The sequence below is a fragment of the Hyperoodon ampullatus genome, assembly GCF_949752795.1.
Source record: "Hyperoodon ampullatus genome assembly, chromosome: 19".
In the NCBI taxonomy this organism is placed as follows: domain Eukaryota; kingdom Metazoa; phylum Chordata; class Mammalia; order Artiodactyla; family Ziphiidae; genus Hyperoodon; species Hyperoodon ampullatus.
This window is the reverse complement of record NC_136932.1, coordinates 17,458,266-17,598,457: the sequence shown is the minus strand read 5'-3', so window position 1 is coordinate 17,598,457 and position 140,192 is coordinate 17,458,266. Positions and strand designations below refer to the sequence as shown.

The window sequence follows — 140,192 nt, the reverse complement described above, 5'->3', positions numbered from 1 at the left end:
TTAATTTTAATTTTGACTAAGTTTAATTTAACAAAGTTCTTTCTTTGTGGTTACCACTTTTTGTGTTCTTTGTAAGAAAGCTTTGCTTACGCCCAAGTGGCGAAGGTATTTTCAATGATTTCTTCTAGAAGTTTTACAGTTAGAGCTTTTATGTTGGGTTTAGAAACCACCTTGAATTAATTTTTCTGTATGGTATGATGTAGGGAGTTAAGGTCCATTTTGTTGTTGTTTTATCTGTATGGACATCCAGTTGTTCTAGAACCATTTATTGAAAAGACATTCTTACCCCATTAAATTGCCTTGGCACCGTTGTTGAAAATCAATTAATTTTGTATATGTGGTTCTATTTCAGGACTCTTGTGTTTTATTAGTATTTTGTCTATTCTTTTGCCAGTACCACACTAACTTGATTAATGTGGCTTTATAATAAGCTTTGAAATAAGATCTCCTAATATATCCAAAACATTGCTTTGGCTTTTCTTGGTCCTTTGAATTTCCTTATAAATTTTAGAAGTAGAGTATCAACTTCTACAAAAATGCTATGTGAACTTTGATTGAGATTGCATTGAATCTATAGGTCAATTTAGGGATAATTGGCATTTTAATAACATTGAGTCTTCTAGTCTTATAAACATGGTATGTCTCCATTTTTTAAGCTTTTTTTTTTGTATTTCTCTAATCTCTACAGAATTATGTTGTTCTGTAGTTTTCAATGAAAAGATCTTCATGTCAATAGTTAAATTTATTTCTAACTGTTTTTGGTGCTATTGTAAATTGAATATATATTTTAAATTTCATTTTCAATTGTTTGCTGCTAGTATATAAAACTTATGTAAAAATACAGTGGATTTTTGTGTATAAATCTTATATCCCGTGACCTTGTCAAATTCATTTATTAGTCTAGCACTTGTTTTGTAGATGTTTTATGATTTACTAAGTAAACAACCATGTTGTCTGAAAATAGGCAGCTTTACTTCTTTCTTTCTGATCTTGATGCCTTTATTTTTCATGCCTTATTTCACAAACTAGAACTGCCAGTACAGTGTTGAATAGAAGTGGTACATGGACATCCTTGCCTTGTGCAAGAAAGAAAGTATCATGTTAAATATAGGTTTTCCATATATGCCTTTTGTCAGACTGAGGAGATTCCCTTCTATCCCTAATTTTCCAGAGTTTTTAATACGAATGGTGTTGACTTTTGTAAATACTTTTTCTGTATCTATTGAAACGGTCACTTTTCTTCTTTATTCTATTAATAAGGTGAATTACAATGATTGACTTTTTTTTTTTTTTGGCCGTGCCGCACAGCTTGAGGGATCCTAGTTCCCCAACCAGTGATCGAACCCGTGCCCCCTGCAGTGGAAGCACAGGGTCTTAACCCCTGGACCGCCAGGGAAGTCCCACAATGATTGACTTTTGAATATTACACCAGGAAATAAGTCCAGGAAACTCAATTTATGTATTGAGCTTCCTTTTTATATATTGCTGGATTTGATTTGCCTAGTTTTTTGTTAAGGATTTGTTTTGTGTGTGTGTAGATTCATGAGGGATATTGGTGTGGTATTTTCTGTTAGTTTTTTTTTTTTTTTTTTTTTTTTTTTTGCGGTACGCGGGCCTCTCACTGTTGTGGCCTCTCCCATTGCGGAGCACAGGCTCCAGACGTGCAGTCTCAGCAGCCATGGCTCACGGGCCCAGCCGCTCCGCGGCATGTGGGATCCTCCCGGACCGGGGCACGAACCCGTGTCCCCTGCATCGGCAGGCGGACTCTCAACCACTGCGCCACCAGGGAAGCCCTGTTAGTTTGTTTTGATATTGTCTTGGTCAGGGTTATTTTGGCCTCAAGGTGATCAAAGTGTTCCTTCCTATCTGTTTTCTGTAAAAGTTTGCATAAGATTGGTGTTATTTCCTTCCTTAAATGTTTGATAGAAGTCACCAAGGAAGCCATCTTTCCCTAGAGTTTTCTTCTTGGAAAGTTTTTTTTTTTTAAGTTACAAAATTAATTTAAAAATGTGTATTAGGGAATTCCCTGGCAGTCCAGAGTTTAGGACTCAGTGTTTTCACTGCCGAGGGCCCAGGTTCAATCCCTGGTAGGTGAGCTAAGATCCCGCAAGCTGCACAGCACAGCCAAAAAAAAAATGTATTAAATGTATTAAATAAATATTTAATTAAATATATTAAATATAACTTAAATATACATTTATTTAATATATAGAGAGAGCCATTCAGGTTTTTTACTTCCTCTTGTATCAATTTTGGTAAGTTGTATTTTGAAGGAATTTGTCTGTTTCATGTAAGTTGTTGAATTTATTCATATAAAGTTGTTCATAATATTTATTATCATTTTAATATCTATAGGATCTTAGGGATAACCCTTCATTCCTAATATTGGTAATTTATATTCTTCATTTCTTTTCCTCTCTCTCTTATCAGTCATGCTATGAGTTTGTTGATCTGTAGATCTTTTAAAAGAAGCAACTTTTGGCTTTATTTTGCTTCTATTTTCCATTTCCTTGATTTCTGCTCTTATCTTCATTACTTCCTTCCTTCTGCTTACTTGGTGTATCAGTCGGGGCCCAGGCAGGAAACAGAAACCACACCAGTAATTTGAACAGCAAAGTGAAGTATAACGAATTATTAACTGGTAAAAGGTGTTTACTGCAAGGGTGAAAGAGGACTCTGAGGAACATGGAAAGAGCAAAGACGAGAAATTACTTTAGAAGAAATCGTAGGGGAAAGCTTTGGCAGTGACTTCTTTTTTCTTTTTCTTTCTTTCTTTCTTTCTTTCTTATTTATTTTTGGCTGCGTTGGGTCTTCGTTGCTGCACATGGGCTTTCTCTAGTTGCAGCGAGCAGGGGCTACTCTTCGTTGCAGTGAGCGGGCTTCTCATTGCGGTGGCTTCTCTTGTTGCGGAGCACGGGCTGTAGGCGCGTGGGCTTCAGTAGTTGTGGCACGTGGGCTCAGTAGTTGTGGTGCATGGGCTTAGCTGCTCTGCGGCATGTGGGATCTTCCCGGATCAGGGCTCGAACCCGTGTCCCATTCATTGGCAGGTGGATTCTTAACCACTGCGCCATGAGGGAAGTCCCTGGCAGTGATTTCTCGTATAAGTCACTGAAAAGCACAGGTAACAAAATAAAAAATAAGTAAATTGAGCTTCATCAAAATTAAAAACTAATGTGACTCAAAGATGGCTATCAACAGAATGCAAAGCCAACCCACAGAATGGGAGAAAATATTTGCAAATCATATATCTGATAAGGAATTCATATCCAGAATATATTAAAAACTTCTACAACTCAATTACAAAAAACCAAACAACCCAATTAAAAAAGTGGCAAAGAGCCTCAACAGGCATTTCTCCAAAGAAGACATACAGATGCAACAGGCACATGGGAAGATGCTCAACATCACTAATCATCAGGGAAACGCAAATCAAAACTGCAATGAGATACCACCTCACACTCATTAGAATGGCTGTTATATAAAAACAAAAGAAAAACAAAAAAAAACCCAGAAAGTAACATGTGTCGGGGAGAATGTGGCGAAATCGGAAACCTTGGGCACTGCTGGTGGGAATGTCGAATGGTGCAGCCTCTATGGAAGAGAGTTTGGTGGTTCCTCAGAAAATTAAACGTAGAATTACCACATGATCCAGAGATTCCCCTTCTAGTTATATACCCAAAAGAACGGAGAGCAGGATCCGGAGCAGATGCATGTGACAGTGGTCGCCAGGGGCTGGGGGTACGGGAGGGGGGGCGGTTAGTGTTTAATAGGGACAGAGCTTCAGTTGGTAAGATGACAGAGTTCTGGAGATGATGGTGGTGATGGTTGCACAACAATGTTGAATGTATTAATGCCACTGGAATGTACACCTGAAACTTGTTAAAATGGTACCTTTTATGTTATGGATATTTTACTGCACACACAAAAGAAGCAGCTACTCCCTCCGGGGCTGAGGGAAGATACATGAGAAGAAATGAGGAACTCGGGGCGTCATCCCTGCCTTGCTTCACCTTGGGCTCAGGCCTTGTTGGAGAGTCTGTGCTGCCACAGACACCTGCGGCCTGCTGGTGGCAAAAAAGTTCTTGCCGGAGGGTGTGGATGGAGTTGGTCTCTAGCAACAGCTTACTGGGTGGCTGAGAAACTTCTGGAGGGGATGCGCAGGTTGGAGCTGGCGCACAGGAAGTGCGCTGGGACCAGGTGTCCCAGTGTTGGCCAGGTGCGGGGGCACTGGGGGGGATAGACCTGGTCCACGGGAAGGGGCCTGCTGGCTGCTAACTCCGTGGCAGTTGTGCCAGAGGCCGAACAAAGCCCGGGACCAGGAAGAGAAGCCCCTTCAGCTCCGCTCGGCAGAGAAAGCCTCCCTCTCTGCTCCCCCCAGCGCTGTGCGCATGGGCATGGTGCAGAGGAAATGGTTCACAGCCAAGTGCAAGGATGGCGGTCAGAGCAGGCGGCCCAGGGATGGGAGGAGCCCAGAGGAGGAAACAGGGTGGGGTGGGAACAGGAGACGCAGCAGAAACTGGAGAAACGCCTTCCACACCTAGAAGGACCGGGGGAGGTTGCTGGGATGCTCAAGACAGATCTTCAAATTCCTGACATCCGGTCTTGTTTCCCAAGCCCAGAGATCCTTCGAGGCAAAAGGAAAGGAAGGCCTTCCCTGTGTGTGTGTGTGTGTGTGTGTGTGTGCGTGTGCACACGTGTATGTGCCCATTTTCCGTTTTTCCATCTTCCTGACACCAGAAAGAATTTCCGTGAGCTTCTCCACCCTTCCCCAGGCTGCATGTGGAGGGGGACACACACATACACGCACACACGCGCGCGCGCGTGCATGCACACACATGCACTCACACACACACACACATATAGGGAGCGCTCCTGCGGGTTGTACCTAGGCCTGACAGGAAACTGGACTCTGGGAAGTTTCAGCCCCACCTTTGGCACAAAATCATGTTTTTTGTTGCTGTTCATTCAAAGGAACAGAAAGTGGGGTGGGTGGGGACAGTTTATGTTCAGAAGAAGAGATTTTGCCAGAAGTGTCCGGTGCAGTTGAGGGCTTGTCCTGGCGTTGCGTGCCCCAGCTCTGGGGGACTCAGGAGACCCACCTGTGCCCCAGGGAGTCTCTCAAGTTCGGGAGGGTCCACACTCCAGGTCGGCCCTTGTCCTGGGGTCCTGGGCCAAGATCACCTGGCCCAGAGCCCCCCAAGCTGGCTGATGAAGTCACCCGGAAAACCTGCTAAAATGCAGGTTCTGGGCCTGCCCCGGGGCCCCAGGATGAGATGGGGTGTGGGAAGGGTACTGGGCTGCCCAGAGTGAGCTGGATGAGGGGCACCAGGATGGCAGGAGACCCCTGACAGCAGATGCTCAGTGAGCGGCTGGGCTGCCTTTACTGGGGGTGTGGGAAAATCCACGGATACTTGCTGACCGGAACTTGGGGTGAATGGCTGCTTGATCTTGCCAGTGAGACAAGATGACGGATGAAGACTTTGGCTGCAGGGGTTGAGGGGCGCGGGACACGGTTCCAACTGGGCCACCCTTGCTCAGGCCCTGGATCGGTACTGTGGCTGCCATAACAAATGACCACAATCCAGGGACTCGAAAAACCGAAATCAGGGCTTCCCTGGTGGCGCAGTGGTTGAGAGTCCGCCTGCCGATGCAGGGGACACGGGTTTGTGCCCCGGTCCGGGAGGATCCCACATGCTGCGGAGTGGCTGGGCCCGCGAGCCATGGCCGCTGAGCCTGCGCGTCCGGAGCCTGTGCTCCGCAATGGGAGAGGCCGCAACAGTGAGAGGCCCGCGTACAGAAGAAAAAAAAAAAAAAAAAAACGAAATCAGGGTTGATTCCTTCTGGAGGCTGAGAGGGAGGATCCTTTCCATGCCTCTTCCTAGTTCCTGGTGGCTGCTGGTCCTCCGTGACCTGGGGCCACATCACTATAGTCTCTGCCTCTGTCACCACGTGGCCTTCTCCCCTGTGTGTCTCTGGGTCCAAATCACCTGCTCCTTTCTCTTAGAAAGAGACCAGGTACTGGATTTAGGGCCCCACCCTAACTCGGGGTGCCCTTATCTTTTTTTTTTTTTTTTTTTTTTTTTTTTGTGGTACGCGGGCCTCTCACTGTTGTGGCCTCTCCCGTTGCGGAGCACAGGCTCCGGATGCACAGGCTCAGCAGCCATGGCTCACGGGCCCAGCCGCTCCGCGGTATATGGGATCCTCCCAGACCGGGGCACGAACCCGTATCCCCTGCATCGGCAGGCGGACTCTCAACCACTGCGCCACCAGGGAGGCCCTCTTTTTTTTTTTTTAATTTTTTTTTTTTTATTAGTTTCTGCTTTATAACAAAGTGAATCAGTCATACATATACATCTGTTCCCATATCCCTTCCCTCATGCATCTCCCTCCCTCCCACCCTCCCCATCCCACCCCTCCAGGCAGTCACAAAGCACCCAGCTGATCTCCCTGTGCTCTGCGGCTGCTTCCCACTATCTATCTACCTTACGTTAGGTAGTGTATATATGTCCATGCCTCTCTTTCGCTTTGTCACAGCTTACCCTTCCCCCTCCCCATATCCTCAAGTCCGTTCTCAAGTAGGTCTGTGTCTTTATTTCTGTCTTACCCCTATGTTCTTCATGACATTTTTTTTTCTTAAATTCCATATATATGTGTCAGCATACAGTATTTGTCTTTCTCTTTCTGACTTACTTCACTCTGTATGACAGACTCTAGGTCCATCCACCTCATTACAAATAGCTCAATTTCATTTCTTTTTATGGCTGAGTAATATTCCATTGTATATATGTGCCACATCTTCTTTACCCATTCATCCGATGATGGACACTTAGGTTGTTTCCATCTCCGGGCTATTGTAAATAGGGCTGCTATGAACATTTTGGTACATGTCTCTTTTTGAATTATGGTTTTCTCAGGGTATATGCCCAGTAGTGGGATTGCTGGGTCATATGGTAGTTCTATTTGTAGTTTTTTAAGGAACCTCCATACCGTTCTCCATAGTGGCTGTACCAATTCACATTCCCACCAGCAGTGCAAGAGGGTTCCCTTTTTTCCACACCCTCTCCAGCATTTATTGTTTCTAGATTTTTTGATGATGGCCATTCTGACTGGTGTGAGATGATATCTCATTGTAGTTTTGATTTGCATTTCTCTAATGAGTAAAGATGTTGAGCATCCTTTCATGTGTTTGTTGGCAGTCTGTATATCTTCTGTGGAGAAATGTCTATTTAGGTCCTCTGCCCATTTTTGGATTGGGTTGTTTGTTTTTTTGTTATTGAGCTGCATGAGCTGCTTATAAATTTTGGAGATTAATCCTTTGTCAGTTGCTTCATTTGCAAATATTTTCTCCCATTCTGAGGGTTGTCTTTTGGTCTTGTTTATGGTTTCCTTTGCTGTGCAAAAGCTTTTAAGTTTCATTAGGTCCCATGTGTTTATTTTTGTCTTTATTTCCATTTCTCTAGGAGGTGGGTCAAAAAGGATCTTGCTGTGATTTATGTCATAGAGTGTTCTGCCTATGTTTTCCTCTAAGAGTTTGATAGTGTCTGGCCTTACATTTAGGTCTTTTATCCATTTTGAGCTTATTTTTGTGTATGGTGTTAGGGAGTGATCTAATCTCATACTTTTACATGTCCCTGTCCAGTTTTCCCAGCACCACTTATTGAAGAGACTGTCCTTTCTCCACTGTACATTCCTGCCTCCTTTATCAAAGATAAGGTGACCATATGTCCGTGGGTTTATCTCTGGGCTTTCTATCCTGTTCCATTGATCTATCTTTCTGTTTTTGTGCCAGTACCATACTGTCTTGATTACTGTAGCTTTGTAGTATAGTCTGAAGTCAGGGAGCCTGATTCCTCCAGCTCCATTTTTCGTTCTCAAGATTGCTTTGGCTATTCGGGGTCTTTTGTGTTTCCATACAAATTGTGAAATTTTTTGTTCTAGTTCTGTGAAAAATGCCAGTGGTAGTTTGATAGGGACTGCATTGAATCTGTAGATTGCTTTGGGTAGTAGAGTCATTTTCACAATGTTGATTCTTCCAATCCAAGAACATGGTACATCTCTCCATCTATTTGTATCATCTTTAATTTCTTTCATCAGTGTCTTATAATTTTCTGCATACAGGTCTTTTGTCTCCTTAGGTAGGTTTATTCCTAGATATTTTATTCTTTTTGTTGCAATGGTAAATGGGAGTGTTTCCTTGATTTCACTTTCAGATTTTTCATCATTAGTATATAGGAATGCCACAGATTTCTGTGCATTAATTTTGTATCCTGCAACTTTACCAAATTCATTGATTAGCTCTAGTAGTTGTCTGGTAGCATCTTTAGGATTCTCTATGTATAGTATCATGTCATCTGCAAACAGTGACAGCTTTACTTCTTCTTTTCCAATTTGGATTCCTTTTATTTCCTTTTCTTCTCTGATTGCTGTGGCTAAAACTTCCAAAACTATGTTGAATAAGAGTGGTGAGAGTGGGTCGGGGTGCCCTTATCTTGATCACACCTGCAAAGACCTGATTTCCAAATAAGGTCATGTTCGCAGGTTCCAGGCAGTAGGGTGCCAACATATCTTTTGGGGAGCACAGTTCAACCTACAGCAGGGCCTGCCTACAGAGGGGCCCCTCCAGGGCTCAGTCCTGAAGGAGGATGTGGATGGACAAGTGAGGGCCCCAGAAGAGGGGCCTGCACGGCGAGGGGGCTTGAGACGGTTCAGAGAAGGGGACTGGAAGGGGGCTGGTGGTTGCCTGCATAGGAGACGCAGAAAAGAGGAGAGCTACAGTCACTGTCTCCAAATAGTTGGAGAGTTGTCACGTAGAAGAAAGAGAGGGCTTGTTTTGAGTTCCTCCAAAATACAAAACCATAACCAGATACTTGGAAGGTAACAGAAAGTGGAGTTTGACTCATTACCTAAAGAGGAGTTTTTCTTGCAAGTTTCACTTTCTGACAGACGAGCGAGCTCTTCTGCAAAGTAGTGAGTTCCCCATGCCTAGAAGTATTCAAACAGGGACTATATGGAGATTGTTCAGAATTGCAGTAGAAGGGACCTCAGGTTCTGGCCAATGCCAGGCGTCTGTTATTTTATGAGAACTTGAGTTTCAAAGTGTAATATTACTGAGACTATGTCTGTGACAAGGGCCCTCCACCATCAGGCTCCATGCACTCTGCTTTGTCTTTAGGGCAGGGGACCAGGCTGCGCTTGAGCCTACCACCCTTTCTCCCCTGCTCTTTCTCTTTGGCTTCCTGTGCCAACCAAAAGCTCGCTTCACCTGGTTCCAATGGAAATGGAGCCTCAGCCCTGTGGCCCACTCGCCTGGCCCCGACATCATAATTCAGAGCTATGTCAGATGGGTTCTGGGTAAGCACGTGAAGAGAGTCACGCGTATGTATGAACACACACGCACCCATGCACTTGGAGGCTTGAGGCAACTCTAACCATCGAGGCAAATCCCTCTAGGTAGAGACCCTTCTGTTCAAGGGTCCCTAGAACAGGGCTCAGCATCCACGGCTTCTCCTCGTTCAAATGAGAGAATTCAAGAACACCAGCTATCCATGTTTACGATATGCCAAGCTCTGTTCTAAGCACATAATAATAACGTGTCTTTTGTTATTTTCTTTTGGCTGCTCCTCGCAGCATGCGGGATCTTAGTTCCCCGACCAGGGATCGAACCCGCGGCCCCTACGGTGGAAGTGCGAGTCCTAACCACTGGACCCCTGCAGTGGAAGCGCAAGTCCTAACCACTGGACTGCCAGGGAAATCTCACACGTGTCTTATTTTTACTTATTCAGCAAACCTAGAGCAGTGGTTTTGTGCCAGGCCCTGTTCTAAGCATATTATAAATATTAATACGTTTTCATTTCATGACAACTCTTGGAAGTAGGTAGTGTTAGCCCCATCTTATAGATGAGGAAACAGAGGCATAGAGGGGTACAGGGCCTTACCCAGGTTCTGTAGCTCCCTTACCCACACCCATCCCCCACTCATACACACTCACACACTCACTCAGTGGTTGCTGTTTCTCCTCTGATGTGAAGCAGGTCTCCTGCCAGCCAGGGCCCTGGTCAGTGTGTGGGTCTCCCTTTGGCCCTGTCCTGCTTTGGGCACTGAGGGATATTCTGGCAGCCTGGTCCCTCTGGCCTGGCCCAGCTCCCAGGAACTGGATTTCTCCAAATGCCCCTGCGCAGCCCGGAGCCTCCCTTCCAGCTGGAGGAAGGGCTGAACGACCCCCTCCTCCCTGGAGGTCACTGGTCAGGTTCAAACCCACTCCCGCAAGCCCCTCCTGCACCATGGAGCTGGCTGCCTGGCCAGTGGCCTTGCTTATGGATCCAGGCAGCTGTCAGGGAAGGAAATGGCGCTTGAGGCGATAATTTCTCCTCTGGGGGAAGCTTTGGGAGAAGCAGCTGAGGGGCCTGGCCTGCCTCCTGCTGCGATTTCCCTGTGCCTTAGGATGGCCATGGGTAGATCACCCCTGTAGTATCTCCCACAGGAAGCAGAGCACGGCACAAGGCCTGGTGCCTGCTTGTCACACTCTTGTCCACAAGGAATGGATCTAGTCCTGTGACCCAGGCAAGTGCTGGGTGTCTGCAGACATCACATGTCTGACACCAGCTGCGGCAGGCACGGGGAAACAGAGGCTCAGAGACGTTGAGTAACTTGCCCGGACTCCACCAGCTAATAGTTTAGCCGATCCAGGAGTCCTCTTTAGGTCTGTGTGACACCAAAAGCTAAGTTCTTCCTGTTACAATTAGGCCCGGAAAGAGTCGAGATGTTTCTCTTGAGCTGGGTTCCCCGGATGCTCTGGGCTGCTGGGCGCTTCGTAGTTGCTCAATAAAAGTGCTAAATGAATGGGTTTGTGCTCCCCCGTCGACCTGCGTGACGGACAGCTGATGGCTTTGGCCCAAATGCCTGTCTCCATCCTCTGGTTCGGCATCTCCCTTTGGGGGGTGTGACCTTGAAAACAGTGACCCTCTCCTTTCCACCTTGGACAGCGTCTCCGAGTGGCGTCAGGAGAGCAGCTGGGGATTACTAGCGCCCTGATGCCGGCAGGCTCTGGGCCAGATTCCCCGGCACGGACGTGGGGGTGATCATCAGCCGCATGTGTACGAAGAGCTTGTGCAAACGCTCCCCATCCCCCGACCTCCCCCAGCCCCGTGGCGGGGGGGTGGGGTGGCTGCCAGGATTCTGTTCTGGAACACTAGCCAATGGGGGGTCTTGCCTTGTGTCCTGGCTGCTGTGCCTGTTCATTTGTGTCACACAGCTGTGTGCAGAGATCCTGAAGGTGGCTCGTGGGTCACGTGCCCACCCCATGTTCCTTCTACCTGGTAGGTGGAGACCCGCGTCCCACACACAATGGCTGCCGCGTCTGAAAGGCCTTCACAATGAGGGATGTGATGGGATCCATGCAAAATCCCTGGAGCCTTTAGAAGCACTCCAGGCTGCTTCCTCCCATGTCGAGGTTCTGAGTTTTCATCCTCAGAAGAAAACCAGCATCTGAATCTTCCAACGATGCAGGGTGGGGTCCTCGCTGCAGGGTGGAGGTCGTTCCCAGACCTAGAGGTACTGCCATGAACAAGGACCCCCATCCTGGGGGACTGGAGTGCCAGCTGCCCACCGTGGATTGTTTGGGGGAAGCCATGCAGCCTCTCGGCCCAGTTATCCCTGTGCTGCACAGACACTGTGAGCACCCACCACACCCCCTCACCGCCCCCCCCCCCAGCTTCTCCCGAGCATTACGGGGGCCGTGCACCTGGCCTGGCCTCTAGTCCGCTCTCCCTGGCCTTTAGGACCTCCTGCAGGGGCTCAAAGCCATGGCCCCTGCTGCCCTGGAGCCTTTTTAGGTCCACACGGATGGATGTGGGAGTCGGACAGGTGGAGCCCATGTCCCAGAGGCTCTACTGGTACCTGGCAGCCTCAGCAGGCCCCCATCCTCCCCACACCTCTGCTCCTGTGCAGAAACGGGGTACTGGGGAGCCTACCTCCTGGGGGTTCGTGAGGATTAAAGGAGTTAATAACGTAATTAACGGAGATGATGAATGTAGGAGAGGCCCGGCTTTCAGAAAAGGTCCTCCTGTTTTTCCTCTTGTTCTTATTCCCCCTCCATCTTTTTCTCCCCCTCCAGTCTCACTTTCAAAATTTCTCACCGATTACCTAGTCCTTATACTCATCCAGGACAACTTCTTACACAGCAAGGGCACTGCAGGAGGAGTAGGGACCCTGGGTTCTAATCCTGCCTCTGTCAGTAACAGCTACGCAACCCTTAGCAAACCATTCTGCCTCTCTAGGTCCAGTTTTCACACCCATAAAAAACAAAGGGGGGGGCGTCCCTGGTGGCTCAGTGGTCGAGGGTCCGCCTGCCAATGCAGGGGACACGGGTTCGTGCCCCGGTCCGGGAGGATCCCACGTGCCGCGGAGCGGCTGGGCCCGTGAGCCATGGCCGCTGAGCCTGCGCGTCCGGAGCCTGTGCTCCGCAACGGGAGAGGCCACAACAGTGAGAGGCCCGCGTACCCGCAAAAACAAAACAAAACAAAACAAAACAAAAAACAAAGGGGGTTAAACTGTATGTTATAGATAATAAGAGCTACACTTACCAAGCTCTTGTTTTATGTCAGACACTTTCCACTTATGATCACTAATCCTTTCAGTCTAGGTATTGTTGTTCTTAACACAGTCACTGGGAGCTCAGAGAGGTGAAGTAACTTGCCCTCTATCTCATGGCCTGGGGAATGGCCGCTCTGAGTCTGCACCCACCGTCTGGCCGGAGCCCAGGCTCAGCACCTCCTGATGTTCTGGGCACGTGCTTTGTTCCTGATGTGGCTGGTTCCTTGATTCCTTTGCTGCTCTGTTCTGTCCAGCACGCATCTGACTGTGTAGGTGACTTTTAAGGTCTATCCCAACATCTAACTCCCTGGAGCAGTCCCAGCCTACTCTGGGCACGTATTTATTGGGTGTGCTCTCTGCTTTATGTTAGTTAGTGTATGTCCTCAGATCTTTATGTTCCAGTTTCAAGTACCAAAACAAGCAAACAAAACAAACCTTGGGTGAACTAGACTGTTTTTTTTTTTGTTGTTGTTGTTGTTTTTTTGCGGTATGCGGGCCTGTCACTGCTGTGGCCTCTCCCGTTGCGGAGCACAGGCTCTGGATGCGCAGGCTCAGCGGCCATGGCTCACGGGCCCAGCCGCTCCGTGGCACGTGGAATCTTCCTGGACTGGGGCACGAACCCGCGTCCCCTGCATCGGCAGGCGGACCGTCAACCACTGCGCCACCAGGGAAGCCCGAGACTGTTCATTTTGCTTTAACTACACTTACCGTATCAGACTCTGCTAGGGGCTCAGTGCATAATGCTAAGAGCCTTGCCCTGCCCTCTCCTGCCCAGATTGTTGGGATGATGGGCACATACCTTTTCAGTCAGGATGCCGTCTGGCTGCATAACAAAGACTAACAACAACAGAGGCTTAAGCAGGAGAGAAGTTCATTTCTCTTCCACTTCCTAATCCAAGTGTAAGCAGTCATGGTGGCCCAGAGCAGCAGGGACACAGTTTGTTCCTCCTTTGCTGCTCTGCCATCCTTAACATGCAGCCTCCACCTCATGAAATAAGATGGTTGCTTCAGCTCCTGCAATCACATCTGCACTCTAGCCAGGGGGAGAGGAAGGGGCAGGAGTACCTTAAAAGCTAAACCTTTCAGCTCCCCTCCCAATGGCCAGAACCTCGTTACATGACCACTCCTAGCAGCAGGGGTGGCTGGGAAGTGTATTCTTTAGCTGGGCAGCCATGTGCCAACTGAAACTTTTGTTACCGTAGAAGAAAGGGAGTCAGATACTGGGGGAGCAATTAGGGTCTGTGCCACACACACCAATAACTCCCTTTGTATGTACAGAGTGGTAGTAAATTCTGCGGTAGGGATTACTCAGGAGAAAGGTGAGACTGGGAAAGAGTTCGCCAAGGAGGTGACCTTTGCACTGAACTTTAGAGGCAAGAGAAATGTCTTAGGTCAGGAATGGCAAATGGCAAATACGTGCACCAATCTCCCATCCTGAGGCTGGGGCAGGCATCATCAATCAATTATCATCGAAACCTCCCTCACATCATGATGGTGGGCCATTGATTGGGTTGGCCTGCTGGTTGAATCCTATTTGCTGTTGCTGTTCTGCCTAGCGAAGGGCTTCCTAGATTTCTCACCCTCCCAAGAAGAAAGACTAAGCTGTAGTGATCTGAGGGTTTCAGCTAGTGGTGTGCACATCTCTTACCAACTCTGTGTTCAGGGAGGTCATGTTGGTAGCCTGAACTCAGCCATGGTGGGAGTATTGACATCACGGCAATTGGCAAACGTTATAAATCACTCTTTCCCTCGTCCACCAGAGCAGGTTGTTAGACATTTATGAGCACGCCACTGTTTCAGCCTGGTCTTTCAACCTTTCTTAAAAATCTTGCTGAAAGTTGAGTACTGATTTCTGTTTTTATGAGGGTTCCTACTGAACCCTCCTTGGAAGATCTTGCTTTGTCTTGGGGTCACCATTCTGAACATCAGTTCCTGCTGAGGACTAAAGGTGTAGTGACAAATGGGGGAGATTTGGAAGACCTGTAGGATCAACAGTGGTTGTTGCTGTGTTGTGTTCTGGACGACTGATGCTTTGGTGGCAGATGGGATGAGGGGGCGGCGCTTGGAAAGTGACATGTTTCTGCAGAAAGGGGACATATGTTCTGAGATTTTAGGTCACCAATTGGACAATGCTGGACTTTTTACTGGATAAGTGTTCTAGATTATTCATAATCAAGTGGTCAAACCTCTCAGCTGCTGGGTTGCACACCCTGCTGGCCCAGAAGACCACATGCACCATATGTAAGCTGTGTCAGTTTCCTTTTCTCCAGTGGTAGGGGGATGGGCCCATGGCCTGTCCAGATGTGCAGACATTTGGTGATTCACTGGCCTAGAATGTCCTCGTTCACCTCCTTGGAAGTGATGCCACGGGTACCAAAGTCTCCACTTGAATCTGTGAGCAGGTCTGTTCTCCATTTGTGTGGCGGCTTCAGCTAACCAGGCAGATTCCCTGCCCTGCCCTGCCCTTTGGGCCATGCAGCTCCTGATGTGTGCTCACTTGGGCAGAGCCAGGTCTGTGGCCACGTAGATGGAAGGAGCCACGGAGACCCAGACTCCATGGCCCCTGTGACCAGATGAGGCCCCATCTGGAATGTCCCCACCTTGTTCCCAAAGGTGAGAAGTTTCTCTCTTTTGAAGAACAGCTGTGCTGAGAAGGTGGCCCATCTGGCTGGCAGGACCACTGGGGCGTGGGAGGGGCGATGCTCGTGGCTTCCTTCCTCCTTGGGCTGGGGGCTCCCCGTCTCGCTTCCTGCCCTGCAGTGTCACTCCCTGGTGCTGATTCTCTGCTCCGGGAAGCCCATCTCCTGATCCCTGCTGCCTGGCTTCCCCCTCCAGCGAATGGTCTGGGTTAGAGGCTGACGCGGCCACTGGGAAAACCCATGGTAGGGCCCAGGAGGGAGTCCCCCCCACCCAGGGTTTCCAGGGAAGCTCCCTAGAAGTGCCAGGGAGGCACCTGCAAAAGGATTGAGAATGAGTCAGGTCAAGGAGGGCGGGAAGGGCCTGCCAGGCAGAGGGAACGGAGTAGGACAGTCGCAGAGCTATGACGCCTGGCTTGTCCAGGAACCGGGAGCAACTGGGCATGAACAGAGGGCAGGGGTGGCCGGCAGGAGGTGAAGGCCTGGTTGTCAGCCCTGCTGGGCTCCCACTGTATCTGGAGGGTCGCCGGTCACATTTGCATTTTAGAAAGGCTTCAGCTTGGGGGGAACCAAGACCCCGGGCAGGGAGGCCAGCTTGGAGGCTCCCTTCCCAGAGCCTAGGGCTGAGTGGGTGAGAGAACCTGCGTATTTAGATTTTAAAAAGCCAGCAAACAAACCCCCAGACCTGCTTCTCAGAGGTGGGAAGGGTGGTAACTGGCCCTCAGCAGCCTCGGCACTCTTGTTCCTGATGTCTGTGGCCAGTTTCCACGTGAGTTAACCTCTCAGCTCCCTGCCTGCAGGAGTCTGCCGGAAGATGGTCTGTCCGCAGATGGGCAGGGGCATGGCTGCCAGGGTCCCCAGGCACCAGGGAGGCACAGAGGGACGTACCTCTAGCTTCGGGGGCCCGGGGTATAGACAGTCCCCGGGAAGCTGTGTGAACCCCGGGCCACTGGCCTCCGGCTGGACAGCCTTTGTCCTGTGTGTCTCCCCTCACACGGCCCGGCCAGAACTGGCAAACCCCTGGCAAGGGCCCTGCCGGGCCGAGTCATCTAGGCGAGTGACTCATGCTGGGGGGGGGGGGGGCGGAGAGGGGAAGAGCGGAGGCGGGTGAGTTAATAGCAAACCCATTACGTCCCTGAGGTCACTTCACATGAGGGACAAACGGTCCATTGAGGTTGGTTTGGCTGCTGGCTGGCTCTAGCAGCACTTGGGGTAGGAGAGTTCATTATCCAGGAAAGCAATACCAGATTGTCGGGAGGGGGCCCCCGCCAGCACGCCCCGCTCTTCCTCCCTCCCTCCCACGCGGAGCTGTCTGTTCTCAAGGCTGCCGGCCAGGACCTGGAGCCTGCATCTCAGGTACCCTCTCCCGTGGGGGTCACGGCGGGCCAACGGGCACGTCCAGGGGCACAAAACATCCTCTCGAATTCGCGGTGGACTGGGAACGGGGTGGAAAAAAATCCAGCCCCCAGGGAACCCGCACACACATTTTGGCTATCAAGAGGGCGGACACCCCTAATTCCAGGCCCCCAGAAAGATCTCGCAGTAAAACTATAGTCCATGCCCCTACATCTTCTTTTCACTTTTGTATTTTGGAAGAAAGTAAAGTGGATATCTCTACCATGGGCAAAAGCTGTGGTCAGGCAGACTTTAATTCATTCCTTCCCTCCCCCCACCCCATCTCTCTTTTTTTTTTTTTTTTTTTTTTTTTTTTGCGGTACGCGGGCCTCTCACTGCTGTGGCCCCTCCCGCTGCGGAGCACAGGCTCCGGACGCACAGGCCCAGCGGCCACGGCTCACGGGCCCAGCCGCTCCGCGGCATGTGGGATCCTCCCGGACCGGGGCACGAACCTGTGTCCCCTGCATCGGCAGGCGGACTCTCAACCACTGCGCCACCAGGGAAGCCCCCCATCTCTTTTAAATAGCCCAAACTGGCCAAAGATAGAGTGAGCAGCATTGATAGGTACTGAGCTCCCCATCACTGGAGGTTTGCAAGGGTAGATGGATGAGCATTTAGGGGGCAGGCATTGAAGGAGATTCCAGCAGGGTTTGTGGTTGCAAGGTAAGCCTGGAAGACACTTCTGAGAGTGTGCAGAAGAGGCGGGGAGGGAGCCTGCTTCCCTGCCCTTTCCATGCTGATGGGCCACCGCTTCTGGCAATGGGCTGGAGCATTGTCAGAGCATGTGGCCGCAGTCCAAGGGGCCAGGCTGGCTGGCAGCTCCCTGGGGACAACATCGCCTTGGTCACTGCGGTGCTTTAAGCGTGGCCACAGAGGCCCTGTTGTCCCCTCTTCTCTGCTTAGATGCCGCTCAGATCCCGTTGTTCCCGCTGACGTGGAAGTAGGGCAGGCTGGTGACTCAGCCTCATCCCCACACTGCAGCAGCGGCAAGCCGCCTTCAGCTTTCGAGCCCTCGGAGCAGGGTGCCTGCTTGAGAAAAGTGGCGAGGAGACCAGGAGAGTGATGGCCTCTGGGGACCTGGGAATGTCCTGTCCCCCCGGGAAGGTGGCCAGGCCAAGTCTCCTGGCAGCCTTGGGGGTGACGAGTCCACAGGCTGGCACAGTCACTCGCTGCTTTGAGGCTGGGTGGGTACCAGGCCGGCCACTCCCCTGAGGCCCCTTGTGTGACTTTGCAGAGCCATCGGAAGGGCCCGAGGGAATTTCCCATCAGCTGGGGGGTGTGGGAGGCTGAGCATCCCCCACCCCATCTCTGTACCTCCAGCCTCTACTGGTTGCTAGGAAGTTGGGGACTTTAATCCATTCCAAAGCCCTGTCTAGGGGGCTTGGAGTGGGAAGGGAGGGTTGTGGGACTGTGTAAAGAGGGAATAATCAGGAATAAAACATGAGTCGTCAAAAGAAGAGACTTCCTCCTCCCCCATTGTATCTGGGTGATAACTCACCAAGCCAGAGTCTCAGACAGCCGAATTTGCCAATCAAAAGCCCATTGGCCCCATGAATAAACAATTGAGTCTCCAAAGCCACAGCCAGAGTTCAGCTGGTGAGTGGTCATCTTGCAGGGTAATTTCCGCCCTGTCCTTCTGCCTTCTGTGTTAGGAGCCGCTTCCTCCTGCCCTGGCTCCCAGGGTCCCGTAGGGTTTAATATCATGGCAGTAAAATTTGCAGCGAATCTGAAAGATGGGAGGGGTGGGCAGTGCTGCCCTCCTAGTCATGCTGTCATAGTCAGGATGCAGGGGAACTGCAGCTGATTCAGGCCTGAGCGTCTGTCAACTGGAGTCGAGGGCTCCGGCTCACTGGGGGTGGGGAAGCCTGTTTGCTTGGGGCCCGAAGGCCAGGAGCTTCCTTTGGTGGCTCGAAAGCATGATTTAGAAGAGAAAGATTTTGTTTAAAAAGTCCCCTGCCTCCGAGATAAGGGCCAGGCCGCTGTGGTCAGAGTTTGCTGTAAATGTTCCGAGCAAAGCAGGCTGGAGTGAGAACTGGGAAGTTTGGGGAACAGATTGATCACGTGCTAAGAGAACGGCATTCCCCTTTGAAGTGAAACCTTCTGGTTGCATTTAAGCAGCCAGGCAGATGGTGTAAGGGTGTTTTGTAGCCTACGCACCGGTTAAATGTCAGCTGTACCCACAGACGGGCTTCAAGGGAAGATTCAAAATCAGGCTGTCTGAGAGACTCAGTGGTCTGAAGCATGGTTGCTGCTGATTTCACAGGGTGATAAAGGGACACGGGTCTTGGAGGCCTGGTCCAGTGCAGGCGACGCCCTGCCTGTCACCCTGAATGCTGGGGCTGGGGCTGGTCTGTGTGAGGCTGGCAGGAGTGCAGGGAGTCCAGGGGAGTCCCAAAGGGCCCTCTGCCCCTTTGGGCTGGTTCCCTGTCAGGAGTCCCCGTGACCCTGCCATCCCGCAAAGGGAACCGAATGAACTCTTATTCCACAGGATCTAACAGGGTCTCAGGGGAGTCTCGGGGAGTCTCCATTGCAGGCCTGGAGGCAAGGAAGCAACTGGCTCAAGGGGTCTCCTGGGGGGCCCTGGGGTGGTCGCTTTGCTATTTAAACGGAAATGACAGGCAGGGAGCCATCAGGGGCAAGACCTGGGGGAGGCCATCCAGGAAGAGAGGACAGCTATGCAGGAGGCAGACCGGAGGAGAGGGAGGAGGCCGGGGACGTCGAGTGAATAGGTGAGGCTGCAGCGGTGGGTAGAGGCCAGGCACCTGGGACCTCGGCGACCTCGGTAAGGAGTCTGCACTCGACTCTTAAGCTGTGGGAGGTGACGTAGTCTGATCTCACTTTTAAAGCCTCGCCGTGAGTTCTAGGGCGAAGGGAGGTGAGAGCAGAACAGCAGGTCAGTTGGGAGGTTCTGCAGAAATGCAGGGGAGAGGGGACCACGGCAGGGCAAGAGCCAGTTGTTGAATTTTGAGGCATTTTGTGAGCCAGTGGTTAAGCGCAGTCATTATTAAAATTTTAATTATATATTAAGTGTATATAATATAAAATATGTGATTTCCATTTCATACAATGTATGTTTTATGAAAAATATATGATCAAAAATAAATTATATATAAATTATTATTTAAAATTAAATTCTATGGAATTATCATACAATCCAGCAATTCCACCTCTGAGCATACCCCCAAAAGAATTAAGTGCAGAGACTCAAAGACATGTTTGTACGCCCGTGTTCGTAGCAGCATTATTCACAATAGCCAAAAGGTGGAAGCATCCCAAGTGTCCATCGATGGATGAATGGATAAACAAAATATGGTATATACGTACAGGGGAATATTATTCAGCTTATAAAAAGAAGGAATTTATGACACACGCCAAAACATGTGTACCTGGAATAACAAACCTTGAAGACATTATACTAAATGAAATACGCCAGACGCAAGGACAAATATTACGATTCCTCCTTACATGAGGTACCTTGTGTAGTCAAATTTGTAGAGACAGCAAGTAGCATGGTGGTTGCCAGGGCCTGGGGTGAGGAGGAGGGGGAAATGGGGAATTACTGTTTAATGAGAGAAGAGTTTCCGTTTGGGCTAATGAAGACAGTTTTGGAAACGGATGGGGGTGATGGTCGCACAACAGCGTGAATGCACTTAGTGCCACTGAGCTGTACACTTAAAGGTGTTTGAAATGGTAGATTTTATATTATATATATTTTACCACAATAAAAATGCATCGCTCTGTTAGAAAAAATTATAAAATTAAATCGTAGTTGTATATGGTATGAGTTAAATTACTTACAAGTAATTGTATTAAGAACAAAGATAATAAATACACAAAGCTCACCCCTTCCGAAGTATCTTACTACATTTAACCATCATCTTTGTTCTTTTTTTCTTTTTGAGTTAATTTATTTATTTATTGGAGTAAAATTGCTTTACAATGTTCTGTTAGGTTCTGCTGTACAATGAAGTGAATCAACTATATGTACACCTATATCGCTTCCCTCTTGGACCTCCTTTGTCCCCCCCACATATCCCACCCATCTAGGTTGTCACAGAGCACCGAGCTGAGCTCCCTGTGCTATACAGCAGGTTCCCACTAGCTATCTGTTTTATACATGGTCGTGTATTTATGTCAAACCTAATCTCCCAATTCGTCCCACCCTCCCCTTCCCCCTCTGTGTCCACATGTCTGTTCTCCACATCTGTGTCTCTATTCCTGCCCTACAAATAGGTTCATCTGTACCATTTTTCTAGATTCCACATATATGCGTTAATATATGATATTTATTTTTCTCTTGCTGGCTTACTTCACTCTGTATGACAGACTCTAGGTCCATCCACATCTCTAAAAATGACCCAATTTTGTTCATTTTTTATGGCTGAGTAATATTCCATTGTATATACGTATCACACCTTAACTCCAGATGGATTAAAGACCTAAATGTAAGACCGGACACTATAAAACCCTTAGAGGAAAACATAGGAAAAACACTCTTTGACATAAACCACAGCAAGATCTTTTTTCACCCACCTCCTAGAGTAATGAAAATAAAAACAAAAATAAACAAATGGGACCTAATTAAACTTAAAAGCTTTTGCACAGCAAAGGAAACCATAAACAAGACGAAAAGACAACCCTCATAATGGGAGAAAATATTTGCAAATGAAGCAACGGACAAAGGATTAATCTCCAAAACATACAAACAGCTCATGGAGCTCAATATCAAAAAAACAAACAACCCAATTAAAAAATGGGCAGAAGACCTAAATAGACATTTCACCAAAGAAGACATACAGAGGGCCAAGAGGCACTTGAAAAGAGGTTCAACGTCACTAATTATTAGAGAAATGCAAATCAAAACTACAATGACGTATCGCCTCACACTGGTCAAAATGGCAATCATCAAAAAATCTACAAACAATAAATGCTGGAGAGGCTGTGGAGGCAAGGGAACCCTTTTGCACCATTGGTGGGAATGCTGATACAGCCACCATGGAGAACAGTATGGAGGTTTCTTAAAAAACTAAAAATAGAACTACCATATAACCCAGCAATCCCACCACTGGGCATATACCCTGAGAAAAATGTAATTCAAAAGGACACATGTACCCCAATGTTCATTGCAGCACTATTTACAATAGCCAGGAGATGGAAACAACCTAAATGTCCAACGATAGATGAATGGATCATCTTTGCTCTTGAGTTCTTCACCTCTGCTGTATCTCTATGGTAGAAACACTGTATAACGGCAGCTACTGCAATCTCTTCCCAGCCTCAGTTTCTTTTTTTTCTTTTTCACTAATTTTTATTGGAGTATAGTTGATTTACATTGTGTTAGTCTCAGGTGTACAGCAAAGTGATTTGGTTATACATATACATATATCCACTCTTTTTTAGATTCTTTTCCCATACAGGTCATTACAGAGTATTGATTAGAGTTCCCTGTGCTCTACAGTAGGTCCTTAATAGTTATCTATTTTATGTATAGTAGTGTGTATATGTCAATCCCAATCTCCCAATTTATCCCTCCCCACCCTTTCCCCCCAGTAACCATAAGTTTGTTTTCTACATCTGTAATTCTATTTGTTTTGTAAATAAGTTCATTTGTACCATTTTTTAGATTCCACATATAAACGATATCCGGCCCCAGTTTCAATGGTGTCTCATTGGTAGCCCCAAATTGGCCAAGATGGGAATACTTACACCACAGAAATAGGCAAATGCTACATATCAGGTAGAGTTGTTTTTGCTGGTTGTTAAACTTTAGGCAGTGTACCTCTGGCAGAGGGGGTGGGCTGGAGAGGGGGAACTTGAGGAGGGCAGAAGTAGACTGATCCACGGATATTTTTGAGGCAGACACTTCCTGATGGCTTGGATGTGGTGGGGAGGGAAAGGGAGAACTCGAGGGTGACGCCTTGATATTTGGCTTGAGTGGCTAGGTAGATGGTGGTGCCATTTACCAAGATGGTGGGCTGAAGAGGCTTGGGGGCTGTGGAAGGCTCAGCAGCAGATGGACCCGAGGCTCTGGGGCTCAGGGAGGCCCTGCTGGGCGCCAGGTGCACGTAGAGCTGAGACCGTATGGCCCCTGCCCCAGAGGAGCCAGATGGTCCACTGCATGGGGTGTCCGGTCCAAAGGCCCGGTTTTGCTGGGCAAAGAGCCACCATCCTCCCTCTGCTCCCCATGCCACCCCCCTGGAGCGTGGGGTCAGGGATACTGACGGGTGAGCCAAATGGCCCATCTATTTCCTCCTCCCGTTCTTCCCATGCTTTGCAAGGGTCACTCCACCTGGGCTGGACCTGTGGGGTTTCCCTTCAGGCTTGCTCCTTCCATCTCCAGAAAGGCTTCATATTTATACCTTTCTCACCCAGCCCTGGCCTCCAGCTTTTCTTAAGAAAACTTGCTGTCTGAGTGCCCCCGAGCCCCCTCAGGACTGCCACCTGCTGGCCAGCATTCACTGCTGACTGCAGGTTTTGTGGCTTATGAGACATCTTTGGGAGAGGCAGCTTTGGCCTAAAGGGATGATTCAGATGGGAATTTATGGTCTGTAGGAGTGTCCTGGGGCTGCTGTAACAAAGAACCACAAACTGGGAGGGGCTTAACATGACAAAAAATTATTCTGTCACAATTGGAGACCAGAAGCCTGAAATCAAGGTGTCAGCAGGGCAAGCTGTCTTCGAAGGCTCTGGGGAAGAGTCTTTCCCTGCTGCTTCCAGCTTCTGGGGTCCCAAGTGTTACCTGATTTGTGGCTGCATCACTCCCTTCCCTGCCTCTGACTTCACGAGGCCCTTTTCTCTGCGCCTCTGTGTCTTCTCCTTTTTGGTCTCTATAAGGACACTGGTCATTGGATTCAGGGCTCACTCTAATCCAGGGTGATCTTGTCTCAAGGTCCTTAGCTCATTCTTCTGCAAAGATCCTTATACCAAGTCAGGTCTCATTCTGAGGTTCGGAATGGACATCTCTTTTGGGGGGCCCACTATTCACCCCACTACATGTCTCATGGTGGACCTGTGAGGTAGGTGGGCCCTCTGATGTCCCCCTGATCACACCTTCCCCTTGGGCCAGGCCTACAAACGGTCTTGCCTTCCCCCATGGCCTTGGGAGAGCGCACCATCACCGAATTTGGACGCATTGCAGGGCTTTTTCTCTCGCCAAATTTAAGCTCATTTTCTTCCCTCTGCTGCTGCTGCTGATGATTTTATCTGCCCAGCGCCCCTACCAGGATTGTCTGTCCAGACCCCTGGTTGTTAAACATGAGCCCTGACTGCTCATGCCCTGGGACGGGGGGTCAGGGCACCCTCCCCATCCTACAGGGATCAGGCCTTATTAAAGTCCTGGAGCCCCAATTTGGACACAGTCATCAGAAGTGATCAAAGGATGGGGGATGATTAAAGGGCGGGGGACAGATGATTTAAGTTGAGAAAGAGAAGGCCAAGGAGCAACTGGATTGTCTTCGAGTTTGGAGGAGGTAATTATTACTTGAAGGGTGGTGCCCAGCTGTTTCCCATCTCCTCTGAGGACAGAAAAAAAGAGGAAATAAATGATGTACAATTAGAGTGGTTGGTTAGATACAAGGGTGAACTTCCTGGCTGGGAGTGTGGCCAAGTGCCGGGGTCGGTTTCCTGAGGGAACATGGGGGAATCTCCTTACCTGGAGGTGTCTAGGCCTGGCAACGGCAGCCTCAGTGGTTAAGTGAAGGGGGGCCAGAGGCAGGCAGGGGGATGGACTGGATGGGGTCTGGAGCACAGTCGTGCCAACATTCTGGCCTCGGAGGTCCGCTCCCTCCTGCCATTGTCCTCTGGGTTCCCATAGGGGAGATTTTGGTGAGGCATGCACCCTGGCTGGGCTCCCTAAGGAGATAAGCTGAAGTATGTTTAGCTCCACTGTGAATAGAAGTGAATAATGCACAATAAGCTGAACCTATTCGAATCTGGTAGAACTCCAAGCCAGCTCCCTGGGAGAACAATCCCATGGGTGTGTCTACACTCACCAGGTGCTTTTTATAAAAACACTGGAGAATAATGCTGTGGCCCAGGCTGGATGCTGCCCTGTCTCTGAGACCCAGCATCTTCCCAGGGGGTTATGGCATTAGGCTGTTTCTTAGAGGCAGTGGACCACCAAACCCCCAAATACTGGGTGGGCAGGTGGCCAGAAGATTAGACTATCGGGTGGGCCCAGGTGCTGGTTTTCAGACAAGAAATGCCCCGGGCTGGTGTGGAAGCCACCAGGGGTGCTATTAATGACAGTGGTGACTCCATTTCTGAAACCCCAGCTCCAAGGCAGAGGGTGTGTGCACATCTGAAATGTCTGTGGTTTTGCAGTTCCTTGTCCACAAACTCACTTGGTTGAAAATAGTTCAAAATATCCAAAGCATGGGGGAGGGAGAGACTGCTTTTCTTAAAAAGGAAGGACTCGATTTCATCAACTTAAAAAATCTCCTCGTGCCCAGCGCATTGCACTCTCCGCAAGAGGCCCTGAATAACCGGGATGGCGGTCAGGGCATCCCCCTGCGCATTTGGGATCTTTCAGAACTGGCGGCGTGGGGGCTGGGAGGGGAGTGGCACTGACCAGTCTGAGACCCAGGACGAGCTCTCGGGCACTCGCATGCCACCCGGAGGGCACCGTATTGCCGAATTGCCCACCAGCTCAGAGAGAGTCTTTCCCTGCTGTTCTCACACAGGCCCCCCGACTTGGGGCAGAGGCCCTGGGTCTAAGGAAATGGGAGGATAGGCAGGAGTGCCTAACTGGCTGGGGGGATTGGAAGAGACACCCCACTCCCATTTTTGGTGCCAGATCTGGAGGGCCCTTCCTGGCTGCTCTTCAAGTTCCAGCCCATCCTTTTGTCCCCAGCCCTTGGGACCTGCCTGCCTTGTAGGTAATAGGGCTTAATCAACGTTTGTCGAATGTACAGAGAAGGGTAGAAATTAACTGCCCAGGAGGGCAAGGCCAGGCCTGGGGTGTGGGCCAGATGGGGCCGAGCCTCACCGGCAGGCCCCTTGCTCCCCGTCCCCTCCCCCAACTCCTCCCTTCAGATACTTTGAAATATCTGCGCCTTACCAGGGAGAACACGGGGTCTACGCTCTGCCTTCAGGAAGCCCCTTGTTGTGCAGCGTTGGAGTGGCACGTGTCCCTGGCCGTTCTGACAAGGGTGTTCCGTCCCTGCCCCGCGTCCCCGGTGGGCCAGCGCCTTTTCTGACACCACCCCCGAGGGTGCAGCAGCGACCTCGGGGGCGGTGGGCTGGGGGTAGGGAGCAGCTGGAGAGGTGCCCCGAGAGGGTGGGATTTGGCGCCCCCCTCCCCGCCCCGGGTCACGTGACTGGCGCTCGCCCCTCGGCTCTTGGCCAACAGGCTGGGCTCCTGTCGGCCGCCAGTCCGAGCGCTTAACCCTTGGAGGCGCTGTGCGCGGGAAGGCGGCGGCGAACTTTGTTTGGCTGCGTAAATAAAACCTCCCGCAGAAGGAACCCTGCGCCCCAGGGAAGGGGAGGAATCTCTTCCCCACCTCGGCGCCGCCCCCGCGCCGCCGCCCGACCTCCACATCCGCCCACATCTGGCCGCAGCGGGGCGTCGGGGGGGGAGGGCGCCGGGGCCGCGTCCGTCGCCGTCCCCTGGGCGCGGGCCAGGCGGGGAGAAGGGGGGCTCTCGGGTCGGGCGCCCGGGACTCGGCCTGTCCCCGCGGCGGCCGCTCGGGTCCCAGCCCCCCAGGCCCAACCTTGACAGGCGGGCGGAGCAGCCAGTGCGAGAAGTGGAGGCCGGGCCGCGGGTGCGGGAACCTGATCCGCCCGGGAGGCGGGGGCGGGGCGGGGCGGCGGCGCGGGGAGCAGGGAGCGCCGGCGCCCGCCCGCCTCCCCCATTCATTCAGCCGAGCCCGGGGGCCGAGGGGCTCCGGCGGCCAGCTCTGCACGGCGGGAGCGCGGGCGCGGCCCCCCAGCCAGCGCGCAGGGCCCGTGCCGGCCAGGGCGCTTCCTCGCCGCCGCCCTCCGCGCGTCGCGCCGCCCGCGAGCCACCATGTCCGACCCCGCGGTCAACGCGCAGCTGGACGGGATCATTTCGGACTTCGAAGGTGGGTGCCGGCTGGCCACCGCGCCGCGGGCGTGCTCGGGGGCCCCTCGGGGCGGACCTCAGGCGAGACGGGGGCGCGGACGGGGAGGGAGGACCCCGATGGGGCGCCCTCCCGCCGCGCCCCCCGCCCCGCGCCCGCGTCGCCTCCGTGGAGCACCCCGTTAGGGGGACGCGGGGACCGCGCGCCCTCGCTGGCCCCTGCGCTCGCCCTGCGCGCTGCCGCCGGGTTTCCTTCCTTTTATTGTTGTTTGTGTTTGCCGAGCGACGACAGTCTCCTCGAGGGCTCGCGGGGCTTCCTCAAAAGGCCCTGGCGCGCAGTTTCCCTCTCAGCTGTCGCTCAGTCCGCTCCCTCCCGCGCTCCCCGTCGGCCTCGCGGCCCTGGCCCTGTGGCGGGTTGGGGGAGTTCGCTACCCGCCCCCGCGTCCCGCCCGCAGGACAGCCCCCTCCCCCACACCAGTTTCGGAGCCGGGGCTGAGCCGAATCCGGGCTGGGCAGGGACCCCAGTGGACACGGCCCAGGCCGCGGCGAGTGTAGGGGGGGCGTCCCATCGGCCCCCATCCGGGCCTGGGGACATCCTCCTCGTCCTCCCGGAGTCCGGCTGTGGGGGGAGGAGGGGCCTGCTTGCCGGTTGGGAGCGCGTTTTGGTCCCCTCCCCCCTCCGGGGTTTACAAAGTGTTGAGAGACTTGGGGGGCTTCTCCCGCCGGATGCGGTAGGGCATCCCGGTCCTGGGCTCGTGTGTGTGGCTTTCGTGCGTCCTCGTGACTGCCTGTGGCTCTGCGTCCTGCGTCTTGGGGAGTAAATAAAGCGGTCGGAAGGGAAGCTCACACAATAGTCTCCAGCACTTAGGGGCCGGATTTCTGAGGGGCGGGTCTGCCTCTGCTGGGATCTGGAGCCCCCGCCCCTCGGAGGGGCTCCCAGGCAGCCTTGGGCAGAGCCCTCTGGTGGACCTGGCCTTGGGAAGGCTGGGTTGAAAGGAGTTAACAGACGTCCAGGTGCCAGGCCTTGCGGGGAGGTCCCCCTCCCCCAAGGGCAGAATCAGGACTGGGATCTGGGGGTCCAGAGCCCAGCCGTGCACGTGGCCCACCGGAGGTCAGCCCCATCTGCGGGGGGCACTTCTCCGGGACCAGAGCCTTGCTGGGCCCCAAGCAGAGCCCCAGAGGCGGTGATTCTGGGCTGGGCCTGGACTGGCTTAGCAGGGGGTGGAGAGACAGGAGGGGGTGGGGTCCAGTGGCCGGCTTGCCCTGTGCGAGGGATGGGTCTGCTGGGGGCTGGCTCTGTGGTTGGAGCACTTTTCCGACTCTGACACTGAGCACTGAACAAGGGGAGTGTGGGTCTGCAGAGCTGTGGTGGCTTGTACCCCAACATCGGGACCTCTTGGGGCGCATGCTCATACCCAGCATGCTCCCCGAGTCTCCTTCCTTCTGTTTCGCCTTCTGCTTGCCCCCAGCAGCCCTCCCGCAGCTCCTCAGGGGCCTTTCATCTCCTGAGTGTCCGAGCGGGAGAACTGGCCCATCTGGAGACTGCTGCCGCCTTCAGGTTCCGCGCTGTGTGTACTTTTCTCCTGTGGCCTGTGGGAGTTAGCTTGGCTTGCAGTCCTTGACCTGGAAGCAGAGCTTTCTGGGGTTTCTGGGGATGCGATGGGAGCCCTGAGGCAGGATGGGGAGGAGGAGGTTTGGGGGTTGTGTGGTCTGTCACAGTTCGTGCCACGTAGGTAGTTAGTGCCCCTCCCTCCCGGCCCTGCGTGTGACTCCATCCTCACCCCGAAGTGCCCCATCTGGAGACGTTGGTGGCCTCTGAGGCTGCTTCCCAGGCGGCTTCTCGAGGCTGTCATTTAGTTGGAGACAATGGCCTCATTGAGACTGTCCTGATGCAGCAGTTGGCAACCCTGTGCCTTCAGGGGGAGATTTCTCACTCTTGGGGAGCACGGCCTCGGACCCCCCCGTTCCCTGTGTGTCAGCCTCTCCATTGTGTGCCCTGGAGAGCCGTTGTGCTCTGAAGACAGGAGAGTTAGAGCCCCCCAGTGCACCTGGGGGTGTGTGTGTGGGGGGGGGGGGCTCCACACGGCCAGCTTGGGGACCAGAAAGGCGGCCTCCCTAAGAGCCCCAGAAACTTGGAGTGGAGTTGGGTTTTGGGGCTGATAGCCTCGAACAGAGAGACGTGGGAAGGAGCGATCAGGGAAGGAGGAGAGTGTCTGACCCAGAACAGCAGTGGGTGATACAGGCTGGCAGAGCCAGGGCAGAGGAAGGTCGTGTGGAGGAGACACAGTCTGACTGCAGTGGCAGGAGGAGCGCGTTCAGGCAGCGACAGAAGCGGGGGAGGCCGGAATGAGCCGGTCTGTTAGGACTGGGGCATAGAGAGGGGCCAGCCTGCCACGGTCGGACAGCAAGGCCACGGAGGCCCAGGTGTGCCCACCCACCGGGAGCCCGGGCCATCCTGGGGAGGCAGCCTCAGTGGCCGAGCTCGGAGCCGGAGAAGTGCTGGTCTGTTTCTGTGGGGCCAGTGGGGGGCCTCGGCCCGGGCTGCCCACTCAGCGTCTCAGTTTCCGCAAGGTAGGGTCAAAGTCCCGGTAGTTCCTGAGGCTGGCGGACCTGGCCCCATCTCGAAGCACGTGTCGATGGCCGAAGGATGGAGGCCCCAGGGGCCACCATCAAAGCCGGGCGAGTTCTGAGCCATGGCGTTGCTGGGGGTGACAGTAAGTCTGAGCAGACTGGAGTCCTGCAGCGGGGGTCGACGGGCCCTGATGGGGTGTTTCCTGGAGGTTTGGGGCGATGGCAGTGTCCAGGCCAGAGCAGCATGCCCTGCGGGGCAGACAGATAGCTGCCCCAGGTGGATATGCGTGTGGGGGGGTATGGAGCGGGCACCCACAGTTAAATTCTGCTGATGCCCCGCATCCCGGGCACATCCGCGCCTTTCCCTGAGGAACACTCTTCTCTTTTCATCCTGTTATTCCTGCCCGTCCCGTTCCCCACCCTGGAGAATTGAGGGCGAGATCCTTAAGCTTCATCACATCACCGAGGTGGCATGGGGATTCAGCCTGTCTTCTGTTTTGGACACGTCTGTGGATTCAGGTCTCCCGGGGGACTGAGAGGGTGGCAGTGTCCTCCATGGATGCAAACCTCCCACACTGGTCTTTGCTCTCCCTCTAAGGAGGATCTCAGGGCTCCGTGGAGACCCTCATGTAGGGACAAGAAAAGTATTTTGTGTTTTGCTGATGCGATTTTTTTTCAGAGAGTCCCATTTTCCACTTTCCCCTGTTTGAAGATGGGCCTCAGGTGGCTTCCGCGCCCGTCACTCCCTGGGTGATGGGGTGGCCCGAGCGGTGACGTAGTCCCCTATCTGGCTGCCAGGCACAGAGCAGTCGAACGGCGTGTTCTCTAGTGAACGCAGGCCAAATCTGCTATCGCAAACGCTATTACAACTCTGGTCTTTGTGTAACAAAAGCCCTTCCAAGTGCCAGCTGTTGGCCTACTTTCCCTAGCAGTGTTTGCTGTAACCAGATTTGCACACGGAGAAAGAATCCTAAAAGTCCTTGATGTTGGTTGAAACACAGTCTGGCCCAGGACCCAGGAGCTCCAGACCCAGAGCCTTGTTCTCCCGCCTAGAGGACACGTCCGCCCTTCTGAACCCTCTGCCATCCCCTCGAGGACCCTGCCAGCCAGGTCCTGGAGCCCAAGCAGGCCCTAGGCCCCAGATCATGAGAACGGGCAGAGGGCAGGGAGAGGGTCTCCTGGGGAGACGAGACCATGCAGATGCACCTGCTTGTTTGGGAGTCCAGACACCTCCTGGACAAGGGCTCCCTCGATGGCTGGATTCAGGTGCCCGTTTCCTCCCAGGAGGACAAGGCCTAGCTTTGTGACAGGTGCAGATCTGCCCCTAATTAATGCCAGTTGGCCTCTTGAGGGATGAGTCCTGCTTTTCAGCAAGACTCAAGGCCTCTTGTGAATTCAGCCTCCCGCAGTTCTCATCTGGTGGCAGGAGACGGGAACTATGGTGGCGTGAGTTTACTTGGTGGACCAGAGAAGCCGGCCTTGCCGGCATTCTGCTGGACTCTTGAGGGATGAGTCCTGCTTTTCAGCTACAAGGGGACGGCTCTCTGACGGGTCTGACCACCACCGACTTCGTTGGCCTGCTGCTCTTGTGTCCCGGGCCCGGGACCTGGCTCACCCACCGTCCTGATTGTGAGGCAGAGGGCAGACAACACACGTGCCAGGTGGCAGAAGCGTCCCCGTCATCGGCTGGGCTGAGGGTCAGACGTGGGCCAGGGAGGTGGGTTGAGCAGGGAGGGACACCCTGTGCTGTGGGGCGTCGGTCTGGAAAGGCTTTCTGGAGGACATGGATATCTAGGAAGGTTTTTTTTTTGTCTGTTTGTTTGTTTTTGGTTGTGCTGCATGGCTTGTGGAATCTTAGTTCCCGACCAGGGTTCGAACCTGGGCCCTCGGCAGTGGAAGCGTGGAGTCTCAACTGCTGGACCGCCAGGGAAGTCCATGTAGGAAGGTTTGAAAGAGACAAGTGGGCAGAGTTTGCATCCAAAGGGAGAGGGCCTTTGGGGAAAGTGATGGGTAGGGCAGCTGGGAGCCCCGCGCGGTGTAATGCTTAGGAGGGCAGGCTCACTCTGCCATTGGACAGCTGGGTGGTGGAGGTTGTCTTGGCCCCTGAGCCTCAGTTTCCCCTTCCGTTGAATGGGGTCATAAATACCGCTGTCCGGGGGTCGTCTTGGGGAGATAGCCGGCAGCCTGAGCCTGGTGCCTGCTCCAGGAGCAGAGCTTGAGGTGGGGGGTCAGGTATTTGCAAGAAATGGGTGGGCGTGGATGCCTAAATGCAGGAATCTGGGTGACCAAAGGGAGGGGTTCAGAGGCTACCAGCAAGGGTCTCCCTGAGTGGTGACGGGGCGGTGAGTGAGACTGTGTAGCATGGTCAGCACAGCAGATTCGGAGCCTGCCTAGGGGTCCCCCTGAGTCCAGCAAATACTTGGGCTGCCGGCCAGCGTGGGAGCCCTGGCCCCGGCCCGGTGGACATCCCATCACGCTCTTTCACTGTCAGAGCTCGGAGGCTTGGGTCAGGTGGGCTGCAGGGTTCCTTCACCGGGGAGGTCATTCCAGTCTCCTCTGCATCCCCCCATCCCAGAGCGCCCCAGGTGGGTGGACCAAGGGCCCGTCCTACAGACAGCGACACAAGCGTACGCTGGACGACCTGACTTTGAAGACAGCGGGGTCTGGCTGCCTGCCCGTGGCTCTGCTGGCTGCCAGCCTTCCTGAAAGGGAGTCGTAACTGGGAGCTGGTTGTGTTGCAGACCAGGAGCTAGGAGGATGATCCCATGTGGGGCCAGTGGGGAGAGCCAGCGCTCAGAGGCCAGAGCTTTGTGCCTCGAGCTCGCCCCCGGGGGCTGGTTAGGTCTGCACCCCTGCGCCCGCTGAGGCTGAGGGCTGGGGGGAGGGTGCCTGGGCACGGGCTGGGGCCTCTGTGCCTGGAGGAATGAGCCCACCAGGGTGTGAGCCCCCAGGCTCAGTGGCAGCCACGGCCAGCACCGTGCCCAGCATGTGGTGGATACTTGCTCAGGCCACGTTTCTGGGCGAGGCTGTCCTGCTGGTGGAAGCAGTGGCCTGGCAGCCCGTTCGTGATGGGACGTTGCCAAGGAAGTACTAACGTGCAGGTGGCATGCTTGCCCTGCAGGGGCCGGGGACTTCGCAGCTTGGTGGCTGTGGCCTTGGCATGCCCCTCAGGGGTGCTGCGGCCCTCATCCTGGCGCTGCTGAGCAGAACGGGGCCTCCCCTTCTCTTTTTCCTTGAATGTTCAGAGTTCGGGGGTGTTGTCGCATTCCGAGATCAAGCCCCCTACCACGGTTCAGCTCAGCCATCACTATTATTGCACACCCCCTGCCGCCCATTTCCCAGCTGAATGCCCCTCACTCGTTGTGCTGGGGGTGGGCTGGCTGCTATCGGAAGAGTCTCCTTGGGGTACAGACAGGACCACGGGGCCAGCAGCAAGGATCTGGGGGCCAGGCTCAAGGGATCCAAGGTGGCCCCCAAACCCAGGAGGTCCACCTTCCTGCCAGGCCAGGCCAGGCGCTCCCGAAGGGCAGGAACAGTGGGTGCATGCTGTAGACCCTCAAAGACCTGGTGGTGTGTGTAGAAGGGTGGGCTGGGGTAGGGGATAAGGGGTGCCAGGCTACCAGATTTATCAGAGATGAAGGCCTCAGGGGGTGTCAGTTTTTTGGCTCATCCCAGAAACCCAGCCAGGAAACCAGTTCCTTTGCTTTTTCTTGACAAAGCCACTGAGGAAAAATGGTCCAACAGTGGCTATCTTTCCAAAGTTCTCTCGGTTTTTCCCAAATTTGGAGGCTGAGTTGTTATGAGACCAAACAGGCTGGAACTCCCTGGCACATGGTCCCAGAAGGCTGAGGATTTGTCATCTCTCTGGCCAAACAGACCCAGCGCTTGGCCCCTAGACACCCCCGGCGCCTGGGGCATTTCTGGGCTCCGGCTGTTTAATTTGGTCTGGACAGAGCCCGGAGGCTCCGTTCAGCCTGGACCAGGAGATGGTCTAGAAACTTCAAGTTTGTTGTCATTTTTTAAAGTGCTGCCAATGCCCAGAAATTTAGGCGAAGGGACAAGAGGATGGTGGCCTTAGAATATACCCAGCGAGCCCCCCGCCCCATAGGACAGAGCAGGGGCTGCAGGGGGGGCGGGGGAGCCCCTGGGAATAAGGCTCCAACCTGCCCCTGTCGTTTTTGTGTTTGGTGTTCTTCTCTGTTGACGCTCTGTCTCATATTCCTGAGTCTCTGACAGCCCCTCCCGGGATGCTGAGCCCCCGTAGTCTCCAGCCTTCTCTGCCCGCCAGGGTCTCTGGGCCAGCTGGGGAAGCCCACGTCTGCCCCAAGTTGCACAATCCAGAGAATCAAGGGACCTGACCTTGAACACGTTAGTGTGTCCTCCCCACACACAGCTTAGAGCTTCCTGTGTCCCTGTCCCCAAGGGCGGGAGCCTCTGCCTTCAAACACTGGGAGGGCCGGGTGGCATGGTGGGGGGGGCAGGAGAGGTGACTCCCCCCCACCTCCTGTCCATTCCACTTGTCCTCTGGCTACAGCCTCCAAGGGACCACCTGGTTGGGGGTTCGATGGGTGTTCCCTGGGTACAGATGGGGGGCAAGTGTACCTCCAGGGCCTCAGGAGGGTCTTGCGGGGGATGGGCCGGGGTAAGGAGTCGGGTTTGCCTTGTCTCCTGGGCCTTTATAAGACTGAGTTGGGAGTTCCTGGGTCTGGTTTTTCCCTCTCTCAAAAAAGGAGAGATTGGAACTCTGAGCTTTTTGCAGCCAGTGACCAGTCTTTTTTTTTTTTTTTTTTTTTTGCTGTACGCAGGCCTCTCACTGTTGTGGCCTCTCCCATTGCGGAGCACAGGCTCCGGACGCACAGGCTCAGCGGCCATGGCTCACGGGCCCAGCCGCTCTGCGGCATGTGGGTTCTTCCCGGACCGGGGCACGAACCCGTGTCCCCCCAGCATCGGCAGGCGGACTCTCAACCACTGCGCCACCAGGGAAGCCCGTGACCAGTCTTTTTTGATAGTTCTGTCTGGCTTTCTACCCCTCAAACCCACAGCCTTCCCCTGCCTTTCGAGGAGTGCTGGCTTATGGCTCTTCTGGCTGCTGGGTTTTTGACTGTCCCCGGGGCAAGGCCTGGGGGTCCCGGGCACCTCCTTGTGGGAGGTGCTGTGGCTGAGGGTCCCCCTGGGAATGGGGAAGGAAGCCCCAGGAACACAGACGGCCCCTCTCTGCAGGAGGTCAACTGATGGAACTTTGGGGCAGGAAGGGGGCGTGGTGTCCTAGGCAGAGCCGGGCAGAGCGGGCCTCGGTTCGGGCTGCCTCGCCGTGCCTCGCCGTGCCCCCTCCCCCGTCTGCTGCGAGATGGAGATGTTTCTGGTTCTGCCCATCAGTGGCCAGCCGTCTCTGACTCTGCAGACTCTCCTAGGCAGAGCCTCAGCCTGGACCCTGCTGGCCCCTCCCTGGGTGCAGAAAGCCGACCCTGGGCAGGGCTATCTCTCTGGCCCTCCTTTCCACGTGGGTGGGCAGTTTCCCTGTGAGGGGTAGGCCAGGCCTCTGCCCTGAGCCCCTGGAGACTGATATTATCTACAGTAAAAGCATACCAGTTTTCCTGGCTCCATCCCAGGCCCGGAGGGGTGGCCTTCTCCGCTGTCCCCTGCCTCCTGTCCCCCATCACGAGTCAGGGGAGGAGTGCTCTGTGGAGTAGCTGGGTTTGGGTTTTTTCTTTCAGTTCAAAATGAAGTAAGTGCTGGAATCCCTCTGTCTCTGGTGGGCCAGGAGGAGGATGGCCAGGGTGGGAGAGACAGTCAGCTCATTCGTTTGTTTATTCAACAGCTATTTGTGGGCGCCAGCTAAGTGGTAGCTCTATTCTACGTTCTGGGGGTCCAGGCATGAGCCCAGGAGAGGGGTAGGTTCAGGAAGACTTCCTGGAGGAAGGGACACCCCAGCAGAGTCCTGGGTAGGAGTTTACTAGGTAGGGTCTCCAGGCAGATGGTGCTGGCTGGCTCCCGTTGCAATTTCTGTCAACTTGTAGTTTGTTTGGAAGACACTGCTACGCCCACACCTGGCACAGGTGCCCTTGGCACGGAGGTGGAAGGTGGTGGGAGGGGCCTGTGCTTTCAAGCATAGGTCGGGGCATGAAGAGGCTCCAGCCTCCATCTTTCTTCCTGGTCAGAGAGCTGGGGGGGACTTGGGTGGTGCATAATCCAGGTGGGAGAGGGACACGTGATGTATTCCTGTAGCGACGGTGGAGTGGGTCTGGAGGGGCGAACTTGACTCCCCAGGCCTCCATCAGAAGGCCTGAGAAAGGGCTGCTGTGCTTTTCTGCTAAACTACAAAAGAAACCCTGGGGCCCCTTGGGGGTGAGAATGGGAAGGCCCCATTCATACCTTTGCAGGTGCAGTGCAGAGGAGAGGGGAGAGGTGGGGTTGTGTCCCCTCCCTCCCTGGTTGCTGTCCCCACCCCCGCTCCTGGCCCTGGAGGAGGAGTTTGAGGGCAGCTGGGGGAGGGGTGGGGACACTGGTGAGTGCAGAAATCTTGCCCCTGCCCTGGCTGCAGCTCCAGTGAGGTGGGCTTGGGGGGAATGGCACGGAGAGTGGCACTCAAATATTTACATCTCTCCTAATATTTACAAGATGGAGCCAGGCTCCTGCGAACAGCTGCCCTGGAGCCAGCTGGTGGGCTCCGGCCTCCCTCCTGAATTTTTTTATCTCTGACCCAAGTCCCAGCCCTTCCAGCTGTTCCCCCTTCTCTGACAGGTACTTCCTTTGACTGTGCTGGTTCTTGCTCTTTGTAACCGTCTCCTTATTGAGCACCTACTACATGCCAGGTCCTGGGCTGGGCACTTTGTATCAAGGACTCTTGGTCCTCCTGGAGCTCAGCAAGGTGGACAGGTCATGCAGGTCATGGCTGGCCCGAGGCCACGCTGGAAGGCAGACCCCAGTGCACCTGCCCCTCGGCCCTTGCCTGTGCCACCTCACAGGGCTGACCCTGCCTGGCTGGGATGGAAATCTCAGTCTGCCTGGCAGTGGTGGGTGGCGACAGCTGTTTGTCCAGAGCCTGGGGTCTGGCAGCGGTTCCCTCTGCTCCCATCCCTGCCTCGTTGCTTTCCAGCTCCATGACCATGTTTGTGACATGGGAATCACCGGGCCCATCTTGCAGGTGTGTGTCTGGGGCTCAGCACAGTACAGGTGCAGTGCTGGTGTGTAGCAGGCGCTATGCGATTGTAGAGTCTGGCTTTTAGGGGGCGGGGTGGGGTTTGGAGGCAGTGCGGTGTGATGGTTCAGCATGCTGGCTCAGTTCGGCTTCACCCTTGCCCACGCTGTGATGTTGGGCTGGTCATTAGGCTCTCTGTGCCTCGGTTTCCCATCTATAAAATGGGGATGAGAGTGAAATCTCTCCATCTCCTGGAGATCATGGGAAGTGAATGAGCTAATGTAACAAAAGCCCTTAGGGTGGTGTCCAGTATGTGGTGAGCACTCAGTAAACATTGACTGTTAAAGATTCAAGGCCGGCTTCCCTGGTGGCGCAGTGGTTGAGAGTACGCCTGCCGATGCAGGGGACGTGGGTTCGTGCCCCGGTCCGGGAAGATCCCACATGCCGCGGAGCAGCTGGGCCCGTGAGCCATGGCCGGATCCTGTGCTCCGCAACGGGAGAGGCCACAAAAAAAAAAAAAGAAGATTCAAGGCAACAAACACTTTTTAGAGACTCATAGGACATTCCAGGCAGGGCCCAAGGCCTTAGTGGAAAGTGGAACTGTCTTCGTCTGTAACAAAAAGACCACAGACTGGGGGGCTGACACAGCACACGTTTACTTCTCTCAGTTCTGGAGGCTGGACATCCGAGATCAAGACTCTGGCAGATTCATTTCATAGATGGCATCTTCTCACCGTGTCTGCACAGGTTGGAAGGGGAGGGAGAACTCTCAGGGGTCTCTTTTATAAGAGCGCTAATCCCATGACGAGGGCTCCACCCTCATGACCTAGTCACCCCAAAGGCCCCCACCTCCTAATTTCATCACCTTGAGGGGTAGCATTCAACTTGTGAATTTGCGGGGAGCACATTCAGCGTGTAGCAGGGGCCAACATGGACGAGCTTGGCTCCTGCCCTCAGGAGGGTGACAGCCTATTGGGAGGAATGTGATGGCCATTCTAGGGAGGAGGGGGAAGCTGGCTGGAGTCTGGCTGGGGCACTGGACGCTAGCGCTGGGCCTCTCTCCTGCCTGTTTCCTGGAGCAGGTGAGTTAGTGTGGAGGCCCTGGGTGGCTTTGACCTTCTCTAAGGTGCACACACCGCGGGCCTTGGGCAGATCTGGGGGCCTTGTGACTGACATGCCCCCTCGTCACATGGGCCTTTGCCCCAGCAGAGCCCAGTATACATCCTTTGGTTTGTGACCGACCCAGGGGCTGAATGGTGGCAGCTGAGGCTGGACAAAGACCTTGGGTGCCTTAGGGGAAGGTGGGGCGGGCAGAGCTGCTGGCCAGGGATGCTTAGGGTTTCCTTCTTGTAGGATTCTCAGGAGGGGGATGGAGAGAAGGCTTGTGAGCCCACAGGAGGGCAGAGGTCCTGACCCGCCTGCCCCCCAGACATACCCTGGGGTGCCAGGCCCACCCATCCTCCCTGACAGAACCTCCAGGAGGCGGGGACAGTCTATTTTTTATTTTTATTTATTTATTTTTTTTGCGGTACGTGGGCCTCTCACTGTTGTGGCCTCTCCCGTTGCGGAGCACAGGCTCAGCGGCCATGGCTCACGGGCGCAGCCGCTCCGCGGCATGTGGGATCTTCCCAGACCGGGGCACGAACCCATGTCCCCTGCATCGGCAGGCAGACTCCCAACCACTGCGCTACCAGGGAAGCCCCAAGTCTATTTTTTAACAAGCTCCACAAATGATTCTGATCATCAGTTGCAGCTGAGAATGATCTGGAACCAGAACTTTAGAACCACAAAGGAATTTGGGTAACGAGTGCAAGAATATATAGAGATGTGGGCTGCGGGATGCTGCAGGAGAAAAGCCTGGAGCCGTGTCTCCATGAGCCTGCTTTAAAAATATTCATATATACACTCAGTGAAAAGATTGGAAGGACGTTTGCCAAACTATTGATAGTGGTTATCTGGGTCATGGGTTTATATACGTTTTTCCCTTCATTTCTCCGTGTTTTGCAGATTTCCTGCATTGCACATACATTTTCTGTATTGCTTTTAGAGTCAGGATAAGAGCAATAGATATCAGTATTTAAAGTTCATTGTCAAAAAGAAAAACAACTTACCCAGCCCGATCTCCCACCCCAGTTTGAGAGACTCAAAGTGACTAGTCCCCTGGCTGATGGTGGCCGAGCCAGGACCCCTGGGTCCCGCTGGCTCTTCCCAGCTCTGGGTTGGGGTGCTGGGTGGAGTGAAGCTTTTGCCCAAGCGCGCAGGCTGTGGGACCACCTCTGCAGGCACCGCCGGCAGCTGCATGTTCAGCTGCAGAGGAATGTGGCCAGAGCCTTGGTCCTCGACCCCGGCCCCGATGGGAGGTGGGCTGGCCGGGCCCCTCCAGCTCTGCTGAGTGTTTGGAATTGCTGGGCCTGTGTCGCAGGAGCGATGAGAGAAACTTGGAGCCGGTGGCAGACCCCAAAATGGCCCTCATGGGGTCATTCGGTGTCCCAGCTGGAAGAGACCAGGATGCTGAGGCCAGAGGGGTCAGCTGCCTGGCTCGGGTGGGGCGTAGATGGTACTCGTGACAACTCTGTGCATCGTCCGGCAGCCCCCAGCTCTGGGCTGTCTGCAGAGCCCCCCGTGCACTGCCCCCCCAGACCCTCCTACACCTAGCAGTTCTGCTGAGGACAACTTGGCTGAAATTCTCCATTTTTAGTTAAGAAAAGAATTACTCCCACCTGCAACCCTGTTTCCTGCAGGCGCTTTCTCTCTGCTGCTCCGGACCTCCCCAACCCAGGAGCTTTCAGGCTGGGGGGTTGGTTGTGTCCCTGGTGATGTAGGGGACCCGGACAGTTTCCTGGTGTGTGTATGAGGGGGGGCTTGGCCCTTTCTGCCCCATGGCCCCTGCAGCTGGTGGCTGGAAGGGCCTGGCTGTCCGGGGGCTTTGCAGGGTGGGAATCGGGGAGGTGGTGATTGGCAGCTTGGGCCCCGCGTGGCTGGCAGCCAGGTCAGAGGTTATGGGGCTGAGTTGGTGGTGCTGGGTGGTAGGGGCGGGGGTGGGTCTCTCGGAGCACTCTCTGGCACAGCGGGTTTGGAGTTTACTGTATACAGCGCTCATCTTTTCCCTCTCCCTCAGGCCAGAAGCAGAACTGAGAGGTTGTCAGTTTTGGGGCTGTGTTTCTGTGGGGGGTGGGTAGTTTACCTGTCCACCTGCAGCTGTGCAGGCCGGTGGCGGAAGGCTCCCACACTGCCTGCCCCAGAGGCCCTTCCTCTCTTGGGAAGAAAGTGTGGGGGGACCGGAGGCCGCCTTACAGGGTCATATTTAAGGCTGGTCACCCTCCGAGAATGCTCGGGGCACAGTGCCCGCCCTGCCCAGAAGACAGGTCTGTTCTGTCCTTCGGGAGGTTTTTGCCTAAACCTGTGGGGGGCAGGTGAACACTCAGAGGCTCAAAGAACAAACGTAAAGAGAAAAGAATAAGTGGGTCGCTGCCTGGAAGCCGCGGCTGGGTGGCCCCTGGAAGGTGCAACAGAAGAACAGAACAGCTGCGTGGCCAGTTCAGGGAGGCAGGGGGCAGAGATGGTGAGGGGCTGGGAGTCTGAAGGAGCATGTGAGTGTCCTGTGGCCTCAGCAAAGACCACAGGCTGGGGGCTTAAAGCACAGTTCTGAGTCCAGAAAGTCCAAATTCAAGGTATGAGTGGCGCTGGTTCCTCCTGCCCAGCCTCTCCCCCCAGCTCCTTGGGGGGCTGGCCAACCGTGGTGCCCTTGACTGGTAGACACACACCCCCAGTCTCTGCTCCCTGTGCCTCCGTGTCTCTCTCTCTGCCCTTTTTAAAAAAAATAAATTTATTTATTTTTGGCTGCGTTGGGTTTTCGTTGCTGCGCGTGGGCTTTCTTTAGTTGCGGCAAGCGCGGGCTACTCTTGTGTGCGGGCTGCCCATTGCGGTGGCTTCTCTTGTCGTGGAGCACGGGCTCTAGGCACGCAGGCTTCAGTAGTTGTGGTGTGTGGGCTCAGTAGTTGTGGTGCACGGGCTTAGTTGCTCCACATCATGTGGGATCTTCCCGGACCAGGGCTCGAACCCGTGTCCCCTGCATTGGCAGGCGAATTCTTAACCACTGCACCACCAGGGAAGCCCTGTCTCTGCTCTTATGAGGACATTCACTCTCAGATTTTGGATCCATCCTAAATCCAGGGTAATCTAATCTCAAGGCTGTTAATTACATCTTTAAAGACCCTTTTTCCAAATAAGGTCACATGCACAGCTTCTGGGGGTTAGGACACGGAACAGTCTTTGGGGGGGCCCCATTTGCCCTCTGCATCAGCCCTCCTTGGGGGCAGCAGAGTGTCTGGGTGTGGGTCGGGAGACCAGGCTTGGACGGGCAAAATGGCGTGACTTTGACCGGTGGTCTCCGCGGGCCTCAGCCTCCCCGTCTGTATCCCCAGAGCGTGAGGGTACCCCATCTCCGATCCTCTGCCTGGTGGTGCAGCCGGGCCTAGAGGCCTTGCCCGGCTTGCTTTAGGTTTCCAGGGTTCTCCCCAAGTTCCAGGTGGCTGTGTTGAGTTGGCCAGGATCTGGCTGTTCCTGGTGAGAGCCTGGTAAGGCCTCGAGAGGAGCCCTGGAGGTGGCCTCAGTCAGGCCCCACCAGGGCTCTTTGGAACAGCTGGGCAGCCCCAGGGAGCCCCTTCCAGAATCTCCTCAAGGTCCAGCTGTGGCCCATCTCACACAATAAACCCACTTCCTGCTGTCAGTTTTCTGGACTCTTCCTTCTCTGCCAGCCCCCTCTACCCCTGTGTCCTTGAGGGTGGAGACCAAGTCCTCCTGAGCCCTTGAGTCAGCCTTGGTGCCTGCAGGGCTTTGTGGTCACGGAGACTCCGTCCTCTCACCCAGCGGAGCTTGGCTAGTTTGGGGTCATGCGCTGTGACCCACTCCATTCCTCGGGAGGCCTGGGGAGCAGCTGGACTCCTGGCTGCTGCTCTGACCGGGGCCTGAATTCTGCTCTCTAGGGTCACCGTCCCCAGTAATTAGGCCAGAGCTCATATGGGCCTGGGCAGCACCCCCTGCGCCCGCCCTCAGGCCACAGCACAGAGAGCTGCAACTGCCCCTCTGGCGTGATTAATGGAGGGCCCCAGCTGGGCCCAGCAGTCCTTGGTATTAGGGTTTTGTTTTGGGGTGGTTTTTTTTGCATTTTTAAGCATTTCTACCATTTCCTGCAGTAGTCAGCAGGATGGTTCCTCTTCCTGGTGGATAGGGAACAGCCACCGCCCTCTACGCTGAGGACAGAGAAGGGAACAGCAGCTCCACCAGGGTGGGCTGTCACGCTGACCAGCAGCCTGGCAGCCAAGCCCGGTGCCGTGGAGCTGAGACCGCCCGGTGCACCTGGTGGCTCTGGGGTCCTGCTCTGCGCCCAGCCCAGTCGTGTGGGAAAGAGCCAGCAGGGGTGCGGACGGCTGTGAGCAGGCCGGCCTGTTCACAGAGTCTTTTCCTGGATGGGATGATCCTTGCTCTGTGGTCGGGGGTGGGGTGGGGCTGGGAGAGCATCCAAGGAACAGCCCTCAGCGGAACCCTCTTGTTGGGGGAGGGGCTGTGCTCCAACCTGGAGCCAGGGCGTCGGGGCAGCCCGAGAGGGGCGTTGTCGATTCAAGGGCCCTGTAACCTTTGAGCCCTCGGAGCTGCAGCCTGTGGCTTTGGTTTCGAAGTCAGTCCCCTCCCAGGGGCTCCCTCCTGCCTTCCTTGGCTGCCATTTATCAGGGGACCTTTGACCCTGGGAGGCCAGAAAGGTCCTCTGTCCCCTCCTCTCCCCCGAGGCTGGGCCGCACCTAGGCCCTCCTCCTCGGCCTTTCAGGAAGCCTGGTCACCACCACCCCCAGCGTCCCCACCCTGGGTCAGGAAATTCTTCCCCTATCTGGCCCGCATCTCCTCACACGCGGCTTCAGCCCCGGTCTGTCTGTCCTTTTAGCGGAGAGAGCCCACAGCTGGCCTAAGAGGGGGAGGACAGATGGGTCTAAATGTGCTCATGTTCCGATAACTTTAATTTCATCAAGGAAAGAAGGAAGTCCAGTGTCTTAGGGTGACTGTTAAAGTTTGCCCGGAATGAGCCCGGTGTCGCCAGAACCAGGGGGACCGGGAGATGGCCGGAGCGAGAAGAGGCCCCAGGTTGAGCAGTGGCTTCCTCGGAGCGTTTGCTGTGGTTTTTCTCTGTGTTGAGAGATTTCTTGAAGTAGAAGTTGCTATGTGGCTGTCCCATGATGCCTGCCAGGGTCTCCACTGTCAGGTTGCTCCCCAACCCTGAGAGCCATCACCCCAAGACCCTTCTCTGACGGCGGGGAGGGGAACACCGGTAATGAACCCGCCTTAGGTAGGCCGACCAGATAATTCATTGCCCTGATGGGGACCCTGTTGGGAATGAACAGGGTGCCCTGATGGATGACAGTGGAACAACGGGTGTGAGCTGGGACGTCCCAGGTGGGCTGGACACAAGGGCCCTGCCCCAGGAAGATGGGGGGCGAGGCTCGGAGGCCAGGGGGCAGCCAGCGGCAGGAAGGGGCTGCTGGCCCAGGCGCTGGCAGCTGTGAAGGTCTGGGGTGACCTGATGGCTGACGCAGGCTGAGAGGAGAGAGGTCCTTCCTGCCAGCCAGCCCGATTCCAGGGCACCCATGTGCCCCTCCCCAAGCTGGTGAGTCACTGCGGAAAGTGGCTTCGGCATCAACAGAGGCTGAGGAGGCTGAACAGAAAGGCCACGGCAGCCAAAAAATCTGTTCTCTTGATGCGTGAATTTCCGGCAGCTGCAAAGTGCCACAGGCTGGGGAGCTTCAAACACAGCAGTGTGGCTGGTCTCTCCCAGGTCTAGAGGCCAGAAGTCGGATGTCAGGTGTGGGCAGCGTTGGTTCCTTCTGGAGACTCCGAGTGAGAGCCTCTTCCAGGCCCCTCTCCCAGTCTCCAGTGATGGCCGAGAATCCTCGGCGTCCCTTGGCTTGTGTATGCGTCCCTGCATCTTCAAACGGCCTTCTCCTCTGTGTGTCTTCCTTTCTGTCTCTTACGAGGACACCTGGCATGGAGTTAGGGCCCACTCTAATCGAGGATGATCTCACTTCGAGATCCTTGCCTTAATTACATCTGCAAAGGCCACATCACTTTCACAGGTGCCGGGAGTTAGGACTCAGACCATTTTGGGGGCCACTGTTGGACCGGTGTCCTCTGCAGACGGCATGAGATTTGGAAGCCCTGTGAAGGAATGGGACAGGACCCATTCTGGGTGGAATACACTATGTAGCTGGGCTGGGGAGGGCTGGTTCCTGCCTGTGTCCTTGCTAGCCAGGGCGCTAGGGAGCTTTTTCCCGGGAGAAAGTAACGTAATGAGTTTGGAGATTAAGAGAAGGTCTGGAATCCGAGGGCTGGCTGTTGACCACAGCTGCCACTGGGCTCCCTGACCGTTGTGAGGGGTCTTGTTCGTGTCCCGAGTTGAGGGGGCCAGGGATCACCTTTGCGCTCTTTTTGTGCCTGGAAATGTCATGGGCAGGAAGGTCTGCGTGGAGGGTCCCCCTGCGGTGAGTGGCAGCCTGGGAAGGGAGGAGGGGGCCTGTTGCTTTCTCTTGGCCCAACTTGGGAACCCAACTGGCAGGCACAGCAGACCTCCTTCCCACATCACTGTTCCAGGGTGGGCCGTGGGCCAGGCCTCCTGGGGGGAGGCTGTGAGAAGCAGGAAGGCCCCCTGGGGTGCCCGTGTCCTAACAGCCAAAGTAAAAGGCAATCCTCAAAATAAACTGCGGGGTGGAGGGGTTGACCTCACATCTTTCACCTGGGCGTTAAGACTCCCTGGGGAACCTCCAGTTCTCAGGGACACTGGGCTCGCCCCGCATGGCCCCTCAGGGCTGAGTGAAAGTGGCTCAGCTTGGTGCTGTTATCCAGAGCGCACAGGCCATCCCTGTGGGACTGTGCAGGGTGCTGAGATGCAGGCCTGCATCTGGTCAGGGCCCGGAGCAGGGGCTATGTGCCGCCTTCAGCCACGTGTGCAGCTAAGCCCAGGGCGGCCAGTGCCCTCGGCCAGCACGCTGGGACCCGGAGCCGGAGCAGGAAGCAGGACGGGGCTGGCACTGGACAGGGTTCTTAGGCTGCCGCTGGCCCTGCAGCCCAGCCAGGCCTGTCCAGGGAGGGCAGGGGAGAGGCCCGAGGGGAGGATTTTGAGCCGTGAGTGCCAGTGCTGGGCCTTGTCTCTTCCTTTGTTTGGACTTTGGCTGGTTTCTTGTGTTTCTCGGTGGGAAACCCAGGGCCACCCGCTGACAGTGCTGTTTACTGATGTCCCTGTCCAGGCTCTGCTCAGCCACTGTGTCTATTTTGAGCCCTTCCTTTTGGACTATTTCACTTCCTGAGGACACCCCCCCACACTTTCCCCATCTGCATCCTCTTCGCTGCCCTGAGTCTGCCGCCCCCCACCTGCCCTCACCTGCCCTCTTAGCCCTGCCCCCCCCCTCCACTGCCCCCCCACCAGGCAGTTCCTGAGACAAGGATTCAGGTGGGAGGTGATCCCAGGTGGTCCCCAGGCATGGGAGTGAGACACCACTGGGGGTGCCGGGGGACCCTGCATCAAGCCCCCCAGGGTGTTTACCCTCCAGTTACTGCCTAAAGGCTGTGTGCCAGGGACGCACTGTTAACCCCTTCCTGCCTTCCGGGCCTGGGCACCAGGGGGGCACCAGGGGGGCGCCGGGTGAGGCCCTCGGGCACAAGGGAAGATACTGGCCGTGGGTATGATGGACAAGGGTAAGGCACGTGCAGCCTTGGCCATCAGTGGGGTGACCATACATGCACATGTGCACACCCACCCCCCGGGGTGCACACACAGATGGCAGTTATACCAACAACAGTTGTGATTGCTGCCCGGGCACCACTGTGTCAGCGCCTCAGCACGACACACGGGGAAGCAGATGCCCGGAGGTGACTGTGGTTGTGCCGCCCCCTGTTTGAGCCCCTGCATTAGGCCCTGAAAGCAGGAACCCAGTGTGCATCCAGGCTGCAAGGCCCCCAGCCATCCGAGGCATGCGGGGGCCTTTGTCCTGCCCTGCCCTCTGCCTGGGATCCTCCCCCTGGCCCTGCCCTGCCCGGTTTTCCCCAGTGAATTTGTTCTTTCGCCGGGACCAAATCTTGCTTTTGTGGCCTTGGGTTCCTTTCCTTCGGAGGATTGTTATTTCAGGGACCGGCCCGTTGACCCACTGATTCCTGTTCCATCTTCCCTGCTGCCCTGGAGGGAGCTTGTCCGCCCAGCTGCAGCCCCAGCTCCCTGTCCTCCTGGGAGAGCAGGAACTGGGGGGTTGCATCCAGCCCACCCCAGGGGTCGCACACGCTCCGAACTCACTCTGTGAGTCTGATGGCCCATGCACTTAGCTTCAGGGTTGACTTTTCCTGCGACCTTTCCCTGCAGCCTCAGGCCAGGGAGCAAGGAGGTGCCCTTCGCCTGGCACCCTGTGTTCCCTGGGTGTCTCACCCTGGCTCCCAGGTGGCCATTGTTTCTCAGGACAGAACCTGCTTTGCTGCTGCCTGGAAGAGACTCACTTTCACCAGGGCCACGCTTCTGGAGCCTGAGCCCAGAATCAGACCCCTGAGCTGGGCAGTGGCCACGTCACTCCTCCCACTGGAGCCGACCCTGGCTTTGTTTTGACCTTGTTCTCTAACATTTCTTTGCGTGACGTTTGTCCCAGGCTGGAGCAGGGCTTTGTGGCTCACCCTGTGTCCCTGCGCTCCAGGAAGTATTCCTGGAGCGGGGAGAGGTTTGCGGGCAGGCAGCGTGCCTGCGGTCAGAGCGGGGGCCCTCACAATGGCCTCTTGTGTGCGGCACATTCCTCCTTAAACAGGCCCAGATCCAGGCTGCTCCTGCCTCGACCCCCATGCGCACGACAACGACGGGAGGTTTGCATCTGGCCAGGCGGCCTGGCCTCTGCAGCAGCCGAGACTGTAGGTGTTTGATGGACCGGGAGAGGCTGGGCCGGAGGCGCAGTTATCCACACCCTCCCCCTCTTCTTAGCAAGGTTTGTTTTTTAAGAGCAGTGTTGATGGTTTTATCCCCTGAAAATATGAAGTGACCCACATTAGCATAGACACCTTGGGAAAAGGCAGGAAAGTGTAATGAATTGAACGGCCACCTTAATTCCATCCAGAGACGGCTGTTTTCCTCGAATGTGCGTGCACCCTGCACATGTGTGTGTGAGATGAAGTCAGGCCCGTGCATACATCTTGGATCCTGCTATTTTTACTTAGTGTTCTCAGCATTTCTCATCTTCAGAACCGTGATTTTGATGACTTTGCAGGACTCTGGCATATGGGTTCAGAAAAATCTACGTAAACTCGAATTGTTTCCAGCATTTGCTGTTTTAATGCTGATGCAAACATCCCGTACATAAATCTTTCTGTACGTCTGATGATTTCCTGGGGGTAAATTCCCAGCAGTGGGCCAAAGGGCACAACAGTCTTCAGGCTCATGTGCTCGTGGGGAAGGGCTGACTGGGGCCGAGGAGGCCTTTGGGGAGCAAGCAGCATTCAAGCCCGGCTTTGGGGGTTCTTGACTTCATGAGAGGGAGAACGGGGGCATTCTTATTTGGGAAATGGTGTGAGGATGGGTGGGCCCCCCGTGCCCTGTGGGAGATGTCAGTCCTTTTCCCTCCCAGTGGCAGTTCGGGGACCCTCCCAGTACAGCCTGGTCCCATGTTTGTTTGGTGCCCCGCAGCCATGCAGTTTGTCCTGTCCAGCTTCAGGGCGGGGGGTGGGGGTCTCTTGCCTGCCCTCTGAGGGCATTTAGCATCCTGCAGACAAAAGAGGAAACAGCACAGCGCCACTCCCCACTTCTCTGGTTCAGTGAAAGGCCACTTTTCTGCCCGTCGGTCCCCCATCAGATGCGGTTACGTAGGGGCCTCCAGTCCGCACTCTTGCTGGCTTCCTCGGCCGCACTTGGACCTCTTGGGCTGCCTCTCCACGGGGAGGGGGGAGAAGAGTAAAGTGGAAAAAGCACCCACTGCCGTGGTGGATTATAGCCATTCTCCACGGAGGAAGTGGAAGGAGTTTCCAGGGTGAGTTTGACCCTGGAAAGGGAGGGGTGACTGTGCGTGTTGGGGCAGGACCTGGAGCGTTTGTTTAGGACTTCCGTTGGGGGACGGGATGCTGGAGGACCCTGTCCTGCCAGCTTCGTGACAAGCCGTCTCCTAATTCTTCCCAGCTGGGTGCTAATTGTGTCATGACATCCTCTGTATAGAGGCGGCTGCTCCTAGGGCATCCCTCGCACAGCCTGCCTTAAAAAAATGATCTTTGGGGCTTCCCTGGTGGCGCAGTGGTTGAGAGTCCGCCTGCCGATGCAGGGGACACGGGTTCGTGCCCCGGTCCGGGAAGATCCCACATGCGCGCGGAGTGGCTGGGCCCGTGAGCCATGGCCACTGAGCCTGCGCGTCCGGAGCCTGTGCTCCACAATGGGAGAGGCCACAGCAGTGAGAGGCCCGTGTACCGCAAAAAAAAAAAAATCTTTGGTTTCATCACCGAATATTCTGGTGTAAATCTAGAGCAATGTTATTCTCGTGACGACTTCTCCCACCGTCCGGGGTTTTGTGTGATTCCTGAAAAAGGAGTCAGCTTTTCCTCCTCTGGGCGCCTGATACAGCAGTTCTGGAGCTCGGCCACGCTTCCAATGGTCCATCCATTGGACGTTTCTACTTCTTTTTCTTCTTTTTTTTTTTTTTTTTTTTTTTACATTTTGGCCACACCTCGCGACTTGCAGAATCTTAGTTCCCTGACCGGGGATTGAACCCGGGCCCACGGCAGTGAAAGCGCCGAGTCCTAACCACTGGGCCACCACGGGAAGTCCTTGGACGTTTCTTGAGTGGGGCTGGGTGCAGAGTGGGCGTGACAGCACCAGAGGGAAGGGCCCCAGACAACCCTGTAGCCCAGAGGTTTCATCCCTCTAACAGTCCCTGTGTTAACTTCCTGTGGCTGATATAACAAATGACCACAGACAATGTGGCTTAAACAACAGAAATTTACTCCCATGGTTCTGGAGGCCAGAAGTCCAAAAGCATGGTGTTGGCAGCGCCAGCTTTCTCCAAAGCTTCTAGGAAAGAATCCTTCCTGGCCTCTTCCAGCTTCTGACGGCTCCAGCCATCTTTGGCTTGCGGCTGCATCATTCCAGTCTCTGCCTCTGTTGTCACATGACCTTCTTCTCCGTGTCTCTCAGATCTCCCTCTTCTTTCTCTTATAAGGACACTTACCACCCTAAATCCAGGATGATCTCATCTTGAATCCTTACCTTGATTACATCTACAAAGACCTTTTCTAAGTAAGGTCACATTCACAGGTTCTGGGGGTTAGGATTTGGACGTAGCTTTTGGGGTTGCGGGGGACACTGTTCAACTCCCTACAGAACCTTAGAGGAAAGTGAAACTTCTCAGGCTGAGATGGGTTTGAAGGCCTGGTGCCTCCCTGCTCTGGGCCCACAGTTACAAACCTGTGATCCGATCTGGCCTTTACGTTGTGTAGAAGAAGCACCTGAGGCCCAGGAAGGGCTGGAGGGCTGGCTCGTGGTGTAACAGAGGAGAGGACTCCGGCTCTCTTCCCAGGGAGCCCACCCCCCCCCCCGCCCCAAGCCAGTCCCAGCAGACTGGGATGATCAGGATGACACGGGAGGGAGTGGCGTGAACTGCACGGGGCCACCACAGCAGGCTTTGGGAGGAGGCAAGAGCGAGCCTGGCTTTTGGGGGGGGCTTGAAATCCTTGGGTGGGGGCAGTGCTTGTTTGTGGGGATGGCGTAAGCCATCAAGAACCCCCATCAGGGCTTCCCTGGTGGCGCAGTGGTTGAGAGTCTGCCTTCCGATGCGGGGGACACGGGCTTGTGCCCCGGTCCAGGAAGATCCCACATGCCACGGAGTGGCTGGGCCCGTGAGCCATGGCCACTGAGCCTGTGCGTCCGGAGCCGGTGCTCCGCAACGGGAGAGGCCGCGACAGTGAGAGGCCCGCGTACCGCAAAAAAAAAAAAAAAAGAACCCCCATCAGCCCTGGATGTTTGCTGAGCAGTGACCGTCCTGATGGTGGGAACAGCCCTTGTCCTCTCAGAGAGAACTAGACTAATGGGGGTGTTGGTGCTGGCCCGGGGAGTGGCATGTGCCAGGAAGAAACACAGAGCAGCCAAAGAGAGGAGAGGGTGGCGGATGGGGCCGGGTTTGTGCGTTCTGTGTAGATTTTGTGTTCCGGCGAGTAGTGATCTGTGTGCCGGCCAGTCTGGTTCCAAGTCATCGCCGAATTGGGCCTCCCGACTCAGGGAGGCCTTTACTTTGGTGCAGGGTCTTAATTCATGAGTTGCAGTTGGAGGTGCATTCAAATGGGCTCCCCAAGAAGGGGGCTCTCCAAAGAGGGGCACAGACATTATCGGGACTCCAGGAAAAGTTCGTCTTATTCCCGTGGGGCAAACCTGGGAAAGAGCCCTCACCCACCTAGTTCCTGTTCTCCCAACTTGGCCCCAAGGAGCTAACACCAAGTACTCTTGGACATGCACATGCCTAGGTGGGTGGGGTGTGGACCCCTCCTCGAGGGAGCTCACAGACAGACAGGAGCCACCGTCGGGGACAGTTTGGACAGTGCTCTCGGGGCGGGGGTAGACCAGATGTCTCGGGAGGCCCTGGGAACCATGAGAGGACAGAGTTCCGGGCACTCAGCCCTGGACTTTCTGGCCAGTTTAGCAGGCACTTGACCTCTCCCTGGGCACTTGAGGCGTCTTTGGATGGGCAGTTTGTACCCTGCATATCTTGCTGGACAGCCCCCGGTGAGTGGCAGAGCTGCGCCAGGCTGGGGTCCTTGCACAGGCACAGCCCCTGCCGCACTCGGCCATGTGCCTTATCAACCCGAGGTCACGGCAGGGCCCGCTGGCCAAGTGCAGCCCTTGGATGTGATTTCCTTTGACCACACAGTGTTTTTTAAAGGGGTTGTTTTGCTTTGTTTGTGCCAGCATTTAAAAATCAGGAGATAACATATAAAAAAAATTTCAGATTTTCAGATTCTCTTGAATCAGGAGCTCTGGCCACATTGCACACACATGCCTGCTTGGCCGCAATGAAGCTGAACAGCAGGTGTGTCCCTGAGTCAGTGTGTGGTGAGGCGCCCGCTCCCGAAATCTGCACAGCTCCCTCCCTCGGAGGACATTTCCCATCCCTGCAGGGCCTCTGGGATGGTCGAGCTTTGTGACCCAGGATTTTGTGCCCTCTGTCCACCGAGAAGGAGGTGTGCCCAGGGCTTGGACAGGGTCCCCCAGGGGTGTCACGTTTGGGGAACTGGTAGTTCCGGCAGCCAGGAATCAGGGTCTGGGGTCTCGTTTGCTTCCCCCTACATCCAGTGCTTCAGAGCACACACGCTCCTGGCCACCCACCCACTCAGCCACCCACTACACCCTGGTCTTCTGAGGGAGGTAATGTCCACGGGGAAGAGACAAGGGCTGTGTTGGAATTTGGAGGAAGGAAGACTGGAGGGAGGGACTGCTCAGAATGGCCCTGAGAGCTGGTGTTGGGGGCTGGGGACCAGCTGCGGGCTGGGGGAGGAAATTGGGGGGGGGATCCCTGTAATCCTGGGCTCCTGGGGCTGTGAGGTGAGGTGGGGAGGGGGGTGGGGAGACACTGTGGGTCACTGAGGGCGCGCTGTGGGCCCGGCTGGGGAGGAGCTGGTGCATGTTCCTGCCCCGCGGGCCCCTTCCCACTCTGGTCTTTATAACCCGGAGCAGCTGGTTCTCATTTGCAGCATGGCTGCAGGGACTGTGGGGATAGTGGCTCCTCAGGCAGTGTCCCCACCGCCTTGGAGGGAGCAGATCCTGGCGGAGTTGGTGGGTGGCCGGGTGGAAATGCTGGGCTGCGGGGTGGGAGTTGGGTGGTCAGTGTCCTGCATGGGCCCAGGTCCGGCTGGGGCAAGTGGTATAGGATGGAGGCAGAAGCAGCCGGTGTGAGGACTAAGAGAGACAGCGGTGTGAACTTCGCCCAGGATCTCCAGTATTCCACCAGAAAGGAGTAAGAACCCTGGGCCTTGGAGTTAGACGCATATTCCGGCTCTGCTACTCACCCCACGCCACTGGGCACTCTGCTTAAGCACCTGGGCCTCAGTTTTCCCATCTGTATCAGGGGATTATAGCATCGTTTACACCATGGGGTTAGGGTGGGGAGTAAGTGTGGTTATGCACACACAGTAAGCCCAATGCCTTGCCTGTGTTAAAAGTTCCAGCGTTGGCTCTCCATGCTGTTATTGATATGGTGGTGACATTCCCATCGAGATTCTTTTTTTTTTTTCCTGGTGAATTTTCGTATTTATTTATTTATTTTTATTTATTTGGCTGCGCCGGGTCTTAGTTGCGGCACACGGGATCTTTTTAGTTGCGGCATGCATGCGAAATCTGGTTCCCTGACCAGGGATCGAACCCGGGCCCCCTGCATTGGGAGTGCAGAGTCTTAACCACTGGACCACCAGGGAAGTCCCCCCATCGAGATTCTGATTGGTTATGGTTGTGGCTGTTATTCTGGGGGACATCTCTCCACCGCTGCTGCTGCTGGTGGTGTTTGCTGCTGGTGTCTTTGCTGGGCGGAGGTGAGGAGGGAAAGAATTCAAAGGCCCCTCCCTTGAGCCAGAGCATCCTTATAGAAAATGTAGCTGGCGGGACCATGGCCACGGCAGGACAGAGAGGACAGAGGGCGTCCTCCAAGCTTCCGCCTTTTCTCTCTCTCCCAGAACACGTGGCTGCCGGTGCCGCAGTCCCCTAGTAGAGTGGGGCTGTCCTCTCTTCTTCCTGAGAGGTGAAGGGCGCAAGAGTCTTCCCGGGGGCCCCTTGCTGTAGCATCCCCGCCAGCTGCCTTCTGATGTTCACCGTTAGCGGGATGTTCCCAGGGGTTCCCGAGCCGTCTACTTACCACCTTCTCCTCGCTTTCTCTCTCAGCCTTGAAAAGATCTTTTGAGGTCGAGGAGGTCGAGACGCCCAACTCCACCCCAACCCGGAGGGTCCAGACTCCCCTGCTCCGGGCCTCTGTGGCCAGCTCCACGCAGAAGTTCCAGGACCTGGGTGTGAAGAACTCAGAGGCCGCGGCCCGCCATGTAGACTCCCTCAGCCAGCGATCCCCCAAGGCTGCCCTGCGGAGGGTCGAGCTCTCGGGGCCCAAGGCCGAGCCCGTGTCTCGGCGCACCGAGATCTCCATCGACATCTCGTCCAAGCAGGTAGAGAACGCCGGCACCGCCGGGCCGTCCCGGTTCGGGCTCAAGCGGGCTGAGGCACTGGGCCACAAGACGCCAGAGCCCACCCCTCGGAGGACGGAGATCACCATAGTCAAGCCCCAGGAGTCAGCCCACCGGAGGATGGAGACCCCCACCTCCAAGGTCCCTGAGGTGCCCGCCATCCCCACCGCCGACGCAGCCCCCAAGAGGGTCGAGATCCAGGTGCCCAAGCCAGCCGAGGGGCCCGCCTCCCCCATCCCACCCCAGACCCTGGAGAATTCGGAACCCACCCCGATGTCTCAGCTGCAGAGCAGGCTGGAGCCCAAGCCCCAGCCACCCGTGGCCGAGGCCCCACCCAAGAGCCAGGAGGGTGAGTAGCAGGTGCTGGTCATCCGTGCTGCAGTGATTTGGGGGGTGGGGAGCTGGCTTTGCCCTGGAGTCTTGGAGGAAGAAGCTGAATATTGAGGAGGGGGGCGCGTATACTTCCGAAGGCTCACGGGAGGGGACTGGCAGCTCTTTCTGTCCACGGGGGATGGACCGAGATGCAGCAAGTTGGATTTGAGTTAGACTTGGCAAAGAATCTCTGGGTTGTGGAGGGCCCCCGTTAATTGGTCCACAGGGCCGTGGTGTAACCTCTGCTGTGAGCCCAGGACTTGGGGGCAGGAACCGGGGCAGGCTCGTGTCGGGGCTGGATGGATTTGAGACCCTAGGACAGGCTGTCACATTCTTGGTGGCTGGTGGTCGCTGGGCCGTGGAGAGGCAGGCTCCTGCTCAGGAGGGGATTGTGGCTGCCCTGCTGGCACCCCCGGGGCAGGGGGTGAGGGGGGTTTTCTGCACAGGAGGGTCTTCCTCTTCTTCCTTCCCAGGTAGGGAGGGTCGTGGCCAGATGCAAAGGGAGCATGAGAACGCCTCATCTCTGCATGCTCATATTTTCAGGGCTGCCTGGAGGGGGTCCCAGGCCAGGGAACCCCGTGATTCCTGTTCACAGCTCCGTTCGGGGGTGTTCTGCTTGGCTACCATCCTCGGAGGGTCCAAACCCGGACTTGTGCTCACGGGGAGCTCACGGGGGAGGTGGTGCTGATCCCGTGGGACACCGTTACTGCCCCCGCAGGGAGGGTCTTGGCCCCATGGGCTGTGTTAAGGTGCCGGCTGGGTTGTAAGCCCAGTGAAAGCTGGGTCCAGTTCTGATCCCGGGACTCGGAGCTCAGTAAATGTTCAGTAAGTGTCCTCTGGGTTGAACAGGCAGAACATTCTGGGATTTTGATATACTTTTTAAAAATTATTTTTAATGGTGGTAAAATACACATAACATCACTGACTGGTATAGCCGTTTTTAAGTGTACAATGCATGGGCATTAAAAACATTATGTTGTTGTGCACTGTCACCGTGATCCATCTCCACAACTTGTTCATCTTCACCACCTGGAACTCTGTCCCCATAACGTACTAACTCCCCCTCCCCACCCCATCCCCTGGCACCCACCATCCTACTTTTTGTCTCTACAAATTTAACTACTCTGGGTACCTCATGTAGGTGGAATCCTAAATATTTGTCCTTTTGTGTCTGGTTTGTTTCTCTTTGCACATCTTCAAGGTTCATCCATGTTGTAGCGGGTGTCAGAATTTCCTTCCTTTTTAAGGCTCAATAATATTCCATTATGTGTAGACCACACTTTGCTTATCCATCCATTGTTGATGGGTACCTGGGATCCTCCTACTGCTTGGCTCTTATGAATAAAGCGGCTGTGAACATGGGTGTGCAACTATCTCGAGTCCTTGCTTTGAGTTCTTTCAGGTTTTCCTTTTTGAATGAGAATTTTCCTGTGGTCAGTGGACTTGGGGGCTTTTGATGGGGTGGGGTAGGGGTGTTGGTGGAGCAGCTGCTTTCTGCCCAAGTGCACATTTGACCGAGCAGGTCTGGTGGGCCGAGGGGCTGACTGAATTTCCTCTGACGCTGGGCCACGCTGTGGGCAGCAGGGGCCAAGAGGTCCCTTCCAGCCCTGGTGTGTGAATCTGCATCTCCCCAGACGTGACCCTGCAGAGCCACACCACCCCCCAGGTGCGCTGGTGCCAATGTCAGGACGCATAGCTGGTGTTTGGGGAGCGGCCAGGAGGCTGTTTCCTCACGATCTTCTGCTGGTCCAGGGCCTTTGCTGCCGGATACAGCCCCGTCACAGGGGTGAGGTGTTCACGCTCAGCTGAGTCAAACAGCTGAGTCAAAGAGCATGTGGCTGGGGAGACGGTCGTCACCGTCCAGATCTTGGTGACGGTCGGCACTGCATGCCTGAGGACGTGGTCCTGCTCTGGGGGACAGGCAGGGGGTGTCTGCTCAGGGTGGCCCCGGCCTGGGTCGTCAGGGCGGGCGGGGCGGGGCGCGGCGCAGCCTTGGGCACATCTAAGAACGTCTTCCTCCAGCGGCAGCCGCTGGTCAGGCCAGCTCTGCCTCGGGAGCGGGCCGTGAACAGCGGCTGTGGAACCAAGTGGGCGGGGCCGTGGGAGAGACCCCGGGAGCCCGGGCCTCAGCAGCTGAGTTTTGGAGAGGGTGGGATTTAACCAGGGAAAGACGGGGAGGGAAGAGCATTCCCAGCTGAGGCCGCAGTCCAGAGGTGTTGGGGAGCCTGGTGTTGGGCCTGTGCAGTTTTTCCAGGGAAAAGCATTTCAGTGTCTGAGCTGGGCGCCAGCACCCTGGACCCGCAGCCCCTCTCTGTGCAGATGGAAGTCCAGCTCTTCGTGGAGAGGTCCACGGGCCGGGTGGGGGGGCTGCCTTCCTGCCCCTGGAGCACGAACTGGGGGTCGGCGTATGTGCCAGTCATGGGTGTGCACATGTGTGAACTCACAAGTGTGCTGAGCCCGCCTCCTGTATGTCCTGTTGGCTGGATGGGGAGGGGGCTCTCTGAGACCAGGGCTCACAGGTTGAGAACCTTTAGGTGCATTTGAACCAGGCAGGGGCGTTGGACAGATACTGCAAAGAGGAAGGATGCTCGGGTTTGGAGGAGGTGGGGGCTTGGATGACTCTGGGAGGATTCTCTTCATTTAAAACAGAAGTCACTGTGGGGTGAGTCTGGAAGTAACGTGGGGTGAGAAGTGGGCTGGTGGAGGAGGAAGCAAGGCCCTCTGTGGGCTTGGAAATTTGGCCTTCACCTGCTCACTTGGACATCCAGTCCTGAGGTCCTGGGCAAGTCCAGGTGGAGGGCAGGGTCTTCCCGATGGAGGGGTGTTCCCTGCATCTATTGCAGTGGCTTCTGCAGAGCCCCGGGTCTTAGCTCCCCGCCAGCCCCTGTTCTGAGGCTCCATCTGCTTCTCTCTCCCTCCCCCTCCTCTGGTCTCAGCCTATCCAGCCCCTCCAGGCACAGATCCGGTTGTCCCTCGGCCTCATTTCCTGTCCATCTTTCCTGCAGACCTGGCACACCCATCCCCTTCCGCCCTTCCATGGCGGGGCTGGGTTGGGAGCTCCCAGAGCCCCCCAGCCTGCAGGGCCTGCTCTGACTGCCTTCCATGGGCTCACTATCCCTTACCCCTGAGGGCCAGCTGGCGCTGCGGTGTCAAAGGATCAGGGGGGTAGGGAGCTCTGTGCCCTCTGATCAGACTCAGCCCTTTGCCTCTACCTCCAGGAAGCCCTCCAGACTGTGACTGTGGGCACAGGACAGGGTGTCCTGGGACCTCAGCTAAGTTGTTCCTAGGTTGACCTCCCTAAAGCACAGCACTGATGAAATCCATGCCCACTATGAGCTTTCACTGCTCACCCGCCCGGGCTCCCGCCCTCCACAGTGGATTCACCCTCTTGTCCGGCTCATAACCTCCCTGCTCCCCAGCCCCTCCTGCTCTGGTCCTTTCGTGGTCTCCCACTGGCCACCTTTCCTCACAGCGGTTCTGCACTGATCTCCTGACCCCCAGCCCCGCTTCTCTTCACATCACTGCTTTTCAAACTCCTATGCATCCTTCAAAGTCCTGCTCAAATGGCACCTCTCCCACTAACTGGAACTAGCCTCACTTCCTCTGATTCCCGTGCCTTTTTGCATCTTTCTCACGTATAATATCGTGTGTTTGTCTTGGAATGTAAATTATTTGTGTATGAACCTTCTTTTCTCTGCTAGACATTTTTTTAATGCAAAAACAGCTTTTCACAGTACTATTTCTTTAAAATTTGGAAAATACAGACATTAGAAAGAAACTATAATTCACCTGTAAGCCAGTGATACCCACTCTTAACGTTTGCTATGCCTTCTTCAGAATTCCCTCCATGCCCTGAACTGGATTCTAGGTTACTTGAGGCTGGGGCTGTTGTCTTTTTTTTTTTTGGTAAAGACTCTCATGAGATACCGAGTAACTTGGACATAACAGGTGCTCAATAAAACAGTGTTGGAGGAGTGACATGGGGATGGCTTTGTGGTGGCTCTTGTAGGCAGATGCAGGGGCTGCAGGGACCCCATGGGACTCTCCAGGGATCAAGCAGATACTTTTTTGGTCAACCAGGAACCCACAGGTCTGATCCGCTCACTCTGGCGTGCTGGGTTCTTGGTTTCCGAGGCTGCTGGCCCCTGCCCCTGGACCTGGCACCCTCCATCCCTGATCCTCTCTCAGGCTCTGGGTGGCAACGGCCTTGCCTCCCCTCCCAGGTCCCCCTGCCCCCACCTGGGTGGCTCTGGGTGGGGCTGGGCTGCAGGACCCAGAACCCTGTCTGTGTGGCAGGCTCGTCGCTCTCCCTCCCGCCAGGAGCCACCCGCCCTGGTTCCACCGGCCAAGTTTCCCCGAGGCTGCCTTATAAGGCGGGCGCTGGCCGCTTGCTTGTGGGTCTGGTTCTTTGCCGTCTCTGGATGCTCACTGGAGGCCGTGGGGGAGGCTGGGGTGACCGGGCCGTGTGGCGAGTGGGGTGTCCCCGGACTGGCGCCCGGCTGAGTTCTTGGGTGTGTCCTGGCTCCACCCCACCGGCCAACTGGTTCTGAGCCATCACTTCGCGTCCCCCCCAACCTGCCCCCCACTCCGCAGCCTCAGTTTCTTGATCTGTCAAATGAGGGAGGCGTTGGGCTTGCTGGCCCGAGGCAACAGGGGTGGTAGGGGGTCTGAGCTGTCTAGGTACAGCTGCACCTACCCAGCCCCCAATAACCAAGACAGGTATCCAGTCCACGGTGGTGCCAGGAGTCCCTGGTGATGTGGGCGTGACATTGGGGTGGGGCAGACACAGCAAGTGTCTTCCTCCGGTTTCCCTACGGCTAAAAACATCTAGAAATATCTTTGGTCGTGGGTAGAGCCTTGAGGAAGGTGGACGTCAGGCCCCCTACGCCTCTGGTGGTGAGCGTGGCTTTTTGGCAGACGAGGTGAGCCTGCCGTCTTCCGGGTGTACCTGGGTGCCTGCTGCACCAGGCGTGTGTTAGGGGCTGGGGCAGAACAGGGAAGATGTCACTTCCACGGGGAATCATGGGAGGCGACAAGCACAGGGACATGGGGACGGAGGAGGCTGGGCAGAGAAGGCTTTGGGGAACGTGAGATCTGAGCTGAGTCTGAAGGGTGGGAAGGGGTCAGCCAGTGAAGTGGGGGGACCGTGACGTGCCCCAGAAGTGTGTGTGGGGATCAGAGAGCGTGAAAGGGGAGGAGAAGGGGACCGCCATCTGCTTAGGGAGGAAGGGCCAGCTCTGCAAAGGCTCCCTAGACAACCCCCGTGTTCGCAGGACAACTCACTAACCAGGGTCCTGTCCCTGGACTGTGAACTCCCCACTGCCGGGGTCTGCACCTCGTCTGGCCTTTCATCCCAGCACCTGGCATATGGCAGGAGCTTCGTAAATGTTGAGGGTCTCGTTTGTGTCTGGCAAAGCAGAGCAGTGAACTTGAATCTCTCTGTGCCTTGGGCCCTTAGCCCGGAGAGTTTTCTTCTGTGTGGGGGGCTGCGTGTTTCTATTCTGGTGGGAAAAAGGCTGTACCTCCTGCAGGAATGTTCCCACCTGGCTGCCTTGCCCGACAGACCCCTCTGCTCTGGGCTCCTCCCCGTTCCGTTGTGGCCCCAGAGGGCATCCGGGCACCCTCTCACCTTTCGGGATTGGGTCCCTTTCTCCTTCCGCCTTTTAAGAACAGACGCTCTCCTCTGAGTTGACCCTGAGGCCCACGCACACCTCGGTCTGAAGCAGGAAGTCCCCATGCATGGAGGGACAGGAGGATGTGGCGGAGGGGTGGCCAGGCCCAGGTGCGTCTCCTTCAAGGTGGGGCAGAGTAGGGGGCAGGGAGGACAGAGCGTGGCTCCGGGCCTGGGAGAAAGCACCCGCCTCCCCCGCTGGCCCTCCAGCTGCCTGCCAGGCCCAGCCCAGTGGTGAGGAGGGAGGAATGCAGGCCCGTCCAGGGAATGCAGCCGAGCAGCTGCGGAATGCCTTACATAGAGCTGGGCACAGCTGCGGGAGCGGGCCGGGCAGGGAGGCCGGTGCTGCAGGCGGGTCCCCGCGCTGCCTCCCTGCAGCTTGGGGGGGCTGCAGCCCTGACCAGGGACAGAGCCCGGGCCCCAGACACGTGGTGCTGGGTGAGGCCTCCTGGGTGCCTGACCTGGGAAGCCGAGCAGCTGCCAGGAGAGGGGCTGTGTCTGCAGCCGCAGCCTCTCCGCCCAGGACAGCTGCTGGGAGCCAGGGTCGGCACAATGGGGCTGCTGTCCGGGGGACACGCCTGCGCGGACAGCCACGCTCTGTGGACAGAGGGCACATTCAGCACCGGAGGAGCGGCTCGGACCCCTGCCTGGCGCCCCGAAGTGTGGGCGGCCCTGCCCAGACCCTGGGTTCCAGCAGGCAGCCTGAAGGATGATGCCACGTGGTTCCCACTGGCCTGACGTGGCTCAATGTGGACCTGGGGCCGCATGTCTGAGAGCTGTGGGCGGTGAGGAGGGGACCCTTCTCGGGTCCAGGCATGACTTCCTTTCCACGTTTTATCCACTTGGGCTTTCCCTGACCTGGGCCTTTCTGTGGGTGTCACAGACACCCCCCTGGAATCCCAGGGGCTCCTGGAGTTACCGGTTGTAGCAAATGAGCAAAGGCAGCTCGTGCCCAGGACTGAGCGTCCAGTTCTCTGAGCAGGGAGGCCTCCCGTCCCCTTTCCCATGCTGTCACTGGGCACACCGCTGTGGAACCCCAGGGCTCTAGGGAACCTGGTTTGGAAATCCCTGGTCTGTCCAATGCAGTTCAGAGAGACCAGCGCTGGTCCCAGCAAGGAATTGGGAAGTGGAAGTGGCCTTGGAGGTCACCTCTTCCATCTCCCTCCTTCTAAAATATAACACACACAGGGTACAACTTAGAAGCACAGAATGTTCCAGCAGGAAGCCACTCTGGAGGCCTTGCCCACTTGTTCATGGGGGAGATGGACCTCAGACCGCCCTGGCCTGATGACCTATGCTCTCTGAGTCCTTTTTCTCATCATCGCAGTGGACCTCATTCCTCCTGCACGGCATTGTTAGAACAAAAGTGCTAACGTGTGAGGACCGCCAGTGCAGGCCCAGCACCCGGGAGGTTTTGTTAAACAAGCTCATAAATGAAAACCAAATGCAGCCTTCTTTAACGAACGGGCTCAGCTGGGCCATTGCACGATGCCTCTCCCTCCCCGAGCTTGTAGTCCACGCTCTGGTCTGTATCCCTGGCTCCCTCGGCCCCGTCTGCCCCGTTGCCTTTTTCTCTTCTAATTCTCAAAAGCAGTGCGTGACCATTGGTAGAAGAGAAAAAGTCAAGGTCACGTGAAATGTGAAAAGGAAATCTGTCCCTCCTGATCTCCCACCCTTTCCCCAGGATAGCCCATGTGGATGGTGGGGCGCACTGTGTGTCCTTCTGGATTTTGCGTGTGTGTGTTTTCGCCATTTAATGACACTGTGGATGTAGATCGGGCACATTCCTCGTAACAGCTGCGTCCTCGGCCATGACATGGTCCTGCCATTCTTGTCCGGCTTCCTCTGTGATAAACGAGGCTTCCATGAACATCCTTTCGCTTATATATGTGCAAATGTTGGATAAACCTTTAGGAGTGGAATTTCTTCACCAAAGGATGTGTGCGTTTAAGATTTTGATCCATGTTGCCAAATTGGCTTCTAAAGCAGCTACATCAGTTTCTGGTCATGATGGAGAGGTGCTATGTCCCTTGCCCTGGGCGGAGAGGTAGAAAGCTATCTGATGGGTGTTTTATTTTGTGCATCTCTTACTAAGTTGCGGGGCGGGGGTGGGCGGGTGGGTATCTTTTCCTCTGTTTACAGGCCAAGGGCCCTGGGTTCCCTGTGAACTGCTCATTCCTGTCCTACGTTCCTTTTTTTCCCAGTTGGGTCGTTAATCATTTTCTTGATTTTTTTGTTTGTTTGTTTAAGAGTTCTTGGTACACCTTTGTTGTAGCTGTTACAAGTGCTTTTTTCCAGTTGTTAACTTTTAATTTTGTGTCTAGTGTGTTCTTCTAAACAGAGATTTTTAACCCTTAGGTTGTCAAGTTTATTCTTTTTCTTTTCTCTTGTGGAGGTTTATGTCCTGCTTAGAGGCCTCCTGCATTCCAAAATCATAGGAAAAAAATTCACTCAGGTTTTCTTCTGGTACTTTTATGGTTTCATTTTAATGTACTGAAATCATTAATCCATTGGAATTTATTTGGGTTTAAACAGCGAGGTAGAGATGCACAATTCTTGCATGGATATACACGCGTGAGCTTGGTCTACAGCGTGTTGGGCATGTGTGCGCCTGCTATTTTTATCAGTTTTGGTGTCAGTGTCGTGCTGGCTTAGCAAAAATAATTTGGATGCGTTTCTTTACCCCCCTCTGTGTTCTGGAACATTTTAAGCGGCTACACGATCATCTCTGTGTTAAAACGTTTGAAGAATTCACTAGTGAAACCATCTGAGCTGGATACTTTTGTGGGAGCCTCATCCTTTAAAAAGTTTTTTCCATAGGTTTGTTTGAGTTTAGGGTTTGTTTCCTCCTATTTTATACCTTTTTTTCGCTAGAAAATCATCCTGTAAGCTATTTAAAATCCCTCAGATCATTCAGAGGTAGTGGTGCGTAGAGGGGGTGGTGAGGGGCCAGCCCCCCATGATTGCCACCATCAATCTGTGCACCTGAGCTGCTGCCCTGGGCCTGGCACTGTCCTCAGAGGAGAGTATGTGTCGGTGGCCAGGACACAGCCCGTGTCCTGGGGACGCTCCGTCTGAAACATGCGTGCAGTGCAGTGTGACAAGTGTTCTGAGAGGGACGAGCCCAGAGGGCCTTGGCACCCCAAGGAGGGAGCCCCCCAACCCTGCCAGCAGAGAGCTCTTGGAGGTGGGGGGCGGGGGGTAGGGCCCTTGGTCTTGAAGGGGGCAGAGTGGTCCAGGCAGGTGAAGGGCCATTGGCTTTCTGGAATCCTGAGTTTGATGTTGCCCAGAGAGCGGCTTTCAAACTTATTTTGGACTGGAGCCCCCAGTAAGAAGTACGTTTTACACCGCAAACCAGGACACGCGTATGTGTAGATGTGTGTGTGTGGTGTGTATACAAATGAAACAATATTTCCGCGGAGCACGTCTTACCTTGTGTGCCTGCTACACCTTCGTACTTGCTGTGTGTGCTTCTTTGGATGGGGGAGCTTTTCTTATTTTCTAAAAACAGCTCTATTGAGATACAGTTCACATAATACCATTCCGTTCTTCCATTTCAAGTGTACAGTCCAGTGGTTTTTAGTTATTTACAGGGTTGTGAAACTGTCGCCACATCCAATTTTAGACCGTTTTCATCACCTCAAAAAGAATCTCTGTCCCCATTAACTGTCACCTCCTGTCCCCCACCCCCGTTTCTCCCAGCCCTAAGCAACGACCGTAGATTTGCCTGTTGTGAACCTGCCTCAGAAATGGGATCATACAGTGTGTGGTCTTTTTTTAACTTTTTTTTTTTTTTTTTTTTTTTGGTGGCACGCGGGCCTCCCACCACTGTGGCCTCCCCCGCCGCGGAGCACAGGCTCCGGACGCGCAGGCTCAGCGGCCATGGCCCACGGGCCCAGCCGCGTGCGGGATCCTCCCGGACCGGGGCACGAACCCGCGGACCCCCAACCACTGCGCCACCAGGGAAGCCCCAGTGTGTGGTCTTTTGTGACCGGCTTCCTTCCCTTTGCATCGTGTTGCAAGGTTCCTGCATGTTGTAGCCTGGATCAGGGCTGCGTCCCTTTTCCTAGCTGAGTAATATTCCATGTATGGACTGAGCACATCATGTTTATCCATTCATCAGCTGAGGGACATTTGGGTTGTTTCTACCTTCTTCTAGTTCTTCTAGTATGAATGTATTCTTTTTAAACGTAAAAAAATAATGCTGGTTATGACCCACTAACTAGTCTTCAGGACCCATTAAAGCATCAGAACCCACAGTTTGGGACATGCTGGCCTAGGCGGTGGGCTGAAGGCGGGCCGGGCCGGAGGTGGGCTGGATGCCGTGTTATGGGCCCGATCCACCAGAGGTGTTTCACCAGGGCCTGATCAGATTTCCTAGAGATTATCATGCCGGGAGTGTTTGTTTATGCAGGAAGGGTTGAGCGTTGACATGTACCAGGCACTGTTCTCTGCGCTGAGGAATTCATCGGTGCTGAACATACAGAGAAAAATCCTGTCCTCCTGGGGCTTATGTGCTGATGGGAAGCGGCAGAGCGTAAACAAAGCGAACAGTAAAACCTAAAGCCCGTTAGCCGCGGTGAGGGCCAAAGAGGAAAGTGAAGCAGGCAAGGCGGCTCTGGAATTATCGCTGGCACCGGGAGGTTGTGACCCGAACCAGGTGGTCCTGGGTTCAAGGTCGAGCTTGGGTGTGGACCCCTGGAGGTTGGTGGGTGAAAGCACAAAGAACACGCCCGAGATTAGGGCAAGTGAGGCACTGGGCGGTGGGGGGCCACAAAATGTAGCGGAGGGGTGGGGGAGCGCCAGGATACCCAGGGATCAAGAGAAATAGCATGTTCATGCAATGCGTGTAGAAATCAAAATCGTGCCCCCCAAAATCCTTGATGAACGAATATCCACATTTTCAAGGAAGACGGGCCAGGCATGTGCGCACAGCCCTGATGCACTCTCCTCGCCCGAATCCCGCCCGGTTGGATTGCGCTCATTAAGGAGTGTTTGCAAACATTTGATTTTCAAAAAATATTGCACCGAAATATTATGTATCTTGATTCCTGAGTTTTTTGGCGGCCCCTTCAAAATGTGCACTCCCTGGTCTCGGCCCCAAGAGGGTTGAGGTTTGAGGGGCTGAGGACTTTGAACTTGCTGAGTGCAGCACCTGCCAGGGATGGCAGTGGGGAGGGTGGGGCAGGGTGGGGAGTGCCTGGGGGCAGGAAGGCGAGGGTGGAACAGAGTCCTCCTCTAGGAAGCTCGGTGGGGTGGGGATGGGGGGAGCAGTACAACCACCCTTCCAGCCTGTCATTTTGCTGTTGGACGTCTGGCATCTGTGCCGGGGCATTGTCCCCCTAAATGGAGTGTGACCGGGAGAGGAGGGTCCCTGGCACACCCAGAGATCCAGTGGGAGGAAGAGGCGTAATAAAGGGGGTCCAGAGCTCGGGCCTGGGCTGGGCCTTCTGCTGACGGTGGGGAGGCAGCCCTGCCCACTCGGGCCTGCTGCCCGGCTGGCCTCCAAGGCCCCGAGGATGCAGCAGGGCCTCCTTTCCTGTCTATCCCAGTGAGGTCTCCAGATGCTCTACCCAAAGCGCCCTCCTTCTGGGGGCTCCCTGAGCTGGCCAAGGAAGCAGCCAAACAGCATATTCGGTTCCAGGCAGCCTCAGCTCGGCCAGGCCCTGGCTGGAGCACAGCCCTGGCCATCATCTGAGACCTGTGCGTCCTGTTTCCCGTGCAGGGCCGTGGGACCGGCTGCGGGGCGGGGCGTGTCTGGTCTGAGATGAGGCCCTCGTGGCCCGGAAGGAGCTGGAACTTTATAACCGTGGCGGCCACAGCTTGGAGGTGGGGAGGGCTGGCTGTCACGTCCCAGGGAGCGGCCCGCCCCTCCCTTCCTCTGAGTCCCCCAGTCGCCTGGTCCCTGGGCCGCAAAGGCCAGCCTGACAGCCCGTTCTCCTAAGTCACTGTCGCCAGGCCCACTTCCTCTCATCTGTCCTCACCCAGACTTCACGCCTTGCCTTACCTCTGACAGGGCAGAAACGGGAGATCTTGGGCGACCCCCGAGGGGTGTGAGGAGACTGCTGTGTGAACAGAGGGGCTCTGTCCCTCCCCGGGGCGGGTCACCCTTGCAGACGCAGCCTCCTGCTCTGGCAGAACTTGCCGTGTCCACTCCCTCCTCTGCGCAGGGATGGGGAGCCCAGCTGGGGGGTAGGTAACACCCATGGTCACCATTGTCACTGGTGACCCCAGGGCATGCCTGAGTCATGATGTGACCCCTGCCCGTTCCCCTGGCAGCCGGGTCCACTTCCTTGCACAGTCCAGTAGCCCAGCCCAGGAGGGGGGGCTCTATTTTCACCCCTGGGATGATGCCCCCTCTCCTTAGTGCTGGTCTAAGGCAGGCCTTCCTGAGGTCTGTGGCTCCCTGCCTGTTTACCTGCTGACTAATGCCTATCTGGTGCCTGATGGGAAGAGCTGGCTTGGTGAGGCGTCCAGGGCTCAGGTTACAGTGGGTTGGGGCTCCTCCTGAAACAAGGCCCTGCAGTGTTGGCCTCCACCGCCCGCCTGGGTTTCAGGCACCTCTGTCCCCAGCCCCCACCAGGTGAGTTCGGCCTGGGAGTCCCAGGACGTGGCGGGGGGCTGTGGTTTTCCGGTGGGGGGCAGGGCTGGGGAGGCTGCGATGGACGAGGCCGAGTGGGGAGGCGCAGTCCCACTTCTTCCTGTGGCAGCCGGGGGGCCTGGCCACTCCTGTGTCTCAGGAGGGTGACAGGCGGCTGGGCAGAGGCTGTAGGGCAGCTGTATTGGACCAGCTGGTGCAGGAACGGGGGGCGGACCTTGAAGCCCAATCCCAGCTTTCCGGGAGGGGGGTGGTTTATTTCGTGGCTCTGTCAATGGACTTTCTGTTCAGGCGAGAGAGCCTAGGTCAGTGACTTGGAAGCTGAATTCCTTGGTATTTAATTTAGCAGCAAGTTTGCCTCCCCCCCCCCCCCCCCCGCCACAAGCCCTTGCTTATTATATGTGCTTGTTCGGGGCAGGTATTTGCGCTCTGCTCTCCGTGGGTGGCGTAGGTCCCCCGGCCTTGGTGCCTGCCCCCGTGATGCCTGGGCAGCCCCACCTGGGCCTTCAAGCCAGTGAGACTTCTGGCTCCAGTGGTGGGTGGCTCTCTTTGGACCCAGAAGGTCCGGGACCGTTCAGCCTCAGTATCCAGATGAGGCTTGGGGGGGCTAGGGGAGTGTTCTGAGCCGGCTTCCCGTTGCGTGGTTGGTGCGGCCTTGGTGGGGGCCCTCCCTGTTGGCTGTTCCTTCCTCCTGCATGCTTCGCTCCACCCTTGGCTTTCCCCTTCCCTGGCCCCTGCGCGGGCCAGCTGGCACAAGCACTTTCCGGATGGAACTTTGAAACTGGAAGACTTTCCAGGTCCATCCAGATCCAGATCCCTGTGGCAACAATGAGGGAAATCCTTATCTCAGCCGGAGAAGGAGGCCGAGTGGTTGGTAATAACCACCAGCCTGACAACTCCAGCAGGATAAGGCTAGCTTCCAGGCGCTCTCATTGCCCCATTTTCCAGATTAGGAAATCAAGGCACAGGGAGCTCCAGCCACTTGCCTAAGGCCTCCAGTTGTTAATAGTGTGAGTTTGAACCCTGGGGGGTGGAGCTCTCTGCCGGCGCTGGGCACTCAGGGCTGGGGACCAGGGCTGAGACATGAAGCTGGATCCCTGCCCCGAAGCTTGGGCTGGGGTGTGGAGCCGCCTAGGCTGGCACCCTCCTCTGGCCTCTTTCTTTCAGAAGGTGCCATGAGATGATGAAATGAAAGAAAAGAAAACTCCGGTTAGAAAGGAGGGACTCTGGTACTCCCCCTCTTCCTCCAGCCCCTCAGCTGCCCTGGACTTTGGAGCAAGATGCTGTTTGTCCGGGGTGAGTGGGAACAGATTGGAAGTCCCGTTTCTCCCCCATCACAGCTGCAGGGAGCCTGCACTGGCTGCTGCCACCAGCCCAGCCCAGCCTGTCTCATCCTCTCTCCTCTTTTTCCTCCCCATCCCGTTCCTCCTCACAAGACCAGCTTGAGTTGTTGCTGAAGTACCAGCCAGAGATGTGCTGGCTGGGCTGGGGGCAGAGCAGAGGGGCGGTGTGCCTTCTTGGTTGGGAGGGGCTGAATTAAGACCCCCGGTTGTAGTCTCCTGGTCAGCACTGGAAGAGGGGGAGACCGTCGTCCCTACCTGCCAGCTTTGCTCCCTCGCCCTGGAGCAGGTCCCTGCGGGTCCCAGAGAGGCTGTCCTTATGTACAGCACGGCTTCTGCAGGCTCGCCTGGGCTATTGATCTTCCTGGGGCTTGGAGTGGCTCCCCTGATTGGGCTGAGCAAGGCGCGGAGATGGGCGGAGGAGGGATCCCGTGAGTGGGGGCGTCTCTCCCTGGGGGCTTCCTCTGACTAACCTCACGAGGGCACAGGTCTTACTCCCAGGGATTGGCTCAGCTCTTGATTGCCATTGCTTTGGACAGCCCAGGCCCTGTCCATGCTTGTTGGACACCATGGCAGGGTTGGGGGGCGGGGGGGGGCGGGGGTGTGCCCTCAGGGCATCAGAGAGAGGGAGAGGCAGGTGGAGAAGCAGTTGGAAACACAGCATCTTCACTCTTGTCAACGCTGCGTCGGGGCCCGGCCGCCCGGCCGGGCGGCCAGGACAGTAGCGGCCACCGCCCGGCTTCCTGGGAGGTCAGCCCATCAGCACGGCCCAGGGGATGAGGAGGGGAGCTTCTGTCCCCAGTTCCCCTCATTTCTGGCCTGGGCCTCGGGAGCAGGCCCCCAGGTGGGAGCAGCTGAGTGAGAGTAAGGGCCTGGAGGGGCCAGGGCACCCCGGCAAACTACCTCCCCCCACCCTCGCCTACCCCTGCGGGACTTCCTTCCCCAGGATTGCTTGGGGTTGGTCCCAGGGAGCGAGGCTGCTGGCCACATGGACATGGCGAAGCTGATACCCATGGGGTGAGACCCCACAGCAGAGGGCACTCTTATTACCTGTTGGGTCCGAGCTCTACCCTCCAGGCCTGTATTTCCAAAGCACGGTGGGCACCTCTGAATCCGAAGGCAGCTTCCTGGGCCCAAACCCAGCCTTTTGGGGACCAGGGTCTGTGGGGGAGGCGTGGGGACAGCTCTGCAGAGAAAGTTACTAACGTGCCTCTAACCCCTCCCCCGCGCCTTCTAAGGCTTTTCCGTCCTCCCTCTGGGACCCTGGTCAGGGCTCGGCTCCAGGGCGGGCACCGGGAAGACCTGTGGGCTCTGAGGTCACATCTGCCGCCTGGCTACGCTGTGGGTAGAAGATGAGAAGCTTCAGTCGCCCTGAAAGTTCTGTGTACTGACTGCTCAGGAACCTAACCCTAACCCTAAGCACTACCCCACTCCCGAAAATGGCCGACTTGATGCAGCATTTGTGACCATGTGTGTGTGCAGTCTGCCCAGGAGGCTTTAGAGATGTGGCCCCAGGCCAGGTCCTAAGGGGGGGGGCGGGGGCCTCGTGACCCCCACTGTTCCCCACCCCACCCCCCCGCCGGCCCCCAGTCCTTGGCTCTGCGGTGAAGAGGGAGCTCTCCCAGCACCACACCCCCTGCAGTGTAACTGCCACCCGGTCACGCTGCAGAGAAACTTTTCCAGGGAGCCAGCTGTCACATTTGGCCTCGATTCTTTGTTTTTGAACAGGAATGAAAGGAGAGAGTGAGTAAGAAAGTGTGTTGGGGGTAAGTGAGTAGGGGAAGGTCAGAGAGAGGGAAGGAAAGATCTGGAAAGTCCAACCATGTGCTTGCGAAGCTGGTGCCAGCTCCGAGATTATCTGGAGGTGGCGTCCTGCCCTGGGCCCTGCCTGCAACCAGGAGGGAATGTTCTGCAGGGGAATTGCCTGACGAGCTGGAAGCGAGACCTGGGAGCCTGCCCTTGGCTTGAGTTCTGCTGCTTTGAGAGCTGCACAGATTTGTTTCCATTTTAGGGACACCGCGGGGAGGCTGTCATTCCCTTCCTAGCCTTTATTAATTTTTCATTAATCACAGTGACCGCTTACTGCGTACTTACACGCTCCAGTGCTGGGCTGGAAGCAGCTTTATGTGCTTCCCGGGACGTTTCTGCACAACAGCCTTAGAAACAGTTACTGTTACGGTTTGTAAAGAAGGTACCAAGGCACAGAGAGGCTGAGTAACTTGCCCCTGGCCACACAGCTGGAAGTGGCTGATCCAGCTTTGAATCTGAACACAGGGCCGTTTGACTCCAGAGCCGGGCTGGTTTGTAACTAGGTGCATGGTTTCTGTGCCCCTGGGGCAGCCAGCTCGGCTGAGGCTCCTTCTGTGTACAGGCAGCCCCCGGGGCAGCCCCCCCCCCCCCATGGCTAAAATGGGGCCAGGAGAGGCGGGGGCTGCAGCCAGAGTCGCACCCCGGGTGGGCAGCCACCCTGGGGACACAGCCACATCCCCCCTCCTGGATCTCTGGAGCCTGCAGGTGTGGGTCAAGGGCTGCCGGCTGCAGGCAGAAGAGGGCCCCACGGCAGCAGACCCTGGGAGTCCAGCCTGCGAAACCCTGAGGCTTCTGGAGGCCTCTGGCCCGGCTTCCTGTGCAGCTGGGTCCTCCTGCACGCTCAGTCCCCAGGCAACGCGACCTCCCACAGCCGGGTCCATCTTCCCAGGCCCAGGTCACGTGGTGCAGGTCAGCCTGCTCTGGGGGAGGGCAGGGCGCCAGGAACAGCCGGGGGCAGGATTGGGGGGTGGCGGGGTCACACTTCCCGGGAATGGAGGGAGAGCTCACTCGGGGCAGAGCGTCCACTTTGCACACTGCACTTCCATGTGCGGTCAAGCAACCTCGCCAGCCCTGCGCACGATCCTCCAGTTACGCACAGGTCCAACCCCCGTCCTTCCCCCATCCCCCAGCCCATCCAGTAGACATTTGCACCATGCTCAGGGTGTATGCATGGAGCACAGCCCTCTGTGTAGCTCTGCTGGCCCCTGGTCCTGTGATCTGGACAGACCCAGGCCTCCTGCCTGTGTGTCCTAATCCAGGAGGAGGTGTGACGTGAGGGGAGGTGTTCCCTCTGAGAAGTTAAGGTCTGTGTTCGCCCAGGTGGGCGTGGCACAGAACAGTGAATGGGGATGAGCAAGGGTTCTGGGGATGGGGGGTTCCAGAGTCGCCTCCTCAGGCCCACCCCTCCCTGAGCTGCACTGGGCGCCTCCCAGCCTTCTCAGCCTAGCACAGCCCAGCCCAGCCATTTCCTCCTAAGTCCCCACCCCAGGCCCCCTGCTTGGGAAACAGCACCCTCTCCGCCCACCAAGTTGCCCGGGCCTCAGAAATTTGGGAATCATCCACCAGGCACAGCCGTCTCCAAAACAGACCCAAATCTGCGTGCGCCTTGTCCGCCTGCTCCAGCCCCAGGCCTTGCCTTGGCAGACGGTCCGCCCCGAACTGCCCCCTGCTGTCTGCTCCCCGCAGTGGCCCGCAAGGCCCCTACGCCTTCCCCAGGAGCATCCACACCTGTAATGTGTGTGAAGGACGCCCCCTGGAGGTGTGCGTTGGCTGGGCATGGTGAGCCTGACAGTCCCAGTGATTTCCTAGATGGAGGATCGGTTCAGATCACTCCCTAGCTTAAAGCTCCCCGTGGGTGCCTCCTGTACTTGGGACACCTACTCCCTGCTCATGGGTTTGCAGCCCCCTGGCCTGGCTGCTCCTGGGGACACAGACGTTTGTCCCCAGCAAGCCTGTTCCTTCCTGGGACATCCTTCCCCACATCTTTTCCTAGCTGCCTCATTTGGGTCCCTGCTTATACACTTGTCTGCCTGCTTATATGGGATCCCAAGACTCTTACCACTGATTTGTTCACACGGAGTGTGAGCTCCAGGAGGTCGGGGGAAGCTGGCTGTGTCCCCAGGGCCTGGCATGTCGGCGGTGCCCAGTTCGTGCCTGTTGGGCACCTACTGAGTGCTAGAGGAGCACCGAAGGGCGGGCTCTGTCCAGCTGGAACAATCAGGGAAGACTTCCTGGAAGAAGTGGTGTCTGGGGGGCCTCGGAAAGTGGGAGGTTTGGTGCCAAATTAGGACAGAGGGCAAAGGGGCATTGTCATAACTCAGCAGACAGCCTTGAGCAGCGACGGCTGGCACAAGTAAGAGGCAGAGAGAGAAGTACCTGTGAGTCGGGGTCCCCAGGGAGGCTGAGCTCCCGGCTGAGCAAAGGCTGGAGGTGGTAACGACACCCGTGGGTGCAGCTCAGTGTGGAGTGGGCCTGTCTGCTCAGGCCACTGGAGCCCTGTCAGATGAGGGGCGGCCCTAAAACCACCAACCAACTAAGGTGCCTCAGGAAGGATGAGGGGGGTGTTTCTGGGGGACTAACCTAGCGCGGGTGGACAGTGGAACAGAAGAGAAGGGACGGGAGCGGGCCCTGAAGCCTGCCGAGCCTGAGGCTCTGGGAGGCTGAGTGAGGGTAGGACCGTGGGAACCGAGAGGGCAGGGTGAGTTCTGGAAGCCCCCAGAGGAAGAAATGGCTGGGGCCGGGCGTCCTGCTCCTTACGGGGGATATACCGCCTCACCTCCCCCGGCCGGCCCGGCTCTAGCTCTTGGTGACGCTGGGTGAATGCGTTTGAAGTGCAGGGCTGGCTCCAGTCCCTGGGTCGTGGCTGCCTGAAGCACTGTGTTGAGAAGGATTCTGAGGCCAGGAGGAAAACCTTCTGCTCTGGTTTGGCAACGTCTGCCTTGGGTCAGGGAGAGACCACGGGCAGCCCTGAGTGATCCCATTTGCAGAATTTGAGGAGACCAGGCAGGCGAGGGGTGGGGAGAGGGGGCCCTGGACAGCACCCAGGGCCTTGTCATCCCAGGCCCTACCTCGGTTGCTGTTGGAGCTCTGCTTGACATTTCAGAGTTCCGATCAGCTCGGCTTGGTTTAGTCAGCATCCCACCCCAGGCTTGTCTGCCTTTTCGGTTTGATCCATTTATCCTAGTCGCTGTCATCCCTACCCCACACCTGCCGTGTGTCCAGCCTTTCCAGGGTGCCAGCCACTCGGCTCATTGCCCTCCATGCATCTCCTGTAGCCCTCATAGCATCTCAGGACGCACAGAGAGGCTGAGTTGCTGGCCCATAGTCACACAGCAGGCACCAGGACTCAAGTGGGACCTCTGACCTAAGGGCCTTTGCAGGGCCCCAGGGGGATACTGGTGAGGAAGTGTGAGGTATGAGAACCGGCCCCACCTCTGAGCACCAGCAGGATGGCCCAGCAGGCCCAGCTGATACAGTGACTGCAGTAGGCTGATCCACTGACAAACAGGAGTGTGGGCTCTGAGCTCCGTGCACCCACTTGCAACCCGGGTGACCTTGGGTGCCTTCCAGAACCTTTTAGCTTCCTTATCTAGGAAAAGGGGAACTAACCGTCTCTACCCCACAAGGCGGGTGGGGGCAGCATACGCGGGGTTCAAGGAAAGCTGTGCGCCCTCGATGACCTTTTGAAGCAGTCTGGTGTTGCTGTGTCCTCATTTTCAAGATGCAGCCCTGAGAGGTGAGTGCACTGACCCCGGTCACACAGCAAGAGTCTGGGCTGCAGACAGCAGTGATGGAAGGGAGAATGCTGGAAGCATGGGGGCGGGGATGGGATGTCAGTGGAGGGAGGGAGTGCCTCCCAGCTGGCGGGGTTCAGCACTTCACAAATATTTAATAAGCGCCTACTTTGGCTGGCGCCTGGTGGGCTCAAGGAAGGCAGACGGAGGGAGGCTGGAGCCGGGCCTGAGTTCAGATTCTGGTTCTGCAACTGACTCTTCCAGGCTGGTTGTTTAACTACTCCGAATTCATCTCATCGTTTGTAGATGGGGGGGGACACGTGTGGGGATTTAATGGGATAACGTAAGAGGTGGCCATGGCGCAGCCCTGGGCACACAGTCAGTGTATGATAAATGCTAAGTGCCGCTACTGTTGACAGCATCGGCCACGTTTCATGGGTGCATCCCGGCAGGCCTCCCGCTCCATGAGCCTGCTTTCCCGAGGCTGAGCGTGTGGGTTGGTGGCCGTTAGCTGTGTCCACCCGCGGCCTGACCGGGCCAGTGGGCACATGTGGAAGGCTCGCTGTCTCTGCCGCTGCCGCCAGCACTCACGGACCGTGCCTGGGCTGCCCACTGGTTCCTGCAACTGCCTGGCGGAGCGCTGGGCTGGCACCGGCATGGGCTGTGTGTGGAAGTTGCCGGACGCCTGGGCTGCCGTGGCTCCGTTGGTGGAGGATCTGCGGGACGATTGCATCGTTGGGGTAGTGGCCGAGAATCCAAGGGGACCTCAGAAAAGGCCATGGCACCTTGATGTGGATGGGCTGCTCTGGGCTTCGGGCACCCAGGTGATGTCTGTCCTCTTGGAGGGGCCAGGAAGGCTGGAAGCTGCGTTTCAGTTTTCTGTGATCAGAAAAGGGTGGCTTCTTAGGGGATGCGTTTGGGGACAGTCTCCTTCCCGGAGGAGGAAGGGTTTGGGGAATAAAAGGCTGGAGACGGGCTGGTGAGGGATGGAGCTGGCGAGGGAGGCTCGGCAGGGTTTGGTTGGCGTTCTTTTTTTTTTTTTTTTTTTTTTTGCGGTACGCGGGCCTCTCACTGTTGTGGCCTCTCCCGTTGCGGAGCACAGGCTCCGGACGCGCAGGCTCAGCGGCCATGGCTCACGGGCCCAGCCGCTCCGCGGCATATGGGATCCTCCCAGACCGGGGCACGAACCCGTATCCCCTGCATCAGCAGGCGGACTCTCAACCACTGCGCCACCAGGGAGGCCCTGGTTGGCGTTCTAAGCAGTGAGGGCAGAAGCCTTGCAGAGATCCTGAGAGCTGATGGGACTCAGGTCCAGAGAGGGGAGGGGCGTGCAGTGGCCACACGGCGGGCGGGGGCAGATTGGGGGCAGGCTTCTGGGACCCACTCTGTGCTGCCGTTTCGGGGTTCGCCTCCAGAGTTGTGGGCGGTCTTGGTGTGCCGCTAGTGGAGCCAGGACCACTCACCTGTGAGCTGGGCTTCGTCCCGTGACATGAGCGCCGTTCGTTCCCCCGTTGTTCAGGAGGAGTGAGGCTGCGACGTCACGGGGCCCAGCCAGGGCTGTCTCTGTGCCTGACTGTCCCCGCACAGGGCGAATGGAGGGTCTGAACGTGCTGGCTGCGGCCTGCCTTCCTTCCCACTGAGGCTCGTAGCTTGTACGTGCCTTGCAGGAGCCTGGCCCGTCAGGGTGGTCCAGGCCAGCCTGGAGCCCTGAGGGTCTCTAGGACAGTGGACAAGAGCTCTCCTTGCCTGCTTTCTCTCCTGCTGCAGAACTGTGACCACCCCTGTCCCATTCCCCCACCACTCAACAGTTGTTAAATCCTTTCCCGGCACATCCCGGGGACGGGCTTGAGCGTGGGCGCTTCTGGGCTCTGTCGATGCCCCACATCCTCTTCCGCGGCAACAGCAGACCCTGGGAGCCTGCTCTGGAGGGCTTGGCCGTGGGGTGCACTGCCCAGGCAGAGCTGGGCTTTCTCACCCGGGAAGTCGGTGTACAATCCCAGGTAGCCTCATTTCGTGGCGAGAGAAAGAGGGACAGTGACTTTTTTGGAGACAGGAGCTGGTCCAGGTAAGAAGCCACCCTCCCAGTGCCCCCAGCTCCACTCCCTGCCCCGGTGGTGCCCCTGTCCCCCCAGCTGTGGTCTCACAGGGCACTCCACCTCCAGCTTCCTCTCTGAGTCTCGGCTGGTCAGTAGGGGGCAGTGGAGGCCTCAAGTCCTCCTAGAGGACTGGGCATAGTGCAGGAGTCTTTACAGATCTGTCCCCGGAAAGTCTCTCGCATCACAACCACAGTGTCTTCCCTCCCTGCTAACATTTTTCCCGGGGTCGTCATGCCTGGTGGAGTGTGTGGGGGGGGGCACCAGGCTGTGGACAAAGCAGAGCTGTGTTGACACAAACTCCAGTTGAACCCATATCCTCCCTGCAACCCAGAGGAAGTAACCTCATGGCAGGGCCGGCAGAGCCAGGGCTCAGCTCTGCACATGGAGGAGGGTCCAGGCCCCTCGGAGCCCCCCGGGGAAGACCCAGCCCAGTGCCTGGCTGACAGATCCTTGGAATGTCCCATCCACTTGTCTAGGTGATACAGTGGGCAGGTGTTAGCACTTCTGAGAAGCTAAGAAGCATCTATCTTCCTGGTTGAAAAACAATTTTATTGCGATTTTAAAAATTATGCCTCCTTACGACAAAAATAGTTTACTTAGAAAGCCATAAATAAGGCAATCAGTTATAACTGCATTCTACAGAAATAATCACTGTCCACGTTTTGGGGTTTTCTTCCAGTCTTTTCCCTACACATATACTTAATACAAATGATTTTTTTTTTTTTAAAGAACAAAAGTGGGATCTGACACTTCTCCCTGCCACTGACAAGACTGCCCCTCACTGGGAGATTTTCCTCACTCTTGGCCCAAGCCTTGCCTCATAAAGGGATGGGGATAAATTGCCCTAGGAGGGTATGGGCAGTTGAAGAACCATCTCATGGCTGGTGGGACTTGGAAACAGGCTGAGGAGTTTTGGCAGAGGGTGGACCCCAGCCCAGGGTGGTGGGCAGGGAGGGGATGCTTGGATGCTTTCACTTTTTACTCCAGAGGGTTATCTGTGAGGCGGTGTGAGTGAGAGTGTGGCCAGTGTCTGGGCCATGACCTTTCCTGGCAGCATGACCTTGGCCAACACACTTTGTTTCCCTCCGTAAAATGGGCTAGTAGAGACGCCCGCTCAAGAGATGGTGTGAGAACCAGGCTTGCTCATACACGCAAAGGACTTAGGGCGGGCCTGGCATCACCACCGCCATTGTGGTAAATGGTACTTTCACTGTGTTCTATCTGCATCCCTGTTTCTCTCCTCCATGGTCAGGCTCTCATTCATTTGTTCGTTCATTCATTCACCTGCTGCGCCCTCCTCTGTGCCGGGCCCGGAGCTGAGGATGATGCCTTACTCCCTGACCCCGGGGTTTCTGAATGGGAACGTGATGATCTTGGAGATTGGCCCACCAGGCTGCCCCACTGCCCCCTCCTCAAGGGGGACACTGGAAAGCTAGCAGGGAAGGGGGCCAGCTCTATCCCTTCGCGCTGTGTGACCTGGGGCAAGTTGCTTAGCTCCTCTGTGCCTGTTTCCAAATCTGGTAAAGGAGGAGAGTCATAGGGAGGCTCGAATGGGGCTTCCCTGAGGACCTAAGGGGGCTGCGTGTGCGGCTCTGGGAACAGGGCCTGCACTTAGTGAGCACTCACTCAGTGTTAGCTGTGGACGTAGTTGCTGCTCTGAGAATATTCTTGGATCTCCGGACCCTGACAACTGTGGATGGAATGCTGTTTCTGGAAGCCATCAAGGGGGGCACTCAGCGGCTGCAGGAACAGTTACTGACTTGGGAGCCACGGCCCAGAGCACAGTCACTGTTCTCGAGAGGGAGGCTGGCTCCCCTGGAGTCCCTCCTCCCAGAAACTTCTGTCCTCCTCCGCTTGAGCAGGGGGCAGTGGGGGCTGGTGGCGGTGTGTCTGGACGGCCCTTTGCAGGAGTCGGGTCATCTCCTGCTCTGATGGCCAGGGCCTTTCCTCCCTCGCTGCTCTGGCCTGCTGTGCTCTCAGCTGCTATGACAGGAGGCTTTGGCTTTGAGTAACAGAAACCCCAACTCAGAATGGCCTGAGCTCCAAGGAGAATTTGCTGCTGCACAAAATGAGAAGTCCGGAGCCTGGGCAGCCCAAGAATGCTATGGAGGACCCTGCGTTCAGCCATCCTTGGGTGTGGCTTTGTTCCCGACTGGTCCCCACGGTCACAGATGCTGCAACATTTGCCAACATGGCCGCATTCAGAGGAAGTCGAGCCCCCTTCCTGTGGGCCTCGTCCGCAAGCCGGGAAACCTTTCCCCCAAGCCCCCGGGCGCCCTCCCTTAGCCCCCGGCCATAGGCTGAGCCCCAACCTGATGGCTCCTGCCCCGAAGCACGCAGTGTTTCCAGGCAGCTCAGGGAGGAGAGTGAACCCCTGAACCAAATTAGGGTCGGCCGGGCAGGGCGGGGCCGGAGGAGGGAGGGACCACGTGTCCTCTGTGGCCACTGTCCCTTGGCAGAGGGAGCAAGGAGGGACAAGGCCCTTTGACTAGCTGGGGTCCGAGTAGAGACGGTGCCATCACGACGGGTCCTTCCTGACCAGGCCTGTACAGCCACCACAAGCGGATGAGCCAGGCCCCATCTGCCACCCCAGGCTGAAACGGGGGCCAGCCAGCCACGCCGGAAGCAGCAGCTGCGGCTCACGGTACCGGCCGGCTGGCGTTCTGGGGCGAGAAGGTTGGCTCGGGCTGGAGCCCGACCTCTGAGCGGAATCCAGCTGTCCCAGCGACAGGCTGTAGCTAATGAAACGCTGGGACAGATCGGCAGGCGAGGGGTGCGGGCTGCCCCCTGCGCCCCTTCCCTGCAGGGTGGGTGGGAGGGCACCCCGCTCTTTCCCGGCCCCCAGCCTGCCCTCCCTGGGCCCTTCGTGTGCCTGTCGGCTTCCTTCCCTGCCCCCTTCCTGCTCCTGGCACAAGCGTATGGTACCGATTAGGGCCTTCCGCCCCCTGCTCCGTGGACGGCCAGAGCCAAGCTTGTGTGGTGCCTCCCCGACCAGCGGGGTGGGGCTTCCCCAGCGCACAGCCCTCATCTTCTGGGTTTAAAAACCAGACTGTGCGTGTGTGCCCGCGCGCGCGTGTGTGTGTGCGTGTGGGGGCAGGAGAAATACTAAGCTGCAGCCCATCTGCGTGTGTGTTTCTCACTTTTCCCACTTGTTTAAGGGCCTTTGGCTTGGTGTTTGCAGGCCGAGCTGCCCGTGCTCGCTGGGAGAGGCAGGCCCCTTCCCCCTTGATCCGGGCTGTTCCGCTTTGGCCTGCTTCCTATAGGAGCTTCCCTAGAACAGGGCCACGCAGCGTGGTGGCAGGACCAGCTCGGGCTCTGGGCTCCAGCCCGTTAGCCGTGTGCCCGGGGCTCCCCCGCACTTCCCCTGCCTGGGCCATACTCACCGTGTCCTCCCAGCAGGGCTGCTGGGAGCATCGCTGGAGGGAGAGGCAGAAGGGGACAGGGAACGTGCAACATAGAGGGAGCGGGGTGGCGGGCAGGGGTGGCAGGGCCCCATCGGCCTGCGGGGAGAACCTCCACGGCCGCGGGCAGCTCCGTGCTGCCTTGGCTTACTCTGGTAGCCTCAAGTCCGAGGCATCCCTGTGTCTCCCCCCGGCAACCTCCCATCACACACACACATGAAGTAAAGACTCGTTGGGAGGAGGGAGTGTAAGGCGTGGGTTTGATGAGGAGAGGAGGGATGGTTGGATCTAGACGTGGCGGGCTTGGGGCCTCTGTGACAGCTCCTTCAGGAGGGTGGTGGGTCACTGGGAACCACGGCTGGGCTCCAGCTGTGGCCGCCGTCAGCAGAGGGCCTAGAGGACAGGAGGGCAGCAGAGGATGCTCCGCCTCCATTCTCCAGGGCTTCAGGTTGCCAAGGCCGGACAGGATCCCTGATGACCGGGACAGCAGTGGCCAGTAACCAGGGCTGCCTGTGGAACCTGCACGGTCGCAGGGCTCTTTACCTGGAGTAAGTACAGTACCTCATTTAATCCTCTTATCAGCCCTGCGAAGTCCATTCTGTCATTATTCCCATTTCACAGATGAGGAATCCAGGGCACAGACAGGTTAAACAACATGCCCAAGGCCACACAGCTGGTGGGTGTGGCGGAGGAGGGTTGGAATTCAGCAAGCCTGACTCCAGAGCCCCTAAACCTCCTCAGACCTCTGGTTTCACTCCCTCTTGTCTCTGAGGCTCAGAGAGGGGCTGGTGACATGGCCAGGGTCACACAGAGGGTTAGTGGCAGAGGTGGAGTCATGTCTCCCAGGCCCTGATGCTGCAGCCTTTCTTGAGCCGGTGCTTCTTTGGAGGCGGAATGGCCCACCCATCCTTGGGGTGGGGCCAGAGGTGCCAGCAGTGGCTGGTCTGCACAGCCCAGTCTCCCACACGTCGTTCCGGAAAGTCATTAATACAGGATCGATGGGGCAGCTGGGGGGAGACGGACGCCTTCGCGCTAATGAACTGTTACAGTTCTGCGGGTGCCTTTGCGTCTCACGGCGCTTCACCTTTTGCATTTGTTTTGTGTGTGCCTGAGCAGCACACGTTTGCAAGCAGCTCCGTTGGTGTCTGAGCCCTGCCTTTGTGTAATCGGTGATGCGCCAACCTCTTGGGGCTTCCTTTCTTCCACCCGCAAAATCTGTGCCCTGTCTACCTCGTGCAGGGCAAGAGCAGAAAGGCCCTTTCGCAACCGAGTGTGTGTCCTCTTAGCCTTGACCGTGTGCGCTTTCATGCCTGGGGCGTCGGGGAAGGGCGGCGGCCTCTGCTGTCCACGCTCCTCAGCTTGGTGGCCGTGGAGTCCACCGGCCCTGCCTGCCTTCCTGCCCTGCCGGCCTCTATGGGGAGGATGCCCGCAGGAAGTGAAAGAGTTAACAATGGATCCCTCTCCAGCTTTCCCAGGAAAAGGGCAGGAACTGCGAGGCCTCCTCTTCAGAGGAAGGGGTGGGCGGGGGGTGCGAGGAGAGCTAGCTAGCTCTTCTGCTCAGGCACCTCCAGCCACCCTGCATATTCAGTTCCACCGACTTCTGCAGACCAGCTGTTCAGAGCGAACCCAGAAGGCGGAGGGAGGGTTTCCAATAAGCAAAGCGGACAGAATGAATGTGGGATTCATTACTGGAATTTGGCAACGCAGAGAGCCTCACTTTCTCCCCTGAGATAGGATGGGGGCAGGATCCTGCAGGAGTCGGAGGCCCTGGGTGGGAGCCAGGGGGTGGGGGGGGTGGGGCCGGAGTCCCTTCCCTTCCCCCACGACTGAGCTCCGGGGCCCCTGCTTCCCTTTGCTGCGGCTCGCCCTTCCCCTGAGAACCGCGGGCTGGAATCACGTGCCTGCTTTCCTCCACTTCCCTCCTGCCCCTGCGGAAGAGAATGGCTTGGCCCCTTTGGCCCTGGCCACCTACGGCCTCCTGTTTGGTAGAACTGGCCTTTCTCCATGGAGGCTGGGGCGGGCGTGGGCAAAAGCCACTTCCCGGCAGCCAGGCCAGGTCCTGGGAGCAACTGAAGGCAGCCGATGCCCCTGCAGGGAGGGCTGACTGTCCTGGTGTTGGGAGGACACCCGGGAAAAGGCCAGGGGGCCACTACGTGGGGGGGTGCCACTGGGTTCTGGAAGCTTTGTCTTGCAGACCAAAGCTGGAAGGGGCTGGTGAGCTGCTCTCTGTCCTCTGTGGGTGCAGGAGGCAATTCATGGGATCCCCTGGCCCCGATCCCGCAGTTTATGGAGGAGGAAATGAGAGGCCCAGAGAGGCAGAGTGACTTCCCCAAGGCCACACCCCCCCTCTCTATGCCTCCCCGTGTGGCAGCTACTGTGATGCTGTGATTTGGGGCCCCTCGGCCTGTCCAGCGTGGACGCCTGATGCAGCAGTGTTTGGAAAGTAAGACCCCTGGGAGAGAAGTGAGGCCTGTGGTTTGGGCTGTCAGGAACCAGTGGCCTGGTTCCCGGGAGCAGAGTACTGACCCCTCGCCCAGGCCCCACACCCCACACCCCCGGGACCTCTCTGCCACACAGCCGGAGTGACCTGGGCTCGGGGATCCCAAATTCATCTCGCTGGACACGAGGCTGCCTTACTGTGACCAGTTCTCTCCCGTGGTGGAAGGGGGCTCTCTGTGCTCGAGAGGGTCCCACAGTGAGGTGGGAGGAGCTTGGCAACCAGCGAGCCAGCGAGGGAGGTGGACTGCACTAGCTTCCAGTGGTTCTGGTGAGGGAGGAGACCGTGGACAAGGTGGCTGCCACCATCGCTGTGGCCGTGGCCTGTCACCCTTCTGGGGCGGCCAAGCACCACGCTGGGAGAGCCCAGGTGAGCCCCTGGAAGAATCATTGGTCCCGAGCTGAGGATGGAATTTCTGGGGAGGACCTTCTGCAGCCCTGGCCCCTCTTAGGTACATTATCCCAGTTTACAGATGTGCATAACTGGGTCCCTCAGGTACTGAGTGGTGGGGCCAGGATTTGAACACAAGCAGGCAGCCTGCTGGGCCTGCCATCCTCCGCTTCATCTCCTTTCACGACCTGGGTTAGTGGGGTCGGCAGAATGATGATTCCTAAAGATGCCCGTGTCCTAATCCCCAGAACGTGTGACAATGTCTGGTCACAAGGCAAAGGGGAATCAAGGCTGCTGATCAGCTGGCCTTAAAATAGGGAGATTATCCAGGATAATCTCGAAAGATTATCCTGGCTAATCCACACAGACCCAGTGTAATCACAAGGGTCCTTAGAAGTGGAGGGAGGAGGGAAGCGAGTCAGCATCAGTGATGGAGTGTGGGAGAGATTCCACTGGTCACGCCGGCTGTGAAGATGCTGGGAGGGCCAGGAGCTAAGGAATGCAGCGGCCTCTAGGAGCTGGAACAGGCAGGGAAACGGATTCTTCCCTGGAGCCTCCAGAGGGAACCAGCCTTTGGTTGTTAACTCAGTGAACCTGTGCTGGACTTCTGACTCCCAGATCTGTAAGATGAGGAACCTGTGTTGTTCTGAGTTACCACGCTGTGGTGATTTGTTGCAGCAGCAGCATGAAGCAAATACAGTTAGGAAGTGGTGATCCTCTTCTGGAAGAATTCAGGAGGAATTCCCTCTGTATCCTGAGCCCTGGCAGATTCTGGGTTCCCCTAGATGCTCCCAGCCCTGGAGTCCACAGGATGCTCCCCCAGGCAGGGCAGGAAAGAAACCAGTTGTGAAACTGTTTCCCTTTTATACAGATGAAGGCAAGGGTGTGGGCTTGTGCACCTGCCTCCTTTTTGTGGCTTTTTCCCACCCCCCAGACTTAGAATTCTTTAGCTGCAGGAGACCCCAGGGTTCATCTGCTTGATTTGCAAGTGAGGAAACTGAGGCCCAGAGAAGTGAGCCTGCATGGCCAGGGTGTGCCTGGTGGTGGTGGAACGTTAGCGGGTGTGAACTTCCAGGGAGAAAAGCGGATTGGCCTTGGGGGGCGGTGCGGGCAGCTGGAGGAGCAGCTGCTGCAGCATCTTCCAGGTGCCCCTGCCTTGGCAGCCCTGGGAGCCCCGGGGACCAGAGGATGTCCAGGCTTGGAGGCCGTGGCCTGAGATAAGAGATGGGAAAGTGCCAGGTGTCCTGCCTGGGGTGGAGGCTTCCTCTGCAGGTGCCACTGGATTGCAAGCCCCGCCTTTCCCCATCAGCACCCATGGCCAGCAGCTTACAAGAGATAGGCTCCTGTCTCTGGCCATGAAATAGTCATTTTCTGAGCTGCGTAGGGCCCAGGTGAGCAAATCTCTGCCCCCTGACCGCTGTGATCATCCTATCCTGGGGTCTGGAAAAACAGCCCAGATGACACTTAGTGATAGTTTTACAGCCTCATCACTTGCCCCTCTGCAGCTCACACCTCCCCTGGCTTCCTGAAAGGCTTCCCTGAGGCTCCCCTGAGGCTTTGCTGCCAGGCCTTTGCCTGCAGGTCCCTCAGCCTGGAAGGTCTGCTTTCCCACAGGGGTGGGGCCTCTTTTCGGATTCTCTAAGAACAGCCTTAGTGCAGTGTTCTCAGGCGCCGCCGCCGGCCCTTGCTAATTGTTGCCAGATTCCTTCGCTTTGTGTCTTCTCCCTGAGGCCAGGATCCGAGTGGGCAGGGCCTCTGTGAGGCTCAGCCCCCGCCCCATACCTGACAAGATGCCTGCACGCACTACACGTGTGCATGGTATGAAGGAATGAACAGTTAGGTTGTGAAATCATCCAATTCCCATTTCTAACTGGTACATCATGATAAAATATGTGTGGCATTTCACAGTTTGAATATACTTTCGTGGTGTGTGAAAGATCGAAGTGGTTTTATTGCGTGATTCATGAATCAGGCAGCATCCCCTTTAGCAACTAGACGGGAGCTCCCTTGAATGTACTTAAAAAAATATTTTTTTATTTTGAAATAATCTTAGACTCACCAGAAACTGCAGAAGTGATAGGAGAGAGTTCCTGTGTACCCTTTTCAGCTTCTCCCCTAATGACATATCACAGTACATATCAAAACCAGGAAGCTGACGGTGGTACAAGAATGTTAACTCAGCTACACACTTTACTCAGTTTTCACCGGTTTTACAGGCGCCGCCCCCCCCCTTTTGGGGTGTATGGTTCTTTGAAATTCTATCACGTACATAGGTTCATGCAATCAGGAGACAGAAATGTTCCATCACCAGTGAAGGTTTTGCCTGGTTTTGAACTTTATCTAAATGTTACCATACAGTATACTTTTATTTTTGGCTTCTTTCACTGAATCTTATGTTTGCAGCATTTGTTCCTTTTTTTTTTTTTTTTTTAATGTACTTTTAAAAGAGAAATTTTCCAGAAGATCTTTTGGATCCACCATTAAGGTTTTGAAAGCACAGTTACATGAAACTCATCGGTAATCCAAACTCATGTCCATCAGTAGTCTCTGCTGATTCTTCTCTGCGCTTCCGCCGGGGAGCTGGCAGACACTGCGTTCCTGCAGGCTGTCTTCCCTGCTCCCACGCCCGTGGAGGTACCAAGAAGAGGCAGGGAGGCATCTTTGTTGGAGCGTCTGCTTGGGTGCCAGGCTCAGCGCCAGTCTGTACCATCTGTACCGGGCTTAGGTGGCTCAGTGCCATCTCTTTCCTTTTCATCTTCCTTGAATTCTGGTGAGGGAAGAACCCCTTCCCCCTTTCGACAGATGTGAAAATCACTCGCAAGAGATAAAGAAATTTACCCAAAGTCACTCAGCTGATAGGTGGTGGAGTCAGATTGGAACACCCATATTTCTGACCTCTAAGCCTGGATTTCCTGGATTTCCTGGGAACTTGGGTGGCTTGGACTGCAGGCCCTGGAGCGCTCGTAAATGAGACTGCTGGCCCCTGGGCAGGGAGGGTCTGGCACAAGGGGATACCCAGGTTTGTGGAGCCAGCTGGGAAGGGTCAGTGTCCCCTGAGTAAACAGCCGGAGGTCATGTGCCCGCTGTTTCACAGCCTTGAATTTCCTGAGCTGCCAGTTCTGGGAGGAGAGAAAGGAGAGGAAGGAGCTGGGCTGGGCTGGTTTGGGCCCAATTCCCAATTAAACAAGCTGCTTAGTTTCCCATGAGGGGCGGTTTTTACCTGCCCCAGGGTCTTTGCTGAAGGGAAGAGGGGTTTCAGGCACCCCAGTTAAAAGTGGGTCTGGGACTCACAAAGCCTCCTATCAGACGCCCTAAGCAGCCGCAAAAGCCCTCAGCCCTCACGCCTGACACCCAGGCCTCCGCCCCGAAGGAAAAATAAGGCTTCTTCGGCTGGGGCATTTTCTGCCAGGTCATGACAACGGGCCTGGAGTCGCCAGCTCCCCTTGGTTAGAAGCTCATGTGGTTTTCAAAGCACTTTGACATGGTTAGTTCAAACCACCCTGCCCAAAACCCCACAAGGGAGGGCAGGAAGTTTGAGCCACCCTCCTCACGAGCAGCCAAGTAGCAGGTGGGTTCATTGTCCTCGGTCTCAGTTGGGTAAATGGAGGCTCAGGGAGGTGGCACCTCATCTCTGGGGCCACCTGGCCAGTTAGCCATGGGTAAGCTCAGGGCTTTGATTCCCCAGTGCCTGCGAAGATTGCTTGCATTTAAAAAACACAGGCACTGTCTCAGTGAACACCTGGGTGCTTCTGTTTAACCTGAGAAGCAAATATTTGACAGTCCTGTTTCCTTCCTGTCACCAGACACGACCTGCATCCGTATTTATTTATCGTTCCCATGTTTACTTTAGAACTTTTACTACACGCCTCTGTTTCTCTCAGTAATGTATGCTGTTGTTTTACACGTTGCAAAACGACATAACCAGGAGCATGTTCTGTAAGTAGCCTTCTGAAGCTTACTGTATGTGTGAGTTGAGGTCATCTGCACCAGTGCCTGTAGTTCTGGCCTGTGCATTTTCTCTGCCAAATGGTAGTCAGTGGGCAGATACACTATAGCTTTCTATGCTCCCCTTGATGGACATTTGGGTTGTTTTCATATTTTTTTGCCTTTATAAACCATGCTGCTCCGACCATTCTTGTGTCCCCTGGTAATTTAGGAATTTGGACTTCAAAACCTTATTCCAAGACCTGTGGCTGCCCCAGGTAAGCTACCCTCCCCCTCTTTGGGACTCATGTTCTCCACTCCCACCCCTCCCTAATCTGTGTCCAGAGAGGCTGGATTGGTCCGATGTCTGGCCTAGAGCAAGAGCAGAGAGCTGATGGGCTTTTAAGTCTAAACCAGGGTTTCCCAAACTGTGTTCGCTTCGGGCTCATTCATACGCATTAGAGAGGCAAAGGGGCTTCCACAGTCCAATAAGTTTGGGAAATAGTTAAAGACTTTGAACTTTTAAAAAACTCACATGGTAGAATTTAGTTCAAAAATATATTGAAATGTATTTGTAAATATCCAAAAGAATGACTGCAGAAGGTAGCAATTGCCAAGTCTGTTTGACTGCGGAAACCTTTTGGGATGGGAGCATCCTGCAGAGCAGGTTGTCCTGCTTTAACAGACTTTGAGAAACGGGTCTAAAGTGCTGGCTGTGGGTGGGGAAGATGCCGGTCTGCAGTGAAGAGGGTTTTTTTTGGGTAAATATTGGGGAAGGAAAACTTTTCCTCTACCCTCTTAGATTCAGTCTTTGGGGGTCTGCAAATTAAACTGACGAGCCACGTTAGCAAGAGAAACGACAGACTTAAGCACGTACATAAGGGAGTTCACAGAAAACTGTGACTCAAAGGGGCGTTAGAATTTGGGGCTTATATACATACCTTCTTCGTAGGGGAAGGGGAGGGCAAGAGGAGCACTTACTGGAAAACAAAAGACTCCGGAAAGATAAATGGGCCCTTAGGAGGAGAGAGGGGATATAGGGTAGTTTTGTGAGAGTATCTGGTAGGTGTGGTATGCAGACTGCTCTGCTGTGATAGAGTCAGTCTTCCCTGGGTTGCTCAGGGGAGGGGATTGATGACAATTGCATTCTTCTGGAAGGCTCTGCTTTTAGGCAGATAAGATTTAAGGAACTTGAATGCCTTCTGTGCCACATCTTAGGCCGCAGTAGTGTATCCTGGACCCCTTTCTGGGTGTCCTTCTCTTGTTCTCTTCCAGGTGCCAGCCAGGCAGTGGGCAGTGTGGAGACCCTTAATAAAAAGGCCAAGCCTTGCACATTGAATTGGCCGGGGTGCCTCTGGCCCGGGCCCCCACCCACCCACTGCGGGAACTGTTGACCCTCCCACTCCCACCCCACTCACCCCCCCCCCCCCGTGTGTCTCTTGGGCACACCCAGCTCTAAAATGTCAAGATCTCAGCAAATCTCAGGGGTGTGTATGTGTCTGTCAGTCCTAACGGTAGTTCTCAACCTAGGCTACCCATTGGAGTCCCCTGAGAAATCTTTTTTAAATTACCAACCCCTAGATGAGTTAAATCAGAATCACTGGGGTGGGGCCTGGGCATCTGTATTTCCTAGAGGCTCCCCTTGGAATGGTAGTGTGCCACCAGGCTTGAGAACCTCTTTTCAGAGGCCAAGCAAATACCATGCCCTTTCTGCTTGCTTAGCCCCTACCCCCCGGTAGAACCTCAGTCCGCCCTTCTAAATACTAAACCATGTATTGTTTGACTCAAAAATTTACCATCTTAGCTGCTAAGGCTTTTGTTTCCGTCCTTATTCTGTGAAGGGTAAGGAGGTCCAGAGTGTCACACGTTAATGCCGGCCTGGAGCGCCCCCACCTGGCGGTCCTCCCTCCTGACACCCTGGAGAAAGCCTTCGGGGGTCAGACACCCCTGGTGCGATAGACGTCCTTGGTTTCTGTTTGAAATCAATTCAGGATCTGATTGTTTTGTTGCTGGGTGTTCAGCATTCTGGAAGGAGGATGGGGTGGTGGGGTTGGAAATGTGCCGGGAGCTACAGCTCAGCTACAAAGTATCCTTCACACCAGAGTAACAGAGTTGGCTGCCAACGAGAGTTAAGATATCATCAAATAATTTCTGACACATTGTTGATTTAATGATAGCTTTTCAAGAGGAAAAAGAAATGTGTATGAAAGGTGCCTGCGAGGGGAAGATGCAGCCTGACAGTGGGGGTGGGAGAAGCACTTCTTACAAAGGAGGAAATGGGGCCTTCCTGCCGCTGAGTTCCACAAACATTTATGGGGCCACTACCTAGGAACCCAGGAGGAGGTAAGTCAGCCAGGCAAGTGCTCCGGGTCAAGATGTGAGGTGGGAAACACAAAAGGGGGCGGGGGTGGTCACATCTGATGGAGAAACATCCTGAGGGCTTCCTGGAAGTGGTGACTTATAACGGGATTTTAGATGGGGTTTGGGAGACTACAGGGCCTGGATGAAGAGCATAGGATCCTTAGAACACAGTATGTTTGGAGATGTGGCTGGCGGGAAGGTGGTCAGGGCCAGAGGCGGCGGCAGTCTGGGGATCGTGGCTGAAGCTGGTGATGGAAGTAAGGCCGGCCTCTCCTCTCCTCGCATCTCAGAGGAGACCACCGTGTGCTGTCTAAACCCCTGCCTTGGGGGATGAGAGTGGAAGGTCTCCCAGAGAAGTGCCCTTCTAGGAGGGGTGCTTAAAGCATGCCACGTGCTGCCTCTGAGGTCAGATGGGACGGAGGAACTGGAGGCTGGCCATGAGGATTTTTTCAAGAGGTCGGTTTTAATGGTGAAATGGGCAGAAGCCAGATAGCAAAGGTTAAGAAGTGAGTGGGTGGTGGGAAGGTGGAAGCTGCAGTGTAGACCAACTGTTAAGAGGCTGGATTGTTCAGAGAGGAAGAAAGCAAGCCTACAGTGGAGGAGGGAGCTGGGCCAAAGGAAGGGGGCTGGCCTTATTTTTGAGATGAGGGGCAGCCTGAACGTTCTCCTAGGTCAAGTTGAGAAGGAACTGGAAAAAAAAGATGTCAACCCAATGTGACAACTAGCCCCTGCAAGCGTTGCTCTGCTGCAGAGAGAAGCTGTGCGGCAGGGCCCTCTCTCCCCCGTGCACGCCTGGGCCTTCGCTCTGGGGCTTTGGGGGTTACCCCCAGGAACGGTCGGGGCTTGTGTGTGTGTGTGCGAGCACCTCTCTGAGGTCTGCCTGCCTCTAGGCAGGGGGCTCCCCACCCCCCCACCCCTGGGGGCCTGTGGCTGCGTATGCTCCCTGCCCACTTCAGGCCCCAGGCCGCCCACACTTCCAACCCGCCTAGCCCTTCCCCTGTTCCCCTGTGGGGGGAGCCCAGCGAGCTGCCCACAGAGGAGAGGGAGGGATATTTTTCTTGGCAGTTGACAGGAAGCATCTGCTGCATCCCATGGGGGTCTGCCCGGGGTGGGTGGGAAGAGAGTTGGCAGGTGGGCTGCGCTTTGTGCTCACCACCGGGCTTTGGGCTTGGCAGGAGGAACGTTTGGGACCTGGGAACTGGGGTTGGGGGGACGGTACGTGTGTGCATGTGTGTGTGCGTGAGTGTGCATGAGACAGGGAGGGAGGGAGGGAGGGCGGATGCTGTGTAACCACTTCCTCCCCTTCCACTGCTGCTGCATGCTAGAGCAACCGTCTCGGGCATCACATGAGTGCCCCTGTCCTGCAGGGCGGGTGACTCCCGCAGAGGCTGCTATGCTCTTCACCCAGTTGGCCCAGCTGCAGGTGGGAGCCCCGATTGTCCCTCTGTGGTTTCCAGAGTAGGACCCTGCTGCAGGACAGCTGATCAGTGCTGCCGCCCCTGGCGACCTTTCTGTTGGGGGTTCCCCAGGGGGGATGGTGGGCTCTGCTCATGGGCAGGTGGAAACGGCCCACAGCATCCTTTTCCAGGACACCATGGGACCCCCCTCTCCACTGCACGGCAGCTGGTGCCCAGCGAGGGGAGCTTCCTTAGTTTTGTGGGGGTGAGTCCAACTCCCTCCCCCAAAACCTGGCTTACACCCCATTGGGTCTGGGAAGGGTCCCGCTCATGGATGCACGGCCTGGAGCAAGTTCCCTCCAGCTCTGAGTGTTTGTTTCTTCATCCTAACATATACGGGTCGAGTTCCAGACTCCAGGGCTGTATGAGTTTCCTGTGGCTGCTATAACAAATTACCACACGCTCAGTGGCTTAAAACAATAGAATTTATTCTCTGGCAGTTCTGGAGGTCAGAAGTCTGAAATCAGGGTCACTGGGCTAAGTCGGGGTGTCAGGAGGGCTGGTTCCACCTGGAGACTCCAGGGGAGCGTCTGTCCTCACCTCCTCCAGCTGCTGGTGGCCGCTAGCACTGCTTGGCTTGTGGCCACATCCCTCCACTCTCTGCCTGCATCATCACACGGTTATCTTCTCTATATTCTTCAATTTTCCCTCTGCGTCCCTGTCATAAGGACCCTTGTGATTATGTTTGGGGCCCACCCAGATAATCGGGGTCCTCTCTGCATCTCACAATCCTTCATCACCTCTGCAGCGTCCGTCCTGCCATGTAAGGTAACATTCACAGGTTCCAGGAAGAGGGGGCATGATTCAGCATCCCCCAGGGCTCCTGATTTGTCTCAGGGCCCTTCTAGTTTTAAGGTCTAAAACAGGAGAAGAAACTGGCTCAAGTGAAAAAAGGACACGGTAAATTCTTTTCTCTTTAATCTACCATGAACTTATTTGCATTGTTGTGCAACCATCACCACTACCGAGTTCCAGGACACTTTCATCACCTCAAAAGGAAACCCCGTATCCATGAAGCAGTCACTCCCCAGCCAACGCCTGCCCCCACCTTGGCAACCACTGCTTTCTGTCTCTATAGATTGTTTTGTTTTTGTGTGTGTGGTACGCGGGCCTCTCACTGTTGTGGCCTCTCCCGTTGCGGAGCACAGGCTCCGGACGCGCAGGCTCAGCAGCCATGGCTCACGGGCCCAGCCGCTCCACGGCATGTGGGATCCTCCCGGACCGGGGCACGAACCTGTGTCCCCTGCATCGGCAGGCGGACCCTCAACCACTGCGCCACCAGGGAAGCCCTATAGATTGTTTTTTAATCACTAATTCTGTGTGACTTTGAAGTCAATAAAAAGAAGCATGTTGAGGTACTTAGGGGAGGCCGGTGCCTAGATGCCTGTGGACGGAGGAGCACAAGTTGCAGTAGCTTGGGTGTCTGGAAGGGTTCCTGGCTCCACGCTCCCGGGGAAGTTCCAACAGCCCAGCTCACTCTTCAGCCGCTGCTTTTGAGTCAGGGGTGCATCCTGGCCTGAGCGCCTGTGATCCAGGTAAGTGAGGGAACCCTGGAAAGGGGTGGGTTGGCAGTCGCAGGAACCGACATCTTTGGAACCGTCTGACCGATGCTTAGCACACGTCTGGCAAAGTAATTTCTTAGGAGAAGCTCTGTTCTTTCTGATGGTCGAATCTGAGAGTAATGTCCCCATACGTTCCCAGAAAGGGGACACTGTGATGTAGGGATCAGTGGCCTCAACAGTATCTCACAGTAGATGCTGCTCTGTGTCCTATACCACCCCCTGCGTGGCTGCATACACGGTGCTAAAAATGATCCAGATAAACCGCTCTCCAAGGATCTGGTGTCATCTCAGGATGAAATTGAGGGTATTGAGAGCTATACTGTCCAGGACAGTAGCCACTGGCCACGTGTGGCTACTGACCACTTGAAATGTGACCAGTCCAAATCGAGAGGTGCTGTAAGTATAAAATGCATGCTAGATTTTGGTACGGAAAGAAAAAAGAATGTAAATATCTCAAGAGTTTTTATGTTGATTACATGTTGGGTTGATAATATTTTAGCTCTTTAGGTTAAGTAAAATGCTTTAAAATTAACGTCACCTGTTTCTTCTTACATTTTTTACTGTGGCTACCAGAAACTTTAAAATTATGTATGTGGCTGGCCCGTCTGTGGACGGCTTTCCATTTCCGCCAGAGGATTGGATGGGCAGCTGCGCAGGCCTCAGGCTGCTCTCTCTAGATGCCGAGTGTGTGCTGAGCAGCAGTGGACTCTGAGCGGTTTCGGGGGGCAGATGTTCTGTGTTGGAAAAGCCCCTGGACTGGGGGGCTTGTCAGGCACAGGGATTCCCTCTCCTGTACTCTGGGGGCCGCCGTCAGTGATGAGGGAAAGGTACAAGAGGAGCTTGTCACATATACAAAGCACCCAGGCCGCCTCCTGGGCCAGAGATCTGGGGGTTGGGGGAGACGGCGGGCAGGGTGAGGGGTGGGCTTGGAGAGCAGCTGGTAGGCGCCCAGGAAGGGGTGATGGGCCCTGGGAGTGGACTCTGGGGGACAGAGTGAGGCCAGAGATGAGAAGGAGGCTCCAAGGGGAGCGCTGGGGGGCAAGGAGTCTGCCAGGGCAGGCGTGGAGCGGAGGCTCTGTGTTAATTAACCCTGACACCTGGCCTGGCCTCCTTTGTGCTGGTTCCTGGAGCTGCTTTTTAGGGCCCAGTGATGAGGGCCCAGCCAAGTGGGCAGGGGTGTCAGGAGGGGCTGGGCCTTCCCCACTCTCTGCCTAGGAAATCACCTCCTTGGAGGAAAGGGAATTGTATTTTTTGAGTGGCCGCCCTTCCCGTTTCTGGACACACATCTCACTTTAATTCTTGCAGCTGGAGTTGATTATACCCATTTTACAGATGGGGAAGGTCCAGGCCTGAGTAGTGGGCCAAAACTAGTTCGAGTGAAGGGGCCTCCATCTTGTTTTGACTCTGAGGCCCATGTCTCGGATCCACCACGGCCTCCCGCCCACTGAGGTGCCCACTGAGATGCGAAAGAGGGCTCTGGACATGGCAGTCCCTTCCCTGGACACTCCCCCGGCTCTGGCCAAGTGCCTGGAGACCCATGGCAGCAGCTCTCCATGGCCACTCCACATGGGGGTGTGGAAGGGTGTGGGACACAGCCCCCTGAAGCCTTTGTGGCAAACCCCAAGACCTCGGAGGCCGTTGGGGAGCAAGTTGGCTGTCAGGGGTGGGAGTGGCCGCTGCTGGGGAGAGCTGGCTGCTGAGGGACATGGTGGTGAACGGGGTCAGCCTGCCCATGTGACTGGTGGGGCGGGTGCCCCCGGGGCCTTGCCCACCCACCATGCGGGGGCATCTGGGAAGGGAAACCCTGGGTGTGGCCTGGCCCAGGAGGGCCGGGCTGGAAGTCTTTATCCCGGAGGCAGGAGGCCGGACTGGCTGGTGTCACTGGCCCTAAGACAGCCTTCCGAGGTGTCACTCAGGCTCTTGTGCACTTGAAATAACCACTCCCTGCCCCAGGAAGACCCCCCACACCGGCCCCCAGCAGCTCTCTCCTCCTGTGGGAGTCGGCCTGAGCGTAGTCAGCCCCGCCTGTGCCTTGGAGGGACTCACTCCCTCGAGGTCAGAGGTCGTGACACAGGATGGATCTGGCCGATCCCAGCGTCCAGGCCCAGGCCCAACAGGGTCACTCCCAAGCTCCCTCCTCTGGGGACCACCTAGCCCATCCCCTGAGGGGGTCTCGGCACTTCCCAGGGGCTTGCAGGGAGGGGAGAGAGGAGGAGACTCCGTTACTCATTCCCAGGCCCTTAGGGGCTGGAGAGGCAGGAGCCGGATCGGAATCGGAGTTCGGAGGCTCCAGGAAGAAGAAAGAGCTCTGGGTGAGCTGGCCACCACCTCTGCCTCCCCAGCCCCTGCCCGTTCCTCCCTTCTCCCTCCTGGGGTCATTGCCACCTCCGCACACACAGCAGGGCTGGCTGTGCTCCCACCGGCAGCTGCCAGGAAGCCTGGACCTCCTGGGGAGGGCGGCCTGTCATCCGAGCTGCTAGGGGTCAGGACCAGGTGGGGGGGTGCACCTGGCAAAGAGGGAGCGAGGGCGGGGCGGCGGGGAGAGAGGGTGCCTGTGGGCAGCGTCAGATTCTTGGCATCGCCCCGAACGGACGGGCTGGGAAAGGAGGGCAGCCTGGCCGGCCGTCCAGGTGAGCCTCTTTCCTTCTCTCTCTTTCCCGGACTTCTTCCCCGGGGACCATGTCACTCCTTTTGGGGGTGACTCAGGCTGGCCTGGGAACTGGGCTCCTTGGCATTTCCTAGGCACCCGGGGTGGGGGTGATTGCCGGGGGCGCCTCTCCTCTCCGCCTGCCCCCCCTCCCTCGGCAGCCCCTCGCCCTGCCCCCTCCGCAGGGAGGCCGTCGCGGTCCCTCCCTACCTCGGGCCCGCGCTCTGGGAGGTTCCTTGTTCCTCGGCCACAAAGCCTCTTTGATCCTCTGCTCGGCTCCGAGCCATGTGACCCGGTGGGCGGGCCGCGCTCTCAGGCGGCCAGCGCAGCCCGACTCAGCTGCTGGGTGAGTCCTCGCTCCCTTTGTTCCCTCCAGCCTCGCACCGCTTGCAGGGGCCCCTCAGGTGGTCCGGCTGCCCGGCAGCCCCCTTGAGGGCCGGGCGGGAGCGGCGCCTCCCCGGGGGCCCCCGGGTCCAGCCCCCCGGCCGGCGGGACAGCCCCCGGGCCCCAGGAGCGGGACGGTGGGATCTCGGTCTTCACTCGGGGCCCAGATTTTCGGGCGCGGAGCAGAAGAGAAGGGCTTTGTGTGCCACAGCCGTGTCTCTGTAAATATTTGGCCAGCTACCCGAGTGGTTAAGTCCTTCTCGGCCAGGAGTTTCTTGGAGCCCTTTCCCTTTCGCAAGGGGCTTCCCTGACTTCCAGGAGGGCTGGGAAGATCTGCGGATTGGCCACCGCTGCCTCTTAAAATCGTCCCGTCCAGATGGTCAGCCGTTAGGGGTAGGCGGCTCCGAGGACCTGCTGGAGATTAGTTTCAACAGATGCTAGAAATGCCGGAATCAGAGATCTTGCGGCCGGCATTGCGATCTGGGGAGTTTCTGCTGCAGCATGTCTGGATTCCTGGGAGGTGTTTGGGAGGTGTTTGGGATGTGGGCGATGTTCCTGGGAGTGGGCTGGGGGGCGGTGGAGGGGTGGCGGTGCGGGGGGCTGGAATGCGAGTGCTTTGCTGGAGGATGGAGCGAGGGCGTCCACCACGCCGTCACGCCGTGCTGAGGAGCAGGGGTGAGGAAGCGGCTTCTCGGGGACGTGCCTTCCAAGGGGCTTTCCGGCCCGGCCAAGAAGTTGGGAGAACCCCCAGACTCAAATCCCACAGCCAGCCCGGCACGTCACCCTAGGCACCAAAGCTGGAGGGCCGAGGTGCTTCACAGGCAGTGCCATCTGCTCTGAAACTTCATCCCAAATGTCCCCTGGGTGTTGACTCAGCTTCCAGGCTCCTGCCCTTCTTCATCCTTGTCTCCCTCCTTTTCTTCTGCCGCGAAATCTGCTGGCATTTTTGTCCGAGGTTTGGGGAAGCATCTCTGCTCACCAAAGAGACGTTTGAAATTCCTTTCCTGGAGAAAAGCGTGCTGCCCAGCAGAGGTCCATACAGCGGGTTTCTGGTCCATACAGCGGGTTTCTGGCCCGTGGGGACAGCACCCTCGTTGGGATTCAGTTTGGATCCCGCATGGAAAAACCTGTTGGGAAGGAGGGAGGAAAAGGCCCTGTGTCTTCATAATTGCGTGTGCTTTCCCCCGCTTCATTCATTGTTGTTTTGCCTTGAAACTAGGGCCTCCACGGGTGTTTACACAAATGTCATTTCTCTTTGGCAACCCGGGGGCTCCTTTTCAGGAAATAGAAAGAAGAACAAGTTTGTTTAACCATCTGGGGGTGGGGAGCCAGCATCCACATGAGGCCTCTTTGGAAAGGGGGGATTCCCACCTCTCTCCCCTTGGGTCCCTTCTGGGTGAAGACATGGCTGGGGAAGGAGGCCACTTCTGTGGCTGACCTCTCTTTACGCCCGTCTTGGGGCACCCGCGTGGTCGCTGACCCTCGCCGGCTCCTCCTGGGCGTCCCTGCCGCCCCCATCATTTCCGGGTTGTGGCACCTGCAGTACTATTGGGTCTGCTGGTTTGTGTCTGCATTTCCGCCAGACTCCGCACCCCGTGGCCGGCACTGTGATCGGGAAGCTGTCCAGTTCAGCTGGCGCGTGGGGAGGATCGGGGCCCCGGGCATTCTGAGATGGAGGAGACAGAGCCCTGTTCTGATGGGAAGTGGGAAGCCAAAAGGCAGAACACAGCCAGCGCTGTCATTGGGCCCCACCAACCCCAAGCCTTGTGGGGCCCGTGGGGTTACCCCCTGAGTGCCGGGCCCACTGCCCCAGGCCTCCAGGACGGGGTTCACAAGGGCTTTCACCCCAGAAGCCCTGAACCCGTTAGGGTAACCAGGGTCCCTAGGGCACCTTGCCTCCCCACCCCCTCCCTGATCCCCCGGGCCATCATGCCCACCCCACTTCCTGTTGTGTCACCACCAGCCTGAGCTGCTCTGGTCAGATAGGGCAGCTTTGCAGGAAAGAGGTTTCCTAGGGGCTGAGATGCATTGGGCGGAAGGAGAGACCCCCACCAGCCTGGAGCAGCGCCAGCTTCCTACGGTGTCAAAGGTCTCTAGGCTGTTTTAGGAAGCCTGTCCCCCCTGCACGGTTCACTCTTGGGCTGGCTTTCCCATACCACCAACGGCTCTGGGCTCCCTCACTTTCCCATTGGCCAGGTGTGTAGGAAGGAGGACTTTATTTTAGCGTGTGAGGGTGAGGACAGACGCTTGCTGGCCACCCCAAGTCCCTGGCCAGGGTCCTCTGCAGTGGCCTTCTACACCTGCTGTTCCCGCCCATCCCTCTCTTCAGCCCTCCTCTCCCCAACCTTGGTTTAGACCACTGATACCACTGGGCTTCAGAAAGATGCGGGGTCGGATGTGGCCTGGTGCTGAGATCCCGGTGGCCCAGCTCCCCACAGGAGGGGAGTCTCGGGGAAGTTGACTCCAGCAGAAGTCATAGCCCTTGGCTGGGACTCTCTTCCCAGACTTCTGCCTTCCAGCACCGGGCTTTGATTTGTTCACTGCGTGCCAGCCTGGCTCCTGGGACAGGTAGGGACCTGTTCTCAGAAGCTCAGTGGAGCCTTCTGACGTCTTCCCAGGAGCGCTCCTGAGGTGGCAGCCGGGCACAGCCAGCTCCAAGGGCGAGCTTGCTGGGTGAGCAGGCTGGAGGCCCAGCGACGGTGCAGGTCTAATCACAGCCGGGAGGGCGCCTTGCCCCACCTGGCGAGCCCTCCACCTGCCCACCTCCCAGCGGGCTCACCAGGAGCCCTGTTTGGGGCTGGCAGAGGTGGCGGATGGAACATCTCGCCCTGGGTGTGGGTGGATGGGCGGGGTTCAAACCTGCCACTCTCTTCTCTTTTTATCTGTGTCCTGTGGAGAAGGGCTGAATCCCGAGAGGCCCATGGAGCTTTGATTCTACCTCTGCAGGGGCCTGTGTGGCCACTTGTCCTCATCTGGACTCACCGGTCCACCTTCAGAGCAGAGTTAATAATCAGCTCGTGGGAGCAGCTTCACCCCACCCACCCTTCTGGGGTGCGGGGCTGGGCCTTGGTTTGGAGGGACGGGCGGCGCAGCGCAAAGGTCCTGAAGGATGAAGATGAACCCGTTTGCTCACTCCCCTCTTCCTGGCCGTTCCAGCTTAAATGCGATTTTTAAACCCTTTAATCTGGGTTTGGTAGCCGTATCATAGCAGAAGCACCAAATTTCTTGTCGCTCTCCTGAAGCTGGGGGTGGGGTGAAAGGTCAGCTCCTGAGCACCCAGGCCGCCCTCGGAAGCTCCAGGTGGGGTTCAGTCATCGACCCTGACCCCCACAGGGAAGGAGATCCACCAGCCGCTGGGGTGCCCCTCCCTCTGTTCCTTTGCGCCTGGTGTGCAGCACCCCCTTCTGGGGCCATGTCCCCCAGAGGGGATGCCAGCCCCTGTCCTGCTCTGTGCGTGCCAGGCACCGAGTGCCCAGTGAGGCAGTCACTCCCATGGCATTGGAAGAGCGCCCTTGCTGGTGTCCCTGGTGGAATGTGCCCGTACCTCCGCCAGCCTCCCAGATCCTTATCGCTTGTCTTATCTCCCAGGCCTGTCACCAGGCCTGTCACCGGGCTCTGACAGCAGATAAGGTTTTCCTTTCCTGGGAGCAGGAAAGTGAGTTTCCCTCCTGCGTGGAGGACATCCCACACCAGGTGGGGACGTCCGCGTCCTGTCTGTGTGTCTTTCCCTGGACTGTGCACTTGGGTTGTGTTTTGTCGGTCTTTGTGGCAGCCTGGACGCCCCAGTGCTTGCTCAGTTGCTGTCGGAATGGATGCACGCACCGCGTGGTTGCAGCGTTTCATCTTTTGTCCAAAATACTCTTGTGGTTTCTGTGAGACAGGCTTGAGAGAGCCTTATAAGAACAGACATTTGTTTTGCTCTCTTCATACAAGCTCTCCTTGGAGGCTTTTTTTTTTTTTTTTTTTTAAAGAAAAAGCACCAAAGAGCAGCGTTTCTTCCATGATTTGAATACATTCTCCTGGGGCAGGGAACTGGACCAGATGACCCCAGGCTTGCCCCCATGCTCTGGTGCTGGGGGAGCCGTAGGGGAGTGAGGACAGGATCCCAGTCTTTTGTTCCTCGTCTGCCACGGACAGAGGAAGAGCTGCCCGTTGCTGGGGGTCAGTTGTGGGCCCCGGAGACAAATGGCCGCTGGACAGCTGCCCCGTTGAGTCAGGGAGAATCGTTGTTGACTGTAGCTTGGGGGTCGGTGGGGGCCGAGGGTGGGCAGGGGGTGCAGAGAGCGGAGGGGGTGTCGCAGCCCCCATGGGGGAGCAGGTGGGCGATGCACCACCTCTTGGCCTCACTCATCTGCCTCCGGCCCTGCGGTGACGGAGGGCACGGAGCAGAGGCACTGCGGCCATTTTGCAAACCGCATGCTCTGCTGATGTCACTCTGGTCACCCCGGTGGCTTTGCAGTCAGCCTGCCAGGCCCCGAACCCCACAACCAGCGCTGTCCTCCGACCACGGTTTACTCTGGGCCAGGTGCCCGGGGCCCCCAGTCTTAATGTCGAGGAGTTTCATTGAAGCGACCTTTGTCACCAACTGCTGGAGCTGCCTCCCTCCCTCCCCCACCACGTGACAGAGGTGGGGACCAAGGCCAAGGCGAACGGTAGGTCGGGATGTGTCCACGACAAAATGTCATCCTCCCAGACTTTTCCTCGTGGGAAAAAGAACACGTTTTACGAGGCTTTTGTTTGCCCTTGGTTTAAGTGTAGTTGTTTAAAAAAGTGGGAAAACGGAAGGATCTCCACTGTGTCACCTGCTGCCTGGGAGGTGCTGAGGACAGGTAGGAAGGGGCCTTTCCATCATCTCTGGGCTCTGGCCGCTTGCTGTCCACCCTGCCTCCACGGCCACCCTCCGGGGCTGGAGTGCTGGTGAGGAGCGCGGTCAGGGCAGAGGAGGGGACCCGGGGGGTGTGGGGCTGCGTGTCCAGGTGGCAGCGGGGGGGAGGGCCGATGTGGCGGCTTCTGCTCAAATCGCTCACCTCCAGCAGGGCCATCCCGGCACGGCACCCGCTCAGCAGATGCCCGCCTCCTGCTTGCCTGGCACAAAGTTCCGCAGCTGTCCTTTTCCATCTTTCCAAAGTCTTGCCTGTCTCCCCAGCCTCCTCCAGGGCTCGCTGTGGAACTGGATGGCCTGGTCCCGTCTCCCCGAGGCTCCTGGGGACCCCCCCACACACCGTGCGCCAGCAGCCACCTCTGTCCCCATTCACTCCTTCACTCCCTCGTGCGTTCATCCACCAGTGATTTTGGGGGCACCTGCTCAACGATCCTGAGCAGAAGAGGTGCCACCGTGCTTGGGCGCCAGGCCCCCCGTGGGCCACGGAGGGAAGGACGGGAGACCTCTGTGTGCACCTCAGTTTCTGCGTTCAGCCTGCTGCCAGTTCGTCGGGTTGTGGGGAGACGTGTGAGCTGGGGATGGGGGGGTTGGTCCTCCGGTTTTGTGGGATGGGTGGAGGTGAGGTAAACTCCCCTCCGTGGGTGCCCCCTGAGCTGGCTCCTCGTGGGGCTCTCCGAGGATGGCTGGGGAGTAAAGAGCTGCTTCACACCACAGGGCACCCGGAGACCCGAGTGCGAAAGTTATAATTAAAGTTGCTCTTGGGCAGCCCAGAGGCCCGTCTCCCTCTGCGGCCTGTGCTAACCCTGTAAAAGTGGGACTGAACTGAATTCTCTCTAGCTGTGGCTTGTTTGGCATCCTTAGGGTTTGGGAAGGGGAGGGAGAGGACTTGGGCTTCTAGCAGATTTGGGGAGGGTCCTACCAAGAGGGCCCAGGAAATCCGGCAGTGGCCCCCCAGCAGCTCCGGCTCCCCCCATCATTTCCTCCGGGCCTGCTCTGAAGACGCTGACCAGACTCACCCCCTGACCGGTTGGGCGGGTCCGCAGGTGGGTGCCGGGCCTGAGTCCTGCTGCCGGGGCCCCGCTGGTTCAGGTATGTGGAAGGGGTCTGAGTGGGTGTCTTGGGAAGCAAAGGTTTTCCCCTCTTGTCCCTCCTGCCCAGGGATTCAGGATGAGCCAAGTTCAACCTTTCTGATTGCTGATGGGCTGTGTTTTTATTTCCACTTCCCCCTCCTTTCAGGGTGAGGTTTACGGCTTCCGTCTGTAAAAGGGGCCTGCTCCCGGGTCATTCTGTGACTTGACAGGTTCCAGCCCATGACACTGAGGGCCCTTTTTAAAAATTCTCGTCCTTATGAGCACTGGTGGTTTGAGGAACAGGCTGGTCAGGTATAGAAGTCATCAAAGTCACCTGGGCTGCGGAATTGTAAGGGGGCGCCTTGCAGGCCAGATGCTGGGTCGGCGCTGTGGGCTGGCCGTGGACCAGAGGACACAGTCCCTGCTCTGATTCCCTGGGGAGCTCAGCCATCAGGCTTCTTGTTGTTGATAATAGCTTAATTGAGAAATAATTCACTTTCCAGAAAATTCACTCTTTTAAAGTGTACAATTCAGTGTTTTTTGTATATTCACAAAGTTAGGCAACCATCACCACTAATTCCAGAATATTTTTATCACCCCTCACAGAGATCCATTAGCAGTAGCTTTCCATTCCCAACTCCCTGCTCCCAGCCCCTGGCAACCACGAATCTGCTTTCTGTCTCCATGAATTTGCCTATTCTAGGTATTTTATATAAGTGGAATCATATAGTAGGTGGCCTTTTCTGTCTGGCTTCTTTCACTTAGTGTAATGTTTTCAAGCTTCATCCATATGTAACATGTCCATGTTCCATTTCTATTTATGACTGAATAGTATTCCTGCACAAAGTATGGCTGCATCACATTCTGTTTATTCGTTCATCAATTGATGGGCATTTGGGCTGTGTCCACTTTGTTGCTCTTTTTTTTTTTTTTTTTTTGCGGTACGCGGGCCTCTCACTGCTGTGGCCTCTCCCGTTGCGGAGCACAGGCTCCGGATGCGCAGGCTCAGCGGCCATGGCTCATGGGCCCAGCCACTCCGCGGCATGTGGGATCCTCCCGGACCGGGGCACGAATCCGTGTCCTCTGCATCGGCAGGCCGACTCAACCACTGCGCCACCTGGGAAGCCCTGTAGCTCTTTTGAATCACGCTGCAGTGAGCATTGGTGTCCAGTTTTGGGTGCAGACATGTGTTTTCATTCCTCTTGGGGAATTGCAGGGTCACTTGGGAAAGCTTGGCTCACCAGCACTGAGTCGGGGGTGCCCTGATGGTTCCTTGGGCCCCACCCCCAGTGGCTGTGAGCATCTTGCATATCATGTCTCGAATCTGTGTGTCTGTGCAATTTGCTGGGGGTTCTTTTGTTTTCTCTGTGAGTCCAGGGCCAAGCTCCGTGGAACAGGATGAATCGACGTGGAATCAATGCATGGATGAGTTGGGAGCGGGGGGGTGGGAGCAGAGAAGCCCGTTAGGTCTGCAGCTGGGGCCTGTCGCCGACTTCTAGTTTCCTTTGCCTGCATGGGGCCCAGAACAAGGCAGAAAAGGGAAATGGAAGGCTTGTGTGTCCTCTTCCAGGGAGACAGGGAAGCATGCAGCAGTGAGCTAGTCGCAGTACGAGAGGAAGTGGGTGGATGGAAGGAGTGGGTGGGTTTGGCGTACCCTCCCCCAGGGGGACATGCCCCTCTCTCCACCATCCTTGGCCCCAAGGGGGGATGGGGGTGGGGGGAGGCGTTTCCTTCCTGGGAGGGTGGAAATGTAGGGTGGGGGGCTGCCTCTGGGATCCAAGGAGGGGGTGAGGGTGGCCGCAGTTCTCCCAGATCTGCAGGAGCTACATGCTACAGCGTTTCTGGACTGTTCTGTGCATCACACGCAGAAAAGTTAAGCTGTAGAGAGAATGCATGTCGGTTGTCTTTTTAAACTACCGCACAAGTGCAGCCAGGAAAGTCCCACCCCTGCACACGTCTGGGCGCCCGCTGTGTCCACTCTCAGCATCGCAGCCCGGGAGCGCGCTGGGGAGGGCCCACTGGCGCGGTCTCCGGTCTCGGGAAGGCGGCGGAGTGGCCAGGCTCCCTCCCTCCTCCTCTGGGCCCTCCCCGCCCGGCAGCTGGAGGGATGTCTGCTTCTCACTAGTTCTCAGGCAGAAATTACCATATGAATGTGGCTCCTTCCCGGAGCCGCTGGCTGGGGAGACCTGGGAGGGGACAGGCTCCCACCCTCGGGGGCCTCCCGGTTCTGTGCTGACCGTGGCACCGATCGATCTGGTGGAAGACGCCGGGCATTTTCGATCCACAGTAGGTCCCCTCTGGATGCGGAGGGTGCAGGGCGTGGGTTGGGGTCTGCCTGCGGGCAGGGCAGAGCCTGCTGGGTCCCAGCAAGTGTGGGAGGCCCCGGGGACAGGCGTGCTCCCTTCTTTAGCTTTCGTCTCAACTTGTAGGAGAACGTGTTGTTACTGTAGCTCTTGTTATTTTGGTCTGATGTCAAAAGTCTCAGCTAATTACAGCAGGAAATGTAGACTCTAAGGAAGGATGTGAGGACGAGGATCGGGAAGGATAAAGCAAATCTGAGCGCTCTGTAAACTGTAAAGTGCTGTGCACGGGCCAGCCCAAGCGTCAGCCCTCCTCTGATGGCCCAGCCCGGCCCCTACTTGTGTCTCGATTAATACCCTTTGGCAGTTGACCAAATCACTCTTAAGTTTGGGCTGGTGATATGTCACATTTAACTGCTGGACAGCAAATTAATGGATACCTAGTGACTGGTAGCCTGTCCACTCCACGTAGGGGACCCACTGCTCGCCAGAGCACCGGCCAGGCAGGCCAGGCCAGCTGCAGCATGGGTGCAGCGTGGCTGAGGTTTCAGAGTTAGCACAGAGCGCAGGGTGGGTCCAGGTATTCGGACCTGAGCCCCCTGCACACCAGCCCTGCCTGCCTCAAGCTTCTGGGAGAGACCCCACGTGCCTTGAAACCCCAGTTAGGGGTGGGTGAGGAAGGTGGTAGGGATTAGGGACTGCCCAGTGTCCCCGCCCCAGTGGGCGCCCCCATCCCCCCACTGACTGTTTCCTGAGCAAAATGTCCTGAATGGGCAGGAGCTGTCCCAGGATGTCCATCCATCCTTCCGCCGAGGTGCTTTGTGGCTGCAGAAGGAGGACGGAAACCGGAAATTGTTCACATCTCATTCACACGCTGCCACACACTGAAAGCCGAACGAGGGGGAAGCCCATGGGAAAGGATGCAGGCCAGCACTGCGGGAACCTCGCAGAGGGTCCAGGGCTGGAGAGGCACCACCTGGCTTGACCCGGGAGCAGTGGCCGGCCCCGCGATGCTCTGGGAAGAGAGGAGGGCAGGAGGAAAGGGCAGTGAGCTCACCTTTCATTCATTCATTCATTCATTCAGCGTCTTACTGGGCGCTCGGATGTGTAAGGTTTTGTGAGCAGCAAAGGAGACAGACCCAGGCGTTGAGCAGAGGAAGACAAAATCTGCAATTACAAGTTGTGCGCAGGGCCACTCCGGAAGAGAACCACGGGACCCAGCGGGCGTCCCCCTGAGCAGTGCCGAGGGAGAACCTCTCTGAGGAACCTTCTTTGAGCCGCAGAAAGGAGCCAGGGAGACGGTGCACCTGTCAAAACTGGAGAGGTGGGCATGTGCTTGTATTTTATTAACAAATGCTTAGAGCATTTACAGTGCCAGGCACTATTCTCTGTGCTTCGTAAATATCTCGTTTGGTTCTCATAGTACTCTTACGAGGCAAGTATTGTTATCCCATCTCACACATAAGAAAATTGAGGCACAGAGAGGTTAAGTTACTTGCTCAGGGTCACACAGGGAGTCTGGGATGGAACAGGATCCCAGCCCCAGGATTCTGGGGCCTCGGGATCTTGTGTTTTCCCAGGTGCAGGGAGAACTAGTTAGGGTTTCAAGCCAGGGGGATGATGCGATTAATTTGTTTTAAACAGGCCTTCCTGGTGCTTTGAGAAGGATGGACTGCGGGGGAGGGCAGTTGATGGCGATGGTTTGGACTGTGGGAGCCGTGGAGGGAGGGAGGCAGGGCGACTGCCTGCAGATGTGTTGGATTCGGAGTGATAGGACTTTGGGGTGGATGATTGGATCTGGGGAGATGGAAGCGGGGGGACCGAGGCTGGCCCCTGGATTTTCAGCTGTCATAAATGGATGCATGGAGATGCCATTACTCACGGGGGCAGGGGGTGGGGTGGGGAGGGTAGGCTCGAGGTCCAGAGTTCAGTCTGGGGCATGTTCAGTGGGAGACATCTAGACTTCACTAGGGCAGGGGCCACAGATACCCAGTTCTGGGCAGGGGGCCTTCCATAGCGGGACATCTCTGCTGAGTCATGATGGACTCAGGGGACCGGTCAGGTTGGCGCTGGTGTATGAATCTGGACAGAGTTTGGCATTCGATGTCCAGAGGATGGGCGAAATCACTGGGGAGAGTGTCCAGCTGGGACCAGACCTGGTTCTATAGGTGGAGGAGGAGCCAGCGAGGCAGCTGGGAACCAATAGCCAGAGACAGAGGAGAACCAGCAGAGGAAAAGCTGGGCCGTCAGGGCTGCCTCCCTGCAAGTTGGGGTGAGGGGTGACCCCTGTGCGTTTGCTCTTCAGAGCGTGGGCGGCTCCATCTGGCCAGAGCCCCAAGTCCAGAGGTACACCCAAGCTTCATGCACAGTGGGGGCATGCAGGGGCCGCAGGAAGCTGGGCCCTTCCTGCTTCGCTCTGGTGTCCGACCCGCATGGGGCTCAGGGGTGTCTGTGCACCCTGCCCGCAGCCAGCTTCTCCCCGGGGCAGTGTTTCAAGGGTGATGAACGTGTCTCCCAAGGGGTGGCCAGGCAGCTGTCCACACACACTGCTTTTTTCTGGAGTGAGCCTGGGGTAGGCGGATGTGTGTGTCTCTGAGGCTGCTTGGATAGGCGGGCCATCCATCCTCATCCTCACCTCAGAGAGCGTTTGAAGTCGTGGCTTAGGGTGTGTCCTAAGATTTCACAGGCCTGCTCTGGTGCATCCGCTCCCCTGAGTGGCTCCCTTGGGAGAACAGGGGCTCAAGGTTGTGTGGGGCGGGGAGCAGTGGGGTCTTTCCGGTAGGCAGGGCTCTGAGCAGCCCTGCAGGCAGGTGAGCACAGTCTAGGTGGGCTGGCTGCAGAGCGCACGTGGTGGGGAGCCATGTAAGGGGCCTTGCAGGTTCCCAGGCCATGAGCACACTGCTTCCTGACCTGCTGCCCGGAGTTGGCCGGGGCGGGGGTGGGACATGACTCCAGCCCCCCGCCAGGTCACATCAGCCTGGAGCTGGGGCTGCCATTGGATGGCTGACATCGTTCTAAATGGTCCAGAGCTGTTGACCCTTCGTTTCTTCCCCCGCAACCTTCCCAGGCCCTCCAGCCAGTGGTACGAAGTGTCCTGCCTCCTTAAAGGGTCACTGGTCAGGCTTCCACTCCTGCCCCAGGAATTCCCCCCTCCCCGCTTGTCCCCCTCCCTGGCCCTGCCTTCAGCCCCTGCCTCTCTGCCTCTCTGAAGGGACCAGGGCAGGGGGAGACCTTAGGCAGCATCCCGGAGCCTGAGTGGACGGATCTGCACAAGAGAAAGGCATTGCTTGATACCTTTGAGGGGAAAAGCTCTTTTCCTACTGAGCTCCTGGCAGCGGGACGCCCTGTTGTACCCCAGAGACCCCTGTCTAGTTCGTGTTATTTTAAATGATCTCATCAGTTGCGGGAGGTGGAGCCCCCAGCGCCCCCAGCCTCCCCAGCCATGGAGCTCTGGTGTGCATCTGCTGACAGTCGCGCTGATAGCAGAGGGGGCTGGGGGAGGGATGCTCTGCCCTCCCCCCTTAGGGGGACACCCCTGATAAGAGGAAATTCCACCCTGTGACAAATGGCTGCTTTCCACCCATCAGAGGGGGGAGATCTTTTCTTTCTCTCTTTAACTTGGCGAGCATTTGCCAAGAATTAACGGAGGAATCTCTGTGGCCGGCTGCTTTGGACACGGTGGGCGGGCTGGCCAGGGCGGATTCTGGGTTTGCCTTGGGGCAGGGGCCCATCATGCTGGAAGATTCCCTGGGGTGGGAGGCGGCTCAGGGGCACATTCCCTGATCCTGCGAGGTGAGTGGGCGGTGGAACAGGAAATGAAAGATAAATCCCTTGACACAGGAAGTCGGAGGCCTCTTCCCTGGCCTTCACCGCAGCATCAATTCTGCAGGCCGCTTTTTAGGAAGTGAATGGGACGGAGTGCAGGTTGGAGCCTGCTCTGACCAAAAGATTGATGTCTCAATAGGCCGCTGAGCCCGGGTGAGGAACTTGGCTGGAAGAGGAGGCGGGAGGCGGGCTGGAAATGAGAGAATAGAAGGGGCCTCTTCCAGAAGGGGGGCGGGCTCAGAGTTGGACGCTGTCCAAATCTGGCTCTAACGACCGACGCCAATTGAAACCATGTTGGCAGAAATGAAGAGCTTCTTGAGATTCTTTCCTGGACAAAAGAGAAGAAGTTTGCTTCAAAGGGTTTGGCAAGAGAAAAGGGCAGGCAGTAAGAGTGGAGAACGCCCCCCTCCAGGACTTTGGGGCGCCCTGGGCCCCTGAATGAATAGAATCGGGTGAGGACAGCGCTGTTCCTGCCGTGACCTCTCCCAGGTCCCGCAAAGGGCGCAGGGTCGTGGGAACCCTTTCCACCCAATCTCTCCTCACACAGAAACCGTAAAACTGCAGTTTCATTTTGGATCTCCTCTTGGGAAAGAGCGGGGGCTGCAACAGGGAGAGATGCAGGCCTTGCATTTGCAAAACCCTGTCTTTCTCTGGAGAGGCCTTCACCTTTGTGCTGGATTTCTAAGCTGGGTTTCAGGCCAGAGGGCAAAGTCTCAGATTTCTGGCCTCACGCTTACTGATCAGACTTCGGGGAGACGCTTCCTGCCCTGTACAAAGTGTGAAGTGTAATTCGCTTTGGAATTCATTATCAAATTAGATGAGCCGTGTGCACTTTAAAAATTCGTGCCTTGATCCCTGCCTGCACAAATTTGCAAAATTCGGTCGTTTATATTCAGTGTTTCCATCTTTAGAAGGGAACAGGAAGTTCCCCTGTGACATTTATGGGGAGTTTGTAGTGGCTTGGCTAGCTTAACGGGGAAACAAGGAAAAGCGGAATCCGGTAAATGGGAAAAGATTCTGTTTCAAAGCCCTGCAGAGAATGGCACCCCTTACATCCCTGCCCGCGCGCCCCTCGCAGCTTTCTCCTCCGGCTCAGGGATGGAGACCAGCTGTTCATAGCCTCTTTTCCCACCTTTGATCATTTTTTAAATTTTTTATTTAAAAAAATTTTTTTTTGGCTGTGCCACATGGCTTGTGGGATCTTAGTTCCTTGACCAGGGATCAAACTCATGCCCCCTGCAGTGGAAGCTCAGAGTCTTAACCACTGGACCGCCACGGGATTCCCTGATTTTTTAAAAAAATAAATTTATTTATTTATTTACTTATTTATTTTTGGCTGCATTGGGTCTTCATTGCTGCGTGCAGGCTTTCTCTAGTTGCGGCGAGCGGGGGCTACTTTTCGTTGCGGTGTGTGGGCTTCTCATTGTGGTGGCTTCTCTTGTCACGGAGCCGGGGCTCTAGGCACGTGGGCTTCAGTGATTGTGGCTCTCGGGCTCTGGAGCACAGGCTCAGTAGTTGTGGCACACAGGCTTAGTTGCACCGTGGCATGTGGGATCTTCCCGGACCAGGGCACGAACCTGTGTCCCCTGCACTGGCAGACAGATTCTTCACCGCAATGAAGAGTAGCCCCCGCTCGCCGCAACTAGAGAAAGCCCGCCTGCAGCAACAAAGACCCAACGCAGCCAAAAATAAATAAAAATAAAATAAATTAATTAAAAAAAAAAGAAAGCTAGGGGTTCTTTGATGAACCCCCCCAGATTGTCCAAATTTATCTGCATGTGTCTGTCTTCATGTGTATTTTTTTTTTTAGGGAGAGTGTCCTTACCTTTCAACAGCTTCTAAAAGAGGTTTGTGATACATACACCAAAGTCCTGAATTGCTGTGCCAGACTGGGTTCCTTGCATGTAGGGGACTACTGTGAATCTGCCTGGAAGTTTTAGGCTAATAAACATTTGAATAAATGAACTTCACGTTCCTATGTGCCACCACTGTTTTCATTCAGACTGACTTTAAGCCTATAGTGTTTTTCTTTTTGTTTGTTACTAAGTAATAGGTACTCAATAAATTTTTGTTGAATGAATCATTGTTGTGGTCCTGGTCCACCAGGACCCCAGGATCTTTTTCAACCATTATCATTTATAGCCATTTAAAAAAATTGAAGTATTGTTGATGTACAATATTATATAAATTACAGGTGTACAATATAGTGATTCAGTTTTTAAAGGTTATACTCCATTTATAGTTATAAAATATTGGCTATATTCCCTGTGTTGTACAATATATCCTTGTAGCTTATTTTATACATAAGAGTTTGTACCTCTTAATCCCCTACCCCTATCTTGTCCCTCCCCCTTCCTTCTCCCCACTGGTAACCACTGGTTTCTTCTCTATGTCTGTTTCTGCTTCTTTTTTGTTATATTCACTAGTTTGTTGTATATTTAGATTCCACATTTAAGTGATATCATACATTATTTGTCTTTCTCTGTCTGACTTATTTCACTTAACATAATGCCCTCCAAGTCCATCCATGTTGTTGCAAATGGCAAAATTTCGTTCTTTTTTGTGACTGAGTAGTATTCCATTGTGTGTGTGTGTGTGTGTGTGTGTGTATACACACATACATATGCACCACATCTTCTTTATCCATTCATTTGTTAATGGACACTTAGGTTGCTTCCATATCTTGGCAGTTGTAAATAATGCTGCTATGAACACTGGGGTGCGTGTATCTTTTTGAATTAGTGTTTTTGATTTTTTCAGATATATACTCAGGAGTGGAATTGCTGGGTCATATGATAGTTCTATTTTTAGTTTTTCAAGAAACCTCCACACTGTTTTCCACAGTGGCTGCACCAGTTTACATTCCCATGAACAGTGTATAAGGGTTCCCTTTGTCCACATCCTCGCCAACATTCGTTATTTGTGTTCCTTTTGATGATAGCCATTCTGACAGGTGTGAGGTGGTATCTCACTGTGGTTTTGATTTGCATTTCCCTGATGATTAGTGATGTTGAGCATCTTTTCCTCTGCCTGTTGGCCATCTGCATTTCCTCTTTGGAAAAATGTCTATTCATTTCTTCTGCCCATTTTTTAATCAGTTTTTTTTTTAATGTTGAATTGTATGAGCTGTTTGTGTATGTTGGATATTAATCCCTTATATGTCATTATAATTTGCAAATATTTTCTCCCATTCAGTAGATTATCTTTTCATTTTTTTTGATGGTTTCCTTTGCTGTGCAAAAGCTTTTAAGTTTAATTAGGTCTCATTTGTTTACTTTTGCTTTATTTCCTTTACTTTAGGAGACAAATCCAAAAAAATATTGCTACCATTTATGTCAAAGAATGTTTGGCCTATGTTTTCCTCTAGGAGTTTTATGGTTTCCGGTCTTTTAGGCGCTTAATTCATTTTGAGTCATTTTTGTATATGGTGTGAGAGAATTTTCAAATTTCATTCTTTTACGTGTAGCTGTCCAGTTTTCCCAGCACCACTTATTGAAGAGACTCTATACTCCATTGTATATTCTTGCCTTCTTTGTTGTAGATTAATTGACTATAAGTGTGTGGGTTTATTTCTGGGCTCTCTGTTCTGTTCCATTGATCTATGTGTCTGTTTTTATGCCAGTATGGTACTGCTTTGATGACTGTAGCTTTGTAGTATAGTCTGAAGTCAGGGAGTGTGATTCCTCCAGCTCTGTTCTTCTTTCTCAAGATTGTTCTTATAGCCATATCTTTGACATCTTCTCCAGGGCAGTTTCTTCTCCAAGGTCTGCGTGCCTCTGTACATGTGTCTGGTGTCCAGTCCCATCGGTGTCCTGTTCTCTTTCGTTCACCCGCATTTCCTGAGCTGGTTAATAACAGTGTCTCCGTCAACTTAGTCACTTGTATGAGAAGTAGGGAGTCGTCTTTGAGGCCCCTGTGGGTTTTGTCAGTTCTAGCTGGGGCCTTGTGGAGGTGGAGGTTTAGGATGAGGATGGACATTTTGATATGTGCTTGGCATCAGTCCACCTGGAACCTCTGGCTGGGGCACCAGGTGTGTGGGCCTCTGATGTGCCAGGGTTTGCCTTCATCAGCACCGGTGTCTTGGGGGAGCTGTAGGTAATCCTGAGAGGGCCCCGGAATCCTGGACCCCATGCTGAGCCTGGCGACTGGAGTTGAAGGGCTTGGCCTGCAGGCTCCTTTTCTCAGGAGTTTATGGAGACTAAGATGCTAATGCACTCAACAGGCCTTTCCAGATGGCTGGGTGGGATCCCCTCCCAGCAGCTCCTGGGGAGAGCACCCAAAGGAGGGAAGGGCTGGAGCCCTGAGGCCTCAGAGCGCTACCCCAGCACCTGGCACTTTCTGGGTCTTTGCTGTAGGAAACCTATACTTCTTTTAGCCTTTTCTTGGCCTGTAGAGTCACCCTGCCTGACATTCACTAGCTCTGTGACCATAGTAAGTGACAAAAGCACTGTAGGCCTCAGTTTCCTCATCTGTGAAATGGGGAAACTAACAATACCTGACGTATAGGGTTGTTGTTGGTGTGTGGAAGGCGTTTAGAATAGCGCCTGGTGCAGAGCAAGCCCAGCAAACGCTGGCTGTTGTGATTCGCGTCATTCCTTTGTTCGTTCGTTCGCTCGGCAAACATTTAGTCTTGGACTTGCCACGTGCCAGGCCCTGCTCCGAACGTGGCAGCACAGGAGTGAGCATAATGGCTGAGGTTTGTGGCTTCGTGAATCTTACGTGGGGGGGACACGTGGTAAAAGTAAACCACACACATCACTGTTCGGTTATCATATTTTTTAAATTTTTTAATTAATTAATTTATTTATTGCTGCATTGGGTCTTTGTTGCTGCGTGCGGGCTTTCTCTAGCTGTGGCAAGCGGTACTCTTCGTTGCGGTGCACGGGCTTCTCATTGCAGTGGCTTCTCTTGTTGCGGAGCACGGGCTCTAGGCGCACAGGCTTCAGTAGTTGTGGCACGCAGGCTCAGTAGTTGTGGCTCGCGGGCTCTAGAGCGCAGGCTCAGTAGTTGTGGCGCATGGGCTTAGTTGCTCCGTGGCATGTGGGATCTTCCCGGACCAGGGCTTGTACCTGTGTCCCCTGCATTGGCAGGCGGATTCTTAACCACTGCGCCACCAGGGAAGCCCTGTTCGGTTATCATTGTGGAGACTGTATAAAGTGGAGCACAGGCCCAGCAAGAGAGCAGTGAGGCCGGCTAATCTGGGCGCCAGGCCGGGCCCTGCAGGCCTGTGCAGCACCCAGGGAGGTGGGAGGGAAGGAAGGGGCAGCTCTGGTCACTCTGTCCCCCTGGCACTTCCTCCATCGGGGACATGCCTGTCTTCAAGAAGCCTCTTTGCAGGGGGCAAGGAGCATCTGCTGTCTGGTCCTGGCCTTGGGCTCAGGTGCTCTGGTGGGGGCTGTGGCTGTGCCCTCAGCCTGCAGTGCTGCCTTCCCTGTGGTCCCAGAGGGTGGGCTCCAGGGCCGCTGGGGATGGGGGCCCCTCTGCTGTGTGCATAGTTGCCAGGTGAAGCCGGGAGGCTCCCTGGCTGCGAGGAGCACCTGGGCGAGGGAGTGGGTTGGGGAAGGAAGGCTTCACTGGGGGCGGGATACTGGCTGGAGACACAGTTTCCTGCAGGAGGAGCACGTGGTGGTCGGCTCCCTAGGACCCACCATCAGACCTCTGAGTGGGTCCGCCTGGACCTGCCTGGTGACACTGGCTCCTGTCGGGTGGCCTCATGGGTGTCTGTAGACAGGTTGGCTTGGCCTTCTGCTCGGCCACTGTGGGCGGCGATTGAGCAAGGCCTGTGCGGGGGTTGGCACCGGTGTACCTGGGGAGGATCGGGGTGAGATCAGGAGCCCTGAGTTGGCTTTACCCTGAGAGCTTTTTCCTGGGCTGTGTCCCTGCCTGTGACACGGGTACCATGTGGCCGCCCCCTCTGGCTGGGAGCAGCATCAGGCAGCGGCCCAGGTGCTCCCATAGAGCCACCTCTGCGTTTGGCAGATGGGGCTGATGCTTGGAGAGGATGGAACATGTGGGGACGTTTCTGGGCTGCAGGACAGGCAGCAGGACAAACAGGGAGGGGGCGGGCGGAGAAGGGTGACCCCTGGGCGTTGCAAGCCTGCCATGCCGAGCCCCCTCCCATGGCCGCCTTGGGGCTGCGATGAAGTGTGAACCCCCCTGTGAGGCGTCCCACCTGGGAACAGGCTCCTCTATGGGCGGTACCCCCCCAGCCAGATGTGTGTCCCACCGCCCCGGTCCCCGGCGAGCCGCAGACAGCGATCCCAACCCTGGGGGCGGGGGGAGAATTTCTCACTTGGAGCAGAAGTCTGAAGCTGGCGCTGGTGACATACAGCCCCTGTGAAGGCGTTTGGAAGAGGATGGGACTCCTGCCTCCCCGATTTAGAAGCACCGACCCCCACCGTCAACTCCTAGAACAGGCGGCCCAGCAGGGCCCTGTGGGGAAGGAGAGGGCGAGGAGAGGGCAGCCCCATCACCGGCGGGACCAGCTGCCACCAGCCTGTGGGGACAAGGGCTCCCCACCAGGGACGCGGGCCTGGGCTCAAGATGGCGGCCTGCGGAGAGAAAGTGCCAGGGTTTCCTCTGGCTGGTCCGGACATCCTTGCTGGGAGATGACAGGCTGCTTCCACGGCCAGACAGCACGGGGGGTGTGCAACAACGTCAGGCCTGAGTGGGGGCGTCTGGGCCTCAGCTGTCCTCCAGTTGTACAGCTGGCTGGTGGGCACTCATGGGCACAGTGGGTTCTTTTCAATCCATCTCTACCAGCAGCGTCTTCATTTTTGTCGTAACATAACAGCTCATTGAGATATAATTCCCATCCCATACAATTCACCCATTGAGCGCGTGCGTCAGTGGCTCTTCTTCACAATGTTGAAAAGCCGTCATCGTTACCTAGTTCCAGAGCACGTTTATCACCCAAAAGGAAATCCCATGGTTATGATGGCGCAGCCCCTGGCAGCCACGCACCTACTCTCTGTCTCTATGGATTTGCCTCTTCTGGACATTTCATTTAAATGGACTCATACCGTATGTGGCCTTTCACGTCTGGCTTCTTTCATTGTGCATAATGTTTTCAAGGTTCATCTGTTGTAGCCTGTCAGGACATCAGTGCTTTTTTTAAAAATTTTTTTTTTTTTTTTGGAGTATGGTTAATTTACAATGTTGTGTTCGTTTCTGGTGTACAGCAAAGGGATTCAGTTTTTACATAAATATATTCTTTAGCATATATATATGTTCTCTTTCAGATTCTTTTCCATTTTACTTTATTACAGGGTATCGAATATAGTTCCCTGTGCTCTACGGTATGACCTTGTTGTTTATCTATTTTATTTATTAGCAGTTTGTATCTGCTAATCCCAAACTCTTAATTTATCCCTGCTTCCCTCCCCCACCCTTTCCCCTTTGGTAACCATAAATTTGTTTTCTATGTCTATGGGTCTGTTTCTTTGTTGTAAATAAGTTAGTTCATTGTATCATTTTTTTTAGATTCCATGTAAAAGTGATATCATGATATTTGTCTTTGTCTGACTTACTTCCCTTAGTGTGATAATCTCTAGGTCCATCCACGTTGCTGCAAATGGCATTATTTCATTCTTATGGCTGAGTAGTATTCCATTGTATACATATGCCACATATCCTTTATTCATTCATCTAAGACATCAATGCTTTTTTTTAACATCTTTATTGGAGTATAATTGCTTTACATTGTTGTGTTAGTTTCTGCTGTTTAACAAAGTGAATCAGCTATATGTATATATATATATATCCCCATATCCCCTCCCTCTTGCGTCTCCCTCCCATCCTCCCTATCCCACCCCTCTAGGTGGTCAAAAGCACCGAGCTGATCTCCCTGTGCTATGCGGCTGCTTCCCACTAGCTATCTATTTTACATTTGGTAGTGTATATATGTCCGTGCCACTCTCTCACTTTGTCACAGTTTACCCTTCCCCCTCCCCGTGTACTTAAGTCCATTTGCGTCTTTATTCCTGTCCTGCCCTTGGGTTCTTCAGAACCGTTTGTTTTTTTTTTAGATTCCATATATATGTGTTAGCATACGGTATTTGTTTTTCTCTTTCTGACTTACTTCACTCTGTATGACAGATTCTAGGTCCATCCACCTCACTACAAATAACTCAGTTTCATTTCTTTTTATGGCTGAGTAATATTCCATTGTATATATATGTGCCACATCTTCTTTATCCATTCATCTGTCGGTGGACATTTAGGTTGCTGCCATGACCTGGCTATTGTAAACAGTGCTGCAATGAACATTGTGGTACATGACTCTTTTTGAGTTATGGTTTCCTCAGGGTATATGCCCAGTAGTGGGATTGCTGGGTCATATGGTAGTTCTGTTTTTAGTTTTTTGTTTTATTCCCGTCTTTTTTTTTTTTTTATTAGTTTCTGCTTTATAACAAAGTGAATCAGTCATACATATACATCTGTTCCCACATCCCTTCCCTCTTGCGTCTCCCTCCCTCCCACCTGTTTTTAGTTTTTTAAGGAACCTCCATGCTGTTCTCCATAGTGGCTGTATCAATTCACATTGATAAACCCTCCAACAGTGTAGGAGGGTTCCCTTTTCTCCACACCCTCTCCAGCATTTATTTGTAGATTTTTTGGTGATGGCCATTCTGACCGGTGTAAGGTGATACCTCATTGCAGTTTTGGTTTGCATTTCTCTAATTACGTCAGTGCTTTTCATGGCTCATATTCCATTGTGTGGATTTACCACATTGTGTTTATCCTTTCATCTGTGGGTGGACCTTTTAGGTATTTCTCGAATAGCTACTTTGTGCCACTCCCTGGGCTAGGATTGGGGGTACCGCTGAGCGAGCCATGGCCTCGGGTTTGAGGAGATTGTGGGCCAGGAGCTGTGGAGGGGCAGTGAAGGGCAGGCTGGAGGGACCTGCAGAGGACCACGTGGAGCCAGGACGAGAACCTGAGGCCCCTGGTTCCTGGCCTCGAAGCCTTCAGGGAGCACTGCACCTCACTTTGACTGCAGGATGACCGTGTCACCTATTGTCCAAACTGCAGCCTTTCTGAGCACCACCTGGGTTCTGTTAATAATTAGGCTGGATACCGGAAAAATTGAAAGCAGGGACTCAAACAGACACATGTCCCCCCATGTTCATAGCAATATCATGCATCATAGTCAAAAGGTGAAAACCACTTAAGCGTCCATGGACAGATGAATGGATAAACAATGAAGTACTATTTAGACGTAAAAAGGAAAGAAACTGTGACACTGGCTGCAACAGGGAGGAACCTCGAGGACATTATGCTCAGTGAAAGAAGCCCGACACGAAAGGACAAATACAGCATGACTCAACTTTTATGAGGTTCCTAGTGGAGCCTGATTCACAGAGACAGAACGTAGAACAGAGGCTATAGGGGGAGGGGGGAGTTAGTGTTGGATGGGCTCAGAGCTTCTGTCCAGGATGACGAAGGCGTTTGGAGGTGGGTAGTGGTGGTGGTTACGTGCCATCCTGAATGTATTTAATGACGTGGACTCAAACACTTAACATGGTTGAAATGGTCAAGGTTGTATGTTGTGTCTGTTACTGCAGTAAAGAAAGTGATTAGGAAGTGGAGGGAAGGCGTAAACTGGCGTGTTAAGGTCACCCCACCCCACCCCCAACCCCAGGTGGTCACTTGGGCTTTTCTTCCCCAGAGGAGGGTGGTGCTGTGGTGGGCAGGGATGTTGCCCTGGGCCTGGGAGCCTGGGGAGAGAGCGACTGACCCAGAGTGGCCGACCCCGTGGAGCAGGGGTGAGGCTGCCCCAGGGGTCACCACCCCCACCGCAAACCTACATTACCTCCTCAGAGTGTGGCTCTGGGAAGGAGGGGATTCGGTGGTCCACACACCGCCCCCCCCCACCCCCGCCATCCCCTTTCCCAAGGGGTTCCCAAGTAGGAGCAGTGAAAAGTAGCAGCAGCTCGTGCTGTGTGACCTTGGATAAGTTACTTAACTTCTCTGAGCGTGAGTTTTCCACATTTAAAGACCAGGGCTCCCTCTTGCTCTACTTTCCTGAAGTGAGAGTCACCTTGGACATAAATGTGAAACCTCTTATTTTTCTGTTAAGAACTTCCCTTTCCTATTAATAGCATTTGATGAAGTTTGGGTGTGAAACAAAAACAGGTAACAGGGCCATGAGGAAGACGGTGAGGCCTCAGCCGCAGGCAGGTCACTGGAGGAGGTGGATTGGACACAGGTCTGGGGGGGCGGGTCAGGAGGTGGCGTCTGGCCTTCGTGGAGGGTCTGCGGGCAGCCTGGGGCAGCACAGCCCTCCTCCCTGTGCCCCCCACCCCACTCTGAAGGGAGACTCCTAAGACCCCATTCATTCAGGAGTATTGGTTGAGTGTCCCCTCCTTGTAGGTCTCTGGAGGCTCAGTGGGGATCCATACATGTCACTGCCATAGTCACTGGAGCTCACGGTCTGTGGGGGGACATGGATGTTAATCAAATATCACAGGAGTGAATGTGAAGTTACAGGGCTGATTAAATTCAGTGAAGGTCTCAGGTTGGCCAGACCGCTTCCAATGCATTTCAGAAAAAAATCACTCTGGGGACCTCAGTTTCCTCATTTGCAAAATGAGTAGGTTGGACAAGAATTCTGTGCTGTCCAGTATAGTTGCCATATGCCATGTGTCATTCTTTATTTGAAATTAATTAAAATTAAATAAAATAAAAAATTCTGATCCTCCGTTGGACCAGGTGTATTTCAAGCATGCCAGTCTCATGTGAAAACAGTTGGTGATTCTGCAAAAAATTAAACATAGGATTACCATTTGACCCAGCAATCCCACTTCTGGGTTTACACCCGAAAGGTTTGAAAGCAGGGTCTCGAGGAGATATTTGTACACCCATGTTCCCAGCAGCACTATTCACAGGAGCTGAAACATAGAAGCAACCCAAATATCCATCAAGGAATGAATGGGAAAGCAAACGGTGGTCCATCCATACGGTGGAATATTACTCAGCCCTCAAAAGGAAGGAAATCCTGACACGTGCTACAACATGGATGAACCTTGAGGGCATTTAGCTCAGTGAAACAAGCCAGTCACAAAGAGACAAATACTGTATGAGTCCACTTAATATGGGCTACCCAGAGTAGTTACATTCATAGAGACAGAAAGTAGAATGGGGACTGGGGAGTTCGTGCTTAATGAGGACAGTTTCAGTTTTGCAAGATGAGTTGAGGGCTTCCCTGGTGGAACAGTGGTTGAGAGTCCGCCTGCCGATGCAGGGGACACGGGTTCATGCCCCAGTCCGGGAAGATCCTACATGCCGCAGAGCGGATAGGCCCGTGAGCCATGGGCGCTGAGCCTGTGCGTCCGGAGCCTGTGCTCCGCAACGGGAGAGGCCACAACAGTGAGACGCCCGCGTACCGCAAAAAAAAAAAAAAAAAAAGATGAGAGCTTGGGTGCACAACATGAATGGACTTAACACTCCTGATCTGCACACTTAAAATTGGTTAAGATGGTACATTTTGTGTTATGCATATTTTATCACAATTTTTGAAAAGTCACACGTGGCTGCCACACTGGATGGTACTGGAGTCGCCGGTCTCTGCCGTCCCATCCAGCCGGCTGGAGCCCCAGGGGCCTGCAAGGGTCACAGACAGCGTCTCTGGGCGAGCCTCTACTCTCGCCCGCGGGGTCCTGAAGGCAGACCCCAAAGCCTCCTGGCTGGGTGGGCATAGAGGGAGGGTCCCATGTCTGCGGGCCATCTGGGTGGGCACAATTGGGGTTGCCCACCAGGGGGCCTCCCAGAGGAGGAAGGACCTTGTAGGAATGTACCCTCACCTGTGCAAAAGGCCAGGCCTTTCCCTCAGCGGGAGGGATGGTGCTTGTCATGTTTTTATGATTATTTCTCAAGCAGGGCCCTGGTGGGCAGGATGTTTGCTTTGGTTTGAGTTTCTGCAGTGGATGTTGGTGCCTGTGGAGGGGCCGGCTGGAGTCTCTCTCGCTCTGCTGCTCCCAGGGCCCGTGGAGGGAAGTGAGGGGGTTCAGGGGACGCCCCCCACCCACCCCCGCCGTGCTGCTCAGGAAGGGGTGAGGGATGGAGGGAGATGTAGGGGTGGGGTGGGGGGCTGGCCCAGTCCCGGGCAGAATGGCTCCCAGACCCACAGACAGATGGAAGCAATTTTCGGTCACGTGGGGCAGGGCCGAACTGCCGTCCTGAAAGACAAGGCCCCATGTCTGTCTCCAGGAAACAGCCCCAAAGCCACACGTTCAGGCCAGATGCAGCTCTGGTCTTTGTTTATATAAAGATGCCGGAGCCCGGGGCAGAGTGTTTCTGAAGAGGGAAGGGAGGCACAGGCCTTCCAGGCCATGCAGGGAGGAGGCCCGCGAATGGCGGTCGAACGGGGGTCCTTGCCTCCTGGGCCCTTCGCCTTTCCCTGGCCTAGGGCGGTAGTGGGGGTGGACCTGGAACCGAAGCCTCAAGCATCAGCCTGTTGTTAGGAGAGATGCGTGGGCCCCCAGGCAACCCCTGGCACTTTTATATGCATTATGTTACTTGTTCAGCACTCCCATTCTGTGAAGCAGGAATGGCTGTGCTTGGTCAAGGGCAGAGGAGATGGGGAAGTTACTGGCTGACTTGAGGATGAACCAGCAACACCCCAATTTCTCGGATTTGTAAGCAAACGGTGCCCGTCATCTTTCCTGTCTTACTGGCCTGGGCCTGGGCGTGGGAGGAGAAGGTGCTGGCCCCTATCTCGGCTCCCTCTGACGCTCCTGAAGACAGATGTGTCTTCAGAGGTGCGAGCTTGGGGACGGGGTAGAGTCCGGTTTTTACCCCAGGAAGTGGAAAGGCAGTTTATCTGAAAGCTCAGCAGTGACCTTCCTGACCTGGCGACCTGTGTCCTGCTGCTTCCTGGGGCAGGGTCGGAGGGGGTGGGCAGGAGGGCATGTTTGGGAAGGCTGCTTGCCCACCCTGGCGGTGGGGCACGCCCCCTGGAGCATGGGGCACCCAGAGCCGATGCCCAGGGAACCAACAGCCTCTCCCCAAGGGCTGGCGGGAGGGGCTCGCGGGGCCAGGGGAGGCATCTGGACTCGCCTGTGTGGTCGCTTCCCATGAGCTCGGGGTGCCCCAGGAGGAGAGACGGTGATCCTTCCTGGGAGGTAGGATGAAGCCAAAAATCCTTCTTAGTGGGAAGAGCTTGGACCCAAGGGGGCAGGGAAGGGGAGCTGGGGTGCCAGCCGGGGAGGGTGTGGCCTGGGCATGTGCCACGTCGGGGGCTCAATGGGACGCGGCAAAGTGCTCCAGCCGGACCCTGGTGGGGAACCTGCACCGTCCTGAGTGCCCTGACCAGCCCTGCTGGCCGGGTGCACCTCAGGTCCCCACTGGGGGCCTTCTGGGTGGCATCCCCCCACCCCCAGACCTCCAACCTGGGCATGTGGATTCTTGAGGGCAGCCCGGGAAGAAAGGAGGAAGGCTCTAACCTATAGACCGCAGAAGCTTGAGGTATTTCGAGCAGCTCAGCCACGTCTGCCTGTCCGCAGATATGAAAGCAAAACCTCCTCCTGGCCTGTGGGTGTGAGGCCCACAGGTGCTGGGCGGCCAGAGAGAAGACGGCCACCTGGATCCAGTCCAAGGAGGGGAGGCGGGGGCAGTGCCCCCAGGTGCTGCCCGGGGCCCTCTCCTTCCTGCTATCTCCCAGGAACGCTGGGCCCGGAGGAGCTAGCACTGCATCCAGGCCCTCCTGCCTCGAAAGAACGCCCCTCGTCCCAGCACTCCCGCCGCCCCAGGGCTATTGGCTGGTAGCTGGGACTGAGCCAGTGCCGGCCCCCTCCATCCTGCCTTCAGAGGGCTGTCCTCTCCTTTGTCCTGGCTCATGGGTTCACCCAAACACTGGCTGTTTGACCCCCAGGGCCCCTTTGGCCGTCAGGCTGCAGCAGGTGTTGGGGCCAAAAGTGAAGGAGATGGAGGGGCCCACCTGGGTGCCCCGGGCAGGGCAGGAGGGTGGGGGGCAAAGAGCGCTCCCCGCCGTGCTCAGGCTAGTTCTCCTGGGTGCAGCTCAGGTGAGACAGAGGAGGGTTCAGGGGTCAGCCCTGCCCTGGAGCCTAGGGGAGGGCCCCAGCCTAGGCAGGGCTGGTGGCTTGAGAACTGGCGTGAGGCTCTGTGGGCCAAGCTGAGTGGCTGCAGGACAACCTGGACCTCCGGCTCCAGCTCCGGGGCATTTCTCAGGGGTCTCCCGGGCAGCTGAGCCTCAGTTTCCCCACCTGAGGATGTGGGGGCTTAGCAGACGCCTGCATTGTGCCCCCTGTGACCCCCTAACGCGCCCGCTCCTCGTCCCGCAGCCACCGAGGCAGGTCCCGGCAGCGTTGGCGACATGGCCGACACCCCCAGAGACGCCGGGCTCAAGCAGCCGCCCGCGCAGAGGAATGAGAAGGCCCCTGTGGACTTCGGCTACGTGGGGATTGACTCCATCCTGGAGCAGATGCGCAGGAAGGCCATGAAGCAGGGCTTTGAGTTCAACATCATGGTGGTCGGTGAGTCCCGGGTCCCCACCACTGCTCAGCTTGCCCCCGGGCCTGAGCTTGGTGGGGACACAAAACCATTGGGCAGAAGGGGAGATGGATGAGGAGAAGGGCCAGTCCTCGGGCTGGTAAACAGCTCAGGCCAGGGATTCCTGACGCCACCCTCTGGGGGATCCACACTTTTCCTTGAAAGGTTATCAAAGTTGGAAAATCAGTGTGATTCAATTTTTAAAAATAACGTTGGTTACCATGGCCTAAGGCCAGCTCAGCGCAGAGGCAAAGCGATGGGGGCTCCAAGTCTGGAGTGTGTGAGCCTGTGTGCATGCATGTGCGGGTGCGTGCATGTGTGTGCGTGCATGTGTGTGCACGTGTGCATGGTGCGTGCACGTGTGCATGGTGCTGAGGTGTGCCTGGTGCATAGTAGGCATCTTATAAGCGTCAGTGGCCATTGCTGCTATTAACCCCCGATGTTGGAAGGTCCTGGCTGGGGCCCTGGAGCTGGACTGCTGCTTCTAATCCTCAGTCTGGACTTGGCCTCAGTTTTTCTCATCTGTCTGATGGGCTAATGACGGCACCTGATTGTGAGGGTTAAACTGCCGCTCTTAGGACAGTGCCTGGGGCACAGCGAGGGCTGCGTGGGCGGGACGTGGGGCAGCAGCAGCGAGGCAGACCCTAGGTTCAGGGTGATGTAGAGCAGGAGGGGCCTTCCAGTCACGACTGAGTCCAGGTCCCCTCCCTGTTGTGTCCTCTCCCCTCGTCCCTCTTGCTGTAGGAGGGGACTGTGGGTGACGTGAGGTTTGGGCTCACAACCAGGCCAGAATCGCTTCTGGGGCCACACCGGGGGGCGGCTGATGCCCCGGGGGCTCACTGGCCCCTCGGCCCCTCAGCTGCCAGGTCTGTTGATGTGGGCACTGGTCAGCGCTGTCCCTGCCCTTGGCAGTGAGGCAGAGCTGCCCACCATCCGGGGGCCCGGTCAGGCCTCCTGTGCCAGGAAGAACTGCAGCAGTGGCCTTTATGGAGCCTGGCGGTCACTTGGCTGCAGGCTGTGTGTGCTGAGTGTGCCGACTCTTCAACCGAGATGATCCTGGGAGGCAGGGAGCCCGGCCCCCAGGGCTTTGGACTGGAGCCCCACAGTGTGGGCAGCCCGGCCCCAGGGGATGCAGACCCTCCATCCTGAGGTCCCAGGGTGGGGGGCTCTGTAGGGCTTTTCCTTCAAACCCCACGTCGATCCCAGTATGCCCAACAGCTAAGAGTGGAGCTGCACTGGAGGGGCCAGCCCCCCACTTTGCCTCTGCATCTCAGCTTTGCATCTCAGCTCCTCCCGGGCACCCCGGGACCTCGCACGGGGCAGTTTGACCATCCCTGTGGTCAGAAGGCGAGGGGTCCGTGTCCTGCTCTGCCACAACGCACTGTGAGAGCTCGGCCACCACCCGGGCACCCTCCTGCCTCCTGACCTCCCCCTGACCCACCCCCAACCAAGGTGTGCTGGGGGGGCGACGCCCAGGCATCACTGCATCGCAGGCCCGTGACCTGCCCTCTCTGGAGCGCCACGCCAAGCAGCCCCGTTCTCTCCCCAGGGCAGAGCGGCTTGGGAAAGTCCACCTTGATCAACACCCTCTTCAAATCCAAGATCAGCCGGAAGTCAGTGCAGCCCACCTCGGAGGAACGCATCCCTAAGACCATCGAGATCAAGTCCATCACACACGGTGAGTGCCGGGCGGGGGCTGGGGAGAGGGATGCCCAGTCGGGTACCTCAGGTCCCCTGAGTTGGTGACCCTCGGCAACACCTCTGGGCACGTTGAGACTCAGGGTGAAGGATGAGGGGTCGGGGCTGCTCTCCAGGACCCCTGCGGGCCCTGGTCAGAGCCCCCTGGAGATAGCCGAGTTTTCCACCAAAAATCATGGGCAGGGGGTGCCCAGAATAAGTGTCATCAGCTCTGCTGGACTTTACTGCTGCAGGCTGGCATCACCCTGGGGGCGCTCCAAGTGGGCTTCTTTGGGGCAGGGTGGTCAGGGAGCCTGGGTCTCCCCCTGAGCTCGGTGTGGGGCTGGGATTCTGTGCAGATATCGAGGAGAAGGGCGTCCGCATGAAGCTGACGGTCATCGACACGCCGGGGTTCGGGGACCACATCAACAATGAGAACTGGTGAGGGGCTCCGGGGGCCGCTTCCCGGGGTGGAAGAGCCCTAATGGGGCTGCTGGGAATCTCGCCCTTCCCCCCGACCCCTGAGGTCAAAGGTCAGCATGGGAGGCTAGCGCGGGTCTCTGCCCTGCTCAGGATGTCGGACACCTCCACACGTGTACGGGCGTTGGGCTGGGACTTGGGGAATTACGGACCTGCGGGTGGGGACGGGGGCCTGCCCCCCAGCTTGGGTGGTGGGGGTCCCGCGTGCAGGCTGACTGGGGCCTCTCCATGCAGCTGGCAGCCCATCATGAAGTTCATCAATGACCAGTACGAGAAGTACCTGCAGGAGGAGGTCAACATCAACCGGAAGAAGCGCATCCCAGACACGCGCGTCCACTGCTGCCTGTACTTCATCCCCGCCACTGGCCACTCGTAGGTGCACACAGCCGAGGCCCGGGGCTGGGCTGCCCTGAGTGCAGAAGGGCTGGGTGGGCCGTGGTCGGCAGCCTGTGTGCCCCAGTCTCCCTCTGCCCCCATACCACGTCCCACCCACTTGTCCACCACCCAGCTTGCCTGGGAGGGTGGAGAACCAGGCGGGCCCAGGATGGTTCGGGGCCTGGACTTGCCTTCTCAGGCTGGCCATTCGGGTAGGCCTGGCAGGCGGGTTAAGACTCCGGCTGTGTGTCCTTAGCACTCACCTGCTCTTCCAGGGTGGCCGCCGGTCCCTAAGGGGGGTGATGATGATGCGATAACAGTCCCCGGCGGGGACCACCAGGAGGGTTTAAAGCACAGAGAACGGGCTTGGCCCCTGGCAGGGCTGGATGAGGGCTGTCAGTCGAGGCCACCTTGGTGAGAGCTGTTTTCTCCTGCGGGTTCTGTCTGCAGCTAGAGGTGCACGCACAGGTCAGCGAGGCTGGCCTGCGGTGGGTGCCCCGGAGCAGGGGTGGGGGGGGTCTCCTTGCCTCCTTTGAGCAGGGGTGGTGTCCCCTGTGAGGGCAGCTGGGCTCTTGATGGCCTCGTAGACCCTTTGTCCTTGGTTCCCTGTGGCTCTGTCTGCACCAGATACCTTGGTGCCTTTCTACCCGCTGGTGGACACCCTCCAGCGTGGGTGGACGGAGAGGGAGAGCTGGGGCCCGGCGCCCTGCTGGTCACCACAGCCTGAGGCTCTGGCTCTTTCTGGCTGTTCTACCCTCGGTTCTACTCCGAGCAGGGCGCCCAGGGGTTGGGGGCCTCAGCCCCGCAGGCATGTCCAGGAAGGAGCCCGGCAGGAGGCGGCAGGCCTCGACTGGGGCCTTTGTGGGGAAGCAGGCCGAGTCCCCGAGCTGCCCGCAGCGAGGGTCAGCTCAGGGGCGAGCAGGCCCGGCACCAGAGCAGGGACCGTGGCCGAGCTTCTCCCTCTGGGGGACAGCGGGCTCAGCCATGGGCCCCACGGCAGCTGGTCCAGCTGGTCCAGGCTTTGCTCCACTGAGGCCGACGCTGGGAAGCAGAGCCAGCCGGCGAGCTGAGGGTGGGCACTGCTGCTTCCGCAGGGACCCAGCTGGGCGCTGTGCCGTCCTCTCTCTCTCGGGTCCCGGGCCCGTGGGGCTGGGGCGGCCCCTCGCTCTCCTCGTTCGGACTTCCTCCCGGAACCCGCCTCAGCCCCACCCCATGTCTGCGACTGACTGACCCTTGTCGGGGGAGGAGAGCAGACACACCTCTGCTCCTGGTGGGAATGTGGTGCCCGCCATTCGGGGGTCCTGCGGCCCTGCCCACACACCCGCTGAGAAGAGGTTTCGAGTCGGTGGGGGGCAGGGAGGGGCTGGAGGGTAAGCCTCTCTCCACGTCAGATCTCAGGCGCACTGGAGCCTGTGGGCGGGGGGCTGGGACCGCCCCAGAGAGCAGCCTCCCAGCCCGTCCCGGGAGAGGGTGCCGAGCGAGCTCCCATCCCTCCTTCCTCTCCCCCGTATCGAGGACCCACGGCACGATGGCCACCTGAGCCGGTGGCAGCGGCAGCGCTTCTCCGAGTGGACACACTTGGGGCTTTGGGAACTCGTGCACGGGGGTGCTCGGAGCAGGCCTGCCCCTCCGTCCCCTGCTGCCCGGGCTCCGTGTGTCCCAGGAGCCCGTTTCCTTTTTCTGTCCCTCGCTCCTGCCTTGGCTGGAGCTCTCAGCCCACAGCCTTGACCTTGTCGGCGTGCACCCACCTGGGAGCCCCTGCAGGCACCCCAAGGGCCTCCCTCAGCTCCATCCAGGCTGGAGTAGGCCCCCCTCCCTCGTTCCTGACCCCCGTTTCCCGCGTCCCTCCAGCCACACCCTCATCCATGTCCTTGTGCTCCAGCCTCAGGCCCCTGGACATCGAGTTCATGAAGCGCCTGAGCAAAGTGGTCAACATTGTCCCAGTCATCGCCAAGGCTGACACGCTGACCCTGGAGGAGAGGGTCTACTTCAAACAGCGGGTAGGGCTCCATCTCTGCCCAGCCCCCTGGCCCCCTGCCCCTCTGTGGGAGCGAGGCGGGTGACGGGCAGTCAGACAAAACATGCCAGGTTTTTATTAGGTGGAAGAGATGGTCTGAAAGGGACGGTCTCCACCAGGGGACAGCTGGCCGCTTTCTTCTCTGCCACTGTCCCGCTTTGGGCTGCTGTCCAAGCAGGAGGGTGAGCCCTGGGCCGCTTCTTCCTAACAGGGCCGCGTGTCCTGGGGGACTTGAAAAACCCAGGTGCCTGGGCCCCCGCAGAGCCTCCGCCTCAGTGGGCGTGAGCAAGGAGGCCCCTCAGTCTAATCTCCAAAGCTCCGCCCTCCCCACCCCACCCCCACTCCCCCCACCAAACTGCCCCGCGGGCCTCCGCTCACAGCCCAGGTGCCAGGGATTTTCCCAGCATGCTCAGGGGAGGACGGTGCCCTGGTAATGGGTGTGTCTGGAGGAAAAAGGAATGAGAAAGCTCCCAAAGCTGCACCCAGGCATTTGCGCTCAGGGCAGAAATGACAGCTGTTCACCGGGATGTTACCACCGAACACCATCCATATGGGTAGCTGTCGCTGCAAAGGGTGGTAACGGTTTAACACAAGCAGCTGCACCTGTGCAGGATGGTGAGCTGCAGTGAGTGGCTTTCCAGGTAGAGCTCAGGGAGGGGAGGATTCGGCAAGCCTGAGTGAGTTTCTTCAGAGAGGGACAGAGACCGGGGTCCCTGGGCGGCTGCCGTCTCTCCTGGCAGGCAGGTCTGCAGCTGCCCCTCCTCCCCTCGGGAGGCACAAGGACTGGAGAGTAGCAGTGTCACCAGCCCCCCCAGAGCCCACCCCTGATCCCGAGCCTGGGGCCACTCACTTCGTGGAGGTTGCGGCATGAGCAGATCCCCCAAAGCTGGGTTTGTCTAGCTTGCTGCGTGGACGGTGCCCGCATCTCTCCCCTCTGGACCCCCAGATCACTGCAGACCTGCTGTCCAACGGCATCGACGTGTACCCCCAGAAGGAGTTTGACGAGGACTCAGAGGACCGGCTGGTGAACGAGAAATTCCGAGTGAGTGGACCGACCAGGATGCTGTTCCCAGAGGCCTCTCACTTCCTGCTAGAGGACATGGGTGGGGGTCTTCCCACCCCATCCAGGGTGTCTGGGGAAACGGGTGGGAAGGCCTTGAGCCATGAGAATGTTATTTTCTGGGCTAGGAGGAGTCGGTGCCAGTGTCCACATGCAACCTTCTCAGGCCAGGGGTCTTGGTGCTGGGGGCCTGGACTCCGGGCAGCTCCACCCAGGGGCCCAGGGAGTGGACTGGCCTTTGCACGCTCACGTGACCCATGCTGCCTGCCCTTCCCCCAGGAAATGATCCCGTTTGCCGTGGTGGGCAGTGACCATGAGTACCAAGTGAACGGGAAGAGGATCCTTGGAAGGAAAACCAAATGGGGCACCATTGAAGGTAATCGCTGAGCTGATGTCTGGGGCCTCCAGACAGGCCAGAATAAAAGCTGCTTCTGCTGACTGGGAGCTGCGTTCATCTATTGCATTGCCCACCTAGCCATGGCGAGGGGTCCCATGGTTCCCGCTCGGCTGGGGGGAAATGAGGGGGCAAGTGGCTCGTCTGGGGCCCACAGCCGTTAGCTGACGGAGCTGCGCCTCCACTCCCATCTCCCATGGGCGGGGAAATATCCAGGGAGGAAGGAGGTATGACGGGCACTGGTGTTGGGGTTTCACAGGCATGCTGTGTGTCCCTGGACAAATCACCCCGCCTCTCTGGGCCTAGGAAAGGGCTGGGCTATAGCTCTGTCCAGCTGAGAGCCAGATGCCCCCCGCCACTTCCCACCCCCAGAAGTTCCTGGGACCCCCGTCTTAGTGTTCTGGGGCTGCTCTGACAAACCAGCACAGTCTGGGTGGCTTAAAACAGAAGTTTATCCTCTGAGTTTTGGAGGCCCTGAGGGAGAATCTGTTCCCTGCTGCCCTCCTGGTGGCTGCCCGCTGTCCTTGGCATCCCTTGGCTTGTAGACGCATCACTGCAATCTCTGCTCTGTCTTCACACAGCCTTCCTCTGTGTGCCTGTGTCTTTCTTTCCCTCTTTTTTTTTTTTTTTTTTTTTTGTGGTACGCGGGCCTCTCACTGTTGTGGCCTCTCTCGTTGCGGAGCACAGGCTCCGAACGCACAGGCTCAGCAGCCATGGCTCACGGGCCCAGCCGCTCCGCCGCATGTGGGATCTTTCCGGACCGGGGCACGAACTCGTGTCCCCTGCACTTGCAGGCGGACTCCCAACCACTGCGCCACCAGGGAAGCCCTCTTTCCCTCTTCTTATAAGAACACTTGTCACTGGCCTTAGGGCCCACCCTAAATCCAGGATGACCCCCTCTTGAGATCCTTACTTTAATTATACCTTCAAAGACTTTTTCCAAATAGGGTCCCATTCACAAGTGCCCAGGGTTGGGAGTTGGATGTTGTTTGGGGGATACAATCCAACCCACTACAGTGGCCATGACCCTGGGTGGGGTGGACCTTGGCATTTCTTTACCCCCCCCTCTGTTCTGTTCTCCCTCTTTAGAACAGAGTAAAATAGGCCACTTTGCTCCTTGTTCACTTGGCTGAAAGGCCCAGCGTAGAGAAGGAGGCAGAAAATCCAGCAGTTGCTTTCAGCTCCAGCTGCTGCCACCCCAACCCATGCCCAGCTCACGACCTTGGGCATGTCCCTTCATCCCCCAGGGCCCCTGCTTTCACCATCCATAAAGTGGGTACCATGTGCCAAGAGTTTAATAAAATGAGAGAATGTCTCAGGGACCATTGGAGCGTTTGGGGAGGCAGATACTTTTTTTTTTTTTTTTTTTTTTTTTTGCGGTACGCGGGCTTAACTCACTGCTGTGGCCTCTCCCGTTGTGGAGCACAGGCTCTGGACGCGCAGGCTCAGTGGCCATGGCTCACCGGCCCAGCCGCTCCGCGGCATGTAGGATCTTCCCGGACCGGGGCACAAACCCGCACCCCCTACACTGGCAGGCGGACTCTCGACCACTGCGCCACCAGGGAAGCCCGGAAGCAGATACTTTTAAGTAACGGATATAAGGAAAACTGATAGAACGGAGCACTCCCAGGCTGGCTCATTTCACCTGGAGTAATTGTTAAATTCCTCTACCTCCCTGACCCACCTGGGCGGTCTCAATTAGGCTTCACCCTGGGCTCATCCCGCCTTGGCTCCACCTCTTCCGTTTCCTCTCTTCCTGAAAGCTTGCTGTTTAGGAACCTTTTTGTGAAGGTATGTTGTGGAGGGTGGAGAAGTTCGGGATAAGAAAGGGCCAATGCGGGGTTGGTGGGGGGGACTTCCCTGGTGGTCCAGTAGTTCTCTGCGCTTCCACTGCAGAGTGCTCGGGTTCGATCCCTGGTCGGGGAACCAAGATCCCGCACGCAGCCCCAAAAAATTAAAAAAAGAAAAAAGAAAGGGCCAGTGGGGACCTGGGAGGGGCAGGGAAGGGCAGCCTGTCAGCTGACAGGCCTCTGCTGCCCCCTGGTGGCCAACTAGCTCCCTGCAGGCAGCCGGTAAAGGAAATTGTCCGGAAATGAGCGAGGCTGGTTTTTTGTGTTCCCCTCTCCTGCTCTGGCCCGGATACCACGCATTGAATGACCTGTGCGTTGTTGTGGTGCCACCAGCTCACGTTGAGGGTGGTGATGAGAAACAGCCCCATGGAACCTGTAAAGACAGTGGTGGGGTGGTGGTTCTCACATCCCAGCAGCCTTCATGAGGCCCTGGAGGGAATTTCTGCCCTATCTTAGAATAGTTGAACTTCCTCAGGACCTGGTGGACATTTTTTTTTTTTTTTTTTTTTTGATCTCTGAGACCTTGTGAATTGGGAGCTGGCCAGAGAGCTGGCCACTCTGTGCTGGCCCTTAGCCAGAGTTATTAAGTGCTTCTCCTCATCCCCACCCCCACCAGTCCTAGTTCTTTGTTCTTCCTCTGACTTGGTGTACACCAGCGTCCTGAGGTACTTTACTCATCCTTGGAAGCCTCCTGAAATGTTTTAAGAGGTAGGCAGGTGTCATAAAGCACACAGTTAACTCATTTAATTCTCTCATGTCCCTGAGAGGTGGATGGCATTATTATCCCCATTTTACAGATGAGGAAACTGAGGGTCAGAGAGGCCAGAATAACTTACCTAAGCCAGGAAGCGACAGAAACGCACTCATTCCAGGTTCAGAGCTCTGTTCTTCCCACTAGCTCTCACTGCTTCTCCAAGTTAGATTAAAAGGCTGCGTGAGAGTCAGCCGGCAGAAGGTCCTAGTGTGGGCACAGCCCTGCAGGGGTGGGGGGTGGGGGAGAAAGGAGGGAAGGGGTGTGGAGGGCAGAGCCCAGGCAAGAGGCGAGTGAAATCGAATCAGGAGCACTGGAGGCCCTGCCTACCGGCTCATCAACCCTTTAAGCTTCAGAAGGGCCCTGCTGCTCTGGGATGGGGAAGCCTGGACCAGGGAGCCAGGCCTCACGGGCTGTGGAACCCGGGCAGATCTCTTTTGCTCTCTGAGCCCCATCTCCCTACAAGCACAGAAGAGGAACCTTAGTCGCTATCCTGTAGGGTGTGTGAAGGTCAGATTAAGTCCCCCGGGCTGGACGCCTCCACAGAACAGCAGAGAATAGCCTCTCCTTCTGCCTGCTCTGCCCACCTTCCTCAGTCCAAGTGATGCCAACACCCTTTAAAAGGTGTGCTAGCACCTGCTGACCACACAGCAGGCAGAGTGTTCCCACGTAGTTCTGGACTGTGGCAGTAACTGCCACCAGCTTCAGCCCCAAGGCATTACCTGCATGCTCCAGGGTACCCGTGGGGACCTGGGGACCCCTCCCTGCCCTCTTCCCACGTCCCCAGAGCTATCCGCTGCTCTGCAGCTTGTCAGCCTGGGAGGCTCTCGTGTGTCCTCGTGTGCACCTTCCCCAGGCAGCGTACGGCTCAGTTTTGCTGGTTCTTGAGCTCAGTGTAAACAGTCACCCCCGGTGCCTGGTCTGCACACGGGTGTCCTTGTGTGTGTCCTGAGCACGGGGGGGAGAAGTCCCAGCCCTAATTCCTGCCTCATTCCGTTCCCAGCCCCCCTCTCGTCTTCAGTTCTCCTCTGGGACATGCCCCGGTCCCCCCGGCATAGCAGCCGCCCCACCGCCACCACCTTCTTAGCCTAGCTCTCTCCCCCGCGGCCGTCTTGGCTGGGTTACGGTGCCATCTCCCTGCTAGAGCAGAACCCTCCAGAGGGCAGGAGCCAAGGTGCCCACTGCTCGCCTGTGCGCGGTGGACCCCTCCTCCACTTGCCTGCCCAGCGTTGGGGGGAAGGGGCTTTGCCTGACGTTAAAGCCCCTTCTGTTTCTCCGCAGTCGAGAACACCACGCACTGTGAGTTTGCTTACCTGCGGGACCTCCTCATCAGGTGAGAGCCGGGCTGGTGCTGACAGCGCCGGAGGGGCCTCCATCAGGGCCGAGGGAGGGGTGGGAGCGGGCGGAGGTCTTGAGCAGCAGCCGGCATGCCCCACCCATCTGCCTGCCTTCCCGGGAGGGACCTCGGAGGCCCATTTTCTAAAACACCTTCTTGGAAATGAAGCAAGAAGTGAAATTCCTTTCTACTTCTACTTGAAAAGGGTTGAGTCTGCATCACCGCAGCCTGAGCCCATTAGATTCAGGGCCCCCGGAGGCCTCGTACGCTGGGCGTATGTTGGGAGTCCCCAGCTCCCATCCCACCAGCGTCCTCTGACCTGGTGGAGGCCCCTCTTCAGTTTCCTTGAGCCCAGGCAAGGAGTAGCCCATCCTCCGCCCATTCGCTAGGGTGCCAGGTGGGTGGGTCTGGGCCTGGGCAGGTGAACAGAGAAGGTAGGGGCTCCCACCAGGGTACCAGGGGCTTACAGCTTCTCAGCCAGCAGGACGGATGCTAGGGAAATATCAATAGGAGGGACGGGACCATCTCTCGTGGCCTCCAGGTTGGGGGGCTCTGGCTTCCAGGAGCAGCCCTGCCGTGCTGGAACGCCTGGCTGAGGAAGGACACCCACCTTGGGCCCTTTGGTCACGTCCTTTCCAAATCTCTCCTGCTGAGCTGCAGAGGAGGGAAAGTTGAACACAGGACTAGCGGGGTGCCAGCACCCCCAACCCCGGCCACCTGCCACAAGCCGCTGCCCCTTACCTGCCAGCACACCTGGCTGCCGGCCTGGCTCTTCTAAACTGGAGCGAGGACACTCCAGCCCTGCGCACTGCCCGGGGGCCCCTGCACTCAGCCCCGGTCCCTGGACTGGCCACTGGGTTGACACAGAGAAAGGGGGACATGTTAGAACACATGCTCCCGAGAGAGCTGGGGTTGCCCTGGAGACCCCACACGCACACCCCTGCCCAGGCTTGGTCTGTCTTGGTGGGGCTAAAGCGCCCCACTGGGGGACCCCCGGGGAGCCAAGCAGTGGGGATTGGGGGTGTGGAGGGCAGGCCGAGTGAGCAGGGCCAGCCTCCTGCCCTCGCCCGTGACCCTCCTTGAGACCCACCCCCCGGCCCCTCCCAGGACACACATGCAGAACATCAAGGACATCACCAGCACCATCCACTTCGAAGCCTATCGCGTGAAGCGTCTGCATGAGGGCAGCAGCGCTGTGGCCAATGGTGTCGAGGAGAAGGCGCCAGAAGCCCAGGAGATGTAGACACCGCCTGTCCCGGGACCCCGCCCCGAGTCTTTTCCGTCTCCCCCCGCCCTCCCCCCACCCACCTGCCCCGTTTTATTTTATATAATTTTCTCCATGTGTCCTCCATCTCCGCCCCTTTACACCTGCCAAGTAACAAGATGACGAGTGCCCTCTGAGTATGTTTGTCATTAGACCGCTGACTACGGGGACCCGGGCTGGGGGGGTCCTCGGAGTGGAGGCCAGCTCTCTGGCCGTCCCTGAGGTCCAGGAGGGGCGGGAGGACCACTGACTCAGTCCTGACCCTGCCCCGGGGCCAGAGGAGTGGCCTCCAGCTCTTGGTGCCCCTCGGACACAGCCTCTGCGGCGTGGCAGGGTGGTGCCCGTGGGAGGATGGAGCCATCCTCGTGGACCTGGAGCCCCTGCCTGCCCCTGCCTCCCCACATGGCCCTGGCCGTAACTCAGAGCACCCCACCCCGCCCCTAGGGGAGAGCAGTTCATTCCACAAGACCCAAGTTGCCAATTGCTTAGATGCGGCAAGGCCATTGGCTGCTGCCCGCCCACCTGCCTGCGCGCCTGTCCTGAAGCAGGAAGTGCCTTTATCTCAGCCGTCCTCGCGAGCCAGCAGCTCTCCCCGCTGTCCCCTTGGGCGAGAAATTGGGACAAGTTGGAGAGAGGGAGGTGTGTCTTCATCTCCCCTCATGTCCCCACCCCCATTGGGATTTGATTGAGGATTCAAAGGAAGGGAAAAGATGCACCCCACCCGCCTGGTTTTTGGGAAGGTCCGAGTGAGTGAATCTGGAGCAGAAGCTAAGGGAGGAAGTGCTGGCAGGTGCCCGAAGGAAGTGGGGGGCCACGGGGACCATGGCTGGGGACGCTCAGAGTGGCCCTTGTGGCCTTGGTGGTTGCCCTGCCTCACCCCGTGTGACTGGGGAAGCCTGTGTCTGTCTGTCTGTTTAGACATCCATTGGGCCCAAGATGCTCTGGTTAAGTGAATGCCCAGTTGGGCACCCCAGATGCACACTCAGCCCTCCCAGCCCAGGCCGTGCTGATGCCGCCACCCGGGAGGTGGGAGGCCAGGGAAGCCTGACTTTATGTTGCCCTAAGTTTGCCTGGGCCTCTGTTCACCACCCCCACCCCCACCCCGGAGCCCATCATAACGACCCCCAGAGAGGGATTGGCCAGGGGTCAGGTGTGCACGGCCCACTGCTGGGCTGCAGAGCGGGCTTCACGTCTGCACGGCCATCTGCACACCCTTGGCTTGGTGAGAAATGTGGTGGGAGGGGTGGGTGCAGACTGACCTGGCATGTGCGCGCGTGCGTGCGTGTGCACGCGTGCGCGTGCGCGCAAGTGTCACCGCTTTGCGTGTTCGCTCCCTCCCCACCCAAGAGAGGAAGGACCCCTTAGCGAAACAGTTTACTTGCCGACTTGCCATTTTTGCCAAAACCAAGATGTTGAAGGACGCGTCTGTCTCCAGCGTCGGGGTCCCGCCTCCGTCCCGGGATGCCTTCGCTTTCCTTCTCTGTAGCCAGATTTTGAAACATTGTTAGTTTCCCTGGGATCTGTTCCACAGTGGCCTTTCGCTATGTGCCTCTTGAGAAATTCGTCTCTTTTTGTATAAATAACAAAGTGTTGAAAATGTATTTCCTGAAATAAATGTTCCAGATGCAAACCCGGAAGGCTCTGGAGTGGGGATTTTTTTCTCTTTTCTGACCCCGGAAGTGCAGATGAATGTGAAGATAGTGTGAAAGTGATCTCTGGGGAACTGTTTAATCTCCTTTCGCGGGGGAAGAAAGGTTTCAGGGACTTAGAAGCACTGATTTAAGGGGATGGTTGAAAAGAGAACAGAGAATCTTAATTTATTCATTGCAAGGAGGCTTTGCAGGGTTTCCACAGGGCAGTGCTGTGAGCTGCTTCTATTACTGTATCCCTGGAAATGTTTTTCATGTTAAAATTGAAATCTGTTGCAGTGAGCTCTATGAGCTGGTCGATATTTAACAATAATTTCATACCAATTTATTCCAAGAGAACTTGGCCCCCAAAAGGCTAGAATATAAGAGGCTGCCATGCGAGGTTTTCTCTGCACCCCGAGAGCCGGGGAGTGAGGCCGGGGGTCCGGGTCCAGATTCTTAGCTGTGCGCAGGCCTCACCAGCCCCTTTCTCCCTCGTGGCGGGGTGGCCTGGGGCTGCTGTCACAAATCACCACAAACTGGGGGGCTTAAAGCAACAGAAGTGGATTCTCTCATAGTCTGGAGGCCAGACGTCCAAGGTCATGGTGTGGGCAGAGCTGGGCTCCCTCTGAAGGTCCAGGGAGGAGGCTTCCTGCCTCTTCCAGCTTCAGTGGCTGCAATCACTCCAATCTCTGCCTCCGTCTTCACGGGACCTCTGTGACTCTTTCTGTCTCTCATTGGATCTCGGGCCCACCCTAATCCAGGGAGGCCTCATCTCCGTCCTTAACATCTGCAAAGACCCTGTCTCCAAATAAGGCTGCATTCTGAGGTTCCAAGTGGACGTGAACTTGGGGAGTCAGGGGTCACTGTTCAACCCACAATACCCCTCATGCCTGCCGCCACCCTGTCTCAGGCTTCAGGACAAGGCAGGCAGCCGAGGTGGGGAGCAGGAAAGCCCTGAATTGAGACTCTGGTGACTTGGGCTCGAGACTCTGCCACCAGCAAGTCGGGTGGCCTCAGGATTGTCTCAGCCCCTCGGGGTCCCCCGGGCCCTTTTGCCAGGCAGGTTGGCTCATTCTGGAGAAGGCAAGTGGATTTTATCTCCAAATGAGCCGATGGGCAGTGGCCACACGGAGCCTCTACTTCCAGCATCCGAGGCATGTCATCGACGCCCACGTCTGCTGTGGGCTCAGGAGGAGAGGGAAGGAGAGGGTTGGCCCACGCGCGGGGCTGCGACCCTGCTGGCCAGCATCTGAAGGCGCTCCTGGCTCTGCCGGCTTTGCCCAATCCCTCGATTCCTCATCTGTAGCTCTTGGCAGTTCCTGCACTTGAAACCCCCATTCCTCCTCCAGACTAAAACCTTCCCCGTTGCCGCCCCTGCGGGCGATGCCTGTCCAGCAGCTTCTCTCTCTGGCCCTGACCCTCCGGGGCTGACACCGTCTCCAAGCCCTGATCTCAGCTCAGAAATGCTCCTCCTCCTCCCAGGGGCCCACTTACCATGTCCAGCCGGCTCCCTGGCCCTTACACTGCTGTCACCTCGATAGCCCGCCTGACTCCGGGACCAAGAAGGTCCCAGGCCGTCATCTCCGCCCAGCTGATCTCCTCCTCCCATCCAAGGGCAGCCCAGGAAGGCCCAGTGATGAATTCTCCCGCCTTCTACCCAACCAATCAAATCCCCTGCTGTAGATCCAGGTGACTGAATGTCCCAGTTTGACTGGGAATGAGGGGTTTCCAAAGACACAGTAATTCCCGTGCTAAAACCAGGGAGATCCTGGGAAGACTAAACGAGTTTGTCCCTGCGTAGACCCCATACCACCTTCTCCTGCCCCTTGGAGCCCCGGCCTCAGGCTCCCCGGCCCGAGGGACTCCTAAAGGACCTCAAAATCCAGGCTGGGCTGTCGCCAAGAAGTCCCAGGGGGATGAGCAGGAGGCCCCAAGGATGGGCCACAGCCTCCTGCTGGCCTGAGCACCTGCTTTGGGGGGTGGTTGGGACGTCCCAGTGGGGCTGCAAGGCCCAGATGTCCTGTGTCACCTCCTCCCCTGCTCTGGACTGCAGGGTTTGGACAAGCCAGAAAATCAACAGGTAGCCTTTGGGTTTGCCCAGACCTGCTTTGCCTCGTATGCATCCGGCGAGGACCCAAGGCAGGTAGGCTCCACCTGGGGAGGAAGCCAGATGGAAATCAGCCAGCTCGGGGCTCTCCTTTTGGATCTGTATTTATGGGTGTGCCCCTCCCATTTGTAAACACTACTTTCTGACTACAGAATTAGCACATACAGCATAGGCAATCTGGAAAATGCCAGACAAGAAGGCCCCAAGGGCCTGATGGTTATGTATTTTCCGTGGTGCTAAGTGCTGGATGGAGAACTTCGGGGCTGCAGGGTCATATAATGGGGGGACCCAACCCATTCTGGGGCGGCCTCAGGAAGGTCCTCCTTTGTGCAAAGGTCTGAGACACAAGGGAGCTCAGAGTTGGAGGAACCAGGAGGCCAGAGAGGCTGCAAGATGGGACGAGAGGTCGGGGGCCAGGCCGCGATGGGGGCCGATTCTCTCCCAGGCCAAGCACTGCAGGGCGAGCGCCCGCCTGCACCAGGCTCTCCTCCCCGCACCCCTGGAGGTGGGACTCATCCTCTCACAGGTCCGGCCAGCCAGAGCCAGAGCGGGGTCTGTGTGAGCCCCCGTGGGCTCGCTTCCGAGCCTCTGCCCCGCGCTCCCAGGACTGGCTCCGGGGCCACGCCTGCTACAGGCGATCCTCCACGCTCGGGGGCCTGGCCAGCCCTTGAGGGTCCTGTGGGCAGCCCTGTCCAGCTGCACAGCCACTGCTTCCCCGGCAAGCAGGGGGTTCCGCCGGGCCTTGGAGAAATCACAGCTGCAGGAATGCCAAGACGCCGGCAGAGAAAACATCTCCCTTCCAGTTCAGAGAGGACGCCTGTAAATAATGAGAATAAAAAGTAATGAGAATAAAAAGGGAGTGTAAATAATTAAAGCTGCCCAGAGTGAGTGGGTCTTGAACCGTCTGCATGACTTAAAAACTAATTACTGGGAGAGTCTGCACTGCCAGGGAGCTGCTGCCCGTCGCCCACAACGCCGCCTCCTCCTCTCCATCCACCCCCTCCCATTCACTCCCCCCTTCCCCCCTTCCCCCTCCCCCTCCCCACTCTTGGGTAGCAGGGGCACAGGCATCAAGCAGTCCCGGCACATGGAGAACAGCCATGGCCTCTCCATCCCCCTGATAAGTAACGTCATCAGAGCCCGTTCCATGGAAAAATATTAAGTCCCCTGAAGGAAACAGCCATGTGGAGTGACCACGTGGGAGGGATGCCAAGGACGCCATCCAGGAGGGGCTGAGTCTAGGGCCAGGACACTCAGGAAACCCCAGGGGCGACTTCGCCGGCCCAGCCAGTGTGGGTACCACTTAGAATCAGCCTCTGCCTCCCATCAGGAACCCCGTAGGGGGTGGGGTTTGGGGACGCACACCAGATGGCATCCTTCTCAGCCTCGTCCTGGCTGGACATCTTCAGAATTTCTTACCCTCAGAACATCCTTGGCTAGAATGGTGGGTGCCAGGGGCTGGGGCAGCAGGCAAGGGGGAGTGTTTAATGGGGACAGAACTTCAGTTTGGGAAGAGAAAAAGTTCAGGAGGAGGATGGTGGTGATGGTTGCACAACAGCACGCATGTGCTTAATGCCACTGAGCTGTACAGTTTGAAATGGCTGAAATGGTAGATTTTATGTTATGTGTATTTTACCACAGTTTGCAAAATGAGTGTGAAAACAAAATGTCTGGACTTCCCTGATGGCGCAGTGGTTAAGAATCCGCCTGCCAATGCAGGGGACACGGGTTCGAGCCCTGGTCCGGGAAGATTCCACATGCGGTGGAGCAACTAAGCCCGTGCGCCACAACTACTGAGCCTGCACTCTAGAGCCCGTGAGCCACAACTACTGAAGCCCGTATGCCACAACTACTGAAGCCCGCGCGCCTAGAGCCTGTGCTCTGCAACAAGAGAAGCCACCACAATGAGAAGCCTGCGCCCCGCAACAGAGAGTAGCCCCCACTCACTGCAACTAGAGAAAGCCCGCGTGCAGCAACGAAGACCCAATGCAGCCAAAACTTAAATAAATGAATAAATAAATAAAATTAAAAAAAAAAAAAAAATGTCTGTGTCTCAGCCCCACTGGGCCTGGAGCAGCGGCGGATGTGGCTCCAGGTGTACTCCTTGGGTGGTGCGGGTGCAGGGAGGGGGTCCCTGCACCTCGGCAGGATGTGGTGTGAGAGCGGAGGGGGGCCTGTCCCGGAGTAAGAAGCAGCCCAAATCCATGAGGGCCTTGGGAGAGGCTGCTGAGAGCAGGGCTGGCAAAGCCATGGGGTCCCTGGAAGGCACAGAGAGATTGAGGGAGTGGGAGGGGTGACTGGGTGGGGTGGGGGGTGTGGGGGGAGGGGTGAATGGGCACCTCCCAGCCGAGTTCCTAGGGCTGCCAGATTCAGTGAATAGAAATGCAGGACGCCCAGTTAAATCTGAATCTCAAATAAGTCACAAATGATTTTTTTTTTATTATACGTATGTCCCAAATATTGCAGGGGATTTACACTACACTATTATTCATTATGTATACAAAGTTCAACTTTAACTGGGTGTCCTGTGTCTTGTGTGGCAACCCAAGTTTTGGGTGTGACTTCTGGAAAAGAGCTCTGATAAGAGGGGTGAGGAGGTCTGGGTTCTGACATGACAGAGGGCTCCTGGGGGACGCTGAGCTGGCTGATTTGGCCTCTTGTGACTATAAAGTCACATATGTGCAGGAAAGACGGTGTGTATTGGGTGCGGGTTAAGGTGTGTGTGGGCAGTCTCTCTTGTCCTGAGCTGTAACTAATGCTGGGTTTTAAAATAAAATGTGGGACTTCCCTGGTTGCGCAGTGGTTGAGAATCCGCCTGCCAATGCAGGGGACACGGGGTCGATCCCTGGTCCGGGAAGATCCCACATGGAGCGGAGCAACTAAGCCCGTGTGCCACAACTACTGAGCCCGCATGCCTAGAGCCCGTGCTCTGCAACAAGAGAAGCCACCACAATGAGAAGCCTGCGCACCACAACGAAGAGTAGCCCCCGCTTGCAGCAACTAGAGAAAAGCCCACGCATAGCAACAAAGACCCAATGCAGCCAAAAATAAAATAAACAAAAATAAAATAAATATTTTTAAAAGTTAAAAATAAAATAAAATGTAACCCACAAACCTGGTTATAACACACAAGAGAACTGGAAAACAGTACAGAGGTTCCTTAAAAAACTAAAAATAGAGCTACCATATGATCCAGCAATCCCACTCCTGGGCATATATAATACGTATCTGGAAGAGATGAACGCTCTAATTCGAAAAGATACATGCACACCAATGTTCATAGCAGCACTATTTACAAAAGCCAAGACCTGGAAGCAACCTAAGTGTCCATCAACAGATGAATTGATAAAGAGGATGTGGTATATATACACAATGGAATATTTCTCAGCCATAAAAATGAATGAAATAATGCCATTTGCAGCGACATGGATAGGCCTAGAGATTATCATACGAAGTGAAGTAAGTCAGATAAAGAAAGACAAATATCTTATGATATCACTTATATGTGGAATCTAAAAAATAGTACACATGAACTTATTTACAAAACAGAAACAGACTCACAGACAAAGAAAAACTGGTTACCAAAGGGGAAGAGAGGAGAGGGATACATTGGGAGTATGGGATTAACAGATGCACACTACTATATATAAAACAGATAAACAACAATGTCCTACTGTATAGCACAGGGAACTATATTCACTATCTTGTAATAACCTATAATGGAAAAGAACTGAAAAAAAAGAATATGGATATACACATATATGTGTGTATAACCGAATCACTTTGCTATACACCTGAAACTAATACAATATTATAAATCAACTATACTTCAATTAAAAAAACAAATAAACCAAGAGAACTGAGCTGCCTGGTGGAAGGAGGGGACAAGGGCCCAGTCCCCCACCTGCCTGCCCGCCCCCCAGCCCACCCGCCCCAAAGGCTCTAGGGGAGGGTCCTTCCTTGCTTCTTCCAGCTTCTGGTGGCTCCTGGCATCATGTGGCTTGTGGCAGCACCGCTTCAGTCTCTGCATCTGTCTACGCTGTGTGTCTTACCTCTTCTCATAAGAACACCTGTCATTGGATTTAGGGCCCCCGAACCCAGTACGACCTCCTCTTGACTTAACTAAGTACATCGGCAGTGACCCTATTTCCAAATAAGGTCACGTTCTGAGATTCCGGTAGATGTGAATTTTGGGGGACACTGGCCGACTACACTCATCATAGGCCCCAAGACTCCTGCACTAGAGCAGAAGCCTCATGAGGGCAGAAGCCTGTTGGACCCGTGGAAATGTCATAGGATTTCATTTAAAGGTGCCTAGAAGGCCACTTCCTTAGGGGCTAAGATGGTTTAGAGGGGGCCGACGTGTAGGTGCTAGTCTTGAGAAGCAGGCAAGGATCCAGTGTGGGGCTGGGCTCCACTTGGCAGCCCTTCAGGAGAAGCTGTGACCTGAACCTCTCCCCCACCCTCCCACATGTGACCTGCTTCCTTGCATGTCATTTATTTTTTTTGGCCACACCAGGTGGCATGCGGGATCTTAGTTCCCTGACCGGGGATCGAACCCATGCCCCCTGCAGTGGAAACGCGGAATCCTAACCACAGGACTGCCAGGGACTTCCCTGCGTGTCATTTTTTATTTACTCCATATATCGTGTGTAAAAAAACAATAGTATGTAAAATAGATATATTTTCCCTGGAAAAAGAACCTGCCCCTTCCTCCATCAGGCCATGACCGTGAGGGGCTGTCAATCTAATATGCAGGTGAGCTGCGTCTGGGCTTTGACGAAGTTTTAGATTCACCTCCCCACTCACTTTAAATGTTTTGAAGGTGGGATCAGGTCTTTCCCTTAAGTGCTTGGAGACAGCATGAAAAGCATAATGTGTGTCTATATGAACAATGTAGGCAGGACACACCTGTATGTAGTTGGTGTGTCCGGAGCCGCCGAGGATATGAACATGGTATGTGGAGGTGGGACGGGATATTCAACAGGAGACCGCTGGTGTGCAGAGATGGGTGGTAATTCTCAGGGGAGGAGAGAACTTATCCTTGAAACTTTAGATGTTACAGGTGGGAATGGTGAAAATAATGATGGAGACCGGCCTGAATCCAATGCCTTCAAAGACCCTGGAAAAATTCTCAGTATTTCCAAATCAATTGGCTACAGGCCACTGCTGCTTCCACGTACAGAAAGTCCCCTACATACGATCCTTCAAGTTGCGAACTTTCAAAGATGCGAACGTGCCTTCTCATGTCCAATCACGTAAGTTAGTTCACATGTCTGGTGCGCATTGTCTCTTGTGGGCATTCTCTACAAGTGGTTGTGCTTTTGTGTACTTTACTGTACAGTGCTGTATAGAGTACAGTAGTACAGTATCTTTATTTCAAGCCCAAGATGTTGGAAGCAAGCATAAAAGCAGTGGTGATGTAGCTGGGACTACTGTACTTTTCAAGGTACAGTACTGTACAGTGAGATTTAAAATGTTTTCTTTATTTTTTGTGTTTGTTTTTTATGTACGATTTGTGTGAAAAGTATTGTAAACCTATTACAGTACGGTACTATATAGCCGATCGTGTTAGTTGTGTACCTAGGCTAACTTTGTTGGACTTATGAACAAATTGAACTTATAAACGTGCTCTCGGAATGGAACTTGTTCGTATGCAGGGGACTTACTGTAGTCAAAAAAGGCCAACATCCCAGTTCTGCCTGCAAACCCTAGCGCAGGCTGCACTGTCCCCCACAGGAATTTGCTATTACAGAACAGAAACTTCACTGGTCCTGGCCCATCTCTGCATTCCAGCGTTGCCCGTAATGGGGGCTCCCAAAGCCCCACTCAGCTCCCTGCCAAAC

At 56.0% G+C, this 140,192-nt stretch overlaps 1 protein-coding gene across 1 annotated transcript; it reads left to right on the top strand.

The window, feature by feature from the left end:
• Positions 1-26,628: 26,628 nt before the first annotated feature.
• Positions 26,629-132,245, top strand: SEPTIN9 (septin 9; the record flags this gene model as incomplete). The annotated part of the gene is made up of 11 exons (XM_079726239.1): positions 26,629-26,683; positions 52,281-52,922; positions 119,197-119,388; positions 120,954-121,082; positions 121,441-121,522; positions 121,796-121,933; positions 123,819-123,936; positions 124,900-124,995; positions 125,293-125,389; positions 129,290-129,341; positions 130,452-132,245. The coding sequence occupies 11 exons, from the start codon at positions 26,629-26,631 to the stop codon at positions 130,585-130,587; spliced, it is 1,737 nt and encodes a 578-aa protein (XP_079582365.1). The 3' UTR covers positions 130,588-132,245.
• Between the last annotated feature and the right edge of the window lie 7,947 nt (positions 132,246-140,192).